Source organism: Triturus cristatus, chromosome 4_2, assembly GCF_964204655.1.
Source record: "Triturus cristatus chromosome 4_2, aTriCri1.1, whole genome shotgun sequence".
NCBI classification, from domain to species: domain Eukaryota; kingdom Metazoa; phylum Chordata; class Amphibia; order Caudata; family Salamandridae; genus Triturus; species Triturus cristatus.
Genome location: NC_140586.1, coordinates 117,062,814 through 117,206,992, shown reverse-complemented (window position 1 = coordinate 117,206,992; position 144,179 = coordinate 117,062,814). Strand labels below are relative to the sequence as shown.

The 144,179-nt window shown below is 45.9% G+C and overlaps 1 protein-coding gene and 1 long non-coding RNA gene across 2 annotated transcripts; one reads left to right on the top strand and one right to left on the bottom strand.

Annotated features, from left to right (window-relative positions):
* Window positions 1-31,582: 31,582 nt before the first annotated feature.
* On the top strand, window positions 31,583-83,600 carry MRPL4 (mitochondrial ribosomal protein L4). Its single transcript, XM_085600747.1, has 9 exons — window positions 31,583-31,709; window positions 37,398-37,479; window positions 39,309-39,477; window positions 40,243-40,294; window positions 41,557-41,674; window positions 62,683-62,789; window positions 63,281-63,390; window positions 64,733-64,806; window positions 83,373-83,600. Exons 1-9 carry the CDS (start codon window positions 31,662-31,664, stop codon window positions 83,516-83,518), a joined length of 906 nt encoding a protein of 301 aa, XP_085456873.1. The 5' UTR covers window positions 31,583-31,661; the 3' UTR covers window positions 83,519-83,600.
* Window positions 45,743-120,647, bottom strand: LOC146833123 (uncharacterized). The gene is made up of 5 exons (XR_014960524.1): window positions 120,314-120,647; window positions 119,939-120,022; window positions 46,715-46,788; window positions 46,506-46,582; window positions 45,743-45,850 (listed from the first exon to the last, which is right to left on the bottom strand). It is a non-coding gene; the product is annotated as an uncharacterized LOC146833123 (long non-coding RNA).
* Window positions 120,648-144,179: the final 23,532 nt, after the last annotated feature.

The window sequence follows — 144,179 nt, the reverse complement described above, 5'->3', positions numbered from 1 at the left end:
AATGGGAAAGCCAGCTCGATGCTCCTATGTTTATTGTCCAAGCTGCAAGAGTATCACTTCATCATCAGACACATCAAGGGTGGCCTCAATTGCAGGGCGGATTGCTTATCGCGCATGCCGGTCACTGGTGAGGAGGATGGTTCCCTGGACGACACGGAGTGCGTGGTGGCAATGGTAGACGCAACGGCCATATGCGAGGGATCCATATCTGAGGAAGAATGGCTGACGGCCCAGGAGAAGGACATGACTATTCGTAGGGTGATGGACCACATGACGGCCCGCTGGCCCCCGGTCCGGAATTTGCACGGAGCACTCAGGAATTTCCAACAGGTTAGCGCTGAACTTACCATCGAGGGCGGCTTTGTGAAGAGACACGAGCTGTTTGTGCCTCCGGAAGGTCTGAGGGACAAGCTAATCAGGATAGCTCACAGGGGCCACCCGGGCGGTACTGCCACCAAAAATCTTCTCAAGCAATACTACTGGTGGCCAGGGATGTGCAGCGACGTCTGCAGCTTCATAGATCGGTGCGGACCATGTTTGAGGGCCGACAAGCACTGGAAGACTGCGAAAGGGGAGCTGCAGCTGGTGGACATTCCTGCCGGTCCATGGACCAAGGTTGCCATTGATTTCGCGGGCCTATTTACCCTGCTGCCAGACGACTGCAGACACCACATTGTTCTCACGGATTACTTCTCCAAGTGGATCCACTACAAGTTCGTCAGGGAGGTTACCACTGAACGAGTGATCAAGGCGCTGAAGAAAATTTTCGCGATTGAGGGGCAGCCGAAGATTATGGTATCCGACAATGGCACCCAGCTGGTGTCCAGGCAGATGACGGACTTCCTCGCCAGGTTGGGAATCAAGCAAGAAAAGACCCCTCTGTACAGCCCGAAGAGCAAAGGGCAGGTCGAACGGATTAATAGATTCCTCAAAGAAGGTGTACAACAGGCAATCGCCTCCAACATGGATGTGAAAGCGTTTCTGGCGGACAAGGTGCACACTTTTCATAACACGCCTAATGAAGTTACGAGGCACATCCCGTTCTACCTGATGAGAGGGAGAAGGTGTATGAGTGAGCGTACCCCCAAATTTAATAAATGGTATGACGTGAGGGAGGAAACTGAGTTGGTACCTGATGAGAGGTTGAGAGTCAAAGAAAGAATTGTGGCTAAACAGGAAAACAACAAACGATATGCTGATATGGTAAACAGAGCCAAAGCTAAAGATATAGTGCAGGGGGATTGGGTACTGGTGAAGAAACCGCACAAGGTGATGAAAGGAGAATCGGTATTTCAAACCCCTGTACGCGTGCAAGGTGTGACAGGAGGAGCAGTCTGTTTGGAAGGAGGGGGATGGCGTAGCAAGGACGACATTGTCAGGGTCAAGGCTGGCCAAGAGGAAATCATCATGAGAGGCAGCCATGTGCGTGAGGCCGAGAGCAGTGACAGTGTGTGTGAGTGGCAGGACCATGAGGCCAATGATGGACTCACTGGTGATGATGAGAGTGGGGGTACGCCCCCTATACGAGGGAGGACCGGACATGGCAGTGCAGACCGGTGTGAAAATACATGGCGCGGCATCGGGGGTGCTGAGGGCCGGAGCGGTGGCAGCCCCAAAACGGTGAAGGGTGACAATCACAGCGTAATGAGTTCAGGCCAAGATGGTACGGGCGCTGGCGGGGTGGGATCACCCCAGTATGTTACTCCGAGCAGGCCAACTAGGCATATCAGATCTCCAAAGTGGTTCGAAGATTTTGTTATGAGATTAAGTTCTGTATGTCTCTTATTTTGTTAAAGAAGGGAGATGTCGTACGTGAGTTTACGTACGTGGAGTGGGTGGTAGAACGCAGTCCTCTTTCTTTGTTGTGTCGCCTCCTGACGTCGTGGCCAATCCGATGTCGAGGATGGCTGTGACGTCGGGGGGGCGGCGAGAGGACGGGAGAAAGAGCGCGAGGACGCTGGCCAGCGGTTGTGTTCTCCGCTTGCTCCTCGTGGGCCTTATTATGTATGACTCCAAATAAAGAGTAAGAAGTCTTGCCAGCTACCACGTCTCGCCTCCCTCATTTCCCTGTCACTACAGTTATTTAAAGTTCTATTGAAGTATCTTGTTCAGAAACTAGGCAGAAATGTAAAACGTGAACAAATGTCTGGTATTGTTCTCTGGGACAGTTGTTTACCCTAGTCGAGCATGATTATGGTGGTGCTAGAACACAGTTTTTAGTTCTCTCATTTTATTTGATGTTTAAAGCAGGGGTCTCCTTTTCTTTGCTGGGAGTTATTTCTGATCAATGAATCGCAACCTCAGCTACTATATTTTACAATATTATGTCAATTTCGCACACCCCTAAAGATGACCACGTCCAATAAGATTCCAGTTATGACCACCCCATCTAAGATTACAGATAGTGACTGTGAGAAGTTGGCCTGATATGTAGTGCTCACTATTCTAGTGATCACTGTGTATCATTCCAAACGACCCTTATTGATGATTGGTTGTAAGTCAACCTTATAGACCAGCTATCCTAGTAGCGTGGATACGAGCAGTCTTAGGCTAAACTCTAGAGGGCGTGTTAAGCCAGCTGTTTACCATCACATATACCCCTTGAACACCAAGTGAAAGGACACCACACAAGTTGTTATGAAAATAAAAGGATATTTATTTCTAACAAGACTACCCGGGCTCTTTATGAGTCAGGGAGCTAAGCACACTACAAAACTCTTAGGAAAATACTTCAGTTGCACAATTTACACAAATGCCCGAGGGGCACGAGAAACCATCTACACTAACAGTGAAATGCGAATGGTTAGAGTCTGGAGATACTGATTCCGGAGTGATCCGATCAGTGGGACTAAACGAAAAAGGAGCTGGACACTTGTAGAGCGAACCTGCGATGGAGCACCGAGATGCTCGAGTTACCTAGCCCGGAGGCTGCGGCTGCGTGAAGTTCGTCAAGATGTCGGGAGTCCTCGTGTAGTCTCAGGAGCCTGAAAGAAGAAGTTGCTGGCAGGCGACCAGTGACGATGTTCAGAGCGATCCAAGCCTGGATCGGTGGTGAAGGAAAACCTGAAAGCAGAGGGGACTCAGTTCTCAACCGCTAGCCAGCGATCGTGTGGGTACCTGGAGGGTACCGGCTGAAGTCACCTCGACCAGGTGAGTGGGTGACGTCGGACTCGGCTGTTCCTCGGACCAGGAGGCGCGGCGGCGACCAGGATGGAGGGCGAGCTGTCCCACGAAGGTGTCTGCTGTCGATGATGCTGGGCCCAGGAAGGGGCAGCGGATCTTGGCAGTGGCCACCCAAGCGGGGGAGTCAAGATGGCGTCGGGAGTGGACCAGGAGGGTCCGTGGTACTCCTCCGTTGAAGGGGAGCAAGAGCCAGTCTGGAGCAACCAGACTAGTGATGAAACAATCGTGGTGCGTCGTGAAGAGGGCCACAAGCCGGTCGGCGAGTGGTCGAACAACGCGGTGAACAACAAGGAGCGGAAGGGCCCCCACGCAGATCTCGGGGAGGCTGGGGAGGCAGACTTCGATGCTGGAGCTGCTCAGGGTTAGGGCTTCTCAAACCCTAGGTGCACTCACTCGAGGGTCCCTCGGTGGGCGTGCTAGATAAGCGTCGTGCAGGTTCTGAAGATAGCCGGTCCCGCAGGTCTCGTCACACCTACGACTCTCAGCTGAGCTGATGAGGGAGGTAAAAGGTCAGAGATGGCAGGGACTCGGGTCTCGTCGAGCTGGGCAGTCTTGATCTGTAGGAGAGACTTACAACAAACCGCAAGCGCTTAGATGGTGCCTGCTGGTGCAGGGTGGCTACTCCTTAGCCACAAGGGAGAGTCTTCAGAAATAGTCAAGAGTTCCTTTCGTGGAAAGTGGTTCGTGATTCGGAGTTATCCGATTATCTGATTATCCAATTTGGGAAGGGGACTCGCTCCTACCTTTATTCTAAGAGAAAGGGGCTGGCCCGTGACTAGGTTCTACCTATGGGTGGAGCCAGGAGGGGGGTGGTTACACCCCTGTCCTTTGTCCGGCTTCGCGCCAGCTCAGGGGCTGGTGTGCCCCCGAAACTGGTTTGAGCCGGGCTATGCACAGTGAGCACCGGGGTGCCTCTGGCAATCACCTTCCTTTCAGCCCTGCCTACCTGGGATACACAAACCCTGTCTGGGATGGTGCTAACACCGCCCTCGACAGGAAACCCTTTGTCCAAGCTCCCTTTGCTGGAAGGTCCCCCAGCAGCAGGAGGTCAGACTTGTGTCTGGTGGCAGCATCCATTTTGTGATGCTGAGGCTTGAGTCAACTTTAACCGGGGTTCAAGGTTACTTCCATGTCGTGTCCCTCTAAAAGGGGGGAATGCTAACCCCGTCGCCGGGGCTGGCGAGGGGTTCGTATTCCCATTCGTATGACACCTTACTCGACATGTATAGGTGAGGTGAGGCCAAAGTTAGCAATTGCATTAAAAGTAGTTGGCCCGCGTCACCATGGAACGGCTATTAGGACTTGGTTCCGCAAGCCGTCGACGGGCTCAGCTCGCGCCAGAGCACCGTGCCACATGATTCCCTGCACTCTGCCTTCAGGATTGATAAGGCCTGCTATAGGAGTGACTGATAGGAATCCATGTGTCCATTTTTAGGGTTTAGGTGTAGGAATACTACACCTACAGCAACGGGTGATTACACCACGTGGCCCCAGCTGTCGTGCAGCCAGTTGTGTCAGATTTGGGCGGCCATTCCAGGGGTGGCATAATACATGCTTCAGCCCCTGGTAGGCCCTGGGTACACCGATGCCCTGGATACCTGTGGTATGCTGAGACAGGGACTGACAAGGCGGCCCAGTTCCAATTAGTGGATGCACCTAATGTACATGTGATAATTTCGAGAGAGAACAGCTAGGCTGTGGGTCTGATTGGCAGGCCCACAGCCGGGGAAAGTCGTAAACCAATGAAGCAAAAAGCAAAAAATCTGGGTGATCATAGGATTGCAGACCCTACTCTCCTACATGACCCCCCCCCCAAACTTTGGGACAATAAGCTAACCTTGACCAGGTGAGTCTTCTTGCTCTAAGTGGAAATACCTGGAGAGCCCATCTGCATTGCCATGATCAGTGCCAGGTCTATGCTCCACTGTGAAGTCCATCCCCTGTAGGGAAATGGACCACCTAAGTAGTTTGGGGTTTTCACCCTTCATTTGATTTAGCCACAAGAGGGGCTTATGGTCGGTCTGAATCTTGAAGTGAGTGCCAAACAAGTATGGCCTCAACTTCTTCAGGGCCCAAACCACAGCAAAGGCCTCCCTCTCAATAGCTGACCAATTCTTCTCTCTGGGGGTCAGCCTCCTGCTAATAAAAGCTATGGGCTGGTCATGACCATCAAAATTCAGTTGCGATAGAACAGCTCCCACACCCAGCTCCGAAGCGTCTGTTTGGACAATGAATGGTTTGGAGTAGTCTGGACTCTTTAGGATAGGTGCTGTGCACATGGCCTGCTTTAGGTCATCGAATGCCTTCTGACAGCTTGCTGTCCACTGAACTTTTTTTGGCATCTTTTTACTTGTCAGGTCGTTTAGCGGGGTCACAATGGATCCATAATTTCTGACAAATTTCCGGTAATAACCAGTCAGGCCCAAGAAAGCTCGAACCTGAGTCTGGGTGGTTGGAGGAGCCCAGTCCTGGATGGCCTGTATTTTGCTCTCCAACGGTTGAACCTGGCCTCCACCTACAAGGTGGCCCAGGTATACAACCTGTGTCTGCCCTATCTGGCACTTGGTGGCCTTGATAGTGAGGCCTGCCTTCTGCAGGGCCTCTAACACTTTCCTCAGGTGGACCAGGTGATCCTCCCAGGTGGATCTAAAGACAGCGATATCGTCCAGATACGCCGCACAGAAGTCGTCCAACCCAGTGAGAACTCGATTCACCAGCCTTTGGAAGGTGGCAGGTGCATTTTTCAAACCAAAGGGCATTACCACGAACTGATAATGCCCACCCGGGGTAGAAAATGCTGTTTTGGGCTTGGCCTCCTCAGCTAACCTGATTTGCCAATACCCAGCTGTCAGGTCAAACGTACTTAAGTAGTTGGCCGAGGCCAACCGGTCGATAAGTTCGTCTGCTCTTGGTATCGGGTGGGCGTCGGTCTTAGTGACCGCATTGAGACCTCTGTAGTCCACGCAAAACCTCATCTCTTTCTTACCGCCCTGGGTGTGAGGTTTCGGCACGAGCACTACGGGACTAGCCCAGGGGCTGTCCGAGGGTTCAATGACTCCCAGCTCCAACATTTTCTGCACCTCTGTCTTGATGCAGTCTCTGACATGATCAGGTTGCCGATAGATTTTACTCTTTACGGGCAGACTGTCCCCAGTGTCGACCTCGTGGGTACACCACTTGGTCTGACTGGGTGTCAGAGAGAACATATGTCGAAAGGATTGAAGAACCTGTTTACAATCCTCTTGTTGATGTCCAGAGAGGCTGCCACAAAAGACAACACCATCTACTGATCCATCGTCAGGGTTCTGAGAGAGCAGGTCCGGGAGAGGGTCACTCTCCTCCTCCTGTCCCTCATCTGTGGCCATGAGCAAGCCCATGCCCTCCCTGTCGACATATGCCTTGAGCCTGTTTACGTGGAGCACCCTGTGGGGGCTCCGGGGAGTTCCCAGGTCTACCAAGTAGGTGACCTCTCCCTTTTGCTCAATGATCGTGTGGGGCCCAGACCATTTGTCTTTGAGTGCTGCTGGGGCCACTGGCTCCAGCACCCACACCTTCTGTCCAGGCTGGTACACAGTCAGGACAGCCTTTTGGTCGTGCCAAGCTTTCTGTAATTCTTGGCTCGCCTCAAGGTTTTTAGACGCCTTTTCCATGTACTCCGCCATCCGCGAGCGGAGACCGAGCACATAGTCCACAATGTTTGATGCCGGCTTTCTGAGAGGTCTCTCCCATCCTTCCTTTACCAAACAAAGGGGTCCCCTTACAGGATGTCCGAACAGAAGCTCAAAAGGGCTGTAGCCAACCCCCTTCTGCGGGACCTCTCTGTAGGCGAACAAGAGGCAGGGTATCAGGACATCCCATCTCCGCCGAAGCTTTTCAGGTAGTCCGTGAATCATCCCTTTTAGGGTCCGGTTGAATCTCTCAACCAGCCCATTGCATTGTGGGTGATAGGGTGTGGTGAACTTGTAGTTGACACCACATTCCTTCCACATAGCAGTCAGATATCCCGACATGAAGTTTGCACCTCTGTCTGAGACGACCTCCTTAGGGAAGCCCACTCTGGAGAACACTCCAAGTAGGGCCCGTGCCACCACAGGTGCCGTAGTGGTCCTAAGGGGAATAGCTTCAGGATACCTGGTGGCGTGGTCCACCACCACCAGTATAAACTTGTGCCCTGATGCTGTCTGGGGTTCCATTGGTCCGACAATGTCGATCCCCACTCGTTCAAAGGGTACCCCCACCACTGGTAGTGGTATGAGGGGGGCCTTTGTCGTGCCACCTGACTTACCACTGGCTTGGCACGTGACACAGGAGCGGCAAAACTCCTTCGTATCTTCGGACATGTGGGGCCAGTGAAAGTGTGGAACAATTCTGTCCCAAGTCTTATTCTGGCCTAAGTGACCTGCAAGGGGAATCTCGTGGGCCAAGGTGAGAAGGAAACCTCTCAGAGACAAGGGGATGACCAGCCTCCTGGTCGCACCAGGTTTGGGGTCTCTTGCCTCAGAGTACAGGAGTCCATCGTCCCAGTACACTTTGTGGGTACCCGTGGCGTTCCCTGCAGCCTCAGCAGCGGCCTGCTGTCTGAGGGGTTCAAGTGAGGGGCAGTCTAACTGTGCCTTCCCCAGGTCTTCCCTGGAGGGTCCCCCTGAGCCCAGAAACTCAACCTGACCAGGTTCGAGCTCTTGCGGCTCAGTTTCCCTCAGTTCTTTAAGGTCAGCCTCCTCGGAGACTTGATCCACGACCTGGGGCAAGGGGGAAGGCGAAGCCTTACCCTTACTGCTCCTTTTCTTGGAAGGTGTCTGGTCCGTTCTTCCAGGATCCAGCACCTGTTCAGTGGGGCATCTTTTGGCCTGTGACCTGGTCACAGCAAGGACATGTGCTGGCAAGCCTAACATCTCCATGTGAGTCCTCTGCTCCACTTCTGACCATTGTGACGTTTCCAAATCATTGCCCAACAGACATTCTACGGGGAGGTCTGAACTAACCACAACCTTTTTCGGGCCGCTTACCCCTCCCCAGGAGAAATCAACAACTGCCATACTGTGATTGGTAGTGACGTTGCTGGCATTGGTCACTAGGTAACTGGTACCTAGCATGATCTGTCCAGGGTCCACGAAGTTAGGCGTCACCATGGTGACACTGGCACACGTGTCCCTGTAGGCCTGAGCCACTTTTCCATTTATCAAAGGTGTCTGTCTGTATTTGCCCAAAGTATTGGGACTGGCATCAGGGGACATATCCATATCCCCTGTACAGACAAGGACGGCCTGAGTGAGCGTGCCGACTAAGTCGTCACTCCCCTCGGTTCCCAAGGTTAACCCAACTAATGCCTTGGGAGGCGCACTACCACTGCTGACTGTACTAGGGGGCGCAGGTGCCTTAGGGGCTGCAGTGGCAGGAGTTTGCCCTCCTTTCTTGGTGCACTCACTAAACCAGTGAGTCTTACTTTTACAGTATTGGCACCACCTTTTTGACTGGCCTTCTTGAGTCTTCTTCTTCTGTGAAGCCTGACCCCCACCCTCTTTGGTTTGTTGGGGACCTGTCGAAGACTTCTGGTCATTTTGTTCGTTCTTGTTACCCTTTTGGTCTGCTTTCTTCTGACCACCCTGGTTCTGATTCTGGTTCTGCTTGACCCTTGTTCTGACCCATCTGTCTGCCTTCTTTCCCAATTCTTGGGGAGAGGTCAGATCCGAGTCGACAAGGTGCTGATGCAACAATTGGTTCTGACAGTTGTTTAAAATCTGTTCTCGCATGATAAGATTGTACAATCCTGTGTAATCAGTAACCTTGCTACCCAGCAACCAGCCTTCCAAAGCCTTAGTGGCACAATCGACAAAGTCAGCCCAATCCTGAGACTGAATTTTCTGGGTGTCCCGGAACAGCACCCGGTACTGTTCCGTGGTTAAGCCGAACCCATCAATCAGGGTGTTCTTCAGGACTTGGTAGTTGTTAGCATCCTCAGCTCTTGTAGTGAGGAGCTTGTCCCTTCCTTTACCTTCAAAGGAAAGCCACAGTATAGCTGCCCACTGACTTGGGGGGACGCACTGGACAGTGCAGGCCCTCTCCAAGGCAGTTATCCACTTGTGGATGTCGTCCCCTTGTTTAAAGGGGGGCACTATTTTACTCAGGTGTCTAGTGTCTATACCCCTGTCTTTCTCTCTATTGAGAATGCTGCCACCAGTGGGATCTAACCCACTTAATTTCTGCTCTCGGGCCAAGGCAAGTCTTTCTTTGGCGAGGGCAAGTTCTTCCCGCTCGATCCTCAGATTGACCTCCCGCATCTTCGCTTCATGCTCCCTCCTCTGAGGGGAAGTCATTCCTCTCTGAGAAGGTACCTGAGAGACATGTGTATGAACCGATCTGCCAGAGCCTCTGGAGAGAGACCTAGCTCGTCCGTTCCCAAGGTTAAGCCTGCTTGAGCGTGGGCCCGGGGCTCCCCCAGTTCCATTCTCATGCCTGCTTAAGTTGGTCCTTGTAAGCCTGCCGACTACCACTGGACCTTTGTCTGCCTCGTCTCCCGATAACTCGTCCTCGTCCTCCTCCTCTGTGTGGAGGTCGAGGTCTGGGTCACCGAGGGTTCCCTCTAAGGGAGGCATGTTCCCATCTGCACTGGGGGGACCTGGGTTAGAGGACCTCCTAGCATCGTACGCCTCTAAGAGACCTATCAGTATTGCGATGGTAGGGTTAGAACCCTGGTTTAGCTTCCTGGAGGCACACAGTTGTCTCATCTCCTTGAAGCTAAGAGTTGCATATCGTGACACGACCTGTGGAGGGTCACTGACCACTAAGGGAGTCCCTGCAGACTCTCCGTGGACCGACATGCTTTTCTAGTGAGGTGTAAGTGTTGCACCTACCTACACTATGGGTTTACCTACTGATCCCTTGCTAAGAGTCGTAGTCAGGGTGTGCTAAGCCCTGTTACACTACAACAGCCGGTTCAGTAGAACTCGGAGTATTCTAAGTTAAGTTATATGTACCTGGGTACTTATGTGATCTTTCACTGCGATATTCTTAGGATACGTGTGTGGTAAAACAACAGCAAGCTCAAATCCCAACCGCTGCTCACCAATGTGAGAAGTTGGCCTGATATGTAGTGCTCACTATTCTAGTGATCACTGTGTATCATTCCAAACGACCCTTATTGATGATTGGTTGTAAGTCAACCTTATAGACCAGCTATCCTAGTAGCGTGGATACGAGCAGTCTTAGGCTAAACTCTAGAGGGCGTGTTAAGCCAGCTGTTTACCATCACATATACCCCTTGAACACCAAGTGAAAGGACACCACACAAGTTGTTATGAAAATAAAAGGATATTTATTTCTAACAAGACTACCCGGGCTCTTTATGAGTCAGGGAGCTAAGCACACTACAAAACTCTTAGGAAAATACTTCAGTTGCACAATTTACACAAATGCCCGAGGGGCACGAGAAACCATCTACACTAACAGTGAAATGCGAATGGTTAGAGTCTGGAGATACTGATTCCGGAGTGATCCGATCAGTGGGACTAAATGAAAAAGGAGCTGGACACTTGTAGAGCGAACCTGCGATGGAGCACCGAGATGCTCGAGTTACCTAGCCCGGAGGCTGCGGCTGCGTGAAGTTCGTCAAGATGTCGGGAGTCCTCGTGTAGTCTCAGGAGCCTGAAAGAAGAAGTTGCTGGCAGGCGACCAGTGACGATGTTCAGAGCGATCCAAGCCTGGATCGGTGGTGAAGGAAAACCTGAAAGCAGAGGGGACTCAGTTCTCAACCGCTAGCCAGCGATCGTGTGGGTACCTGGAGGGTACCGGCTGAAGTCACCTCGACCAGGTGAGTGGGTGACGTCGGACTCGGCTGTTCCTCGGACCAGGAGGCGCGGCGGCGACCAGGATGGAGGGCGAGCTGTCCCACGAAGGTGTCTGCTGTCGATGATGCTGGGCCCAGGAAGGGGCAGCGGATCTTGGCAGTGGCCACCCAAGCGGGGGAGTCAAGATGGCGTCGGGAGTGGACCAGGAGGGTCCGTGGTACTCCTCCGTTGAAGGGGAGCAAGAGCCAGTCTGGAGCAACCAGACTAGTGATGAAACAATCGTGGTGCGTCGTGAAGAGGGCCACAAGCCGGTCGGCGAGTGGTCGAACAACGCGGTGAACAACAAGGAGCGGAAGGGCCCCCACGCAGATCTCGGGGAGGCTGGGGAGGCAGACTTCGATGCTGGAGCTGCTCAGGGTTAGGGCTTCTCAAACCCTAGGTGCACTCACTCGAGGGTCCCTCGGTGGGCGTGCTAGATAAGCGTCGTGCAGGTTCTGAAGATAGCCGGTCTCGCAGGTCTCGTCACACCTACGACTCTCAGCTGAGCTGATGAGGGAGGTAAAAGGTCAGAGATGGCAGGGACTCGGGTCTCGTCGAGCTGGGCAGTCTTGATCCGTAGGAGAGACTTACAACAAACCGCAAGCGCTTAGATGGTGCCTGCTGGTGCAGGGTGGCTACTCCTTAGCCACAAGGGAGAGTCTTCAGAAATAGTCAAGAGTTCCTTTCGTGGAAAGTGGTTCGTGATTCGGAGTTATCCGATTATCTGATTATCCAATTTGGGAAGGGGACTCGCTCCTACCTTTATTCTAAGAGAAAGGGGCTGGCCCGTGACTAGGTTCTACCTATGGGTGGAGCCAGGAGGGGGGTGGTTACACCCCTGTCCTTTGTCCGGCTTCGCGCCAGCTCAGGGGCTGGTGTGCCCCCGAAACTGGTTTGAGCCGGGCTATGCACAGTGAGCACCGGGGTGCCTCTGGCAATCACCTTCCTTTCAGCCCTGCCTACCTGGGATACACAAACCCTGTCTGGGATGGTGCTAACACCGCCCTCGACAGGAAACCCTTTGTCCAAGCTCCCTTTGCTGGAAGGTCCCCCAGCAGCAGGAGGTCAGACTTGTGTCTGGTGGCAGCATCCATTTTGTGATGCTGAGGCTTGAGTCAACTTTAACCGGGGTTCAAGGTTACTTCCATGTCGTGTCCCTCTAAAAGGGGGGAATGCTAACCCCGTCGCCGGGGCTGGCGAGGGGTTCGTATTCCCATTCGTATGACACCTTACTCGACATGTATAGGTGAGGTGAGGCCAAAGTTAGCAATTGCATTAAAAGTAGTTGGCCCGCGTCACCATGGAACGGCTATTAGGACTTGGTTCCGCAAGCCGTCGACGGGCTCAGCTCGCGCCAGAGCACCGTGCCACATGATTCCCTGCACTCTGCCTTCAGGATTGATAAGGCCTGCTATAGGAGTGACTGATAGGAATCCATGTGTCCATTTTTAGGGTTTAGGTGTAGGAATACTACACCTACAGCAACGGGTGATTACACCACGTGGCCCCAGCTGTCGTGCAGCCAGTTGTGTCAGATTTGGGCGGCCATTCCAGGGGTGGCATAATACATGCTTCAGCCCCTGGTAGGCCCTGGGTACACCGATGCCCTGGATACCTGTGGTATGCTGAGACAGGGACTGACAAGGCGGCCCAGTTCCAATTAGTGGATGCACCTAATGTACATGTGATAATTTCGAGAGAGAACAGCTAGGCTGTGGGTCTGATTGGCAGGCCCACAGCCGGGGAAAGTCGTAAACCAATGAAGCAAAAAGCAAAAAATCTGGGTGATCATAGGATTGCAGACCCTACTCTCCTACAGTGACCACTACTTGCAGCCAGAAGTAAAGCAACTCTACTCTTGCCCCTTCTGTCATTCTTTCAAGGCCGAGTGTTGATTCATGCAGTGTGGTTGATAGAGCAAGGCTTGCTGCAAGACCAATCTCTGTTCAACTTTAATAGCCTGTGAGGAAAGACATGAAGTCATGTGGCAGGACGTTACACTGCCTCAAGCGGTCACAGTGTGAGTTTATGTGTTAGTGTGGAGACCTGCGACTAGTTCAGCTGGTTGCAACTCCAAAGGTCTGGTGGCAGGTCTGGTGGCTCAGTTGACTAACGTGTCTACTGCAGGAGCCTGTGTTCAACTTCATGGTCACAGGTTCAAACCCTGGTGGGTCCACTCAGCCTTTCATCTATCTGAGGTCGATAAAATGAGTACCATTGAGTTGGGTAACAACAAACATCTGTTATTCAGCACCAAGATACCTGTAGTGGTGAACGTATGCTTTACAAATACACATGTTATGTCTGAAAATGAGCATCAGTAACATCTTCAATTTGCCTAGGCCCACTCCCTCACCTACTGGGGTTCCACTAGCTACTTCTTAGCTCCCAAGCTACTGTTTAGAGACATCTGGTTTAAAGTATGTGTTTTTAAGGGAAGAAATATGGCCTTTACGTGATTTTTTACCGGTCGAGATATTAACATACATAACATGCCAGCAAAAAAAACAACCTTATCCCAAAACAGGTTTGCAGAAGGTATGGAAATATAAAAGATAAGCACTATGTTTAGGGTGACCAGGTAGCACCAAGCTTTTACATATCCATGCATGCCTATAGACACGATTCATGTGGGTGGCTCGAGATTTTTGAAGCCAAAGATGGCTTTATTTAAGGTGTCTCCCGTTTACAATTGTCTCTGCTTCATTATAAGCCAATAGGGAAAAAACATCTCTGATTTTTTTTTTCAAAATCTCCCACTTTGCAGTTTGAAAATGTTGGCATGTATGCATATCAAAGTTATCAAATGTATTATTCTGACTAGCTCAAGTGTAGCCCTGCCAAGGGATTCATTTCACTAACTTCTCCGCATCCCAGCACTACCGGAAATTGAGCTAAGCTCAACCTATAGTATGGTTGAAACTGACTGTTCATTTTAAGATTTACTTATTTCCCCTTTCTTTGATTTACATTTGTCCAAACATGAAAATGAGTTTTTGAATTCATGAGTGTAGCTTCTCGATTTAAGAGAACAAAACATTAAAAAACAAATATTGCATTCATGGCACCGACGTCCTTGAAGAAATGTTGCGCTTTTCCTGGTTTCGCTTTGCCCGCAGCTTGTGTCCTCTGGAGAGAAATGCATGCTCCAATCATTTTATGAAGTTCGTATAATTTCATGCTTGTTAAGAAGAGATTATGAGCAAATTATAACGTCCTTTACTTTTTAGATCTCACTGAGCCAGCGCATGTGCTCCTCTGCGAGACATTTAGTATCGGGGTTTTCAAAGTGCTGCCACAGGCTTTTGGTGGCCTAGCGCTTGCGTTCACGCGAGCGTGCACGGGCGCAGCCGCCATCTGCCTCCCTTCCAGCGTGATCACTTTCACTTTTTTGTGCTGCTGCGCGCACACGCGCGCATCACTAGCGTGGTTTTTTTTCCACATTACTATAAGCTTCCCGCATCGCGCGGCCAATGCTTGTTTCCTTAGTCTTTCCTCTATCTCACCGCAGCCATCCATTCCACCCTTTCCTCCCTCTCCTCCACCCTGTCCCTGTGGAGTTGTCTTTCTTCAGTGAGGGTTGATGCTCTGTGCAGGTTAGAAGCGACCGCTCTCACTCCCGCCCTCCCTTGTGTTTAGTCTATCCTGGAAAACCTGGCATCCTCTCCCAGAGCATCCCCCTGAGGTGACAACAGGAGCTGTGCTTCTGAGTAGCTGTCGCGCCTCTTCTCGGCCCAGAGGGCAGTCTGTTGTCACTGAATGCACTGATGTAATGCTGTCCTGCGGGGTTGTTGCTGCTCCCTCCCCTTGCTCTATCTAGGTGCCACGGGGCGTGGCTCGGGAGGCAGCCACCCTTTTACCTGTCTTGTTTTCTAATCTCTTCCCAGCTTGACGTCGGAGAGGGGTGCGTGTGGAGGTCCAGGTTTGACGGCTGCAGGTCCACTCCACCCAGAAACATGAAAGACCATCGAGGGGGTCCCATGGTGCAGCAGCTCATGGCGAGAACGCTTCAAGTGTCCGGTGTCCTATAATGCCTATTTATCAAAGAGCCGCAGCAGAATCAATCATCGCCACTTGTGACGCTGAGGGGCAATAAATCCTCCAATTCATTACACTACAGAGTTTATATTTGTTGACAGTGAGGTGCATCAGAGGGCACCCCGGAGCGCAACCTGATACATCTTTTCACACTGAAACTTCATAAGTTGGTGTGTGTCGGTGTTTAAGCGATCAAACTTTTAGAATAAATAGACACATATTGACACTTTAAAATAGACGCAGCTGACGGGCTGTGCACTACTGAGTGTGACATTTCTATTTTTTTGATTTCAAAGTATTTTATTAATTTAAGAGAAAAGGCATAAAATCAGACGATACTGTGATACAATCAAAGATTACACATGAAAGTCCATTGGTTTACATACAGTATTTGTTACAAAGAGAATGACCATTGAATATATGAGAACCATCCAGGTCCAGAACTAAACAGTGCCTGCAGTATATCTAGAAGGGAATGCGAGCTATAGGCACAAAGGTATTGTAACCTTTCTGAACAGGATTTAATAGGTAAATTCTGTTCCAAAGAATATGACATCATATGTATTGCCTTTATACCAATAAACGCCAAACATGACAAGCATTGGCATAGCCAATAGGTCTCGCCTTTGGGACCTTATAAGTGTTTAGCCATGCAACAGTTGATGTTGTTGCACCAAGGATATTGCGCTGCATAACTAAATACTTATAAGGTCCCGAAAGCGAGACCTATTGGCTATGCCAATGCTTGTTATTGTATTTAATTGGTTCACAGTGTTATTTAGATGTATGGCGCCACCTAGCGGTCAACAGACTTAACTTCACTCACATTAATGTCGAGAGGGTAAACACACTAGAGTAGTGTAGTGTGTGTGTGTTCAGTTTCCAGTTCGCTGATTTCAAGACAGACTGTGGGGGTTGGCCTGTTGCAGAGCGAAGGCAGCGACACAGCGTAGGTGAGCAACAGGTGACTTTAAATGACAGATTGCCTAGTGCACTGGGGGTCGCATTGCTATCAGCGGAGGGTATCATCATCTCGCAGGCAACCCTGGGTTTGCAGTATACCCAGCCTGCCAGCCCCCCTCTGATCAGTCGTTTCACCTGTAAAAATGGTGGTTGAATTAGGAGACACAATCTTCTATGAATGAATTGAAGTGAAAGGCACAACCTTCTAGAAATAAATGCATTTCTTATAAATGTTCCTCGTTTTAAATTTGGCCAGTAACTGATGAATGCAATGCTTTTGATTGGTAATTTTAATTTACCAGGCTCATACATTTCTGCTAATGGGGCCGCTTGTCATCCACGTAGAATATAGTAAGTTGCCCATTGTTGTTGTGAGGTAATACTGCTGTCCTAGACAGCAGTGGATTACATCTATGATGGGGCAACACATCTAGCCCAGACAGCACTGTTAGAAAATGTAAATCTGTTAATAGCTTTGTATGAGCACCTTAAACATCTGCAACAGTTTCAAGGAACTTTCCAGACTATTACATAAAAAGGGGTTACATGTGACATCTGCCTGATTACGTGATTATGATGCCTTTTATTCAAAATAAAACGTCACTCGTTTTGTCACGCATGTGATCACACACCAGCACACTGAAAAGGTGGAAATGTCACACATAAGCAAACTGGGAGCTTGGCAGATATGCAGTTAAAATATACCAAGGTTACAACTCGGGTTACCACTTTTCAAGAGAAAAATACCGGCAATTTGTTGTTTTAACAATCTGCAACGGTGCAAATATGATACTAAATAGGGCTTTACACGAAATCATGCATATCCATTGTAACATGACTTTTCTGTCTTTGTTTATTAATTAGTCAGGGATCGTTAAAGCAGCTTTAGAACGAATTTAAAAGAGCTTTCTATTGATCAGCCCTGCCAAGTGGCACGCATCAGGCATTAAACGAACGCATTTTAGTGTAGTGGTACGCATCACATGCATTATCATGCATTTTTAGCGCCTTGACTGAGCCTCGGTCAAGCAGGTAGTTACCGCGGCACTGCCGCAGCGTAGTGTCTGAGACTCTCACTATGAGATTCGGTGTGGGGAAGGCAGGGCTGGGGCCTAGCCCTGGCAGTGCTTCACAGGTAGCTGGCTCTGAGTCCTACACGGCCGTGCGTGTAGCTCTGTGTGGCTCTGGCAGGACTGAGGAGCATTCCATGAGAGTGTGTCTGCACACTGCAGTGACTCGAGCAGAGCCCTGGGAGTTGGCCTCGAGAGCAACAACATTTAAATGTATTGCTGCTCCAGTCTCTCACTGGCGGCCAGTCATGATCATCTCACTGCGCAGGCGGGCACTTAAAGCTGCAGTAGTTTCACCAGCACTGCCGCTCCATCCACCCACCTAATCCCCTCCGCCGCACTGACAGGTTTGGCTGTACAGCTACCTCTAGTTTGGACAGTACTGTCACAGACGGTGTCATTGTGCTGCTCAGCTGTGCGCAGCTTGTGTGCCTGCGGTTGCGAGCATAGTCGTTGAGTGTCACTCGCAATTACACTGAAATGATGAAAATGCCACACATAAGCAATCTGAACCCTGGGCAGCTATAATTTATATTTACTTTTTGAAGTACATACAATAAGGGTTAAAATACCAGCTTTAGGCAATTTTGCCTATTTTTGTACCAGCTGGAACATTAAAATACCAGTGACTGGCAGTAGAAAACGGGTCAAGTGGCAGCCCTAGTTACAACTCTTGGGATGCACTGACATGTAAAACCAAAGGCCAGGACATGGCCAGCCATGTCCTACTGACTAGCTAAAACGAAAACAGCTGAATTTGAGTTAAAGTTTACAAAGTCCTACATAACCCCATTAAAGCGGGAGTTTTCCCGATTTTTAAAGCAAAAGATGGCTTAATTGTAGCTGCCTTCCCTCTAAGATTGTGTCTTCTTTAATAGAAATCAATGGGGAAATAAATTCTCTCTTTTTTCAAAATCTTCCTCTTTACTGTTCAAATATGTTGAAGTGTTGTTGTCATTTTTCATAATAAACAGATCTTACATATATGAGTGATAAAACTTGTCATGGTAAACTGCAGGGCCAGACTGGGAACAGAAACTGGCCCAGGCAAACCGCTCAGCCGGGCCCCCTGGGGTGAGGGGGAGTGCAGCCGAGCAGTTTGCAAGGGCCGGTTTTGGATGATTTTGTTACAGGGGGCGGATATTGCCGGCCCCGGTAAAACCAGAACCATCCCCACCCTAGCAGCCTACCGTGGAAATGCCCGGTGCCCGCTATGGCCAGTCCGGCACTGGTAAACCAATCAGGACTATAGCCTTGTAGGACTCACTTCTTAGATGGCCCTGTGACAGCGCCATGAGCCCCCCGGGGTGATATCTGCATTCTACAAATGGCAATAACATAACATAATTATAGGGTCATAACCAACTCGTGCATACTGTAAGCCTAAACTTTCTTGCAATGTAACCTTCAAATATGCAGTCATAATATTAGAAATCTATAAAAAAAATGAGAGTTGGAAAAACAATATATAAACCTCTCTGAAGTGGTCGTAACAAGGATTCTCACAATGCAAATTTCCAAGTAGGTAGGCAACACTAGACCCATTTGTCTTTCATGGTGATCTATGAAAACCATTTAGCACAATGCCTTTTTATAGGCTTTACCAAAGTACAGTAACAATTCACCCATAAAGGTCTATACATTTTAACAACTGCTTTTCACAAGAATTGAGTCAAGTATATTGCTTTTGTCATAACTGTTCGTAATCTAAGGGATAAAGTACTCCCTACCATACATTATAAGGATATTGCAAGCAATCGAGGAGTTTATAAGATTATGGAATTTTATTATAAATTTGTACAAAATTGCAGTTGGCAGAACAGACTACATCCCTTCCTAAAATGGTATCGTTTCCTGCAGGTCTCCAAATGCAGGGAAGGTTTCTTCCTGAAGTGACAGTAAGGATGTTTTCCCTGACAGACAAGTAAGGAATAAGTGGATGCTCTGTTTTTGAGCGTGTAGACATCCATCATTACACGCCCAGCTAGGGAAATTATATCCTGGCCTGTATCACAAAAGCCTTTCTTTATTAAAACTGTAATCTGCTGCTGTTATTCACATAATCCAGGTGGTCACCTAGTCCTCCTAAACATCAGCTCCCTTCTTAATCCGCATTCCATATGACGTGTACCTAAAAGTCTACAGAATATTTAATAATTCCAAACCTTAATTTTGACTTCTCTTCAGAGATGATGGAGACCTGGCGTGCACTAGAATGCTTACTTAAAATAGGTTAATTATTATCTAGCGATTATGGTCTCTGTCACAGAGTTCTGTACATAGCAATGATGAGACACGGGACCCATGCCCTCAGGGCCGGCTTTAGGGCAGTGCGAATGGTGCGGCCGCACTGGGCACTGACCTGTGGAGAGAGCGCCGACCTCAGGGGGGGTGCTACGTTTAGCAATAGCTTACGATTAGAGAGATGAGGGACACTTTTGCCCAGTGATAGTGAGAGAATCCAAGGAGGCGATCATGGGTTGTGGGGGGGCGCAAAAAACTGATTGTCGCACTGGGCGCCACCAGCCCTAAAGCCGGGCCTGCATGCCCTGATAAGGGAGTGGGTGAAGTGAAGGGGTGTGCGTTGCAAGCCACAGGGCAGAGTACAGTCTCTTTTGAACACAGGCTTTTTACTGTTAAAATCTGTCATGTTTCCATTACTAGCATCCTGAGCGCCTTTCTTGACAAACACGCATATTCAAGGTCCTGGCACTGATGTCCTTTAGCAATTTGGTAAGATCAATTCCGAGTAACAATAGTCTTTGTACTGCAGTATGCTAAGCTGTGAGCCCTGTGTGCTCATCTGTCTGTCTAACTGCACAATGGGTTGCAAGTCTGGCTGCTGCAAAGTGAGGGGCATTGCAGTTGTCTCTGCCTCTTCCCCTGGTTAACACTTTTCTGTTGGCTGCCATGATGCCACTTTTTCAGAAGCACTGGCTGGCAATTCCTCTGGCTGCCCTCCAACCGCAGGTTGTGGTTCACTGTGTAAAAGATTCCATTCCATATGTCGACCATGTCAAGCTGCACTATTTTCTAGGAGAGGCTGGGTGGTGGTGGCTGTCTTGTAAAGTGCTTTGGATGGCCACTCTCTTATCTCTTGAAGACGCAACATTTACCTAACTTTCACATAGCACCACCAGGCTTCCTACCCTAGGGAAACTTTGCTGCTCTTCGTGTTGTTGGTCTTCTTTGTGCCAGGTGCCATATTGAAGGATATAGTAACAAAAGAAATAGATGATCTTGGAGAGGGCTGTATGTCACCAGGTATACTCTGCATGGCATAAATAGAAGTTTCCCCTAAGTGGTATGAGAGGCAGGCCCTTTTCCACTGCACCACCAGCTGCCTCATGTGTAGATTACCACACTTTCTGTGGAAGGATCTTTACAGGAAGGGCTGTATGATCCAGCTTTGACCTGAAGGGCCTAGGAGCCAGCTGGGCTGGCTCTAAGAGGCTGCCAGTACTGCCATTTCACACAGAAGCCTGTTCTTGTCACCATTGTGTCCCCTTGAAAAGAGGTGATTTACCAGCTGAAATGGCTTCATGGAAGTTACTGGTATGAGAGAGATCTGAAGGTGGGCCAGAATCCTCTGGGCGAAGCTCTGGCAGTCATGTAAAACGAAAACGGAATGCCATTAGCAGGACCGTCTATGACACAGCGACATTTGCATCTCTTCCCTCTGACTCATCCCCTCCCCCTCTACTCATCCCAAAACTGCTCCTACTGCTATGATCCAAATAACACTTTCAATCAATCAATCAACCAGGGGGTTTATAGAGCGTGCGACTCTCCCGTGAGGGTCTCAAGGCGTTGGGGGGGAGGGGAGGGGAGGGGAGGGGGGTCAGCTCTAACTCAGTCAAAGAGCAAGATCTTGAGGTCCTTCCTGAAGGAGTGCAGGTTCAGGGAGCGTCTGATGATGATTGGGAGCTTGTTCTAGGTCTTGGCTGTGATGTAGGAGAACACCCTTCCTCCTACTCTGCTTCTGCGGATGCAGGGGATCTCTGCTAGGGCAAGGTCGGCGGATCGGAGATTCCTTTTGGGTGCGTGGAAGCAGACTCTTTCGTTGAGGCATTTGGGACTGATGTTGTGGAGGGATTTGTAGGTGTGGGTGAGAAGTTTGAAGGTTATTCTCTTCTTGACGGGGAGCCAGTGTAGGTCGTCGAGGTGTTGCATCATGTGTTCGTGCCGAGGAGTCCCGAGCAAGAGTCTGGCCACTACGTTCTGGATGGCTTGAAGCTTGTGTAGGAGGGTCTTGTTGATGCCGGCGTAGAGGGCGTTTCCGTAGTCCAGTCTGCTGGTTATGAGTGGGTGGGTGACTTTTTATTGTGCTCGGGGGAGCCATTTGAAGGTCTTTCAGAGGATGCGGAGGCAGTTGTAGCTGGTGGAGGGGACGGCGTTGATCTGGCGGGCCATGGTGAGGGAGGAGTTAAGGATGATGCCGAGGTTCCGCGCGTGGTCTGTTGGGTTGGAGGGCTCCCGAGGGCGGAGGGCCACCATGTGTCATCTCAGGTGGCGGTTGAGGGTCCCAGGATGAGGACATCTGTTTTCTCTGTGTTGAGCTTCAGGCAGCTGTCCTTCATCCAGGCCGCGACATCCTTCATTCCTTCCTAGAAGCTGATCCTTGTGTCCTCGGGGTCCTTCGTGAGGGAGAGGATGAGCTGGGTGTCGTCAGTGTAAGATACTATGTTGAGTCCGTGCTGTGTGACGATGGCGGCGAGGGGGGCCATGTAGATGTTGAACAACATGGGGCTGAGCAATGATCCCTGTGGTAGTCCGCAGCTGATCTCTGTGGGTTCGGAGGTGAAGGGGGGAGCATGATCCTCTGGGTTCTGCCGGAGAGAAAGGAACGGATCAAGTTTAGGGTGATTCCTTGTATCCCGGTGTTGTGTAGTCTGGCTGCGAGGGTGTGGTGTGAGATGGTGTCGAACACAGCAGAAAGGTCCAGTAGGATGAGGGTTGTGGTGTGTCCCTGGTCGAGTAGCATGCGGATGTCGTCGGTGGCGGCAAGGAGGGCGGTCTCGGTGCTGTGGTTGCTGCGGAATCCAGAGTGGAAGGCATCTAGGATGGAGTTTTCTTCGATGAACGCGGTTAGCTGGGCATTCATGAGTCTTTCGATGACTTTGGCGGTGAAGGGGAGCAGGGAGATGGGACTGTAGTTCTTCAGGTCCGTAGGGTCGGCTGTGGGATTCTTGAGGAGGGGTTGACTACCGCCCGCTTCCAGATGTCGGGGAAGATGCTGGATTGGAGGGGGGCATTGATGGTCCGTCTTAGTCCAGAGGCGATGGCGGCTCTCTGGTAGATGTGCGGTGGGCAGGGGTCCATGGGGGCTCCAGACCGGGTTTTCATGATGGGCGTGGTGATGAGTTCCACCATTGCGGGAGTCCAGGTGGTGATGGTCAGCTGGTGGTCAGTGGAGGGGGTAGGGGGGGTGAACGGCATCTGGTCGTTGAAGTGGTTGTGGATGGCCTTGATCTTCTGATGGAAGTAGGAGCTGAGCTTGTTGCGGAGTTCCTGGGAAGGTGTGACGTCTGTGGCCTCGCTGGGGGGTTTAATGAATTGCTGTATGACTTTGAAGAGTTCCTTGACGTTAGTTGCATTGGTGTCGATTTTGCTCATGATGAAGATCTGTTTGGTGTCCCTAATAAGCTGGTGGTACTTCTTCAGGGTGCTCCTGTGGTTGTTAAGGTCTTCTATGGTTTTCTGGCTTCGCCAGTTCTTCTTGTGGCATCTGCAGGTGCCCCTGGCCACTTGGAGTTTGGTGGTGAACCAGGCAACCTTCAGGGGAGTTGTTTGGCCGCGTGGCGGAGGGGGGCGATCTTGTCTGCGCATCTGGAGATTCATCTGTGGAATTCTGTGGCTGCGGAGTTGGCATCGGTCGCGGTGATGGGGGGGTCTAGGAGCAGGGTGGAGTTGAGGAGTTATTCTGTGATTTTGCTCCAGTTCCTTCGTGCCAGGCGCTGGGCCGGTATGGGTGCGGTGGTGGTGTTGAAGGTGAAATGCACACAGTGGTGGTCGGTCCAGGGAGGCTGCGTGGTGTGGCTGAAGTGTATGTTCGATCCTCCTGCGAAGATGGGGTTGAGGGTGTGTCCTGCTCTGTGTGTGATGGTGTTGACGAGCTGCATCAGTCCGAGGTTGGAGAGTTTGTCGAGGAGGGCGGTGGAATCAGGGTCGCTGAGGTTGTCGAGGTGGAAATTCAGGTCTCCGAGTAGGATGTAGTCCACGGAGATGATGGCCTGGGGTTCGATAACGTCAGTGATAGCTGCTGTGGCCAGGGAGCGGGGTCCCGTGGGTCTGTAGGCGAGGGTGCCGCGTAGCATGGGCCTGGGGGAGGTCTGGATCTGGAAGTGGAGGTTTTCTGTGTTGGAGTGGGGGGTCACTCGTGCTGGAGGTGGAGAGTCGGAGGGAGGTTTTGTGTGCGATGGCGAGTCCTCCTCCTGGGCGGTCTGGGCAGTCCTTCCTCTGGATCTTGAAACCTTTGGGGATTGCGGTGGCGATGTCGGGCCGGAGGAGGCCTTGGTCCAGGTCTCCGTGAAGAAGGTGACATCAGGCGCGAGGTTTTCGATCAGGTCCCAGATCTCTACGGCGTGTCTGTGGAGAGAACGCACGTTGAGGAGGATGCACGTCAGGGCTTCCGTGGCACGGGATACTGTGAGCCTGCGGCGGACGTGGGGGCACTGTGGGCAGTGCAGGAGCGTTGGCAGTGTCTGCAGGTGAAAGGTCCGTGGGTGGTGTTCGGTGAGGAGCTCTGGCAGCCTGGATGTCTTCCAGGGTTGAGAGCGATGAGAGTGGCAGCGTCATATCCGCGGGGCCCTGGGGAGTCAGGGTTCCTGGTGCTGGCCGTGGTCGGGTCGTGGATGGGCACGGACGGGTTTGCCTTTGGCACGCAAGCGGTGAACACGCTGCACGCGTCTGCTGCGCGACCGTGCAGCGGTCGTCATTATGTAGGGGAGGGGAGGTACACTCAGCTGGGAGGCGGGAAACGGGTGAGGGCAGGGGGAGGGGCCGCAGGTCAGCAGCGGCGGGCACAGGGAGGAGAGAACGGCGAGGGAACGCGATAGGGGCAGTGAGACACAGCACAACCAGGGCAGAAAAACAAATACAGGTACAAGCACAATAATGGGGAATTAAATGAAATACAAAATGAGGAGGGCAAATGAGAACAGAGGCACAATACTAATACACAGCACAACCAGGGCAGGAAAACTAATACAGGTGCAAGCACAACAATGGGGAATGAAATGAAAATGCAAAATGAGGAGGGCAAAAGAGAACAAGAGGCACAGTACTAATAACGATTTACCCCGAAGCGGCAGGCGGGCAGCAGCAGCCTTGAACACCCAGGCTGGGGGTTCAGCGGCAGAGACGGAGCGCTGGAGCTGCCGGGGAGAGTGTAGGCCTGTGTCCGAAGTCCAGGACACCCTTCCCTTTTCCATCCCTTCACTATCCTTTTCAATCCAACTAACAGACTCACATATCAACCACTCAAATTAATTTCATATTTCCCCAATACTAACTCATCACTAATCCTTTTTGGGTTCTGGAGAAAAGCGCTTTTATGCCTCTCAGGGATCTTCTGCACACGATATCTCAATCCTCAACTCTATTCAAAACTGGATGTTAGCTCATCAACTCATTCTGAATCCTTCCAAAACCGAATTCCTCCTCCTCTCTACCTCACTCTCTCCTCCTCCTGTTCAATCTTGGATTTATCAGCTGAATTTACTCAACAATAAACCTATCATTGTCGACAGCGCAAAATCCCTTGGTGTCATACTTGACAAAAGGCTCAGTCTACTCTCCCACATCAATTCCATAGCAAATAATGCACAATACCAACTGCGCCTTCTCTGGGGGATTCGACGTTTCTTTCCGGAGCAAGACCTAAAAACCTTGGTCCAATATCTGGTTCTCTCTAGATTGGACTATTACAATTCTCTTCTTGCTGGCCTCCCCAAATCCCACCTTTCCCCTCTTAAATCCGTTCTCCATTCAGCGGCTTGTTTTGTTTTTGGGGCCAAAAGAAGTGACCACATCACACCCATACTGTTTTCTCTTAGATGGCTTCCAATTGAAGCAAGGTCAATCTACAAGCCTGCCTGTATCACCCACAAAGCCCTGCAAACTTTCCCCCCACGATACCTGGCGAATAAACTTAAAATCTCTGGAGGCTCTAGACCTTCACGTAATGTGGAAAAATTACTGCTTGAGCCCCCCACCTTCAAAAGGGAAAGATCAATGGCTCAATCCTTCTCAGGCAATGCGGTGAGAATCTGGAACTCGCTTCCTCCACTACTCTGTACCACCACCTCTACCCGGACCTTCGAAACCGACCTCAAATCTCTTCTCTTCCAAAGACACTTCCAGAACTAATACACCCCTTTTCATGTCCCGCAGGGAAGTTCTTTGATTATTGTAAATTTTTAATCTATGCCTGTACAATCTTCATCCTATTGTGTTTTTTGTGTGACTGCCATTTATTGTTTTATTTTACCTTTTCTTGTTTCTTGTTTTTTTCTATAACGTGTAAATATGTAATATTCTCCTCATGTAACATACTTGGTTCTATTGTGAAGCTCTCTGACACCTTTGGGTAGTCAGCGCTATATAAAAATGCATTAAATAAAATAAATATAATAAAATAAGCGTTAAATAAATGCAATTGGGGAGAGGATGTGGCCTAAAGGCTTTGGCAGTCGACCTCAAATCTGGGGAACGGGGTTCGAGAGTCGCAGTGATGCTCAACATCCTGTGATTCTGGCATATCACTTAATTTCTCTGTGCCTAACAAAAATGAATGTGTCCTTGTGTAACACAACTGGTGCTCATGTAAAGCGCTCAGATAACATACATGCCAATAGACCCGATTCAAGCGGAAGACTCCAGATTTTTAAAGCCCAAAATGGCTTTATTTTAGCTGTCTCCTGCCTGAAATTAAATTTTCTTCAATAGAAGTCAATGGGGATATTACATTCTCCCTATTTCCAGACATGCCAACTGTTGTAATCGGATATTGATCTCAATACAAGATTGATGTTTCACAAAGTAGATGCTTTATTCAGAGCGCAGAAATAACGTTGGTATCCCCATAACAGCCAGCATACAACTGAGAGTCTAGGAACACAGCTCTGATGCGTCCCATAGCAATGCTAGAACACAAAGTAGAATCCTGCATTTAAAGCACCATAACATAAATAACATATTGTAGCAAGTACCAAACATAACACCAACCCTCCTGATTCAGGCGGGAGACTACCGATTTCAAGGCTAGTCTCCCGCCTCCCGATTCCTGCAAGCAAAAACCCGATTCCTCGGGGATTCAGCAGAAAGGGGGGCTTGGTATTGTGTAATGTGCTAATTCTTCCAGTAATAGTCAGAGTGTGAATGCAGGGGCTCTAGAAGGGGTGAAAACCCAACAAAGCACCATTAGCAAGCGATTGGTCTTTTAAAGACCTGTGAAGTACTCGGGGGCGGCTGTGTGTGTGCCTGGTCTGCCACACAGGTGGGGGGTGGGGGTGGGGAGGGGGGTTGGTATATGCACTGCCAGCAACCTGCCAGGCCAGTGAGTACAGAACACTTGAAACACCCTCTCTCTGCCTGCCATTGCGCTCCATGCTTCTGAAAGGTAAGAAAAAAACATCCATTTGCGTTTCAAATGTCCGATCCTGCTGCAGCACATGACAGTAACCTGATTCAAGGCCCCATTCTCACGATTTTTTTTAAAGAATCTCCCACTTTGCTCTTCTGAAATGTTGGCATGTATGTATTTCTGTTTCAAAATGTCCCACTTCTCTGTCATGTATGAGATATAAAAAATCTGAAAAAAGTTATAATGTACAGATTGAGGTTTCTAAAACGTCATGCCTAACCCTAACATGGCGATCCGGTGCCTTTTCAGGTCTCGCCTGAGCCAGCGCTTTAGCGCTGCTCTCGCAAGAGCTTTTGTAAAAGGGGGATCTGTAAGTGCAAACTAGTGCTTTTCAGGCCTCCAAATACAGTGCATGTGCGCCCGGCGCGCGCACCATTTGGCAGCCTGAAAAGCACTGCCTGATCACTTTCGCGGCCGCTTTGATGTCCTCAGTGAGCCGCGCGGCCACTGAGGACATCAAAGCGAAAGTGATCACCATTTGCCACCCCCTCCCTTATCCCACTTCCTGCTAGTTCCCCATGTTCCCTAATCTTTTTCACTGGGCGTGAATGATTTACCTCCCTGCACCATGCCTCGCTGCCTCTTCCTGCAGACACATAGGTTGTGTAAACAACCAATTCCAATTGCGTTGGCACCTGGGACAAGCTGAGCGGTATTTGCCCCTGCACTTACTACAAACGAACTATTTGTCCATGTGTTTACAAACGAACTATTTGTCCATGTGTAAATTACATGTGAAGCAATATTTGTTCACAAATTTTCAGTACCCGAAAATGTTCACCCAAAGTACTCCGTTACTCTCGAACTAGGTTTGCGCTCTACAAGCGCTCTACATACATACATAATGGAACTAATTGCCCAGAAGTTGTACACAAGGCCATAGAAGGTCAAACTGCAGCATCCGAGTCCATCGGATCAGTGTTTTGTTTGCAATGATGCATGCCAGTCTCCCCCCTGTGCCCTTCAATCACATGTGAGAACTGTCGCACGAACAGCAGAAAAACACAAAAGACATCACCCGACGACTGCTCGGCAAAGGCCTGCCAATTGTGCCTACCACTGCAGTCAGATATCCATCGCCACGCTGCAGCTGCGTTCAGTGTGACAGGAGCACCGCCACAGTCTGTGAACGTCTTCCGCACTCTTGACCCTCCCCCCACCCAGCTATGGTGAAACAGTCAATAAAAACGCACAAAGGCTTATTTTCATTGGCAATCTCTGCTTCGGCTGATCAGATCACTGCAGTCACCTAGCTGCAGTCACCTAGCTAAAGGCCCATTGCCTAGCTGACCCCCCCCCCTAAACAACGGGGAGGGTGCGGGGGTTAGCATCTGTTGGTGACTGATAACAGAGCTATTCTTAGCTAGGAACCCCCCCCCCTGCAATCACTGAGCAGCTACCTACGTCATCGGCTCATCCTCAGTGGCAAATCCCCGAAATGTCACATTCACGCGCCTCTTCTTCCTGGCTGCTCCTTTCTGACATTCCCATGGCTGCTGGCGCAGGAAAGCATGAAGGAAGAAAGCAAGCAAGGTTGGTATATTGGAGGGAGGAGAGCCAGCCCGCCGCACACGGGAGCTTCACGGTGAATCTGGAGATGTTCGGAAGATGCTCTTTTCGTTATTTTGTTATGTTTGTATTCAGAAATCGCACAATTTTGTCATGTTAGCTGATTGTTCTGCTGTTTCTGTGTTATGTGCACACTTTGAAAGCGCCTCTTATGAAGGCGGTGCAACAGGAGGTGTGGGTGGAGGTTGTGGGCACTGGCACTCCTTATAGGGACCAGAACAGTGGTTTTCATCAGCAGCTTTTCACCCAGAGCAAGAGAAGGTGGAAGAGAAAGGAAAACTGTGGCAAAGGGGGAAGGCTGGGACCACCAAAGCCAATAGGCATGGCAAAAACATGTAAACACACATACTCACAAATGCAACCTATTCACAAAAATGACATTTACAAACCCCTCAGCCTTTGGCCTGTACCTGAGATGCCATGTGCGCCTCAGTGGAAACAATGCACCGCAAGGACAGCTAGTTGGAAAAGAGAACTAGTTTCAGATCCAAACATAGATGGGCCGTAAGCACTTCAGGCTAGCCTTTGCTGCAACCTCAGGTCACTGACCTGTTACTTTACGTCATGACCGGGCGCCTCACGGAAAGGCATAGGTGTCTTTAATTTTTATTGTTTTTTGTTCATCTTGTTTTCAGAGTAGAGTAATCTTAACGAGCATCAAACTGCCTGTAGCAAGAAGAAATTTAGGCGGACTTAAGACCTCACCAAGAGGCCTAGCTTTTTGTTTCAAAATGCCTATCTGCCAGAGTTTGTGACCGGAACACAGGGCGCCATTCATCGCCTGCCCTCCCGGACACGTGCTTGTGCTCTGAAATTCACGCCAGACTCACTCTTCTTTTTACGAAAAAAATGTACAATTGGAATTAGCGTGTGCAGGAAAGGCAATGTGCTGGCTATTGAGCACGTTGCTTATAGAAAGCACTACCTAGCAAGCGGCGGGTGGGTTGATTCCAGTCCCCAGCACTGGTAACAAGAGCCCCATTTTCTGTTTGCAGGCGTACCAGACCCTCCTTCTCCATTGGCCGGCTGTGTGCCTGCATGTTTGCAGCAGCGTTTTCACTGTCTTTGTCTGTCTTGCCAAGGGGGCAGCAGAGAGCGAATCCGAAAGGCACCTCCATGGCGCCGTAAAGCTGCCCCCCTCCCCCAGTGGCATATTACATTGCAGTCCCATGGCCAATCCAACAAGCATTGGCATACCCAATAGGTCTCGCCTTTGGGACCTTAGAAGTGTTTAGCTATGCAACAGTTGATTTTGTTGCAACAAGGATATTGTGCTGCATACTTATAAGGTCCCAAAAGCGAGACCTATTGGCTATACCTGCACGCCGCACACTGCTGCACGCCACACACTGCTGCAACTGCTGCACGCCGCACACTGCTGCACGCCACACACTGCTGCACGCCACACACTGCTGCACGCCGCACACTGCTGCACGCCACACACTGCTGCACGCCTCACACTGCTGCACGCCGCACACTGCTGCACGCCGCACACTGCTGCATGCTGCACACTGCTACACGCCACACACTGCTGCACGCCTCACACTGCGGCACGCCACACACTGCTGCATGCCGCTGCACGCCACACACTGCTGCACGCCACACACTGCTGCACGCCGCACACTGCTGCACGCCGCACACTGCTGCACGCCGCACACTGCTACATGAAACACTGCTGCACGCCACACACTGCTGCATGCCACACAGTGCTGCACGCCACACACTGCTGCACGCCACACACTGCTGCACGCCTCACAATGCTACACGAAACACTGCTGCACGCCACACACTGCTGCACGCCGCATACTGCTGCACGCCGCACACTGCTGCACGCCACACACTGCTGCATTACTCACTGCTGCATGCTGCACGACACTGCTGCATGCCGCACACTGCTGCACGCCACACACTGGTGCACGCCGCACACTGCTGCACGCCGCTGCACGCCACACAGTGCTGCATGCCTCACACTGCTACACGAAACACTGCTGCACGCCACACACTGCTGCACGCCACACAGTGCTGCACGCCGCACACTGCTGCACGCCGCACACTGCTGCACGCCACACACTGCTGCACGCCTCACACTGCTGCACGCAGCACAATGCTGCACGCCGCACACTGCTGCTCGCCACACACTGCTGCACGCCTCACACTGCTGCACGCCGCACACTGCTGCACGCCGCACACTGCTACACGCCACACTGCTGCACGCCACACACTGCTGCATGCCACTGCATGCCACACACTGCTGCACGCCACACACTGCTGCACGCCGCACACTGCTCCACGCCGCACACCGCTGCACGCCGCACACTGCTGCACGCCGCACACTGCTGCACGCCGCACACTTCTACACGAAACACTGCTGCACGCCACACACTGCTGCATGCCACACACTGCTGCACGCCACACACTGCTGCACTCCGCACAATGCTACACGAAACACACTGGTGCACGGCACACACTGCTGCACGCCGCACACTGCTGCACGCCGCACACTGCTGCACGCCACACAGTGCTGCAACCGCTGCATGCCACACACTGCTGCACGCCGCACACTGCTGCACGCCGCACACTGCTGCACGCCACACAGTGCTGCAACCGCTGCATGCCACACACTGCTGCACGCCACACACTGCTGCACGCCGCACACTGCTGCACGCCGCACACTGCTGCACTCCACACACTGCTTTTATGCGAGTTTATGCTACTGACATTGTAAATGACAATGTCTTTTGTTTTAAATACAAAACATAAATAAAAGGCATTGTAATTTTACAATGCCAATAGCTCAAACTCTTATAAATGCGAGACCTATTGCATTGCAAATGCTTGTATTACTCCCGACCATGCACTGAAGCTATGTTCATCCTGATATTAACAGGGTGCTGTACATTGTCCGGAGCATACACGCGATTTACGTTCAAAAAGCCAGGCTACCACCAGTTTCGCTTTGACTCGGCAGCCAACAAGCATACTATTAAAGTATTGGTCTGGGTTACCATAATTTTTATTAGAAAACAAAATTATAAAAGCAGCGGTAGACTTTTTTAACAATACTATTTTTCTCTTTGAACATATCAAATAAAAGTATAAATATCACTTGTAAGAAACTGTAATCAGTGCGATGTATTTTATTTGGATAAAAGAATCCGGTATCAGTTTTGTGGCGTGGTTGTTCGGTGAACATATGCTTGATTTGAAAGGATACGAACTATTCCAATATGGCCGCTCGAATTATCATCCTTTTCCTGGTTTTTGTGATCCACCTTTGACTTCACTGATGTCGTCATATCAACGCGCCTGAGTGCTGCACGAAACATGGCAGAGGAAATCGCAAGCTGACCTTCTCCATCCTAAGGGAGGATGATTGGGCTGAGGAGTCTAGTCCGGGTCTGCAGACAGGGATGTCGGGTAAGAGACAAGTAGTGCATGGAAGAGGGAGGAGGAAAGACGATAGGATTGGTCGAACAAGGGATTTAATATGCATCTTACAACATCGCCATTAGTTGTAATGCTCGAGACTTATCTGAGTTATTTTCATGGGCGTCTGTTAACAGTAGTCAGTTGTGACAGCCGGTACCCTTCCTTGCGTGTTGGTTTAACAGAGCCCCAGTGAACATTAAGGCATGCGTGTAAAGTAATAGTTTTAATAGTTTCATCGTTACTCGTTACCTCCGAAGGAAACAGGTGACTGCTGATTCTCCAAGGATGAGAGAAGAGTTCACCTTCTTGTCTTCAGTGGTCCAAGCGTGCATGATGTTACTTCCGCATCCTCTTTGGTGAAATTACGTCCTTGCTTATTTTGCCTGTGTTCCATATATTTTATTGGGTTAATTACCAAGAATCAAACTTCAGGAGAATAAAATATGCACACTTTTTAATAAAACGTCATTTAAAATCATTGAAGCGAACAACGCAAGGTTAGATCAAAATAAACGCTGAAAACCTTTCATAGCTTGTAGAGATATTTATTGTGTCACATTTGAAGACTTACACAAGTGTGTGTAAATTGAATGAATAACAAGTACAATTGCTTACTGTAACTTGTGTTTGATACGTGCTTTTATTTCCCCTCTCCCAAATGTTTACATTTCACGACTTTGAAATTAATTTAATAGCAATCTGTAATATCTTTCTGATCTGTGGGTTGCAGTCACATCTACATTCATTTTCTCTGCTTTACTAGGTTTTTATTCAGAGTTGTAGTGATGTTTCCACAACCCGTTTTGTTAATGAGACCTAGATTTTATACAATTTTATTGGATGTTTTAATAATTCTCAAAATATACAGCTGTTTTTACGACTGTATGTATCTTATTTTGAAATCTGTGCTATTTTGTAAATTTTTAAACATTACTCTATAATCATGATAAGAGCCTTTCCGATTTCTAGGCCTCATGCACTCTTTTGGCAGCATTTAGCTGTAATTTTTGTTGTTGATGAATCTTCCGCTCTAATAATCGTTATTGATTCTGGGCAAGGGATAAAAGTTGGTTTCATCGTAATTTCTAACATGCAGTAAACCATTGCGGAGGCTCGCAAAAGGGATCGCCAAAATGTCCTACGTATTTAAGGTCGAAACCTACCAGACAGTGTAGCTGTCTAGTTACAAAAATACTTCTTGGGGTCTTCTGAAATCTTCCCTGGGAATGTATTCCATCCAGTGCTTACCATTAGCGTTATGGAATGTAATTAACATTTGCTTGCTTTCTGTTAGCTGACTTTATGTGTTTTAGGCTGTCCAGCATTTCTTGTCCCTCCCTTGGACTATAGCCTATTTACCATTCCTCCCTGTGTTTTTCCACAGTGCTAGCTTTCTATAAACGGGCCTTTAAATTATGTTCTTATCTTGCCACGTTTGCTTGGGCATTCAAAGACAGAGGTCAAATATATGTCTTCTGAGAGAGCTTGGTTTTTACTTTTCTTTCACTAACTTCAAAGTGAAGGGATTTATTTGACAATCTTGCTTGGATACTGGGGATTGAAAAGGAAATGGGTTTTTTTTCCACACAGCAAAATGTAAATGTCTGTAAATGGACTGTAAATATTTTGGAGTATCTGAATTAGGAAATCAATGCTTATCAGTGTTTGTTTAGGTGCCAAACCCCTAAAATAGACAACTAAGATTTCCCCCAAAAGTGCTCTTTTTGCACTGATTGTTATAAAGCTCGTATTTATTAAAAAGAAGAAGTAATGCGGGGTATGTAGAGCCAAGACTGTTTTATGGCAGACGGTGGCTTCTTAAATTTTTCGGTAATAATGTTGTTACTCTTTTCCAAATGCAAGGAGGAGAGAGTGATGGTAGTTAAAGGGAGGGGGCAGCATTTTTCAATTCTCGCCTAGGGCGGCAAAACACCTAGAAACGGCCCTGCAAACAGTGTGACATTTACAGTGGGCCCGGCAATGATCATATGCATCTTACCGTAACAGTCCTTATCTTAATCAGCTTCACTGCTTGCGATTTTATCTTTTTTCCTAGCACACTTTGTTTAAATAATTTTAAGGAGCTTCATATGTAGCTTATTTTATATTTGTCTGCACTTAAATGCATTAACCAGAAAATGAAAGCCGCTTCGGTGAGAGGGGGCCCGCACCTCGTGTCTGGAAACACTTGTGCCTATTGTCAGCTGTGCAGATTCCGCAACTTGTGTCGCAACCTGTGAAAGCATATGCAGGGCGTCGACACATCTCTATCTCAAGGAGGCTCACTGTTTTACGAGCTGGCTTACGAAACCCATCCCTTACCTCCTGGAACATAACAGAACATTTCCAGCCCCCTTCCAACAGCCTAGCTGGCACCAGAAAGAATCGAGACGAGACCTGAAGATCATAAACCAGCTGTAAATACAGACAAGCATGGCGTGCTAAAAATTAAAACGAAGCATCCGCCATTATTCCTCTAGAGCAGCCTCCTGCAAATGGTGTGTGTGACCTTCATTGTAAAACGGAAAGGCCATTGCGCTCTGAAAACCAAAAGAGGGGTGGTGGTCGCCATGCTAAAGTCTGCGTTAAAGAGGCAGTGTTGTGTCGTTAAAGAAAATAGTGCTCAAAGAGAAGATAAAGCAGACCGTGTAACAACACAAGTAAAAAGTCCAGTCCTCATGGGAGGTTAAAAATGCAGACAAGGTGGTACCTAGAAGGGACTACTCAGCCTAATTCTGAATCAAAAGTAAGGATTTAGAAAGGACAGTAACGGGAGCCAATTGAAAAATGGGCGGAGCTTCAACTCCATACCTGAATGCTGCATGCTTCGCAGAGCAGCGCATGCGCTGCCCAGGCTCAACCTAAAAAACAAGCATTTGCAATGCAATAGGTCTCGCATTTATGCGAGTTTAAGCTGTTGGTATTGTTATTTGCAATGTCAACAGCTCAAACTCGCGTAAATGCGAGACCTATTGCATTGCAAATGCTTGTTTTGTTTAGGAAGCATCGCGACTCTTCCCTGCGGCACTGTATTTAACAAGTTGGTGTGCAGCTTTGCTAATAAGCAATTAAACTGCACTTTAAAATGCACAACATTATCGACAACATGACTTAATCCATTCTCCGGCGAATCCTCAACACACATCAGCTGCAGGGCTGGTCGACACCCCTCTGCAGTGCAGTAGCGACCCTGGCATCCGTTACTGCAGAACCGACGCGCCGTTCACTACTCGAATAAAGGCCCCGCAGCCCTTCGAGGATAAACCCGGTAGACCTAACAATATGACCAATTTATCTACAGAGGTTATGAATGCAGCAGGTGAACGAGTGCAAGTAAATGACATTTAAGTGAAAACGTCTCTTGTGACGAAAATATAGACTGATAAAAGGGTGCACGGCATTCAAAACACCCCTTTCAGGACTTAAGGTGGTGGCTCAGTCCGACACAATGCCTGTGACGCCGGACGCGCGCGCATACTGCGATGTGTATTCCCTCCGTAACCATCTTTGACGAACTCGGTCATTGACTGGGTGTGGCTGCGCCTTTGGGAATGTTGCACTCGCGACACTATTGCTAGAATGTCTAACACTTAACCAGAGAATTCAAAAAAGAAAAAAAAACACGACGTGCGCTTCAGTCAAGCCACCATCAAATGGCAGCTCGCGCCAGGTGTATGCGAGGAGGGGGCGGAGCTACGCTAGTCGGACCGTTAGGATAACGGTACTTTACCTCCCAACAATAATTATATGTTAAAAGCCACTATTTCCGAAGTGCCAAAAAGGTTAGATAGAGCGAATCCGTCTTTTCGACCAGCAGGGGTTTAACCCGGCAACACAAATCCTCATGCGGGGTCTTCACGCGCTGGTTTGTGGAGGGTGGGCGGCTTCTTATTCAACTGTCGCGGGTGGAATATGCACGAGCCGCTGCAGTGTCCACTTACCATGGCTGGATAAGGAGGTAAAACCGACGTTCCCCGCTTCACTCCGACGGCGAATAAAGACAGTAATAGTGAGACCCCCTTCAGCTTTCTCAGAATGTGAGGAGGGGCTGGCGCGAAGCACGCTGGGAGGTGCTTCACCAATCCCGGCAGAGAGGAGGGTGACTAGCATCCAGAGATCCGCGGCATCATTCCAGGGAAGGCTGGCCTTTGTGGAAAAGCGGCGGAACGTAACCACGGAGGGCATCGCCAGTTCTCAGGATTCAACCATATAGGGAGCGTGCTATTTCTGCTGAAATGCTGGATACTTTTGAGTTTTAATTAGATTTTGGAGCAATTGTTTGCCCATGTTTAACTAAAATTTAATTAATAGTTAATTTCAACAAGATTTTATTCCTTCATATACATTTCATGTTACTGTATTTACAAAACTCTACTACGAGAACAATGACAAGTATGCAAGTGGTTCATATAAATGTATGTGCATGAAGGTAAACAAGCCCGGCGGAGCGTGGCGCGCGCGCGCTTGGGGGCGGGGGAGCGGTCCCTTTGAAGTGCTCTTAAAAGGCAGATTGCATGGCGGCACGATGCGCGTGATTGTGCGCGTGCTAGCAAGGCAATCCGCTTTTTGGGAGCACTTTTCAAACCCGCTCTCTATAGTCTCGCTTTGCGATCGCTTACGCGATAGCAAGGCGAGACCTAATAAGGGAACAGAAGAAATCTTCTTCACAGATTTCCTTGTTCAGATGAATGTTCCTGTCCTGTGGAATTTACATTCTTTGTACCTAACCAACAAGTCTTCCGTGTTTATCATGACCCGTTGATGGCAGCTGCTTGGTACTATTTCACAATGTTTTGTCTCTGGCTAATCTCATGCTCCTTGATTATCTGGGGACTGTATCTTACTTCCAGACCCCCCCTCGCCTCCAAAAGTGTGATGCTTTGTCTTGTCTCTTGACTGATTCTAGCTTACTTATTTTTTTTAATGGTTGATATCCACAACATGCATACGTGATTAAAGTTGTTTTTGGTAGAGAGAGACTATTATAAAATGTTACTTCCTCCTTTGGTGAACTTCCACTTTAGTTTTCCTTCTCAAACCTTTCTTCCCTTAGTGGCACTGATACTTGTCCCTATCTCTCTGGAACTCCTTGGTGTAGCCTTTTTCTGTTATTTTTCTCCCTGTTGGGGTCCTTGCGCTTTCCGCTGCTGTGTAGAGGCAGGCAGTGGTCCCAGATCAGAGGGTATGGGGGCTTATTTTTGTTTCACATCTCACAGTGCATGGTTTTCGCTCTGCCTGACCAGGGCAGTAGCATCTAAATTGGTTTACCTGCTTGTTCTTTCTTTCTGTGTTTTATTTGGATCTATTAACTATCCAGGGTGGTGCTCTATCTGCTGCAGAGACTCTAGCTTCTTGTTGTTGACGGACTTAAATAAGATCTAGAAGCTTGACTCGAATGTGGTGTGGAAGGAGTAATCGTGGAAGTTCTAGTAGGGTCATATTGATCTAATTATATTTTCTCTGCATGGTGGCAAGGAAGGCTTCGGCAAACTAGACTGCCTCTAGTGCAGTAGCAGTCGTTTTCTGTATTTCCTACCCTTAAAATGTCCGTACAGTATGCTGCGAAAGTGCTGAAACACAATCCTCATAAAAAGTGAGCCGATGAATGGAAAACAATTTTGAATACTTGGGTGTGTTTAAAACGCTAATTTCTTAATATTTATATTTCGTAAACAGCTGCTGTCGACCCTGTCCTCCGAAACAGCACTGCCACCCAACCTCAGTATACCTCCTGATACTGTAGACCCATCTTCCATTGGTAAGTGTTTGAATCAGTTAGGTAGTCCCAGGCGCATTTATGTTTTGTTGTTTATGATGATTGCTGGTCCTTTATTCTTTGTGCTTCAAAACTTCATGCATTTTAGAGTGTTGCAGTACGTGCCCTGGTACAACTTGTCATTATTTAACACAAGTGTACCTTCAATAAGGACATTAACTCGTATACTCTGATTTAGTGTGGCAGGCGGAGTCGTACCATCGTTTTCCACAATTTAGCCTTCCCTTTTTAGGTCTCGCCTGACCCAGCGCATGCGCTGGTCTGGCGAGACTTATTGAGAGGGCTCCAAAAAGTGCTACCAGGCCAGCCTAGAGCTACAGTGCATGTGCGCGGGCGTGCGCGCCGCTTTTACCGCGATTACTTTCACGGCCGCACAGCCGCTTTGATGTTTGATCGTGATCGCGATCACTTTAACTTTCGGGGCCGCTTTGCATAGCCAATAGGTCTCGCTTTTGGGAGCTTATAAGTATTTAGTTATGCAACTGTTGAATAGCTAAACACTTATAAGGTCCCAAAGGCGAGACCTTTTGGTTATGCCAATGCTTGTTAAATTGAGCCTTTAGTGCTTGCACAAACAAGCATTGGCATAGCCAATAGGTCTCGCCTTTGGGACCTTATAAGTGTTTAGCCATGCAGCACTTGACGTTGTTGCACCAAGAATATTGTGCTGGATAACTAAACACTTATAAGGTCCCAAAGGAGCGACCTATTGGCTATGCCAATGATTGGTTTTTTTAATGGTCGTGACATACAAACACCAGCCGTGTAGATACAATACTGGCCAGGAAGCAACACTATGCCGTATTAACTTCTATGTTGTCTATATTAAGTAGCTTCCATATACAATGTGGGAACACCACCACCTTGTGGACAGTTGTAGTGACAAAGAGCAACAAGGAAGCTATCGACTTCAGGAATGTGAAAGAAAGCTCTCGTGTCTTGAAAGCTGATGACCCATGACGAGAGAGGAAAGCCATCTGCTCGTAAGCGCGTGCCTGCGCACATGCACACAAGCTCTAGGCCACAGTGTAGCACTTTGAAAATCCCCTTACTAAAAGTCGAGCAGCCGCGCATGCGCTGCTCTAGGCTCGACTGAAAAAGGAGATTGCTGTGGATGACGCTGGTATGCATCTGACTACTTCACTGAATCAGGGTATACTAGTTAATGTCCTTCCCGACATACCTGTGTGAGATAACGACTAGTCTCGGAATATTAATAGCAATCTGTTCCGTATTACATCCATACAGCATTCTTTTTTAGATGTATGGGATAAAAACTTCTGTTGGATGTGTGATTCCTTGTGCATCAGGCCATCAAGAGGCAACCTTCCTGGTATAGGAATTTATGCTTATCGGATCTCTTGTACAAGGCCAGGCTTCGTGGTACTATTTTTCTAATTACGTTTTGTCCCTGCTCTCCATTTATTAGTGAACAAGCCTTGTGAATGGCTCCCTCTTGTATATTCATTCTTACAGCCTTCCTTTCTGCTTAATATTTCTGTATTTATTCCACCTTTTTGTTAAAGCTCATATTCCACCACCATGTTTTTCTGCACGCTTTACATATGAACAACTATAATAGGGCCTACCGGTTGAAGACACTCCTTCACACAATATTGCTTGAGATCCTGAGAAAGCAACTTTTATCACCCAATCATTGCCTGATCTTTAGAACTTTTAGCGTTTGTCATTAAGCTACAGTAGAGTTAGTGATTCAAGACAAGGTGTGAATAGCAGTAGTGCTTAAAAGTTGTGAAGGAAGCCAGAGATTTATGTTGTGTTTACAATTAATGTACTTTTTGCTTCATTAGTGAACCCATCTCCAGCTGGCTCAAGCCTACCAGTCATCAGAAAATGCAGCATAAATGTTCCTTCTCACCTAAAGCCAGGGCAGGCCTGGTTGGAGTCCCTGAGGAACTATGAGGATGAACGTTTAGGCCTGGTCGACCTCCACCCAGATGTCTTCACTGTCATGCCCAGGTTAGTCTGTAGGGTTGCAGAGAGGACTGAAGATACCATAAAGGCTTAAATGGGACACAGCACACCTTTCACTTGACAGATTAAACTCTGATCATTTTTCCGATATGCAGCCCAAAGCAGCTGCAGAGGGCCGAGGAAGTTCAAACGGAACATTCACTCATAAATATTCAACAAGACTTGGTACTAATGTTATCCGGGACAGGGCAAGATAATTTGGACACTGGCTACGGGCCGAGCTGTCATGGAATATGAGCAGGTGGGCACTGAAAGCCACACCAGCTTAAAAATTAGAGACGCTAATTAACTATCTGGTTTCAGATGCTTCAAGACAGCAGAATACAAGTGCAGCATCTATTCGACAAAAACCAAATAATAAAAATTGCCACTATAATACAAATCCCAAAAAATTGCCTATATAACCCAGGTGAATGAAGAAAGTCCTTCTGCATTCAACGTAAACATTTTTCAAAGAGCATTCTCCTGCGCTGACCACTTAGGCACCTCTTCTGGAGTTGGCGTACAAGTGAAGCTCTTTACTTTTCTCTAGTAGGTTTCTGTGAGCACCCTACATTTGGCTTCCGTTGATTCTTCGTGGCCAAGATTCATGATTAGTATAAACAATAAATCCCTATGACTCTAGGCTTTTTCTGCACAGGCTATGGCTCTAAATATTGTTATTAGCATAGAAATAAGATTAAAGGGAAAATAGATGTTAATTTGTAACCTTTTGTCTGATGTTTAATCCCATGTTTTGCCCTTTTTCAGGATTGATGTTCTTCATCAAGTGGCAATCTGGCAGAAAAACTTTAAGCGCATAGTAAGTTGTGTTGGTTCGAAAGAATTGAGGTAGCAGGATGGTGATTATTTCTCTGGTTCCTTCATGCAGTGTTCATCATAAAGAGGCACAATCTATGCCGGCAGCAGATTACTTCAAGTTATTTAGAATACCCGCAGACTAGAAGCATTGATCCTTCCAATTCTAGAGTTCACCTTTGTTTATCATTCACGATAGGGCTTGTGAGCATTCTAAAGCTGTGACAGGAGAAATCAGTGTATGGGACTTTTGAGCTGCATACACTGTCTATCCTGGTAATATTAGAACGGTCTCTCACCCAGCTGTTGGATGACCTGCACCTCAACCTCCTGAAGATAGAACAGCCCTCACCCTGTAAGAGGAAGTATAATCCCCACCTGTCCAATGTAATAGCTGTGCTATTCCCTGTCTGTATAAACCTGCTCCCCTGCTGATGGAAGAACTGTGCCACATGCTTTTAAATCTCAAGAAATCTATGGAGGTGTTAGTCCGACTCATAGTTTCCTACCCTATTCCCCAAGAAGAGGTCCTCCTAGGAGCAGGGCTGCTAACCCTTCTCCTGAGGATATTTCTTCCATTCCTTGCCTTGAACCCATTTCTTAGTCCCTACTCTGTGCTGGAGTTTGTGTTCCTCCCCAGAGCAAAGGGCTCTTAGCCCCTCTCCTGAGCTGGGTTCTTAGTCTCTCCTTTTTGTTAGCTTATGTTAGCCCTCTTCTGTGTCATGTTCTCCTAAGCACTCCACCAAGTTTGTAAACCCTTCTGTTGATTCTGATCAACCAAGATCCCTTTAGCGTCTTTGCAAACAAAGTGTTCTTGTACAGGGTTACTCCGCTGAGTCCCCTCCAGCCATGAAAGAGAACCTTTTGGCCACCCCTACATCTGAATTGTCTTAGCGTTTCTGAGGTCATAGCCAAACTCAGAGGTTTGAGAGTTACAGGAGTGAAGCAATGTACAGAAGTCTATCTGCAATTGTCGAACATTTTTTGAAATGGAAATTAAGGCTGTTTTAACTGATCGAAAAAAATTGATTTCATAGACATATGTACAACAAACTTGCAGCCATTAACCAAAATAATTCATATACTTCTGCAAGCATTCTCACTTCTTCCTCCTGGTGATAATGAGCATTGCTGTATGATTTGATATCACAGGGTGACAGCAGGTATTTCCACCATCTACAATGGCACGTATTCAATTTAGGTGCTATATGACACTTTTTCACGATTTCTGTAGCAGTTAACCGGACATATCTTTTTGTTTTCTAGAGCCATGCGAAAACAAAGTCAAGAGCTGAGGTGCGAGGTGGGGGAAGGAAACCTTGGCAACAAAAGGGCAGTGGTCGTGCTCGTCAAGGAAGCATCCGTTCCCCGCTTTGGAGAGGCGGTAAGGAGGCTTGATCTCTGTGAATGAGTTAGTGTTATTGCACAGCGCACCTCTGGGTGTTTATGAGAATGTAGGCATTGGATCTTATGCACCGGATACTGAAGCCATATTGGGAATTCCAAACACTGACCATCATTTTGTATCACTCGGTTCATGAGGCTAAACAGGTAGTTTGAAAACAATGTTTGTTCTGTCCTTTGCCTCGTTGAGCAAATTACCAGCAGAAAACTACAAAGGAGAACAGTCATAAACATCAGTCTTTTAAGGGTTCCTTTTCGAGCAAACATACCGTTAGAACTACTTAAATGTTGTGTAGGTTGTATTTCATTAATTGTACAATTGGGAGCGCATTAAAGAAATATAAAATATCTAAAGAGGGTAAGAGTGAATTCCATCTATGGGGCCTCACAGCTTCCATGGGCATTGACCCAGAATGTGTCCATTTCTGTTCTTCTCCATTGCCCTTGTTAGATGGACAGAACGATGGAATACTTTTTCCACAGACCATCGGTGACTCCTGGTTTGCATGCGTAGGGTGGCTTGGTCATTCTTTGTCATTGTATCTCAGCTATCATAGTTGTGTAATCACTAAATAAACCATGAACAAGAAATGTATAGTTACATTGCCTTTCACTGTTGACCCCTGGTTCACGTTTTCAAAACATTTTGCTGAATTTACTTAACTATATTGCTATCTCCCAATTGGCGACACATATTTATCGGAATTCTGTCTTTGTGACAAATTCCCAAAATGAAGAATGTAAGCCTGAAAAAACTTAGTTTTGGAGAAATGTCTTCTTGTTTTTAATATTGTCTCAATTTTATTTTAAATTTAAATTGTCTTTTAATTTCATTCTATTTTCAGTCATGTTGCCACTCGAATTGCTGTTTCTTTTATTTTCGAACTTGACGGTTGATTCATTTATTTTCTAAGATTCCAACTCGTGGAGTCCAGCACTTTACCACGCTAGAACAGATTAGACATAAATGTGTTGTACCCCCTCTTGACAATATATGTGATCTGCCATTAATGTATACTTGAATGTATGCTTGTCCTGTGTGGATCTACTGTACATAATCTGGCATGGCCCATCCTGTAACTACGTCCACTCATCAAGTTATGCTCTATCATTTGTAGAGCACACAACCATGACTAGTGTGTCATCATAGCTCTCAAGCTGTCTAGAGAGAATACAGCCAGACTAGTATGTTTGATGTGGTTGTATGTCATACTAAGGAAGGGCTGTTACATTATATAATAATAATTGTATTAATTTACTTTGGATTTAATGTATTAATGTTATAATTATTATTGCATAATCTTATCTTAATTATCTTCTCTTCTCTGACATGTCACTGCCAATATGAGTGCCCACCTTATATATGATTGCGAGTAGGACTAGAGCGCATTTCATGTGGCATTTGGACTACATAACTGACTGATGAATGTTCTGAGTGGTGAGGCAAGCCAGTTGCTTCTGTCTGAGGTCTTGAGCTAGATTGTCAATATAGCTTGGTATTTGTTAAGGGAAATGGACTGATTATTACCTAATATCATTTAATGTGCAGTTGCTAGTTCATTATTTGGGAACATTTGTACATAACTTAACCACAGTCCTTTTATAAAAGTTTGAAAGCGACAGTTTTATTGTTTAACTACTTTATGAGAGGACATTGTAACTTACTACAAAGACAACTAGAAAACTGTACAATCCAGCGATGCCTCAGTCTTAAGGAAGACTTCAATGGGGACCAAATAGGGAGTATTCTGGAGGGCATAGATCATCCTCGGTACTGTCATCATTTTGACTATTGCTGCTCTGCCTAACCGGGAGGGCAGCAAGGATTGCTAATGCTTAACATCAACTGCAAAACGGTCTAGGATAGAGGTTAGGTTTTTCTAGTAAAAAGCTGGGGTTTTGTTTGTGCGTATATTCCCAAATATTTATACCCCTATTCGACCATCGACATGGATACGCCCCCCTGCAGGCACAGTCTGGGACTCATAATTAAGTGCACAAGAGACTTATTCCATTTATTTGTGTATCCTGAGTATTTCCATAAAATTTGGAGGCTCTGCATCTGTCTGAATATAGTTGTGGGGTGCGGTGTCTGTGATGTAGAACAGAATATCATTGCATATAAAGACATGCGCTCAAACCAGGACTCAACCCCCCGCCCCCGCTAATACCATGCACCACTAACCCATATACCAAGTGGCTCGAGGGGCAGGGCAAAAATCAGTGGGGAGATTGGGCAGCCTTGTCTAGTCCCTCCATGCAGGGCAAATGCATGCAACGGCACTCCTTTCACGCTGACCCGGGCCTTTGGGTCCTGGTAGAGAAGACGGATCCACCCCATGAAGATGGGGCCAAATCAATATAGTTGTGGGGTGCGGTGTCTGTGATGTAGAACAGAATATCATTGCATATAAAGACATGCGCTCAAACCAGGACTCAACCCCCCGCCCCCGCTAATACCATGCACCACTAACCCATATACCAAGTGGCTCGAGGGGCAGGGCAAAAATCAGTGGGGAGATTGGGCAGCCTTGTCTAGTCCCTCCATGCAGGGCAAATGCATGCAACGGCACTCCTTTCACGCTGACCCGGGCCTTTGGGTCCTGGTAGAGAAGACGGATCCACCCCATGAAGATGGGGCCAAATCAAATCCCAACCTCCCGAACACAGCAAACATGTAATCCAATTCAAGCGTATCAAATGCCATGGAGGCATCCATGGCCAAGACCATCACAGATTCACTGTCGTCTGTAGCTCCCACAATCACAGTAAAAAGCTTTCAGAGGTTGAGCCTTGTCCCCCTATTGGGCATAAAGCCAGACTGATCTAGATGGATCAGGGATGTAATCACCTGTCTGAGTCTGTTTGCTAGTAACTTGGCAGTGATTTTGATCTCTGCATTCAGCAGTGATATCGGTCAGTTAGAGCTACAACTGTGAGGGGGCTCACCTTCATTGTAGATTTCCACTATCCTGCCTTGTTTTTGGTCACACTGAAGTTGACCCGAGGACTTGGCCTCTTGCCACATATTTAGTAGTCGGGCTCCAATCTGGTCGCCAGTCCTTTGTAAAGCTCAATGCGGAGCCTGTTCGGTCCCATTGTCTTTCCATAGCTGAGTGATCGAAGGGCCTGATCAAGCTCACTGGGCTGGAAGTCCTAATGCAGCATTTGTCTGTGTTCTCCAGAAAGCTTAGGAGTCTTAATATCGTGGAGGAAAGCTTGACTGCCTGGTAGCTCATATCGCCCCCTCACTGAATATAGATTCATATAGCTATTGCCTCAGGTTAGTTTTTGCACCCCATCATTTGTTCTTTGGAGCGCTCAGTTCTGGGCTTGGTCAGGCATGTGAATAATTTCCCAGCCTTATTCGCTATGTCATATAGTTGCCTCTGGGACATCATGTAGGATGTCCTTGCGCTCTGGCTAGGTCTCTCTATGGGCCTACAGTAGGCCATGACGCTTTTTCATTGAATTTCCCTGCATTTTGCTACTTGACCTCCAATGTGATACGGCCATTATTTATTTATCCATAGTGTGTGACTATAATGCCTCCCTCCTGTGCCCCCTCGGGAATTGAAGCCTTTATTATGTGGGGTGAGTGCCATAGAGATATTTTATAACTTGTATGTATGATGTGGTGAAATGTTACGAAGTACGTATTTGTTTTGTGAAATAAGTAATAAATGTATGCACTACCCATAGCACTTGTGAAAGACACAGAAGTGCGTATGATGTTGACATGAAAAGCATGACCCACGTGTGACCACACAGGTAAAGCATGCTCTAAAGTTTGGGGAAATCATACACAACCCCAGACATTGTCGCGGCAATGGCTCCAGTGAGGACTACGTGCTGATGGTCTACAGGCGATATCGGCTCCTTTCGAATTACACATAACGACAATGTTGTAACAAAATGGCTCAGCACCCAACTATAATTAAATACAGTGTAGAAATATGCAATAGTGTATAACAATAGTATGTAGTAGTCAATATATGGAAAATGACACAATGTCTCCCAAATGAATTAAATAAGACTTCGGTTTCTTAGCAATGTATCCTTCCTTTATTCTTTTTCCAAATTTCTTTTGTTAAAAGCACAACACAGAATTCATAGCCTACGCAGCGAGTTTCGTCCCAACAGGACAACTTCAAGGCTATAAAAACACATACAGGACAAACATTATTATTTACAATTAAAATATGTGCAACATGTGATTTAGACTAAACTATCAATCTAATCATCACAAAATTCTTTACATAACAATTACAAAGAGTATATACAATTTTTTCATGGGGAGACATATCTTAAATTAATTTAACACATGGAGAATATTGCAGCAAAAGGAGAGAATACACAGCAATTGTTGCAAATTATACAAATCATAGTTTTATCGTATTATGGACAATGTCATGAATCAATACAAACGAGAGGCAAAAAAAACACCATGATTAAGGTCTAAGAACAAGTGCGACTTTTGCAGCATCCTAATCTTATCTCAATTGTCATCTACTCCAATGCATATCATTCCATGGACAGTGTTGTAATATCACTGATTGTTATATATAATGAAATGGAACAATGCAAAGAAGAAGCAAGCCTATACCATCAATACAGTAGCCATCATTATAGTCCATAATTAAGTAAATCACTGGTATGTTTCTTATCTTATTGCAAAAACGATCGACTTGAATGCATGTCATGCCAAGTATGGCTATGTAATGTCCCTGAAAACTCTAATCTTTGGAATGGACAGAGGTTAAAAAAAAAAAAAACTTGTTAATAAAAATATATATTCAACTCCGGCATACCTGTTTCGTTTGTAAGTAGTCTAGATGAGAAATACACAACACTTCATGTCGAAAAGAAGTACCTTAACAAAAGATTTCTGGGGGAAAGAAATCGAATTTTTATTTCTTATTTATTTATTGTAATGAGTTATTATTTTAATATTTCAAAGCATGGTCAAGACATGGTCATCATATTATCCTAAGAGTATACCAAGAAATATCTAACGTACCTCAATGAAGAAGAAACACACGACTACTGTGTGTGGTAGAAATCGGTGTAGAAGGGTATTCAGTAACCCAAAATCTATGACAAAAATGAAATTCATTTAAACTTATGATCTTTTCTATGTGTTTATACATATTGAATATTTGCTCTAATACCAACTTCTATCGTCAAAGAAGAAGATATTTTATGATGCTGTACATTGAACCAACTTTTTTCTGGTTCCGCATTTAATGCTCAGAAGTTAGCACAGCCTCACAGAAGAGGTAGGTCCTGACCACGTGCAATTTCAAAGAGCAATATGGTTTAAGCAGAGTAAAGGAGAGAAGGAAGCGAATAGCATAGTAGACAGAACAATATGTACAATCTATATTCATTTGTAGTCCATTAAAACCACATTGTGATGCAAAAATATGCGAAGGACATTTCTCCAAAGAAGTTTAGTCAAACGTGCTCATGAATTAAGTTTAAGAATCATTCGCGTAGCAATGTGTACAATCTATATTAATTTGTAGTCCATTAAAACCACACGTTTGACTAAAATTACTATTGAAAACTAGACTGACTGGTGCAGGCCTTTAGTGCCCTGACCTTCTGCTTCTTGCCCTCCATAACGACAATGTTGGATTATGATTTTTTTGTTTCTGTTTATATATAGGTAATTCTCAATTGAAACTAGTGGCAAGTATTAGACTTTTTCCTACTTATCACCTAGATGTGCCCTATGCAAATTGCGTAACATTAATGCACTCACGTCTTTGGGGCAAGTAACCTCCTTACATCCCATCCTGACGAAAGCCCAGGATTTATTTAGGCCATTAGGGAGGGATGAAACATGGTGGTGCCTATTCTAGAGTCATAGGACCATTACATCCTGATACCCAATTATAGTGTTTTTAATCTTCCCTCCCACTCCATCAATAAAGGATACTTTAGGAGTCGGTGAGGAGTTTGATCTTTAAAGTTACACCCCCATACACCTTTTCATAAGTGCTTCCTGTAAGATGGTTGAGAGCCCAACCCGACCTCTAGGATTTGGGGTGAGCCCGTTGATGAAGCATGTCACTATTAGAGTGAGTGAGTGAGTAAAGAAAAGGGTATTCCTCCCTTCCCACTTGTAGCAACGGGTCGGTTACATATTGGACTCAGATTCTCTTCGTATATCCCACTTCAGAGATTAATCATCAAACACTTAGGAACCCCCAACCATAACCAATAAAAAAAAACACCCCCTACCTCTTCTAATGCTGGAGGTACGACCAGCTTTTTTCCAAAGGGACACCCATTAGGTTCAGTGTAGGTCTCTCAGTTCCCTTTGCTTCTATCTGAGTGTTCGTGTTTGCCTCAGTTTTGCTACTAGGGGCTATCTTGTCCAGGTCCACAATTTCACTCTCTAACTGTTCTAGTTTTGCCCTTGCCTTCTTTTGCTTCCATGCGATGAGGGAGTATGCATGGCCCTTAATTACTGTTTTGTAGGCTTCCCAAAGCGTCATATCCAAACAGACAGACACAACATCTGTGTTAAAATATACATCAGTCGCTTGTTCCAGTGCTACCATCACAGTACGATCTTTCAGGTGCCATGCGTTAATGGGTCGGGTCCTGTGTGCTCCCCCGAGTCACCCTGAAGCTTTAGCCGCACCAGCGAATTCTCAGATATGCCCCAGCCAAGTGTTGGATTGCAACTACTCGGGTCAGACGAGAGATTTGTGTGAATATATGGTCAAGTCAAAAAAGCTATTCTGTGCCCCGGACAGCAAAGTATACTGACTTTCCTTTGGATGACGGAGCCACCATCCGTCGGTGAGGCCAAGAGCCATTGCAAAAGTTGCAAGAGTGCTCTCAGCCTCAGACCACTGTACGGTCGAGTGTCTGTCCATGTCTTCCTACATTACCGCGTTACAGTCACCCCCCCATAATCAAGATGCCCACTGGCAATTGCAGTATCCAAGCACTCAGTACCAGGAAAGTCATCCACTGGTGTCTCGGAGTGTATGCAGAGCAGATTATAATAGCAATGCCACCCCAGAAACCAGATTGGGCCACGTGCTTTCCCTGAGGGTCCACCCGGGTCTTATGGGGTATGAATGGGACATTGTTTTTTAGTAGTATACCTACCCCCAGGAATGGGAAGGTAAGCCCATATGGGTGGACATCTTGTAGCAACCTCAAGCCAGGGCTTTACATGAGTTACCCAGAGGATGGGTTTCCTGGAGTAGTACAATGTTGGGGTTTTGTTGCTTGATATATTGCATATTTATCCCTCTCTTCAGTCTATCCCCCAACCCATTCACGTTCCAGTACATTATTTTAAGGTGACAATTGGAGTCTATGGGCACCTGAGTCTCTTGCATTGTGTAACCCCTTGAACTCGGTTTGTGCGCAAACCCGTGCTCACTGAATGAAACTCATGTAATGCGACACAAGCCTACCTGTAGACATAAACATCGGTTATACCCTAAGAACAAAGTCCCCTCAACCCTGCATTGTGAGCTTAGAACTGCCCACCACCCCCCAACTTGCAGAGCACCTGTCACCCTTGACATGTTGTGTAACTCTTTACGAAAGGAAAGCCCATCCAATAATGTGCATTTGAGTACCTTACAGCGCTCGAGACAAACCGTACAGTCATCAGTACAGTTCGAAGAGGCCAGCCGCCCCCGATAGAGACACAACAGACACAGATCAATGTGCAGCTGCCTACAGGCCTCCTAATTGCCACTGTCCCCAGAGTCATGCCTCAGTCGTCCTCAGTGCAGCCCCATTCCATTTTCACAAGGAAGGCTGCATCTTTGGCGCATAACATCTTGGTTGTTGCTCTCCTAGGCCCCCATAGTATCCGTACGTTTCTGTTTGTGGGATGCTGGGTGCCAGCCCTCCAACCACTCCCAAGCCTCTTGAGGGCCAGTGAGGTGTCAGGTTTTACCTCCTGCAACAACACACAACAGAAAGAGCATCATGCATTTCAATTCACTGGCGCCTAGAGCCTTCTTCCCCTCTGTGAAGCTCCCTCTTTGTTGCTGGACTTGGTGTGTGAAGTCTGGATAGAGACTGACTGTAGTGTTCTAGAATTTCAACGCTGGTTTCTGACGGGCCGCCTGGAGGATAACATCACAGTCCCTATAGTTGAAAATAAGTGTGATTATTGTTCTCAGGGGTACACTTGGTCTGGGCGAAGGCACCCACTCTCTATGGGCTCTCTCCATGGCAAAGACTTTTGAGAGGCGCTGAGGCTGGAAGGTGTTAAGGATGAAATGGTCAACAAAAAGGTCTACACTGAGGCCCTTTGCCTTCTCCGGCACTCCCACCAAGTGCAGGTTGTTTCACCTCGACCTCCCCTCCATGTCTTCCAGTTTGGCTTGTATTGGGGCATTGTCTTTTTGCAGGCGATCTACCAGTTTCCGGAGATTAATAGTAGAGTCCTCGATCTCTGTCACTTGGGTTTTGGGGTTAGTGAACCCTGAGGTGTTAACCTTAGTCTGCAATAGGGACATTTCCACCACAAAGGAGTCTGTTTTAGGATCCAGGGTTCCTTTTAGCTCCTAGATGTCATTGTTTGAGTGTGGGCTCCGGTACAGCAGTGAATCAGGGCCCAGGGAGGGTCTCTCTGGTTCATGCTAGTAAGCAACAGAGATGGCATACCTGTCCATTTTATTCTGTAGGGTCAGTCTGCCCTCTCCCTCACCCCCCCATCACCACCCGCTGTCCACCATGCTAAAGCCAAAAACAGGCCAAATCCCACCACAACAGGGCAGGGTCTGAAGGTCGCTGGCGAAGCAACGCTAGTCACTGCTGCCTGGTGTGGGTGAGGAGGGGGGTGTTCTGCAGCCTTATGGTGTTCATCAGGTTCACTGGCACCCCGGCACAGGCTCACATCCCAGTCAATCCTGTGGCCCCGCTGGCTCCAAGGGCAGGCTTTGCAGTCCAGCATGCAATCGTTTTGGGGGCCCACTGTTTCTCTTCCAAATCGATGGGGGTCATATCCTACGGCGTGGCACATCCCCTGTTTGTTACAGCGGGATTGCCGTGTCAGCCAGCTCCCCCGGGGACGATGCTGGCACCGGAGCTGGCTCTCCACCACGATGCCAAAGCTAGTCGGATCGTTACGCCTGGTCAACCTCTTCATGCCGACTGTTAGGCAACACTCAAATGCTTATGGGGGCCCCCTTGGGGAGAAATACAGTCTAGGTGCATACCACTGGTCCTGCGGGCCGCCTATCTGCCCCCGCCTTCCTTCACATTAGGTCTAATTTTTCAGAGCCTTTCGTCCCTTGGACCACAGTATGTCCCCGTGGCCAGTGCCGCACTCGCCACCCCGCTGACAAAGCACTGTGGTCCACTCTTGCTCAGCAGTCTTGAGTCATCCATTCCTCCTCACACCCAATGAGTCTGATTCCACCGACTGCTGGCACCCCTCTCTGGCACCAAGCTCCCTGCCAGTTCGGGCGCGTCCGTCAACCAGGCTGCCCCGAAGTCTCTCCCGGCTATTGCGGCATGGATTCACGTCAGTGAATCTTCAGAAGGGAGTCTTTGTGTAACCAGGTACTGCTGCAGCGGTACCCGGTGTTGATGAGTGGTAGCAACGCTGGATGTCAGTCAGATTGTTGGGCAATTACACTGCGGGTCGGTGCTCCTTTAGAGAGTAGCCACCATGCTTGGGTGCAAGCCACGCCGCCTCTAAAGTTATACTTGTACCATTAAAATATAATATACGCTTCACCTTCAAATTATTATCACTCCTGCACCTCCATGCACAGTGTATTGAATTCGGTAGCTACACAATATTAACTGTAACTCCCCACTCCACTATGCATTCTGGTCTCACAATTGATGTGATTTGTGATGTCATAAGTGTTGTAAGTACTATTATTTTAGATGCTATGTTATACAAGTATAAAAGGGTATAAGCATTGCACAGAGATGGCACTGAGTTCACAGGCCTCAATAATAACCCGCACGTCTAGTGACTTGAATAATGAACTCAACCTAACTGTACTGTACTTGACCCGTACTTTGGTCTCAAATTGTGTGATCGTAGCAAATATTTTCTTTTACAGAGCCGCTTTTTTCTTCATTATTACATATGCAAGTTCATATGCTGAAAAAAAACTATTTTGTTTGATTTAATAGACTAATCTTTTTCTCCATGTTTAATAGTAATTTATCCCATATATAGGGTACAAATAACCCCGGACGTGCCTCTTAGTTCACTAATAGCATTGTCATCGTGCCAAGGTCAGGAATGTTTCTCATTTCATGTTTTAAAAACTCACATTTAAGGAATGTATTACTAAAGCACAATTTGGTAGCGCACTGTCATTTACAAACAGCATATTTTCCATTCAAACGGGCGCAAGCGTTCCCACTAACAAGCAGTTTTACTGATAAAACTATATAGCATATAAAATAATTCTGTGGAAATTAGGTTTCAGCAAAAATGTTTATAATTTGCATGTTTCATTCAATTAAAACTTTTGTCTTTACACATAATTACAAAAAAGTGCTTTCATAACTACTAAAATATATTCTGAAGTGTTTGAATGGTTCATTTACAAGCTATTTAAATGTGCATAAGACATAAACCTGGCATCCTACATCCTTTCATTTCACACCCTTTGTACAGAACAGTTGTCAAACAGTTCACTTTACAAAATCCTCTTATTCTTATTTCATCCTGGAGATTGTTTACTTTTTTTCTCTGACTGCAAATTGTAAGACAGGTTGACATTTGACCTCAATTTCTGAATACAGAGCAAATGTGACAAGATAAAAGCAAATTTTAAAGGCATCTTGATTGCTCGTTCACTTTTTGAGAAAACAGAACATTTGTTCTTTATCAGCTAGCAATAAAGGGCAGGTAGGTTGTAAAAATAGCTCGCCATGATAAAATCTGACTCGCCATAGCGAGTGTGCGGGTAGATTTCTCAAGGCATGGTTCAATACACTGTTCATGGAGGTGTGCAAGTTATAATAACTTGAAGGTGTTGCACAAATTGTAATTTAAACGTATAAGTATACCTTTAGAATTTATCATTTTCGTGTAGCTTAAGTTTGGTTTGTATTTAAAGATTACATAAAGTTTGCGTAATTTAAAGGTGGTGTGTAATTGTATATGTGAGGTATGACTAACTTTAGAATTTGTAATGATTTTATAGTTTGTTTGGTTTGTATAGAAAGAATAACGTTTTGCTAACTATAACAACTGTTTAACCTTGTTTTTTTTCATTCAAATGTAATCCGGTCTTATTTCTCAAGTAAAAATATATTTCAAATCATGAGTTTAGTGTCATCAAGTGGAGTGTTGTACCGTAGAGTGGAGGAGTGTGTCACACAGTGTTGTGTCGTAGAGTGTTGGTTTGTAGAGTGGAATAGTGAAGTGTGGTACAGTGGAATAGCATACAGTGGAGTGAGGTACAATATAGTGGAAAACATGGAGTGGAGTATAGTGGAATAGCTTAGACTTAGGTGATGTGGAGTAGAGTAGCATGGAGTGGAGTAGCGTGTAGTAGCTTGGAGTATAGTGGTGTGGAGTTGCGTAAAGTGAAGTTCTGTACAGTGGAATTGTCTGGAGTGGTGTAGACCGGAGTGACGAACACTGACGTGAGTAGAGTGCAGTGGCTAAGAGTGGAGTGGTGTGGAGTGTTGTGGAGTAGCACAGTGTGGATTGGTGTTGAGTGGAATAGCTTAGAGTTTAGTGGCGTAAAGTGGAGAAGAGTAGAGTGGAGTAGCATTGAGTGTGGTGGCATACAGTTGAATGGGTAGGGTGAAGTGGCATACAGTGAAATAGCAGGGAGTGGAGTACAATGGAATAGCGCACACTGGAGTGTTCAGTTGTGTACAGTGGAATGGCGTACAGTGGAATAGTGTGGAGTGTAGTTGCATACAGTGGAATAGCATAATGTAGTGTACATTGGAGTGGAATAGTATAGAGTTATGTTGCGTTCAGGTAAATAGCATAGAGAATGGAGGTGTAAAGTGGCATAGCGTAGAGTGGATAGTTGTGGAGTGGGATAAACTGTAGTGGCGTACAGTATTATAGTGTGGAGTGGCGTTGAGGGGAATACCATAGAGTTTAGTGGCATAGAGTGGAGTGGCATGTAGTGGAGTAGAGTGTAGTGGTGTAGAGTGGAATAGCATTAAGTGTGGTGATGTACAGTGGAGTGGATAGAGAGGAGTGGTATACCAGTGGAATAGCGTGGAGTGTGGTACAGTGGAATAGCGCACAGGTGGTGCAAACTGGAGTATTGTCGAGTGGAAAAGCCTACAGTGGAGTAGCATACAGTGGAACAGCATAGAGTAGTGTACATTGAGGTGGCATAGACTGGAGTGTCATACAGTGGAGTGGTGTGGCATAGAGTTGAATACTATAGAGTGGGGTTGCGTACTGTCGAATAGCAAAGAAGGTAGTGGCTTGGAGTGGCATATGATGAAGTGCTGTACAGTGAAAGAGGGTATAGTGGAGTAGCGTAGACTGGAGTTGCTTACAGTGGAGTGGCGTAGAGTGTAGTGGCATACAATGTAATAGTGTAGAGTGGTGTGGTTTAGAGTGGAATAATATAGAGTGGAGGGGTGTATTTTGGAATGGTTTGAACAGGAGTGTTTTACTGTGGAGAGCCACAGAGTGGAATAGCCTACAGTGTAGTGGAATATACTGGAGCGGCAGAGAGTGGATTAGCTCAGAGTTTAGTGGTGTACAGTGCAGTTGCATACATTTGAATAACACAGAGAGGAGTGGTGTAGAGTGAAGTGACATACTGTGGAGTAACGTAGATTGGAGGGGCGTAGACTGGAGTGGTTTACAGAGGAGTGTTGTAGGGTGGAATAGCCTACAGTGTCGTGGCGTAAAGTGTAGTGGAATACCTTTGAGTTTAGTGCTGTAGAGTGCAGTTGCTTACAGTGGCGTGGACTGCAGTAGTTTAAATACATAGAGTGAAAGCAGTTGAACGGATATAAATGTAATGTGGCATAAATATAGATTGTGGGTTGTAAATGGACATTTTTGGTAGTCGATGTAAATAGTTTAAGTAGTGGTAAACCTATAAGTGTGAAAATACTTAGTGTGCCGTAGTAACTTTGCGGTAGAAGCCGATGACAAGGCAGTATAACAAAGGCTGTGTTTACAAAACGTAAAAGGCAGCCATGAAGTTTTTAGCACACTTTGGCTGTGTTCTGGGTTAGAGCCTTAGATATAGGTAATTAGTAGGTTTTGTTGTTGTTCCCTACCTATTACTTCTTTATTAAAGTGATAATATATAGGGAAATGTATTTATATTTTCAAATATATTTTTTAAAACATTTACGTCTTTCTCCCATATTAGTTGTGCGTGGCAGACACATTGACTAAACTGCGACACAAAACAGCGGACTGTCACTAGATATATGTCTACTGGGACTTGTGCCCAGACTCAAAGCACTATAGTAGGAATGCAGGTTTGCCGACTTAGCTCTGCTTGTAGCAAAGTGCATGTAGCCATGTCCTAGAAATCGACTAATGCCACTGACAGAAACATTTGGCTGAAGTATAGTATAGATGTGCAGCCGTGGAATGGAAGCCTAATGACAACTCAAGAATGGAGGCATGGAATGATGACTGTATGAGACCATTTAGTACTGGAGCTACACAGACTTGTAGAATATAGACTACCTTAGACGACTTACCTAAAGGGAACAAGATGGAACTTCATTAACTAACATTCCTCCACCAGTGAAGTACCCGAACAATATTTATCTTCAACAGTTTTAACCTTCTTGTTCTAAGATCTATCTCAAAACCTGTCAAAACATAAGATGATCACAACAGACCAGAATTCAAAAACTTAAATTGCTTGCCTTGTAATGTTCTAAGATTCTTTTGTTCCACTATCCCTTGTCTCTCAGGGAAACAGAATCGCTTGTCACGATATTGGCTGGTCCTTTAAATTTAGATTCTCTTTTATTAACCCTTCACAGTTTCCCAAGAATCACGCAATCACATATCCCCCAATAGATGAACTTTAGTGTTCTCCTGCTGATCACACTATTGCTTTAATATGCTGCAATATTATTCTTCATAATTAACAACTTTGACGTTTAACCTGCCCCAACACCCTGCTTGTTATTTATGCACCCAGTAACCAACCTGGTTCTAGCTTCAGAACCTCTCACAAAATAAAAAGAGCTACCCCCAATGGTGGAATGTGGTGTGTTTAAATAAGACCATTCAGTATCTTTTCAGTATGACCTAAGATTTAAAGCGGAACTCATGGCAGTTTGAATGCCTTCCTTTCAAAAACGGTTAGTCCTTTGGACTAGGTCATTGGAAGCAATGTTTAAATCATAATACTTAAAACGGAATTTCCTGACTCAAAATGTGTTCCATTGATCGATGCTCTTACCCCTCACCTATATTATTTCTCGCTGTCACATATTTGATGTGCAACTCTGAAATACACTGTACCAATCTAGCTGAGACTTTACTTATTTCTCTACCATTCATCATGTGAATCAGTGACTTGTGATCAGTATAAAGATCAAATTGTGAATCCCACAGTTTTCAGTCAGTGCACTGCCCAAGCACATGCTAGTGCTTCCCCAGATAAACAAACCTCTCGTACCCAACACATCTCTCAATGACTGCACTATAGAGGCATATCCTAAAACAAACTTAGCAAAGTATTTACTCAGTCCTAAAAAAGGACTTTAAGTGTTTCTTTAGCCATTGGTAGGAGAGTATTTTTGATAGCTTCTAGAAAATGTATTTTAGGACCAATACGTTCCATTACTGTAAATAATCTACAGTTTCTGCTATGATCTTGAATTTTTCCCTTATCATTAAGCTATTTTCTTTTAGTATTGTTACTATTCATGACAGCCTCACGTTGAGTTTGAAACTCATGTCAGTGCAGACAAGCATGTAATCCCCTTTTTAACACGTCCATGAACTTTTGGAACACCCTGGAAGCTGAGGCTAACCGCAGAGGTAATCACAAGAACTTGAATGCATCAAATGTTGGGGCAAAAGTGGTTAGAGCTTGAGATTCAGAAGACAATTTTGCTCAATGGTATGCAGATTTCCAATCTATAAATGAAAAACACTTGCCATTGCCTAACGCTGCTAACATCTCATATATTCTAAGTAGCTAATCACAATCCTCTTGCCTAAAGATACAAATCAACTCAGCCTGATCTTCTCCAACTTTTTGCGTGCAATGACTACGGAAGAAACCAATTCTGATAAATTTGTAGGAACAATGATGTCTTTGGTGCAGAGTGGACCAAGTAGGTTTTTTTAAGATTGTGATGCACACTACAGAGTGCTGGTCTCAATTTGGGGACTACTCTGGTAGCAGTGTTTTTCAATATAATGTGATCTTCAAATCATCATCCACATTTAAACACTTTCAAGCCCAACTGGAGATTTAGTAAATTCACACAAACTTACTGGACAAGAACTACCCAGTTTCAAAATTATGAATAAATCTACTTGATCCTGCCACCCAGTGATATATCTGCTGTTAACTGGTATGTTAACATTTTTCTCCCACTCATCCAGCCTAAACCTCCAGTGCAGCATTGAGATAACCGGTATTCCTAAGTCACCAAAAGCCTTATAGCCGACATTAGATTTAATTAAAACTTGCCTTTTCAGAACCTGGTGAATATGACATTAAGAGAGTACATTATGTGTGATCCAGAATCATCAATGACGTTAAATTCCACTTGGCCAGTACGCACCCAACATCATAGTCATTTGATCTTTGTTTTTATTACCTTATTTTCCACAGTTAAAATGTAATTACTAATCCATCTTCCTTTGTGCTTAACATTCAGAACTGTATCAGTGTTATGGTTTAAAATACTCTTACGCGTACTATAGTGATGTCCAATTTTCTTTCACTTTGTTTAGCTTTAGGCATTTGCTGGACAATTGCCGCTGCTTTTTTGAGCAACATAATGGAACACACATTGGTCCCTTTTTTTGCTAAACTGTTTATATCCCCCTGTCTTTACTTTCTTCTGCGCACACTGATCCGCTCTCCTCATTTATTGTGAGTCTTTTCTTTTCGAAGCACGTATCGATGGCCATCGCTTTTTACTAATGTTGGGTCAGGGTAACTTAACAAAATTTCTTGTATTTGAGCAATAGCTAAACTCATTTCAGTCTCTCCAGTATAAATATTTATCTTTTTCATATTTGCACATTGATGCTAATGTGCAAACTTCACTATCATCACTTACTTGTTTCGTTTTAAAGAAATGGTTCTTTCTGAAATGTTACTTGGTTCCTCAGTAGGATGTTTCCAACCTTGCCACTAATGCTTGATACACATCCTACACTGCTAATCCACTACTCAGTGCATCCATCTCTGGTAAGTTATCATAATCAAAATGCCCAAAGTGGTTGAACAGCGCTGTTTTATGTTTTTTAGTTTTAGGTCTCGCCTACGCAGCTCAGCCCGCATGTAGGAGGACTTTTAGCTGTCGTTCTGCTCTTTTTGGAAGCACACACTCGTGCTTGTGGCGGCATCCAGTTTGCGGGAGCGCGCAGCGATGCGCCACAAGCACAAGTGCAGTGCTTGAAAATGAGCAACAATTAACTTTCGCGGCCGCGGGTCCGCGCTTATGGTTTAGCGCTTGTTTTTATTTCCTTGCCAAGGCAATAGGCATACCTAGAATTGTTACTAGTATGACATTCCTTTAAAATGAGTTTGCCCATTTGCTTCCTTTTTAGAAACCATCAAACTCCTGCTAGTTAACATTGTACTGTGATATACATTGGCTATTCCTTTTTAAGTAGCATGGCCCAGTTTGTTTAATTTTCTACTTTGGGTTCTTCACCGTGTGTTTTGGAGGTTGCAGGAGAGATTTACAAGCTGTTTCCTTGTGGGCATATAAGGTAAAGAAAACTGTAGCGCTACTGACCCCCAGTGGCTCAGTGATATAGTTACAAAGACGGCCTGGCCGAAATGCGCACACATTCGGGTTGATGAAATAAGGGTTTCTTATAGACTCGCTGAAACTCAGCAAGCGAAATTGCAGTTGTCTTTAGCGAATGGCGTCAGTTGGTATTTTTAATTATCTGGCAGTGCATTGGTTTTTTTTCTGCTGGTCCTACATTGTGTCCATAACTCCACATGCCTGTATAGCAACAGTAGAAATTATTTGTAAGTAGCCAGTTGTAATTTAACAGAGACTGCAATTGGACAGAGTTATGCTTCTGACGTGTCGCGCAGGGAAGGGAGTTGCACGCTGTTAATATATTTTGTGGAGGGATGTTCTCGGATCTCCTCGTGCATGAAGAGTGCTGCAAACGTTCTTCCGATATGTCGAAAATTATCCAAATTGTGTGCTTTGCATCCTCATTTTGCCAATGATTTTCATGTATAAATAATGGGAAATAGTAACTTAGCGCATAGCTCAAACCGAATGGTCGCATGCAAATTGTGCCAGTCAGATCAAAACTTTATTCGGCAAGTTAAAAACAGCCATAAGATTTCATAAAACATTGATAATAAAGAGAAAAGGATAAAAAGCATTTCCATAGGGTGGAGTAAAGCTAAAGTGCATAATTCTTGATAACGCATACAATTAATAGTCCAGTATTGACACATAATTTATTAATTTCCAAAGCTAATTGAATCTAAAACATGATACTTTTCCTCAAAATGATTGCCTTCAAGATAGAAAGAGCAACATTAAAACACACTAGATCAGTTAAAAATAACAAAATATGCAAAGCAACTTTGTAGTTCCTAATATCCTGTGCAACAAAAATAAGTTTAAGATGATAATCTTTATAACCTGAATAGAAACTATAGCACAACATAAAGTGCATTGTGCTCTGCTTACTCACACCATCACATGGGCAACGGATTGATTCAGTCGGACACAGTTTCGTTGTAGGGAAGGCTACCATGTGGTGCACAATACCAAGCCTAAACCTTGTCCGCACATATCTGTGTTGATTATTAGTAACTCAAGACAAATAGTATTGGTAACCCTCATCCAAGGAAATGGACTTATGCACGCCAACTGTCGATCTCATCATCTCAGAGCATGTTTGATGTTCCGCCCTGTGCCTAAGAAAAGTAACTTTAATCAGTTTCTTGGTGAGTGACATGACCTTAAAAGGCTCATCTCGCATTGAAAAGTTAAATAAGGTGCTGAAGAAAGAATTTCTGTCCACTAACCACGGAATATGAGAAACATTATCCAAGGTAAGGCAGTCCGAAATAATTAATTTAGTAAAACTGGTCTCCTCTGTTGACCAGATAGAAAACCAAAGGAGCAGAGGTCTAACTAAAAGCAGATCCTAAAAATATTGTAATCCAAGTTCTTGATGGGCAATAAAATCAGAAGCCGGGGCGTGTGAGCAGAGTAAGCTTTTTATAAAACTGTTTTCCTCAAGTTGCAATTGCTTAACTGGGGTATAACTCCATAACCCGGCCGCAGAGGCAGCAGTAGCCACCCCTCTAGCCTTATAAATCTTTACCATTTATTTGATTGTCCGACTACCCAGTTTTGATGAAAACCTAAAAACTCCATTGGTATTTCTGGCCAGTTTGAATTTGGCTGTAAGTACTGTTACTTGTGAATTAAATTCCCAAATAACAAAAAGAGTTTACACTGTCAATAAGCGTATTGTCAATAATAAAAAAAGGCCTACATTTTTTAGGTTTGCACCCACAGATTAGTGTAAAAGTTTTCGATTTTTTTTTTTTTTTAATCACCATATTCGTTAAGACCATAAACTCCCCAAAGGCACTCCTCAATTTCTGTAGTTCAACCGGTGTCCTGGATAACAAAATAGCGCCAACAGCATATAATAACACTAGTCTAGGATGCCCAGCAACACAAGGAGCATCAGCTTCTATGGCCTGCAGAAAATGATGTACCTCATTTATAAAAAGAGAAAATAATAATGGGACCAAAACACATCCCGGTCCAATGCCTCTCTCCGCTTTAAAAGTGAGCGAGCATTCTCTCTGGGGTCCACAACGGACTTTACTAGATATATCCGTTAACAGGCATGCAAGAAAGCTAATAGTTGCTCTTGAAGCACAAAATTGTGTCATCGCTTTCCATTTTAAAGACATTTGTTTTTATTAAGACGAGCTTGGCCTGCCTTTGATTTCAATCTTTAATCTGCACACCTCTCGGTTGGTGCTGGGCACACTAGTCATACTTGCTAGGTTACTGCCTAATGTAAGAGACAAGAGTAAATGAGATTAGGGTTTCACCAGTCCCAGATTTAAACAAATACAAAATGCAGACAGAATGAGTTTACTCGGTGTGGTTTTAAGCAGAAGGAAAGTTTTAATAGCTTCTTCTCACATATAAATGTTAAAAACAATCTGTAAATGAGTCACTATCTGCTTTCCTTGGCCTCCATTTTCCCACTGTAGATACTTTTATGGGAAGGCAGGCGTCCATGAAGCAAATGGAAATAATACACTTCATAACAGTAACTACATAAACAAGCATTGGCATAGCCAATAGGTCTCGCCTTTGGGACCTTATAAGTGTTTAGCCACGCAACACTTGATGTTGTTGCACCAAGGATATTGTGCTGGATAACTAAACACTTATAAGGTCCCAAAGGCGACACCTATTGACTATGCCAATGCTTGTTAAGAATTTTTCTACATCCGTTTTTTTATTTTCTTTTGTGACAAAATAATTTGCAACGGATCTAGCCCAGTGTATCAATTTCAATATTATTTCCCCTGGTTCTGACAAACAGAGTAAGTTGGTTAATACCTTGTGATGAAGCCTTATTGTATCCCCGTAAGACGAAAGTGCCATGTGGCAGCTGTGATAGGATCTTTGTATAGGTTAATAGTGCTAAATCAAGTATCCTGGGATTCTGAGATGATGGGTTGAAATGATTGGCTCTGTGTAGCTATGCAAAGGACACAGGAGACTCCAGAATGCTGTGTAAGTTTGGATAAAGCTGAAAGTGCATCTCACAAACACAAATTTTAAAAGTATGTGATGGCAACCATCCACACGCCAACGTTTCTCCCACCTTCGTAGGCTTTGTCAAGTTGACAGTACACACACTCATTGGTTCATATTTAACCTGTACCGATTAAATCGGAGGTTAATAGCTGAGGTAGTGAAATAGAAACCTACTGTCTGAAAGAGAAAAAAGATAATCTCCTGAGGCTGGCCTGCAGCGGACTGCTCGGATCACAGCAACAGTTTGGAAGATGTTGGAAACCATGGTGATACTCGTGTCTAGGTATTCAAGTGATGAGGACTTTGCATTGTACTATAGATAAGATTTACAGTGGGAGAAATCTACTTCCCTGCCTTTATTGAAGCAACAATTAAGTATTTGCTCTTTTTGCAGCTTTACATTTTTTTGTATATTTTTGCATATAAATGAAACTTATAAAACTTAAAACAAAACATTGTGAGTTGCATGTGATTAGTAAACCGCATTTAGCACAACACGATAGTTATAAAAAAAGCAAGTATATATAAAAACTGTATTTTAAACTGTATCTTTCTTTACGTTTTAACTTGAAGTGTACAGCTAGTACTCAGTATTTACAGAATTTAAGATACATTGTCTGCAGGTTCATTTTGAACCTAATAAATGCACTGGCAGCTAACAGTGTTAAAGAAGCTGACTAAACAGGGCAGTGAGGATTCAGGTGTGACATTTTAGTCTGAGCTAGTTTGTTTCCGCTTCAAACTGTGGAACCGTGGCTGACATCTTAGTATTGGCTGGGAGCTCACATTGGGTCTGTGGCTATAATTATAGCTTAACAAAATAGAAAATACACCCCAGGTGCGGATCATTGATTGTGCACACAGGATCATTCTGTAATTCAGTGTCCTTATACACAAGGTGCGCTATCGTTGCCTCCGTCCTTTGCCGCCGCGTCTGAGGTTTGCAATTACACAGATTTCTGTTTTGCCAGAATGAGAAGGTTTCACAGTATTGAGAACCCCCCCTCACGTTTGCTTGGTTGTTCTCTCTTTCAGGTGGTCTGGCCCACGGGCCACGGGGCCCCAGCAGTTACTTCTACATGCTTCCGATGAAAGTGCGCGTGCTGGGTTTGAAGGTGGCGTTGACTACTAAACTGACACAGGTGGGTATTGTGTTTGTTGCTGGGTCGGGCTGCCCAAGCTTTCAATGCACAAGCAACATGTCCCTATCCAGCTACTTGCCATAATGGATGTGTTGTAAGAGACGCAGGGAGGACGAAGCACTTTCTACAGCAAGCTGAATGTTTCCCCTGAAGATGCTGCCATGACATTGTATAAACGGCAGTACTATGGATTCATTTAATGTGTTGATGCTAAAGGGGTGACTGTCTTTGGCGGAATTCAACGCTGAGTTAAGGGTGAAGTTTACTTTTAGATTGTTTAGAAACTTGGTAAGCTCCCGACATATGTTCCTGCTCCTGTTAACCTAATATTTAGGTTGCCAGAGCTGTGAAACTCCTCATCGAGCAAGAAGGTGCAGTAAGCTTGAAGTGCCACTGAAGCATGCTGGACGCCAACCCCAGCAGAAGAAGACTGTGAAAAGGCCCTTGTAGACCTCAACGGTCATGACCTCGTGTTCTCTTTCCACATTTAGGGCGATCTCCATGTCATCGACTCTCTGGACATTCCCACTGATGACCCCCAGTACCTCGTGGAGCTGGCCAGATACCGGCACTGGGGAAACTCTGTGCTGATTGCTGATGTGTGAGTATGCAGAACATCCCAGAACATCCCAGAATGAGTTAACGATTGCAGTATAGCCGCCCTCTCACTGTTGCATCTCAGTGCGTACCATTGCCACTCATACTCATTCTTCATTAAACTTTGATTGTTTTAAAATCCCTCATGCTTTGGGTATTTGGAATCCCAGTGGTTTTAAAATAGATGGGAGTCAGTATCCTAAATACATACTTGTCATCTCTTTAAACCATTATTTTTATTCTGTATATTTGTTAATAATTATTTGACTAATCTCCAAATTCCTGCAAAATGTGCGCATCTGGATACCTTACTGAACTCATTGATTTCTATTAAATATATCCAACTAGCAGCTTTTATTTTTCCATTACATATTTATTTCTGTTTCTTTCTGGCAGAAGCGTGCATTTTTAGTATGCGTGTTTAGTGGAAAGGAAAGTTGCGGCCCGTTAAGGTTATTCATCAAAGTAAAAATTCAAACTACTGTTCTATCTAAGTCCACAAGGTGGCAGTGACTTGCAGCAAATATATTTTACTGTAACAAATTCCTATATAACCAGGGTCGTGGATTCCAGCATTCATTTTTGAGGATCAGGAGTTATTTTTCAGTATCAAACTTGAATCGAGAGCAATCGAGAGGCCTTAAATAAAGGTGGAGTGAAGAAAGCAAAGATGGAAAAACAGCAGTAGTAAAAAAAAGAAGCAAGAAGTGTAGGGTGGTGAAGAAAGAGGCATGAGGTGGACCCAAGAGAAGACACCCTTTGAATTAGAGAGCCTTGGTGCTTGGCAGTGCTGCCTGTAGTCTGTAAGAACAAGTTTGGGCCCCTGCACTTGTCATTATTTTTTAACAAATTAAGCACTAGCTCCCTGCCTGCCGACCAGATGCCTATGGGTATCTACTCACAGCATATCATCAGCGCTTCGTATGAGATACTAGCTTATAAGCCTCCTTTCCTAATTTCCACTTTTTCACCTCTCCTGACCCTCCTACAGTGCTTTAAGGCAAACTGTAGAGGACTACACACAGGATTACCATCCTAAGCCAACAGGTTAATTACCAGCTCCTTCAGAAATGTAATCCTTACATCCCAATTGTTTTACACATCTAGTGTTAATCAGGTGTGTGCAATGCGTATCTTTTGTGTGTCACAAATGTTTCTCTTAAGGTGTAAAAGGTAACTGCAGTGTATTACTGTTATAACTGTCCAAATACCTAACGATTAAGGAAGTTTGAGATTGTCATAAAGAAAGATACGCCTAACATTTAAACTCTTGGTTCTGCTTTTGCGTGTTTCTGAATAGTCTGTTATGTATTGCTAATCTTCTGCCGCCTGTGCTTTTCTTGCAGCGATGAACAAATGCCTGAAAATATTCTCCAAGCGACAGCCACATTGAAAACCATCAACCTGGTGCCCGCTATAGGTAACCAAAAACTGCTTTGCTGGCAGCAGCAGCTACCAATATGCTTTGAGGTCTCCAAATCTTCAGCAGGTTATATGGGACACTGACAGTGCACCCTTCACTGGCAGTTTGTTTCAGGATATTAATCCAAATATACATGTATTGTTGGAAATTCGGCTAAAAACAAAATCATCTAAAACGTTTGTGTAATACAAAAAACTGTCTGAATAATCTCTGCAGCGTAAGACATAATTAGATTGAATATTGCAAGTTCTGTAACTCCAGCATCATCAGTTCTTTTGTCACGCAGACTTGAAAAAGCAGGAGCCAGTTGAAGAAAATTCAGAATTTCGTACTTTTCATTCTTTAATGTGAAAAATGTATATGGGCTAGATATCTTACCCTTCTGGCTGATATGAGGACACACAAATGGAGTTTGGCATGCTTTAAGAGCCTTTTTGGAATTTGATGGAGCTCTTGGGAGATTTTTATTCAGTACCTCAGCGTTAATCCCTTGAGCGGTCAGTCTGTCATTTCATTTCATTCATTTCATAAGGCTTTATTCGAACGTAAAATAAGTTCATAAAAGCACAATTAAATAGACAACATGATAAAAACAACAGAGGTAGAAAAATCAACAACATAAAATTATTAAAAATTGTTAAAAGAGCATACTTTTCCTGACATTAATGGATTTGAGAAGAAAAGTAGCCGTGTAAAAACACACGTCTGGATGATACAAATTAAAAAGTAAACACATACAGTCGCGTATTGATTTGACCCCGAATTTAACAAACAAGGGTTTTAAATAAGCTATCCGATGATATTTATACAACTGACAAAGCAGAAGAAAGTGCACAGTGCTTTGGGGGGGGTAGAGTTGTCACATGGACATGGACCAGCTGGGGGTAGGTTCAAAGAAGGGAAGGCAACAAGGTTGTGGGCTACTCCCATTCTAAGCCTGGTCAATACATACCGATGTGCCTTCCAGGTAACTTGAGATAAATAAGGTTGATAACCCGCAACTTCATTCATTTCATGGTAATAGGCATAAGATGAATGCTTAAGGCTAATATGGTGTCGTTTGGTAGAAGCCTGGTGTAAAAAACACCGCTTAAGATCAAATTTGGACAACATATCTGCCCCATGGTGATCCATGGTAATATTGATGTTATAGATCTCCCCAAATTTATCGATTACATACTTTAACCATGGGATTTTAGTGTAGTGGTCCAAAGTAAGACAATCAGAAATAATAGCTCTACACAGAGAGGTCTCTTCTTTGGTCCATATGGAGCGCCATAGGATCAATGGTCTAAGTAAAATCAAATCGGAAAGGTAGTCAATGCCTAATTCATTATGCACTAAGGCGTTAGAGACAGAGGTTGGTAGGCACAAAAGTTTCTTCAAAAAATCATTTTCCTCAACCTGGAGGGATCCTACCGGGGCATAGCCCCATATACCAGCTCCGTATAAGGCAATTGAAACACACCGTGATTGGAATATTTTCAGCATGTCATTTACCCGCCTATCTCCCAATTTGGTTGCCATGGTAAAGATTCCATACGCGCTCCTGGCCATTTTAGACCGTACATTCTTATGCTCATTTACCCAGGAATTTTTGTTTGAGAAAGTAACCCCCAAATACGAAAAGTTATCCACAGCCTGGACCTTTTGGTCCTCTATAAAAAAAGAGGGCTGTTTCTTTCCGAGCCTGCGACCATATTCCATTACATAAGTTTTAGATTTATTTAAAACTAACTTTCTGCTTTTGATAAATTGCATAAAACCATCCAGCAGCTGTTGGAGGCCGTATGGTGTACGTGAGATTAAAACCGCGTCGTCCGCGTAAAGTAGCACAGGGACATATTCATTATTAATTTTGGGAGCATCCACTGATAAAGATTTAAGAAAGGAATCTATCTCATTAATAAAAAGTATAAAAAGCAGTGGGGCTAGCACACATCCCTGGCGTATTCCACGCCCGATCTTAAACATGGGAGTGCATTCGCCTTGTGATCCATAACGGACACATGCCCTCAGTTTGGTATATAGGCGTGCTAAAAAGAAGACAATACCATCCGGGGCCCCCATTTCTAACAACTTTGCCCAAAGAATGCCGTGATCCACCATATCAAAGGCACTACTTAGATCTGCGAAGCAGAGGTAAATCGTGCCAGTCTTGGCCAAAGTATATTTGCTAATGAGCAGCTCTAAATTTAAGCATTGCTTAATCGTGCCACGACCTTTCCTAAAACCAAACTGACTCTCAGCTAAAATACCATTTTCCTCCACCCATTCCTCCAATCTCACTAAGAGCACTCGGCTCATAACTTTTACAGAGGAATCCAGCAAGGAAATTGGTCGATAATTCTTGGCTTCCCCACGATTACCTTTCTTAAAAATTGGAACTAAAATAGATTCTTCCCAGGTCGGGGGCATTTCATTACTAACAGCTGAATTAAAAATATTGGTAAGCAAAGGCCCCCATATTTCTGGGACCAACTTGTATACATCAATTGGTACCCCATCTGGGCCTTGAGCTTTTCCCCCTTTGCTGTCCCGTATGTTGTCTAAAACTTCTTGTACCGTAAAATTTAATAAAAGATGCGGCCATCTATTCTCTAAAACATGAGATGCACCATCTGACTGGAAAATTTTTGAGAAATGCGAGACCCACTCTGCCTGCATAACGTTCGAAGTTAGTTCCGGAATTTTGGCATCTTTAAGGAATGGAGAATTGACAGTTTTCCAGAACAGGGAACAATTATTCATTTCAGCTGCCTTAGTCAGATTGTCCCATGCCTCCTGCTGGGGTTCTAATTTCCTGCGTTTGAGGGTTTCTTTATATCTGGCTCTTAAATCTAGGACCAGACCCCTATCTCTAGGTTTGATTGATAGGGCAGATTTCAACTCCCTCAGAGCCAGGGTGCAAGTTGAGTTGAACCAGCCCCGCGGTCGATCCTCCTTGTGCTTACATGTACTTGTAAGTTTGGAGTTGATGGCCGCGTTAATATTAATAAAATGCTCTATAGAGCCAAGGGAACCTAAGTTATCTTCTAGGATCGCGATAATATCTGCTAGGCAACTGTGGATGATAAAATCAGACGTAATGTCGGCCTTGTCCCCCTTCCATCTAAGTCTTGTGCCATTGGGGCGTTCGGCCTCAATACTAGTGATAGTACGGCCCGGAGTACTGGCATCATCCTTATCCCATAACATAACCTTTACTACCAGGCAGTTACGGTCACTAAGTTGGATGTCTATTACTTTAGGGGCCGTAATCCAAGCCTCGAGACCTGGGGAAATACAGATAAAATCTATTATTGAATTCGTTCCCCGACCTGTAAAGGTAGGACAAATCTCCCCCTTTGAATTTTTCTCATTGGCCATAATACACATATTGTATGTAGCAAGAAGGTTATTTAGGGCGTCTCCATAATGATTATGTTGAAAATGAAGAATCCCATCCTCATGATCGTCCACCAACCCGCAGACATTAACCTCTGAGAAAGGACAGGTAGTAATGTTAAAATCCCCTGCCAAAAACAAATCATATGCTTCATTAGATTCCTTGAAGAAATCTACCATTGCCCTTAAAAGATCTTTAACCGGCTGATCCCTAGAATCATTAAAAATATTATTGTAAAAATTGATTAGAAGAATGTTCCTACCTCGACTTGTGTGCAGCCATAAAAGCTGGGAGTGAGCCCCAACCTGAACATATTTAATAACCGACAAAGGGGCTTTAACTGAGATCAAAACAAGTAGACCCCCCTTGGCTCTTCCGGATACTGAAGCGGTAGCGGGTAACTGATATGAATTGAAACCACAATAGCCTTTAAAGTCGGTGCACCAAGTTTCCTGTAGACAGATAACATCAAAAAGATCTAAAAAAGTCCGTCCACCCCAGACTATCTGATTTTGATCTAATTCCCGCGATATTCCAACTTACAATATAACATCCGGAGGAACCATGGATACCTGATCCCAAATGAATACAATTACTGCCCTGTTGGGGGGCAACAATGATAGGGGTCTCCTTGTATAACTCAGGGTGACCTACTAGATCTCCCTCCTTACCCTTAGTCATACAAACTATAGTTGACCCAGGAATTACCTCCTCCACCCCAGGCAAACATACAGTTGAGCCTGTATCCAATAGGACATGATTCCCCTGGGTTTCCGGTGGTACCAGACCCGCCTCTATTTCGGAATCCAAACAGACTTCAGTGACGTCCATCTTATCCATTAATATGGGCTCTTCTATTAATCCTAAAGCAACACTGTCCTCCTGTCAATCATTTTGGTCCAACCCACTCAAGCATTGAAAACGGTTAGCAGTATCTATCTGGAAACTGTTTACCAAGCTAAACACCCCTTCCCTCCTTGTTTTCCCTCCCCCGCGGTGCGTTGAAAAGTGCTCTATATGCTGACTGTAGAAAAAACCAAGAGGGCGGAGTGTAATCCCCTGGTCAATACTAGGGCGGGACGTGGCTCTAATCAAAGCTGTCGTGGCAAGGTGGGGAGTACTAAAATTTATGATAACACAATCCCCAGGAATGTTTTTAGGGGACATTCCAATCCAATTAGTTCTAGTAGTAGCCAAAATCTCATCCGCCATAGCCACTGGAAAACCACATTCGCGGTTAAGCCATGCCACAGTTTTGTTTTTAAGGGAATCATATGATTCCACAGAGTGGTAGGGCCTGTCCTCTCTAATGGGTGGTACATTTGTCAGGACTGCCACATATGGTGCGCAATCAGGAGGCAGATTTGGTTGCGAAAGGCTACGATTATTGAGATTCCCCCTTCCAGATGTCCTTGTCATAATTCCCGGGGCATGTGTAACTAAGTTTGGGGTGATACCAATAGAACATGCAGGTATAACTGGGATAACACTAAGTTCACTCCCAGAAACAGATCGTGTTACATTACCGACAGAACCTTGTCGTTTAATAGCAGGAATGGTCCTACTCTTTGACTGTGTGGGAGTATTGATGCCCGTGCATAGCTGGCCACTACTAGATTGATTATTAGGGGGTTGCATGCTTTTACCAGTCAAGCCTACAGTCCCACTTGCCACAACGGGCAGTTGAGGGCTATTGTTAGAATTTAAACCGGATTGCACCATTTCGCCTAATCTGCTCACTTCCCTAGATATAGCCTTGAGTTTATCTAAAAGAGGTATGATAATATTATTTAACTTACTGTCAGTCATACCAATTAGCAACTCGAGCTGGTCAGGAGCTAATGTCATATGGGTGGAATGAACCTCATTATTAGAACAGATATGCTCAGAAGGGCCTGTGTTAGAAACAGAAACAATGTTCTTTTTTCTTTTGCGGTCCCCTTTTTTAGAGAAAACCGGTCTGTTAAGATGTGACCCTGATCTTAACACCCTATGTATATTAGGAACCACGGGGGTCACGACAACAATAACGTTGGAAGACCTAAGAGAATCAGATACCCCAGCGACATCAGTTTCTAGCGGAGAAACCTAAATTGACTCAATAACACATGTACCCTCCCTCACTGGAGAGACTATAGGGGCCAATACTTGGATATCATCAAAAGGGTGGATCTCAGCAGGAACTGGTTGGCTTGTTATCGCCGGTCTATCGTTGCTGGCTAGACCCAGAGATAATCTACGTTCCTTGTTAATCTTGTCTACAACTTTGACCAAATAATTGTCAAGTGTAGATACAGTAGGGCGAGGGGTCCCAGTTGACTTGGACATGTTGCCTGAGAATACAATAGATAAAATATATGGCAAACAAAAACAACCAATTAAAATTAAAATAGCACTTACTATGAAATGATTTCGACTATTTAAACATTACACATGACACATAAGATAAAAACAAAAGTAGACCACAGCACAACCCTTGTTGAAAACACAAATTAATAAGGATTGTATATCGAAACAAGTCTGTGATTAACCAGTATTCCTGGGACCATAGGGTACGAAGTGCACAACGTTGTGCAACGAACTTAAATTCACAACTTGCAACAGCAGCACTAATAGTCCCGACAAATGTAAATGTCACAGTACCTTGCGATAGTGGTCTTATCGAAAAATATTAAGGGGGTGGCCCAGCCCGGCCTCTTCCGGCCCCTGACGGCCACAGACGGCCCGCCCTCTGCCCGCCCTCTGCCCGGGCTCAGCCCGCGCGCGTCCCGCGACGCGGAGGGAGCCTCCGATGATGTAGCGCCTCCGGGCGCGCTTTCCGCCGAAAGTGGGCGTGCCAAAGCGGAATGCTGGGGGCTGTAGTCTCCCCCTACAGCGGCCTCTGGAAACGGAAGGCGACGGGGGAGACAAACGGCGACGGAGCAATAGGGCCAACAAACTCTGCTCACGAGTCCAGGAGCCCAGGTAGGTGCTACGTGATGCTTGCCAGGCTCTAGTTATGAAGGAGGACCCCCCGCTCCACCGAGGGAGCCTCCGATGATGTAGCGCCTCCGGGCGCGCTTGCCGCCAAAAGTGGGCGTGCCAAAGCGGAATGCTGGGGGCTGTAATCTCCCCCTACAGCGGCCTCTGGAAACGGAAGGCGGCGGGGGAGACAAACTGCGACGGAGCAATAGGGCCAACAAACTCTGCTCACGAGTCCAGGAGCCCAGGTAGGTGCTACGTGATGCTTGCCAGGCTCTAGTTATGAAGGAGGACCTGTCATTGATGCTGCAGCCCTTAGTGACATTATTATTATCATTAATGTTGTTATTGAAATAAGACTGTGGCCAGGGGTCCCAGCAGGCAGGTATTGGCAGCTCTAATTGCTTCATCGCCATTGTTACGAGCTCACGGCTAACTGGTGCTTTACATTGAGAACTTTAAGAGTGCCTGTGTAATATTTTGTAACTGGATGAAACTAATAGTGTGTGACGTTTCACAACGTATTCTTCTTCTTCAAGAAGCTGGTAGTGGATGTAGCATGTGTGTGAGCGTCACAAATAAACATTCTCTAGTCGTTTAGACTGGGTGTGCTGGAAATTTCAAATAATGAAGTAGGTAAATCCTTCCCCCCCTTAGCAGAGCATTCTGGGCTTATTGGGAGCTTATTGGGAGCTCTTTGTCATTCAGATCTCGTAGTAACACTTTTACAGGCAAAAGTTACTGTAACTCCAGTCTTCTAGGCAGAGAAGGCAAGGATGAGTTCCTGGGTTTACAGTAACTCTGTAGGTGTGGGCATGCTGGGGCAGAGGGAGCTCCGAGCAGACGTAAGAGTAACACCATTCTTAAGGCACACGAGCTAAGGGGATGCACCCTGCAGAGATTTCAGTAAAACAAGTTGTACTGGGTAGAGAGTCCCCTCTACAGGGTTCACAGTGACATCAGGCACACTGGGGAGAGTGGGCGCACAGTAGAGCTAAGAGTAGCACAACTCATGCAGGTAAGTCTAGAGCTTCCAGTAACACAGGCCATACAGGCACAGGGTGAGAGAGCTTTTCACAGGGCTCACAGTGACATCAGTCGTACAAGCACCTAGGGTAGGGAGCTGACTGCAGGGCTTGTACTAATACAGTTCTTAGAAGCACACAAGCTGATAGGTAGCACCCTGCAGACATTAAGTAACACAGGCCATACAGGAACAGGGTGAGAGAGCTTTTCACTGGGCTCACAGTGACATCAGTCGCACAAGCACACTTGGGGTAGGGAGCTGACTGCAGGGCTTGTACTAATACAGTTCTTACAAGCACACAAGCTGATAGGGAGCACCCCGCAGACATTAAGTAACACAGGCCATACAGGCACAGGGTGAGGGAGCCTTTCACAGGACTCACAGTGACATCAGTCGCACAAGCACACTTGGGGTAGGGAGCTGACTGCAGGGCTTGTACTAATACAGTTCTTACAAGCACACAAGCTGATAGGGAGCACCCCGCAGACATTAAGTAACACAGGCCATACAGGCACAGGGTGAGGGAGCCTTTCACAGGGCTCACAGTGACATCAGTCGCACAAGCACACTTAGGGTAGGGAGCTGACTGCAGGGCTTGTACTAATACAGTTCTTACAAGCACACAAGCTGATAGGGAGCACCCCGCAGACATTAAGTAACACAGGCCATACAGGAACAGGGTGAGAGAGCTTTTCACAGGGCTCACAGTGACATCAGTCGCACAAGCACCTAGGGTAGGGAGCTGACTGCAGGGCTTGTACTAATACAGTTCTTACAAGCAAACAAGCTGATAGGGAGCACCCCACAGACATTAAGTAACACAGGCACAGGGTGAGAGAGCTTTTCACAGGGCTCACAGTGACATCAGTCGCACAAGCACCTAGGGTAGGGAGCTGACTCCAGGGCTTGTACTAATACAGTTCTAAGAAGCACACAAGCTGATAAGGAGCACCCCGCAGACATTAAGTAACACAGGCCATACAGGCACAGGGTGAGAGAGCTTTTCACAGGGCTCATAGTGACATCAGTCGCACAAGCACCTAGGGTAGGGAGCTGACTGCAGGGCTTGTACTAATACAGTTCTTACAAGCACACAAGCTGATAGGGAGCACCCCGCAGACATTAAGTAACACAGGCCATACAGGCACAGGGTGAGAGAGCTTTTCACAGGGCTCACAGTGACATCCGTCGCACAAGCACACTTAGGGTAGGGAGCTGACTGCAGGGCTTGTACTAATACAGTTCTTAGAAGCACACAAGCTGATAGGGAGCACCCCGCAGACATTAAGTAACACAGGCCATACAGGCACAGGGTGAGGGAGCCTTTCACAGGGCTCACAGTGACATCAGTCGCACAAGCACACTTAGGGTAGGGAGATGACTGCAGGGCTTGTACTAATACAGTTCTTACAAGCACACAAGCTGATAGGGAGCACCCCGCAGACATTAAGTAACACAGGCCATACAGGCACAGGGTGAGAGAGCTTTTCACAGGGCTCACAGTGACATCAGTCGCACAAGCACCTAGGGTAGGGAGCTTACTCCAGGGCTTGTACTAATACAGTTCTTACAAGCACACAAGCTGATAGGGAGCACCGCGCAGACATTAAGTAACACAGGCCATACAGGCACAGGGTGAGGGAGCCTTTCACAGGGCTCACAGTGACATCAGTCGCACAAGCACACTTGGGGTAGGGAGCTGACTGCAGGGCTTGTACTAATACAGTTCTTACAAGCACACAAGCTGATAGGGAGCACCCCGCAGACATTAAGTAACACAGGCCATACAGGCACAGGGTGAGCGAGCTTTTCACAGGGCTCACAGTGACATCAGTCGCACAAGCACCTAGGGTAGGGAGCTGACTGCAGAGCTTGTACTAATACAGTTCTTAGAAGCACACAAGCTGATAGGGAGCACCCCGCAGACATTAAGTAACACAGGCCATACAGGAACAGGGTGAGAGAGCTTTTCACAGGGCTCACAGTGACATCAGTCGCACAAGCACCTAGGGTAGGGAGCTGACTGCAGAGCTTGTACTAATACAGTTCTTACAAGCACACAAGCTGATAAGGAGCACCCCGCAGACATTAAGTAACACAGGCCATACAGGAACAGGGTGAGAGAGCTTTTCACAGGGCTCACAGTGACATCAGTCGCACAAGCACCTAGGGTAGGGAGCTGACGGCATGGCTTGTACTAATACAGTTCTTACAAGCAAACAAGCTGATAGGGAGCACCCCGCAGACATTAAGTAACACAGGCAGAGAGAGCTTTTCACAGGGCTCACAGTGACATCAGTCGCACAAGCACCTAGGGTAGGGAGCTGACTCCAGGGCTTGTACTAATACAGTTCTTACAAGCACACAAGCTGATAAGGAGCAAGCACCCTGCAGACATTAAGTAACACAGGCCATACAGGCACAGGGTGAGAGAGCTTTTCACAGAGCTCACAGTGACATCAGTCGCACAAGCACACTTGGGGTAGGGAGCTGACTGCAGGGCTTTTACTAATACAGTTCTAAGAAGCACACAAGCTGATAAGGAGCACCCAGCAGACATTAAGTAACACAGGCCATACAGGCACAGGGTGAGAGAGCTTTTCACAGGGCTCACAGTGACATCAGTCGCACAAGCACCTAGGGTAGGGAGCTGACTCCAGGGCTTGTACTATACAGTTCTTACAAGCACACAAGCTGATAGGGAGCACCCCACAGACATTAAGTAACACAGGCCATACAGGCACAGGGTGAGAGAGCTTTTCACAGGGCTCACAGTGACATCAGTCGCACAAGCACACTTAGGGTAGGGAGCTGACTGCAGGGCTTGTACTAATACAGTTCTTAGAAGCACACAAGCTGATAGGGAGCACCCCGCAGACATTAAGTAACACAGGCCATACAGGCACAGGGTGAGGGAGCCTTTCACAGGGCTCACAGTGACATCAGTCGCACAAGCACACTTAGGGTAGGGAGCTGACTGCAGGGCTTGTACTAATACAGTTCTTACAAGCACACAAGCTGATAGGGAGCACCCCGCAGACATTAAGTAACACAGGCCATACAGGCACAGGGTGAGAGAGCTTTTCACAGGGCTCACAGTGACATCAGTCGCACAAGCACACTTAGGGTAGGGAGCTGACTCCAGGGCTTGTACTAATAGAGTTCTTACAAGCACACAAGCTGATAGGGAGCAAGCACCCTGCAGACATTAAGTAACACGGGCCATACAGGCACATGGTGAGAGAGCTTTTCACAGGGCTCACAGTGACATCAGTCGCACAAGCACCTAGGGTAGGGAGCTGACTGCAGGGCTTGTACTAATACAGTTCTTACAAGCACACAAGCTGATAAGGAGCACCCGCAGACATTAAGTAACACAGTCCATACAGGCACAGGGTGAGGGAGCCTTTCACAGGGCTCACAGTGACATCAGTCGCACAAGCACCTAGGGTAGGGAGCTTACTCCAGGGCTTGTACTAATACAGTTCTTACAAGCACACAAGCTGATAGGGAGCACCGCGCAGACATTAAGTAACACAGGCCATACAGGCACAGGGTGAGAGAGCTTTTCACAGGGCTCACAGTGACATCAGTCGCACAAGCACCTAGGGTAGGGAGCTGACTGCAGGGCTTGTACTAATACAGTTCTTACAAGCACACAAGCTGATAGGGAGCACCCCGCAGACATTAAGTAACACAGGCCATACAGGCACAGGGTGAGAGAGCTTTTCACAGCGCTCACAGTGACATCAGTCGCACAAGCACACTTGGGGTAGGGAGCTGACTGCAGGGCTTGTACTAATACAGTTCTTAGAAGCACACAAGCTGATAAGGAGCACCCCGCAGACATTAAGTAACACAGGCCATACAGGCACAGGGTGAGAGAGCTTTTCACAGGGCTCACAGTGACATCAGTCGCACAAGCACCTAGGGTAGGGAGCTGACTCCAGGGCTTGTACTATACAGTTCTTACAAGCACACAAGCTGATAGGGAGCACCCCACAGACATTAAGTAACACAGGCCATACAGGCACAGGGTGAGAGAGCTTTTCACAGGGCTCACAGTGACATCAGTCGCACAAGCACACTTAGGGTAGGGAGCTGACTGCAGGGCTTGTACTAATACAGTTCTTAGAAGCACACAAGCTGATAGGGAGCACCCCGCAGACATTAAGTAACACAGGCCATACAGGCACAGGGTGAGGGAGCCTTTCACAGGGCTCACAGTGACATCAGTCGCACAAGCACACTTAGGGTAGGGAGCTGACTGCAGGGCTTGTACTAATACAGTTCTTACAAGCACACAAGCTGATAGGGAGCACCCCGCAGACATTAAGTAACACAGGCCATACAGGCACAGGGTGAGAGAGCTTTTCACAGGGCTCACAGTGACATCAGTCGCACAAGCACACTTAGGGTAGGGAGCTGACTCCAGGGCTTGTACTAATAGAGTTCTTACAAGCACACAAGCTGATAGGGAGCAAGCACCCTGCAGACATTAAGTAACACGGGCCATACAGGCACATGGTGAGAGAGCTTTTCACAGGGCTCACAGTGACATCAGTCGCACAAGCACCTAGGGTAGGGAGCTGACTGCAGGGCTTGTACTAATACAGTTCTTACAAGCACACAAGCTGATAAGGAGCACCCGCAGACATTAAGTAACACAGGCCATACAGGCACAGGGTGAGGGAGCCTTTCACAGGGCTCACAGTGACATCAGTCGCACAAGCACCTAGGGTAGGGAGCTTACTCCAGGGCTTGTACTAATACAGTTCTTACAAGCACACAAGCTGATAGGGAGCACCCCGCAGACATTAAGTAACACAGGCCATACAGGCACAGGGTGAGAGAGCTTTTCACAGGGCTCACAGTGACATCAGTCGCACAAGCACCTAGGGTAGGGAGCTGACTGCAGGGCTTGTACTAATACAGTTCTTACAAGCACACAAGCTGATAGGGAGCAAGCACCCTGCAGACATTAAGTAACACAGGCCATACAGGCACATGGTGAGAGAGCTTTTCACAGGGCTCACAGTGACATCAGTCGCACAAGCACCTAGGGTAGGGAGCTGACTGCAGGGCTTGTACTAATACAGTTCTTACAAGCACACAAGCTGATAAGGAGCACCCGCAGACATTAAGTAACACAGTCCATACAGGCACAGGGTGAGGGAGCCTTTCACAGGGCTCACAGTGACATCAGTCGCACAAGCACCTAGGGTAGGGAGCTTACTCCAGGGCTTGTACTAATACAGTTCTTACAAGCACACAAGCTGATAGGGAGCACCGCGCAGACATTAAGTAACACAGGCCATACTGGCACAGGGTGAGAGAGCTTTTCACAGTGCTCACAGGGACATCAGTCGCACAAGCACCTAGGGTAGGGAGCTGACTCCAGGGCTTGTACTAATACAGTTCTTACAAGCACACAAGCTGATAGGGATCACCCCGCAGACATTAAGTAACACAAGTCATACAGGCGGAGGGTGAGTGAAAGCACCCTGCACACCTTATCCTTGCTCATGGGGCGGTAGGGGGTCTCTACCAAGCTATCAGTAATATGAGTGGTGCAGACTCTTGGGCTGAAAGTGTTTCCTGCAAAGACAAGTGTTTACTGTGCGACAAGTTTCACACAGCGAGAAAAGCAAGTTGCACAGAGAATCGGAGCCTACATTTACACTAGTGGTGCAGCACACGCAGTGAGAGGAGGTTTCCTGAAGATCTTAGTGACAACTAAAAGCAGCACTGGGGCAGAAGACAAGGCAGAGGGCACCTACCGACTGCTGCATCACCCATAATAACAAGCTATTCTGGCCCATTGTAGGACTGAGCGCTTCCTGCAGGCTTCACGGTGACACAGGTCAGGCAGGCACCGACGGAGAGGGAGCTCTGCAGAACCTGGCCGGCGAGAGAGTGCGCTCTGATCCCCAGGTCTTGTACTATACAGTTCTTACAAGCACACAAGCTGATAGGGAGCAAGCACCCTGCAGACATTAAGTAACACAGGCCATACAGGCACATGGTGAGAGAGCTTTTCACAGGGCTCACAGTGACATCAGTCGCACAAGCACCTAGGGTAGGGAGCTGACTGCAGGGCTTGTACTAATACAGTTCTTACAAGCACACAAGCTGATAGGGAGCACCGCGCAGACATTAAGTAACACAGGCCATACAGGCACAGGGTGAGGGAGCCTTTCACAGGGCTCACAGTGACATCAGTCGCACAAGCACACTTGGGGTAGGGAGCTGACTGCAGGGCTTGTACTAATACAGTTCTTACAAGCACACAAGCTGATAGGGAGCACCCCGCAGACATTAAGTAACACAGGCCATACAGGCACAGGGTGAGAGAGCTTTTCACAGGGCTCACAGTGACATCAGTCGCACAAGCACCTAGGGTAGGGAGCTTACTCCAGGGCTTGTACTAATACAGTTCTTACAAGCACACAAGCTGATAGGGAGCACCGCGCAGACATTAAGTAACACAGGCCATACAGGCACAGGGTGAGGGAGCCTTTCACAGGGCTCTCAGTGACATCAGTCGCACAAGCACACTTGGGGTAGGGAGCTGACTGCAGGGCTTGTACTAATACAGTTCTTACAAGCACACAAGCTGATAGGGAGCACCCCGCAGACATTAAGTAACACAGGCCATACAGGCACAGGGTGAGCGAGCTTTTCACAGGGCTCACAGTGACATCAGTCGCACAAGCACCTAGGGTAGGGAGCTTGACTGCAGGGCTTGTACTAATACAGTTCTTAGAAGCACACAAGCTGATAGGGAGCACCCCGCAGACATTAAGTAACACAGGCCATACAGGAACAGGGTGAGAGAGCTTTTCACAGGGCTCACAGTGACATCAGTCGCACAAGCACCTAGGGTAGGGAGCTGACTGCAGAGCTTGTACTAATACAGTTCTTACAAGCACACAAGCTGATAAGGAGCACCCCGCAGACATTAAGTAACACAGGCCATACAGGAACAGGGTGAGAGAGCTTTTCACAGGGCTCACAGTGACATCAGTCGCACAAGCACCTAGGGTAGGGAGCTGACGGCATGGCTTGTACTAATACAGTTCTTACAAGCAAACAAGCTGATAGGGAGCACCCCGCAGACATTAAGTAACACAGGCAGAGAGAGCTTTTCACAGGGCTCACAGTGACATCAGTCGCACAAGCACCTAGGGTAGGGAGCTGACTCCAGGGCTTGTACTAATACAGTTCTTACAAGCACACAAGCTGATAAGGAGCAAGCACCCTGCAGACATTAAGTAACACAGGCCATACAGGCACAGGGTGAGAGAGCTTTTCACAGAGCTCACAGTGACATCAGTCGCACAAGCACACTTGGGGTAGGGAGCTGACTGCAGGGCTTGTACTAATACAGTTCTAAGAAGCACACAAGCTGATAAGGAGCACCCAGCAGACATTAAGTAACACAGGCCATACAGGCACAGGGTGAGAGAGCTTTTCACAGGGCTCACAGTGACATCAGTCGCACAAGCACCTAGGGTAGGGAGCTGACTGCAGGGCTTGTACTAATACAGTTCTTACAAGCACACAAGCTGATAGGGAGCACCCCGCAGACATTAAGTAACACAGGCCATACAGGCACAGGGTGAGAGAGCTTTTCACAGGGCTCACAGTGACATCAGTCGCACAAGCACACTTGGGGTAGGGAGCTGACTGCAGGGCTTGTACTAATACAGTTCTTAGAAGCACACAAGCTGATAAGGAGCACCCCGCAGACATTAAGTAACACAGGCCATACAGGCACAGGGTGAGAGAGCTTTTCACAGGGCTCACAGTGACATCAGTCGCACAAGCACCTAGGGTAGGGAGCTGACTCCAGGGCTTGTACTATACAGTTCTTACAAGCACACAAGCTGATAGGGAGCACCCCACAGACATTAAGTAACACAGGCCATACAGGCACAGGGTGAGAGAGCTTTTCACAGGGCTCACAGTGACATCAGTCGCACAAGCACACTTAGGGTAGGGAGCTGACTGCAGGGCTTGTACTAATACAGTTCTTAGAAGCACACAAGCTGATAGGGAGCACCCCGCAGACATTAAGTAACACAGGCCATACAGGCACAGGGTGAGGGAGCCTTTCACAGGGCTCACAGTGACATCAGTCGCACAAGCACACTTAGGGTAGGGAGCTGACTGCAGGGCTTGTACTAATACAGTTCTTACAAGCACACAAGCTGATAGGGAGCACCCCGCAGACATTAAGTAACACAGGCCATACAGGCACAGGGTGAGAGAGCTTTTCACAGGGCTCACAGTGACATCAGTCGCACAAGCACCTAGGGTAGGGAGCTGACTCCAGGGCTTGTACTAATACAGTTCTTACAAGCACACAAGCTGATAGGGAGCAAGCACCCTGCAGACATTAAGTAACACGGGCCATACAGGCACATGGTGAGAGAGCTTTTCACAGGGCTCACAGTGACATCAGTCGCACAAGCACCTAGGGTAGGGAGCTGACTGCAGGGCTTGTACTAATACAGTTCTTACAAGCACACAAGCTGATAAGGAGCACCCGCAGACATTAAGTAACACAGGCCATACAGGCACAGGGTGAGGGAGCCTTTCACAGGGCTCACAGTGACATCAGTCGCACAAGCACCTAGGGTAGGGAGCTTACTCCAGGGCTTGTACTAATACAGTTCTTACAAGCACACAAGCTGATAGGGAGCACCCCGCAGACATTAAGTAACACAGGCCATACAGGCACAGGGTGAGAGAGCTTTTCACAGGGCTCACAGTGACATCAGTCGCACAAGCACCTAGGGTAGGGAGCTGACTGCAGGGCTTGTACTAATACAGTTCTTACAAGCACACAAGCTGATAGGGAGCAAGCACCCTGCAGACATTAAGTAACACAGGCCATACAGGCACATGGTGAGAGAGCTTTTCACAGGGCTCACAGTGACATCAGTCGCACAAGCACCTAGGGTAGGGAGCTGACTGCAGGGCTTGTACTAATACAGTTCTTACAAGCACACAAGCTGATAAGGAGCACCCGCAGACATTAAGTAACACAGTCCATACAGGCACAGGGTGAGGGAGCCTTTCACAGGGCTCACAGTGACATCAGTCGCACAAGCACCTAGGGTAGGGAGCTTACTCCAGGGCTTGTACTAATACAGTTCTTACAAGCACACAAGCTGATAGGGAGCACCGCGCAGACATTAAGTAACACAGGCCATACAGGCACAGGGTGAGAGAGCTTTTCACAGGGCTCACAGTGACCTCAGTCGCACAAGCACCTAGGGTAGGGAGCTGACTGCAGGGCTTGTACTAATACAGTTCTTACAAGCACACAAGCTGATAGGGAGCACCCCGCAGACATTAAGTAACACAGGCCATACAGGCACAGGGTGAGAGAGCTTTTCACAGCGCTCACAGTGACATCAGTCGCACAAGCACACTTGGGGTAGGGAGCTGACTGCAGGGCTTGTACTAATACAGTTCTTAGAAGCACACAAGCTGATAAGGAGCACCCCGCAGACATTAAGTAACACAGGCCATACAGGCACAGGGTGAGAGAGCTTTTCACAGGGCTCACAGTGACATCAGTCGCACAAGCACCTAGGGTAGGGAGCTGACTCCAGGGCTTGTACTATACAGTTCTTACAAGCACACAAGCTGATAGGGAGCACCCCACAGACATTAAGTAACACAGGCCATACAGGCACAGGGTGAGAGAGCTTTTCACAGGGCTCACAGTGACATCAGTCGCACAAGCACACTTAGGGTAGGGAGCTGACTGCAGGGCTTGTACTAATACAGTTCTTAGAAGCACACAAGCTGATAGGGAGCACCCCACAGACATTAAGTAACACAGGCCATACAGGCACAGGGTGAGAGAGCTTTTCACAGGGCTCACAGTGACATCAGTCGCACAAGCACCTAGGGTAGGGAGCTGACTGCAGGGCTTGTACTAATACAGTTCTTACAAGCACACAAGCTGATAGGGAGCAAGCACCCTGCAGACATTAAGTAACACAGGCCATACAGGCACATGGTGAGAGAGCTTTTCACAGGGCTCACAGTGACATCAGTCGCACAAGCACCTAGGGTAGGGAGCTGACTGCAGGGCTTGTACTAATACAGTTCTTACAAGCACACAAGCTGATAAGGAGCACCCGCAGACATTAAGTAACACAGTCCATACAGGCACAGGGTGAGGGAGCCTTTCACAGGGCTCACAGTGACATCAGTCGCACAAGCACCTAGGGTAGGGAGCTGACTGCAGGGCTTGTACTAATACAGTTCTTACAAGCACACAAGCTGATAAGGAGCACCCCGCAGACATTAAGTAACACAGGCCATACTGGCACAGGGTGAGAGAGCTTTTCACAGTGCTCACAGGGACATCAGTCGCACAAGCACCTAGGGTAGGGAGCTGACTCCAGGGCTTGTACTAATACAGTTCTTACAAGCACACAAGCTGATAGGGATCACCCCGCAGACATTAAGTAACACAAGTCATACAGGCGGAGGGTGAGTGAAAGCACCCTGCACACCTTATCCTTGCTCATGGGGCGGTAGGGGGTCTCTACCAAGCTATCAGTAATATGAGTGGTGCAGACTCTTGGGCTGAAAGTGTTTCCTGCAAAGACAAGTGTTTACTGTGCGACAAGTTTCACACAGCGAGAAAAGCAAGTTGCACAGAGAATCGGAGCCTACATTTACACTAGTGGTGCAGCACACGCAGTGAGAGGAGGTTTCCTGAAGATCTTAGTGACAACTAAAAGCAGCACTGGGGCAGAAGACAAGGCAGAGGGCACCTACCGACTGCTGCATCACCCATAATAACAAGCTATTCTGGCCCATTGTAGGACTGAGCGCTTCCTGCAGGCTTCACGGTGACACAGGTCAGGCAGGCACCGACGGAGAGGGAGCTCTGCAGAACCTGGCCGGCGAGAGAGTGCGCTCTGATCCCCAGGTTTTGTATTTGTTTCGTAACCATCTCTTTTCAAGCTCTCCGGTTGGTTCTTCGAGAATAGACTCATGGGCTTCACTGCTTAAATCGAAAAATCCATGCAGGGCAATGGGTGCGATGCAGTTTCGGTCTGTAAACAGTCAGTGCGGCGCAGAACAAATGCCATATGGTTAAGTGTACAATGTGGTTCTGCATCCTCACCATGATCTTCTGTGTCTCCTCCCTAGGCCTGAACGTCCACAGTATTCTCAAGCATGAAACCTTAGTGCTGACTCTGCAGACAGTGGAGTTTCTGGAGCAGAAGCTGCTTTGGCATGACGTCCGGTACACCTCGCTCTATCCCTTCAAACTCCCCTACAGTGACTTTCCATAAGAGCATCTCGCGCTTCAAGGGGGGCTCTCCAGCATCACGTTTTGTAAATAAATAAAAAGGAACAAGGTTTGAATAAAGATAATAGTCTCTAAAGCAGATTTTTGGTGGAAAATTGGGGCAAAGAAATCGGAATGTCGAGCTTTTAGGAAGGGGGGCAGTAGCCGGAATCTGCTGACCAGTAGGGACCACTCTGCATAGGGCAAGGGGGCAAGAAACTGGATATGGCAACAGATAATTGAAATCACTTACTTCTATTGCTGAGAACATTGCTTTTAATGCTCATATCTTTTTACTCTTATCATTGAATACGTCTTTTACCATCTCATAAGAGAATCAAAAGCAGTTGTTATTTCGCTATGTGTTTGTAGTATGCACTGTTGTAGATCACATGTTCTGCCTACTCCTGCCATCTAGTGTTGTGTGCTGATGTTTGCAAGTTGCTTTTGTTCAAAGAAGGCTTCAGTCTCTAGTTATCTCATGACTCCTTCCTAAGTCCGCAATGCACCAGGACAAAGACTTCACTGTAGATTGCCCTTTGGTGTGGAGTTTTCAGTTTGTGCTCAGCACCATCTACAACTCTTCAGTTCCTTTCAGTATCCGGATACATTGTCTGAAGACTGGTGAGTGCTCCTGCTCCTTTGGATTGTAGCTGCAATGGCACAGTGAGCTCTCAAACTTGCAAAACAAATGTGGGGGAATAAGGGAAGTAGGGCGCACAGGAAACACAATGTTCGAGGCATATGAGCTGCAGATCACACACTTAGGATAAGATCGCCATCTGGTGTTGGACTCGGATGATTGCAGGTTGTTGTTGTCTTCGGAAGAAGCCTTTTGGTCACAAGATAGGTGACTCCTCCTCTGGACAACAGTGCGCATGTGCATCCACTCCATCCTCAGATTGTTTTTTTCCGCCATTGGGTTCGGATGAACTTTTCCACTCCGGCTGAAAACTTCTGAGAATCCAGCTTTCGAAACCAACAACCTTTACAACTCGACGTCGAAATCCAATCGGACCGGTTCTGGATACGGCTCATGGAAAGGACACCTTTTAAAAAATGCCCCCAATGTGGAGCAAAGTTCCCCCACAGTGACCACCACGAGGTCTGCAACCTGTGCCTCTCGCCGGAACATAACGAATCTAACTGTCCAGCCTGCGCCGCATTCCGTTCCAAGAAAACCATCCGGGACCAAAGAGCTGGATGCCATATCATGGCCAGACCAGCTCCAGAACCAGAGGACATCTTTGCCCAGGATGTCCCGGAAGACGATTCCGAAGACCTCCAAATCGTATCCGAGGCGGACGATTCTGATGACCTCATCACTCCGGGGCAACGAATGAGTACCAGTGCCCCTACCCCAACCCCCCCCAAAAAAGACATTGGTCAAGACTCCGCCAGCTGGCCCCAGTCGCGACCGAAAACCGTCTTCAGAAGCCCCGCCCTCGGGCCCGGCTCCGAAGAAATATAAGCCTGCAGGCGGCTCGAGCAAACCACTTGTTATTGTGCCCACAATACCTTTGTTACCGAAGACTCAACACCTCTCGGCACCGAAGCAGGTTCCGAAACCATTGAGGCCGAAATCTCCACCGGCACCAAAATGTTCTTCGGCACCAAAATGTTCTTCGGCACCGAAGTCTCCACCGGCACCGAAAAGTTCTTCGGCACCGAAACCATCGTCGGTACCGAAAAAAGTCCACAAAGACTCTACCGATCACCCAAAACATAGATCGGAACAGAAAAAGTGGGCAACAAAGCCACTTTCGGACAATGAAGAACTTTTTCGCCCGGATCCCACGCAAAAAAGGATTTATATCAATCCAAAAACCGGACATGTCACCGCTGTGCCATACAAGAAAAGGAAGCTGGACACAACACCTCCTCCAGCTCCCATAAGAAGAAGGACTTCGCCACCTCACCCATTCGTCCTTCCTCTCCTATATCACCTCTCATCCCACCCCCTCTGCCCCATCTCCTTCTCCTCTACCATCTCCTTCACATACACCACCTCCACAGGATGATGATGATGACTTAGGAGGAGGGGGGGATCCGGATGACCTTAATGATCCTAATGATCCTTTCACACTCCCGGATACGGCACCCTTAGATGACTGGGCTTACCCTTTACCTGATATTCCTGATCCCACTACATACCCCTCCAAACCCTCCCCTCCTGATGACCACCTAGGGTTTGGACCGCTGATAAACAGGGCGGCGCTTTTCCATGGCGTCACCATGCACTCAGATACACCTGAAGAGGACTTTCTTCTAGACACATTTGAGCAGTCGCAAAAATCAGTTCAGATCTTGCCCATGATTAAGGGAGTCATAAAACACGCCACAGTGGTTTTTATAGACCCTGTTAGAGCTAGGGTTCCTAACCCCCGATTTGAAAAAAAACATAGACCGGCCCCACAGGATCCCGCGTACATTAAAGCACACCTCCCTCTAGACTCTTTAGTCGTTTCAAACGCAAGAAAGCGGGCTAACTCCCAAACAGGAGACACACCGCCCCCAGACAAAGAGTCCAAGCTATTAGAGGCCTCGGGCAAAAGAGTTGCAGCACAAGCTGCTAACCATTGTCGTATTGCCAACACACAAGCCCTATTAGCCCGATATGATAGGGTTCATTATGATCAGTTAGAAGATCTTTTACAACTCCTGACAGATCAGTACAAATCCCAGGCCAATGACCTCATCCAAGAGGGAAAACTGATATCTAATGCATCAATCAAATGTGCACTAGACGCAGCGGACACTGCCTCTAGGGAGGTCAACACAAGCATACTACTTAGACGCCACGCATGGCTCTGTATTTCAGGCTTTAAGCCGGAAGTACAAACAACAATTCTTGCTCAACCATTCAACCAAGAGCAGCTATTTGGACCCGCAGTAGATACTGCACTAGAGAAGATGAAGAAAGATAACGAGACTGCTAAATCAATGGGAGCATTACAGTCTCCACAACCACGAGGCTCCTTTCGACGCTCCTTTTATAGGGGAGCCTCCAAAAATGTGGGAACAGACACCTCTTCCACTTTCAAAACCTCCGCACAAACATCCCCTAACAGAGGATATTTTAGAGGAGGATATAGGGGAAACAACACCAAGGGCTGATGTCGGGGCAATACCAACACCCGCACCTCTCCAGCCACTAAACAGTGACTTGCCCCCACTCCCCCCAGACCATTCCACTCCAGTCGGGGGAAGACTCCAACAGTTCCTACCTGTCTGGAATTCCATCACAACAGACTAGTGAGTAAGACAAATTATCCAGTTTGGTTACTACCTCGAACTCACAAACACCCCCCCCCCCACACATACCACCCAAACACCGTTCAATGTCACCACACCATCTTACACTCCTCAAACAGGAAATTCGGTCCTTGCTTCAAATACACGCAATAGAACCAGTTCCACTCCAGCATCAGGGTACAGGAGTATATTCTCTATACTTCCTAATTCCCAAAAAGGACGAGACTTTAAGACCCATACTCGACCTCAGACTACTAAACCAGTACATAACTCAGATCACTTCCATATGATCACTCTCCAACAAGTCCTCCCACTACTTCAACAAGGCGACTTCCTTGCCACATTAGACCTCAAGGACGCATACTTTCACATCCCCATGCATCCTGCTCACAGGAAGTATCTAAGATTTGTGGTAGATGGACAGCACTATCAGTTTACAGTCCTCCCATTCGGAGTAACAACTGCACCCAGGGTATTCACCAAATGCTTAGCAGTAGTGGCAGCGCACCTCAGGAGACAACAAATGCATGTCTTTCCGTATCTCGACGATTGGCTCATAAAAGCCAATACTCTCGACAAATGCGTTCTCCACACTCGCCGCACTATTCAAACCCTACACGACTTGGGATTTACCATCAACTATCCCAAATCTCAACAGCAACCCTCCCACATACATCAATATCTGGGAGCCACCATAAATACGTCCAAGGCCATAGCTTATCTCAGCACAGCCAGGATAGCCAACATACAAAACCTCATCTTAAAATTTCAAACTCAACACTCTCTTCCAGCAAGAGTGTTTATGCAACTGTTAGGCATGATGGCGTCATGCATCTCCATTGTGCCCCACGCACGACTTCAAATGTGTCCCTTGCAAGAATGTCTAGCACAACAGTGGAACCAGGCTCACGGACAACTTACCGATCTGGTGTTGGTGGACAGTCGCTCACTTCGTTCACTGAAATGGTGGAACACCATCAACCTGTCCAAAGGGCGACCGTTCTTAGAGCCTCTTCCACAAGTAGTGCTGACGACCGACGCATCTCTCACAGGGTGGGGAGCCCACCTCCTTCAACACACCACTCAGGGCAGATGGACCACTCAACAAAAGCTGCTCCATATCAATCACCTAGAACTTCTAGCGGTGTTCCTAGCACTGAAATCCTTTCAAGTACATCTAAGGAACAAAACTGTCCTCATCCGCACAGACAACATGACGACAATATATTACATACAAAAACAGGGGGGGACACATTCTCTCCCAACTGTCCCAACTCGCACAGAACATCTGGAGATGGGCAATTCTCCAAAACATCTACCTGCTAGCGGAACACCTTCCAGGGGTTCACAACCAGGTTGCCGATCTCCTAAGTCGTCAGACACAACAAATCCACGAATGGGAATTACACCCCAAAGTCCTATTCCCATTCTTCCAAAAATGGGGCCAACCAGACATAGACCTGGTCGCCACACACGAAAACGCGAAATGCCCAATCTTCGCCGCCAGGTTTCCACACCCACAGTCGAAGGGCAATGCAATATGGATGAACTGGTCAGGCAGATTTGCGTACGCTTTTCCGCCTCTCCCACTCATTCCATTTGTGGTAAGCAAGCTCAAACAACAGTCTCTAAAACTGATCCTAGTAGCTCCCACTTGGGTACGTCAACCCTGGTTCACGACACTTCTGGAACTATTGCTAGTTCCACATCAAAAACTGAGCCTTTTCCCGGCCCTTTTAACCCAGAGCCATGGAGAAATCAGACACTCAGATCCACAGCAACTGAACTTGGCAATCTGGCTCCTGAAGTCTTAGAGTTCGGTTACCTCAACCTCCCACCAGACTGTATGAATATCATAAAAGAAGCTAGAAGACCTACTACTAGGGCATGTTATGCTGCAAAATGGAAAAGATTTGCCATTTACTGCATTAACAATAATATACGTCCACTGGATGCTTCCATCCAAAACATTATTTGCTATTTACTACACTTGCAAAGATGCAATTTAGCGTATTCCTCCATAAGTCCACACCTAGCAGTTTTAGCAGCATACATACAAAATAGACAACACCTGTCACTATTTAAGGTACCAGCCATCAAAGCCTTTATGGAAGGTCTCAAAATAATTATTCCTCCAAGATTACCACCTTCCCCACTGTGGAATCTAAATATTGTTCTAACAAGGCTCATGGGCCCTCCATTTGAACCTATGCATAAATGCGAACTGCAGTTCCTAACATGGAAAGTGGCTTTCCTTATCGCAATCACATCCCTGCGAAGGGTAAGTGAGATACAAGCCTTAACTCTTGAAGAACCATTCCTACAACTACATCGTAACAAAGTGGTTCTTAGGACAAACCCAAAATTCCTACCTAAAGTCATTTCCCCTTTCCATCTTAACCAATCAGTCGAGCTACCAGTCTTCTTCCCTAATCCAGACTCAGTAGCTGAGAGAGCCCTTCATACCTTAGATGTTAAAAGAGCCTTGCTTTATTACATCGACAGAACCAAACCTTTTCGCAAAACCAAACAACTGTTTGTTGCTTTCTCTCCACCACATAAAGGCAACCCCATTTCAAAATCAGGTATAGCCAGGTGGATAGTTAAATGTATCCGAATATGTTACCAAAAAGCTAAACACACTCTTACAGTTCCCCCCAGGGCGCACTCCACGCATAAAATAGGGGCTTCCATGGCATTCTTAGGGAACATTCCCTTAGAAGATATTTGCAAAGCAGCCACATGGTCTACCACACACACCTTAACTAATAATTACTGTGTTGATGTGCAATCCAAACAACAAGCTTCCGTAGGCCAAGCTGTCCTAAAAACTCTATTCCAAACTGCTGCAACGGATACAGGTGACCACCGCTAGGGGAGACACTGCTATATAGTCTATCCTAAGTGTGTGATCTGCAGCTCATATGCCTCGAACGGAATATGCTACTTACCAGTATGCATCTGTTCTTGGCATGTAGAGCTGCAGAGCCACACACGCCCACCCGCCTCCCTGGGACCTGTATCTGTTCCAGCTTTGTCTTAATTAGACACTACACATGGACATCCTTTCTCTTTTTTCTTATACACTCCATCATTTCCCATCATGGCGAAAAACAATCTGAGGATGGAGTGGATGCCCATGCGCACTGTTGTCCAGAGGAGGAGTCACCTATCTCGTGACCAAAAGACTTCTTCCGAAGACAACAACAACCTGCAATCATCCAAGCCCAACACCAGATGGCGATCTTATCCTAAGTGTGTGGCTCTGCAGCTCTACATGCCAAGAACAGATGCATACTGGTAAGTAGCATATTCCATATAGTTTAGTTCAATATTCAAAGGAGTGCTCCAAGAGTAAGGATGTCAGCCCTCATCCCTAATTTAGACCATGTGAAACAGTACATCCGAGCACACGCATACTTGTACCAAAGAAAATTCATCCAAAAGTCATCGAAACATCTGTCTTTTCTTTGATCGTTCAACACTTCTTACACCAGTCAACACGTTCTTCAATCTTAGTGCATTGCATGTCACTGCGTATGTGCCATTATAAGACCGGTGGCTTCATGTATTCCATCCAGACGCTTTACTTCACGTCTGGACGGAATACATGAAGCCACCGGTCTCCAACTCGAGAGGCACTACATTGACCTGACTGTACACATCAGCACTTATAATGGCACATACGCAGTGACATGCAATGCAGTAAGATTGAAGAATTTTTTGTATATGAAGCCCTGAGGAAGTTGTGGGTGATTGTACCGAAAGACGAAATACGTGTTGGCTGGTGTAAGAAATGTTGAACGATTAAAGAAAATAAATTTTCTTTAATACAAGTCTGCATGTGCTCAGATTTATTGTTTTCATTACTCAAACTTGGTTTGTATGAGAATGACTGTTGATTTGGGGGGGGGGGGGGGGGGAATACACCTTTCCAATTCTGCCTGAAATGGAAATTCATGGTCAGATTAACATCAGATCTACAACCAGTGCCTCCCTCGAGACCAAGAGGAGAACAACTGCTCGGCTTGCATTCAAAATCACAAATGCTCTTTGAAGGAGCGTCGCTGGCAAAAATGTAGGATCCCGTGCCAAAACACCACCGACATGCCAACTGCTCTTGACTCCAAGAAGCCCATTATAAAGGTAAGGACCTATCCTGCATACCAGGAACCCAAGAAGAGCAGAGCCCTGAGATCCTCTCCTCCAAGGGCTCCAAAACTGACCCTGTTGATCTTTGAAAACACCTGGGCCCATGATAAAGACTACATGCAGATCCACCATTCCGCAACCCACACACACAAGGATCGACCTCTAAGATTGTCTCGGCTAGAGGCCAAGCACAGCTCCAGAGAAAGTCTGGCTTTGTGCACCAAGACTGGACCCAAGAGGCATTCGACATTAGGGCTCAACCTCCTGCATGGAGTCCACTCTGCTCCCGTAGGGCTCAAAACCTCAGCATCAGCCAACACCAACTGGACCCTGAGTCTGAAACAGCCAACCTCTGAAATCAACATCTGCTTCCCGACTCTGAGGAAGAATTTGACACCGGGTTTGGCGCTGCATGAACCCTTACCTGTGATCGTGCTCCCTGAAGTGCCCAATATCAGACAAAGCCAAATCTAGATGCACGTCTCTTCAAGGAAGATTCCTCATTGCCCTCCTCAGCAGGCGGCACAGACGGTATTCTACCTTTACTACGCGGTCATTACTTCGTATTACCATTACTACGCATATTTTAGTTCGCAGATGCCATTACTTAGCATGCATTTACTACGCATGTTCCCTTACTTAACATGCACTTACTACAAATAATGGAGTTACTGTGCAAATTAAAGTTTTGGGGTACAGGGGTATTTTTAGGGGTCAGGGTGGGTTAGGGTTTTTGGGGTGTAGGGGGCATTTTTAGGGTTCGGGGTGCTTTTAAGGTTTTGGGGTGCTGGGGTATTTTTGGGGTTCAGGGTGCGTTTAGGTTTTGGTGTGCTGTAGTAATTTAAGGGGTCGGGTTGGTTAGGGTTTTGATGTGTGGGGGTAATTTTAGGGTTCAGGGTGTGTTTAGGTTTTGGGGCACAGGGGTATTTTTAGGGGTCAGGGTGGGTTAGGGTTTTGGGGTGTAGGGGGTATTTTTAGGGTTCAGGTTGCATTTAAGGTTTTGGGGTGCTGGGGTATTTTTGGGGTTCAGGGTGAGTTTAGGATTTGGGGTGCTGGGGTAATTTTAGGTGTCAGGGTGGGTTAGGGTTTTAGGGTGCTGGGGTATTTTTGGGGTTCAGGGTGCATTTAGGTGTCAGGGTGGGTTAGGGTTTTGGGGTGTAGGGGGTAATTTTAGGGTTCAGGGTGCGTTCAGGTTTTGGGGTACTGGGATATTTTTAGGGGTCAGGGTGAGATAGGGTTTTGGAGTGTAGGGGGTATTTTTAGGGTTCAGGGTGCGTGCCAGGGGATAGGTTACTATTATGATTCTTTTTTTGTTTTAATGTACCAATAACGCGTATGAACGGTATGCGTAATAATTAACTGCAAAGTAAAAGCATTTTTAATGTATTTGTATATATTAGCGAAGTAAAAGCATGCACACTAAAATCATGCGTAGCAAAGGTATTAGCGGAGTAAAAACTTCAAAGTAAATACCTGCGGAGTAACGGTATGCTAAGTAACATCATATATTCGGCACAGACACCACATCCAGCAGCCTGGAAAAAGAGGAAGATTACTTTTGAAGAGGGAACCTCTGAGGAGTTTGAGTTCTGTCCCATACACAAGAAGAGTTGGGATCGGGCCACTATCACCTTGCCACAACCCCTCTGCACACTCCCCAACCTCCACCAAAATACTGTACATCACTGCCACCTTAGGCACCACATAGGCCACTGTCACCACTGGAGTCTGTTTACTCATTCAACTCATACTCTAACAATGCGCGCTCCTAAATGACCCTCAGAATCCTTATTTTGAACCTGCACCTCCTATGGATGGGTATGGCCTGTGGGGCTGACTACTATGTAGACCCACTGACAGTACCCTGGAGTCATAGTCAGTTAAGGCCTCACCTCCTGACGATGCCACTGCATTTCATGCCATAAGGGAATGGACCATCACAAGGTCAAACTAAGTGCAGTGGATAAGGAGGATGACTTCCTTGTAGAAACACTCTCAAAGACCGAGAAACTGTGCAGTTTCTTTTAGTGCTGAAAATCTTGACAAAATGCATCAAAGATAAAAGCATGCTAAAGTCTGTGTTGTGACACCAAGAGTTGAAAAGGAATACAAACAAGCAGCATACAATCCTTTATACCTTAAAGATCATATCCCACCCTACTTCCTGGTAGTCCACATGGCCTAAAAACCAACATGCTTACAAGCTACTAGAGATGCTCCGCTTCCTAATCAGGAGAGCAAGAAAGTAGAGGCTGCATGGAAGTGTGTCGCAGTAGGGGGGGCGCAAGGCAGTAGCTTATTGCCAATTCTGTAGGTCTCTTCTCCAGGTACTAGAGATATTGGTAGGAGATGGAGCAGCTGAACAAACACTTGCCCGAGGCATAGCCTAAGATGGTTGTGGTAGTACATCTGCACTGCGGTACCACTCATGTCTCCATTTGTGGGCGATTGGCTGATAAAGAGCAGCAGCCAACAGCAATGTTCAGCAGCAGTGCCACTCCTACACATGTTAGGGTTCTCGGCACATGCGAAAACATCTCATCTCAATGCGTAGCAAATCCATCCTTTTCTGGGAGTTAAATTAAACTCCATCGCAGGAGATGATTTGACAATTCAGGAGAAGGTGATGACATTCCAAAGACTGCCACCTCTTTTTCAGACATCGCATCCCTAACTGTGAGGTCAGTAATGAAACTATTGAGAGGTGAACAATTACTTTGTTGACCTCCTAAGCTGGATATACCAACAAGTACCTCAGTTATACTTCCAAGAATGGGCAACACCCAAAGTCAATCTGTTGGCCATTGCTGAAATTCAAAATGCCCCAACTTCGTCTCCATGTACACAATCCCACAGTCCATGGGTAATGCACTATGGATGAACTGCTAAAGGATATTTGCTTACACTTTTCCTCCACTGCCTCTAATCCCATATGCAGTGAGGAAATTTAGGTAAACCTCCATGGCTCTGATCCTTGTCCCAACTTGGTTGAGACAACCATGGTATTTGATGTTTCCTGAAATAGCTGTCCATTCACACGAAAAACTATCCATTGGACCAGACCTCCTGACTCCGCATCAGTGTCAGCTCAGACATCCCAAACTCGGAGAAATTAACCTAGCGATTGAGAATCTGAGGTGTTACAGTTAACTCGAGAGTGTATGCAAATCCGGCAAGAAGCATGCAATCTGACCGTGTGTGTGTGGAGAGAAATTTAAGACTTGTCCTTTATTGTATTAGAAAGTAGATGGAACCTCTTAATGCTTCAGTGCAGTATATTTGTTGCTTACTGCACCTTAAAAAAGTGATTTTCATACATTTCCAATCTAGATGCTATAGCAGTCTACGTGCAAGTCAGAGAACACACATCTTCATTCATAAACCTTTTATGGAGAAGCTTATACCACCTAGAACCCCACCTGGTACCTACATGGGACTTAAATGTCACGCTTGCAAGGCTAATGACTTGTAACACTCCTGTGCAATGCAATTCCTATACTGTAAAGTAGCCTTTCTGGTTGCAGCCCCCTCACAGAGGAGATTTAGTTACCAAGTATTAACAGTGGAGGAACGTTTCATTCAGGTTTACAAGGATAGATTTGTTCTGAGAATATTTCTTCTAAACTAAAGCTGGGTCCCCTTTTCAAGCCAATTAGACTATTGTGTTGCCTATTTAATGTCCACACCCTGAAACAGTGGCACAACAATCTGCATATATACACAAAAGCAAATTACACGAATTTCAAACACCTCTTCATTTTCTCTGTCATGGTTGGTGACTAGTATGTGCTAAACAACGAGACCAAAATACTACCGGGAAACAGATGTGTTTTCAACCAAGATCAAACGTGTGTGCAGCTTGAAGACGAACCTGTGACCTAAGGCACAATAGGGCAATAGATGGTCATCCAGCTTGTGTGAAGACGGTGTCCGAGTGTCAGGTGAAGAACTCTGGTATAGTGAGCACTCTGGATCTTCTGTCACAAACACTTGGGCATTTATTATAGACATTTTTGCTGATGCTTAAATGGGTAATTGTGTCTGCATCCTTAAGCCAAATGTAGCGATGGTCTCTCTTGAGTTATGCAGTGTTTTTGACGTTTCTTGCAGAAGTGTGCACCCGACAATGATATCCCCTCTGGTATAGCTGGAAAATTATCTTCCACTGTTGCAAGATCAGAGCGCACACTGACATAGTAAGAAAATGATTTAAAACCGACTTGGGAGGTAATTCACACATTAAGAGCTAAGTAAATATCAGAAAAGCAGGATTACCAATATGCCAGACAGACTCTAGGATAAATGACTTGTGAGGAAAAGACAACTGACATAGTGAGAGAGTGTTGTAAAATGACAATCACAAAGAAAGCTGCCGTCCCCAAAATGCTGAGCAACCGATGTATACAGGTGAAGAAATACCAGTAGAAAATGTTAAAAAGCGTTTTGAGGCTACACTTGCGCTGGAACAAATATGGAAAACCTAGTTTTAATGCCCACTCACTTTGTCGTAGACCTTTTCAAACACAGTAAAAGGGCAGCCACTAACAGAGCACATGGATGAAAACAGATAGCAGTGAAGCACAATAACAGTTTCATAGAGGGTGAGGAATGCAGAAGGCACTGCACTACTTGTGAGGGGAAGTCAATTGATAAAAGAATACAGCACAAACAGGTGGGATTGTAGAATCCGAATCAATATTAAAGCTGGATCTCCAAAAATACTGAGGAAAAGACAGTTGCAGCAGTTTTCATTCCAGTAAAGATGTTATTAAAGCGTTTTGAGGCTCTAGTTTCCCTGTTTTAATTAGTAAAGACATTATTTTGAAGCCTTGTTTCTTCAGTGTTCTCTTAAAAAAAAGCGGTAAAATTGCGGTCACTGAAGGAAATCACAGGGATGAGAACAGATGACAGCACAGCATAAGGATCCCACTGAGGCGGCAATGAGCTATGAAGGCATGAAGAGTTTCTCCTGCTGAGGCCTACTTATACGGGCTGTTCCAGATGAAATGGCCACGCGGCTAAAGAAATGCTTCCGAAACTGGCAGAGCTCTAAGGCAGTGGTCTTCAAACTTTGTGATGCCGAAACCCCCTGTCAAAAACTTTTAGGAGTAAGGACCCCCTCCTGACAAAAATTTCTAATGCAGCACACAGGGAAAGTGGAAAAAACGAGGAGAAATTCAAACATTTCTCCTCGTTACACCTGCTGTGGGGAGGCATAAGGTTTTTGCACTGCCCCAGGTTTACATGGTTTTGTAAATCTGGGGCAGCGTCAAAATCCATGGGCGTTGTGTGGGAACACCCACCGCAACACCTATGGAACGCCATCTTGACATAGAGTAAGGCAACGCAGCGACTTGCACTGTTTTGTCTTACTCCATATCTATAAGGCCATGCAAGGTTACGTAGGGTGACTTAGTCTCGCCTCATAGATATGTTTCTGATGCTTGTGCTGCCGAAGCTTCAAAAAAACTAACACTCCAGAGGCGCAGGCCTCTCATAAATCAGCCCCAATATATTTTGTTCGTTTTTTAGGTCTTTCACCATCAGGTAGCTTCATATAAAACAATGGGTAGCTTAAATGAAAACTACATTTTAAAAGTTGTAACTCATTGGGAAATGAACTATATAGTTCATAATAAAACCTCCTATTATTTAATGCTCTGCGTAGGTCTGTCTGTAACCAAAGAGCCACAGAGTTACATTTGGCTGATGCAGTAGAAAATAGTCACTTGTGTATTTTTAGTGCTATGAGGTCACAGCCTGTGACAGAAAGCACTGTGAATGTGTAAGTCATTATTTTATACTTGCATTACACACTTTACAAGATGGATTGCTACAAAATGTGCAAATTGTTTTAGGATAAAATGGAGCTTCCAAAATGTAGATTTGTGCAATATCAGACCACAATTAATGCATTTTTGTTTTTTTGCATCCCTTCAACACCTCCTCAGCGGTTCTAAGCACTGTGTAAATTAGTTATCATTAAAAGTACACACTTAAGAGCCCAGTTGCTAACCACCACACACACAAAAATACATCTTTGCCATCACAATGCTTGAAGTGATTCGAGCAATTAAAGCCAGAACCAATCCCAAGCATCCTTTACATTTGCAGATTAACTCCTAATGTACATTTGCATTTCATTCAGGCAAGAAAGGCACACTGGCATGAAGGCTTAATTGAAGGATTTTTTTACCTGTCTGCCGGGCCTCTTCGTTTTACAGCACATGACACTCATTTGACTTCAGCTGAAGCGTTTTAATGAATGCAGTTGACTTTGTCCAAAATGAAGAGCATGTTTTGTATTCCAGGCAGAAGTTAGGCCTGGAAGTGCGCAACCCCCTTCCCAGGACTCCGGGGCCCCCCTGGGGGTCGCGCCCCACAGATTGAAGACATTTGCTCTAAGTAAAGCAGCCATCCTCGAACGGGGCTAAGCTCCGCCCCCAAGGCTGGTACTCTTAAACCACGTCATGCCTCTTTAATCCACTAGCAGACACTCCCTGTCCCTTTATCTCACTCTTGCAGGTTCCTGCTTTCTCAACATTTGACTGTTTTTCTGTCTCCTTTCTGATTTGTGCCTTGTTCCCTCTCATGCTCCCAGTAATAATCTAATAAGGAAAATAAGTGCCGGTTCTCAAACAGTGAGTACCAGTGGTTCAAATAAAGCACTGCTCTTGTGATGCATTGAGCAGGAAAAGATATGGGGACTCCTTATACAGTCTGCCTCACCTTCCACCTCACTTGGAGAAAGGCAGTAATGTTGGTTGGTCTGCCACATCTGTGGCGACCAACAGTTCCGCTAAGACCAGCATAGCTGAGGTGCCATTTGAATGGTCTTCCAGGAGCGCTGCATTTGTCTCCAGACTGGATATTAACTCAAACCTGCATTTGTCTAAAAGAGTGCCCAGTATTGCTCCACGAGGGCTGCCTCCATGCTTGGTTTTAGGCTAACCATTGGCTCTAAATCACTTCATTGGGTGTCCATTTATTTTGTGGCTATCCTGCATATCTGGGGCCGTGTTGAGCAACTCTTGTGTAGAATTTTGTATGAGTCCAATCATGGTGGGGCTGCCAATAATTTCCATAACCTTCCTAGGTCCTGCCAGACCTGTGATTGGGCAAGAGTTGCTTCGGTCTTCAGGGCTAACATTATGCCTCTTTCATCTTGGCACCATAATTGCTTTTCTCACTTGGCCTCTAATCATACTTTTTATTTGCTTTGTGTACAGACCACTGTTGAGATGCGACTATGAACCTCCAGTAAGTAGAAGCGAGCTCTCATTTTCAAATTAGCATCTCTACAATACTGCTGTATTTCTGAATCCAATTGGAAAAAAACATGATTTAATTTATATTAATTGAATAAGGAATTGGGGTTCTATGGGCAAAATAACGACCATGCTCAAATATCCCCCTAGAGACCATGTGGCCTCTTTTAAATACGAATTCCAGGCAAATTCACTTCCTACTTGTAAGAATGTGCTGATTTTAGTCTTTTAACTCCAGGGCTAGCACAGTTGGTGGCATGTGGACCTTTCAACATTTCACAGAGAGATGTTTATGTGTCATAGATATTTTGGCAGTCGCTGCCTCTGCAGTCGGTTTTTGCGGTCTTTGGTTTTGTGTGCTACTGAAAGGTACTAAGATAGCTTAATCAAGTTTATGACGGGTTGAAACATGTTGCACATCCGGCATGTACAGGAGTGAAATTGGCACACCACCCATAATCCTCAAGACTTTTACGTAACAATTAAGTTTTATCTAAAACTGTGCGCCAGTTAAAGGAAGTGAAAGGTTATAGGCAGTGGCGGCTGGTGGCATTTAAAAGTGGTGAGGCGTAAAATTATTGTCATACTGCACTTTGACGAGCGAGCGTAGCGAGCGAGCCCAAACAACCTACGGGGTGAAATTTTTTTGAAAAAAGAGTGGACAAATGGTGCATTTTCCAGCAATTATTTCTATGACACAACAGCGGTGCAAAGGGAAAAGTAAAGAACAGTGCTTACAACAAAAGTCAACCCGAAATCCACTCGGCCCCTTCCCCACTCAAGGAGATTACAAGATTACAACCCATAAACGGATGGATATATACCCCCACCCCTCCTATCACGTCCACCTCCCTAGTCCAAGCTGCATCAATTTTATTTGTAGTCTTGGGTGGCAAACTGAGTCAAAACAATTTGTCGAGTCTGGAAACAAATATTTCTATGCGTTGAAGCTGTGGTCTGTGTATGTTAAATAGACTTATTTGATTTGTGTTGTTAATTAGAATATTTAGCGTTCTTTGAATTATAAGACAGTAGAAACCAGCTCCGATGACGTTATTGGCACAGCCCCCCCCTGTAAATATTGGGGTCTCGGCTGTCCCCTCGTTCATGTAGTGACTGCTTAGCACCCCTGTGCTCTTGCTGTGTGTTCGTGAAGCTTCGCTGACCCGACCTCAGGATCCCGGGGTTTCGGAGACCGTTCTGTTGTAGTGTTAGCCACGCCACTCGCCGCGACAGCTTGCAGCCGCCTGTATTTGGCCTTCCATATTATAACCACGGTGTCCTTGTCAGTAGGACCTTGGGCGCGTTCAGGCTCGTGCGCAAAACGGGGCGTTCAATGGGAAGGTCCTCTAAAGCACCTCTGATTTTTGTGCGCCGAGTCCAAGTCAACACACAGAGCATGCTGCGTTGAAGGCAGGCATATAATTACACGATAGCGCTCACACACACGGAGGTGATATCGAAAGCAGCAGATGTGTAAATTAATTAAATGTTTTCAATAATGAGCCGCGAAGAGGGTGGTGTTTGCCCTAGAAGGATACATATTGTGCCACAAAATGGGTGCAAAAAGTTAACAAAATCTCCAGAAGCATAACAGGAGAGCATGGTCTAGCTTGTGTGTGTGTCTTTTCGTGTTGCTCCTGCTGAGAACTGCTCTCTTTTAACCCACAGATACATCCATTCCAAGGAGAAGCCGTTCAAATGCCAGGAGTGCGGGAAGGGCTTCTGCCAGTCAAGGACCCTAGCGGTGCACAAAACTCTGCACATGTCGTCACGTGTGCGCCTTAGAAAGGCATGTATACCCCATGAAACTTTCAAAAACGTATCACACATGCCCACTTTTGGAAAAAGCTAAGAAGGAGATTCAAAAAAAGAAAATTCAGTTTATTTATTACCTCATATTGACGTGGTGGCAGTTTTAATTAAGAACAAGCTAACATAACACCATGTTTTGCTTTAGAAATGTATAATCTCTCTCCTAAACCAGGTGTTGGCCAGTCGCGGCTCGTATCGTGTGTGGGGGGGTCGCGCGGGGAAGGGGTTTAAATAAAATCCTACCTGTCCTGAGCAGGTCCGGGTCCGCGCCGCCTCGGGTCCGTTACTTCTGGCGCCTACACACTCACTCACTGGAACACAGCCCACCAGTGCTGGCATTGCAAGACCCCTCTCAGCCAATCCTGGTGCTGGAGCAGCACCAGGATTGGCTTAGAGTAGGCTTACGCTCCGCCGCCTACCCATTAGGAGACCGAGGTTTGAGCCTTGGCTCAACCCTCGCTCTCCTAATGGGCATGCGCCAGCCTTTGGAAACACTAGTGCGCATGACTGGGCACGGTGCAAAAATCACCCTCCGTCCCCACTCATGCGCACTTGTGTGCTGCTGGCTGCCTGTCAGCCAACGTGACGCCAGACCGCCCACCCCCTTCAGACTCTGAAGGGGGTGGGCAGTCCAACGTCATACTGACTGACAGTTCTCCCTCAGCGTCAGTTCAGAGACGCCGAGGAAGCTGCGGGCACGGGCGGGGGGGGCAACGCCCCCAATGGAGGGACCGCCACTCTCAGGAAACTTGCAGCCCCCAAGTTATAGGGAAGTATATCAGGGAACCTCTCTTTAAGTCTTCAATTTAACTATGCTGTATCAATAATCTGCAGTAAAACGATCCCAGATATTCGTGGTTTAGAGAAACGTAGGTTTCCATTATGTATGCCGATGTAATCACGAGTTATTATAAAGGAACAGTGGTCCCATTCAATTCGAGTAAATTAAAGTGCCACAATTAGTTCAATGAAAAATTGGGTTTTATGTTTGAAGACAATGCAAAAAATAACTAAAGGATTACAGTAAATAGTGAGAAAAGTAAACCAGTGAGTGAGTTGGTGGCAGGGTAATAGGAAATCAGCCGATTTCCGGTACCCAGGCAAGTGATTTAAAAGGTGACTTTTTGGTGCTCAAAGGTAATTGTTATCAAAAAGTCAGTAAAACATTTCATACTCCGACATTTCAATTTTGTGATACACTGGAGTTTAGAAATGATTGTCGACGACGTTTCGATCCCTTAACGAGTAGTGGGATCTCTTCAGGACAAGAGAATGATAATTAATTGCCTGGGAGGAAGCAGTGCCCGGAACGGGAAGAGGATGACCCAATCAAGTAGTATCTGATGCGCAGCCGCGCCAAAATCAACACTAGGCTGTCTTAGTGTTGTAGTCCGGAATGAGGTATAGGCGGGAGTTAGAGCCAGAGATATGGCAAGAAACTAATTCGATGAAGCGCCCCGTCAGAGAACGTCTCAGACCTGGGCTCGACGGATGTCGCAATTCCGTGTGGGCGGAAAAGTGAGCCAGGGGAACGGTGAAGAATAGGGAGAGGTAGTTGGTCCGATAGTGGCGAGTCAGGTCTGTGTTGCAAACCGATGGGAATTCCGAGGCTCCATTCACACAGCCCGCACCCTGACGCTTAGCCGGATCCTCGCAAGCTTCTCAGGTCGTCGTGGTACATGCGGCTTGCATCGTAACTATCAACATTCTCCTACGCTTTAAATTCCCGGACTACCGCCCCACGTATGTAGGTTTCCGAACCCATCGACAAGCCCGGTCGGGCTGCCTCGGAATTCCCATCGGTTTGCAACACAGACCTGACTCGCCACTATCGGACCAACTACCTCTCCCTATTCTTCACCGTTCCCCTGTCCTGAAGAGATCCCACTACTCGTTAAGGGATCGAAACGTCGTCGACAATCATTTCTAAACTCCAGTGTATCACAAAATTGAAATGTCGGAGTATGAAATGTTTTACTGACTTTTTGATAACAATTACCTTTGAGCACCAAAAAGTCACCTTTTAAATCACTTGCCTGGGTACCGGAAATCGGCTGATTTCCTATTACCCTGCCACCAACTCACTCACTGGTTTACTTTTCTCACTATTTACTGTAATCCTTTAGTTATTTTTTGCATTGTCTTCAAACATAAAACCCAATTTTTCATTGAACTAATTGTGGCACTTTAATTTACTCGAATTGAATGGGACCACTGTTCCTTTATAATAATGTTTACACCCTTGGTCCCTTCTGACTCCTAGGGTCTCCTTGTTCCTTATAAACGATGTAATCACGAGTGTAATAAAGTCCAATCTGACAACACTTCTTTCCATATATTAATACTGTGTGTTAGATTTTTGCGCACAGTGGTCGGTCGGTTAAGACAGATGTTGCACACATGGGAGGAGGAATTGATTTACTAGGGACACACCTACGGAATTTGCTAGATGTGGAATGAATGTATAAAAGTGATACAAAAATGGGAGATTCCAGCATCTGTTCGTTTTATGTAGTTTTATGTCCCGAAATAAACACTGTCTGACAGGTGAAATTTGCATCTCTTTATCTGAAATCAATTAGTTTGGAACCTTGGCGTGATGCAATAAATTATGCAGAACAGCATGAGCCTGTATTTTAGACAAAGAACATCCCTGGTTGAGCAGACCAATCCAGATCAGAGAGTGTACCGCTAGATGGCACGTTTCTTTGAGTTTACTGGCCCAGGCCCGATATAAACTAAAGGTGGGCGGAACTCTTAGAGTTTCACTCTCATTCTGTGGAGTTACATGAAAACTCACCGAGATTCTGTGGATATCTTCAAACAGGTGGAAATTGGGCACGTTGAGCTGCTCACAATGATTTTGAGCACTGGGAGTTTGTTCCGTGCTGAAAAATCAGTGCAAATGGCACCAGGTGGCGCACCCAGAGGGTGCCGCTTCTCAAGTTGATTTTGGTGCAGCTCAAGTAGATTTTCTATTCGAGCGGCAGCTTTGTGACCGCGAACAGTTGCGACCGCCAGCTTTGGGAAAATCTCGCTAGCTGCCCTCCTAGCAACCGAAAATCACGCTATGGGGTCCTAAATCTCGCTCGCCAACTTAACGTGCGAGAATTAACACCACCACGTGGCAGCTGGAGGAATTTGGTCAGAACTCCGCTTTACATGTGTAAGGCAGAGTGGCCGACACTCTGCCAACTCCACCTTCAGAGCCAAATTTATCGCCCACCCCTAACCAAAACGTCAGACATGCCTGGAAGTATTTTTACATTTGAATTGGGGGAAAAAGCAATCTAAGCCCATAGAACAAGTGGCCATCAGGGAAGCTTAGTCTGGAGAGAGTTTCTTCTGTTTTTTGAGTATTATGTCAAAACCGAATAATGAGACTAGTAGTGCACTCTGGAAGGGCTCATCTTAGTTGGATTTGGACCATAGGACTTTCGAGATGCCACACAGAAATCACAATTCACTGGGGTCTTAATTTTTCAGCATATTTGTAAGAAGATGAATGCTGCCTTGAACTTCAGAGAATGTGTGTGTAGACAAGCCGAGATGGCACTCGTCAGACAACACAACATAACGGACAATATTGGAATACTAGCTTAAAATGTGAAGGAAGTGAAATAAATCACGTTTTTCGTTTTTTCTGAAAAAGGATTGGAATTGGGTTAACCTTTATATGTTTGCAGGAACTCATGTTTTCACTCTGCAGTTTATAGTTTTTATATAAAGAAAGACAGATTTTTCTTTTAATTTTTCATCCTTATTACAAGTAAATGAAATAGGCAATTGGTTGTAAGCCAATCTTACCTTGATTTAAGATGAGAGCACAAGCATTTTAACACTGGATTAGCAGTGGTAAAGTGTGCAGAGTCTTAAAGCCAGCAAAAACGGAGTCAGCAAAACATGAGGGTTAAAAAGCAAAAAGGTAGGGGGAAAATGAGGCCACGGATGCCAGCTCAAACAAGGCTTGATTGTTGGTTGCCGTGAAGCAAAACAGAAAAAAACAGTAGAGCCATACCCGGGGAAATTCAGGGCAGGGGTGCATGTGAGAAACTGTTCTTGTTGCAGTACCCCTCCACTTTTTGCCTGTTTTTTTATGCAATATTTACTGAGGTATACTGGGTACCTGCTAACCAGATTCCCAGTACCAGAGTTCTTTCCCTAAAATGGTACCACAATTGGCACAACTTCAGCAACCCCAATAAGCCTCATGTAAATGGTAGCCCTGGTACCTAAGGCATTGGGACTAAAAAGTGTCCACTAGGGATGCAGCACAAACTGTGCCACCCTAGGGACCACTCACTGAGCCTATGCAAACTGCCATTGTCGGCTGTGTGTCTTGGTGCAAAGAAAACCGAAGAGTCTACATGGCACACATCCCCATGTGCCATGCCTCCATACACAAAAGAAACAATTGATGGACGGAATGCTGGACAATGCAAACATTAGCCCCCAGTCACAAGTATCTGGGTTAAATCCATCATTCTTTTGCTCACCACTCCACCCCACCCCAGTTTGGACCCAGTCATTTGCGAATCAGTCTTGACCCTGTTCCTTGTAGGAACAGTCCAGCCCGAACTGCCAAGTCAGGTCCTCCCTTGACCGGACACTAGCATCCTGGCACCAGTTTCAGGACATCACACTTCAACAGCCAGGCTAGCTTGAATCCAATGGTGTAGTGAGCACAGTACCCACATCTGGGACCTGGCCTGGCAGTTCGTGCTGGCCTGTTCCCATTGGGCGCAGGGTCAAGACTGGTTTGCATATGGCTGGTGCCAAACTGGTGTGGCATAGTGAGCAAAAAAACGATGGGTTTAGCCCAGATCTCTGTACTGGGGTGAATGTATGACATTGTTCTGCATTCTGTCCATCAATTTTTCTTTTTGCATTTGTCACCCCGAGGGGAACGGGTATGCCCAGACGTGGGTCCTGTGCTCTCCATGCCACTGGAGTCAACCTATCCTGGCTGATGAGGGGCGAAACCCCGTAACCGGTCCTAGGATGCTTGTTTCCAGTCCAGGAAGGACCTTGCCTGGCAGTTCGGGCTGGACTGTTCCCATTGAGCGCAGGGTCAAGACTGATTTGCATATGGCTGGGTCCAAGCTGGAATGGCATGGTGAGCAAAAAAACTATGGATTTAGGCCCAGATTTCTGTACTGGGGTGAATGTATGGCATAGTTCTGCATCCTGTCCATCAATTGTTCTTTTTGCATATGCCTCCTTAAACTGCATGAAGTATAGGTAAGTCACCACTACTGCAGGCCTTGCAGCTTTAAGGTAGGGTGCACTATATACCATTTGTAGGCATATCTGCAGGAGCAGATATGACGCTACAATATCAAGTTAATTCCTGGATATTGTAAGTGCACAGGGAAGCCATAGAGAGCACATGGGCTGGATACTTGTCATTACAAGTTTCCTAGCTCCATGGTACCAAACATCTTTTTTTAATAAATCCTCCCTGAAGCCAGTGTTAGATTTATTAATAAATGCACACACAGACCCCTTAGAGGTTCCCCTGAAAATCTTCCAAGCACTGGTGGTTTTCTGGCTAGTCTTAGCTAGACTCCCACCACCAGACATGCTTCTGACTGTATGGGGTGAGGGTCAGTGCTCTCAGAGGCCATGAACCAGGCCTGCTCTGGGACGGAGGTGCTTCACAGCTCCCCCAGGACAGGATGACCTTCCAAGGCCGGAAGCTTCAAAGGTGATGCCTCTTTTGAAATGCAACCCAGGAAGCTCCAGATAGTAGAGGGTGCCAACCCCCCTTTCCTTCTCCACGTTTGTTGGGAGAAAAGGTGGAAAAATTAGTTAGATGAGGAGGTGTGCCCACATTCAGCCAGCACCACCTCTAAGGTGTGGAAGGCGATCTGGACCCCACTTTTGCAAATCCTCCACCTTGAGATGGTAGGAAAACAACCTATCAGGGCTAGAGTAGTTCCCATTCCCACACTAAGTGGTTGCTTAGGCACCCTAAAGGTAGCTAGTCAATTGGCATCTACATGCCTCATCCTTTACCTCCCCTAAATTTTGTATTTAGGTGGCATCCCCTGACCCTAAACTCTGATTCGACCGGCACAGAGAAGAAGAGCTGCTGTCTTGAGGGCAGAAGCCGTTCTGCAGAAAATTGGCATAAAAACCCGCCTACTGCCTTAAGGACTCATCAGTAAAGAAGTGCTGTCCAGTCCTGCAACTGTGAGGCCTCCAAGAACCTCAGAGCTCTTCCAGCCTTCTGAAAACTGCCAAAGAACTTGTTTGAAGTAGAGGTACTACTCCCCTGCAGTCCGCAGGCACCAAACCAGCATAGTCCAGTCTGTCGAATTTCTGCTCTCCGGCATCAGCTCTGGTGAATATGATCTGTCTCCCCACCAAGTTTGGATACACCAGGATCTACTGGAGCTGTGCTGCACCAATACTTGTGGTACCGGACCCCCTACAACATACCGCGAGACGAAGAGTCCATTCCGGATCCAACTGCCCAGAAAGCAAGCACCCATCAAGGGACGTCGAGACCCCTGAGACCCACTTCGTGAGTGGTCCCAGCTGTCCCAAAATTGTCTCTCCAAGCTGCATGCTCCTGAACTTGAGGACATCTTGATGCGTGCCCGGCTGCACTATGTTCTCTGCACCCAGCCCGACCGGCCTTGGTAACAACGATCCAGCTGTGCTCCTGAGGCACTTGCAACCTGAGTTCCTTGAGTGGGACCCTCGGACTTACCTTTAAATCCCTTTTTGCAGTGTGTGTTCAGGTGGCCCCCTTCTTCGTAACGCACCAGCAATCAACGACCTCAACACCCTGCTCCCGGCCAAATCCGGAACGCTCCCGTGAACCCTCTGGTGGAACATTGGTCCTGGCCTTGCTACCTACTTAAATTCTGAAAGTGAACCTTGAAATTCAACTGTGTGATTTTATATGCATTTTTCTCTTTTCTCCTATTGACTTCAATGGTGTTCAATTGCGCACAAAAGTAATTCATTTTGCAATGTTCTTGGTCTGAAAATTTACAATTTACTTTATTTTAGTGCATAATATAGAGAGCACATGTCCTGCAGTGCAATCTTGAAAAAATATAGGTGGGACTTTTCCCGTTCCAGCAACTCCTCAACAAAGTTAATAGTAACATCACACAGACACTGAAGCTTTACTTGATTTGACATCCAGCTCTGGTCTTACCCAGGCAGCTGTAGGTTCAAACCATTCCGCAGGCCATTGTCTAGTGTGATTTATGAATAATCCCTGGCTAAAGAACATTGGCATCCTGCAGATAACATGGGCTGACCACCAGACAGTAACGTTTGACTTATATCTGCAGGCACAATCTCAAACAGAGAAAATCTCTATTAATGCACAAACTACTCACCTCTGGCACAAGATACTAACAGACCAATTTAATCTTGTCTTAATGCAGTCTCAGCCCATGATGACAGAACATAGATACCTTGGTCGCTAATTAGTCAGCATGGATTTGTGCTGTGGTGAACACATCGAGCCCTGCCAAGATACCCTGTTCTACGAGACAAAAAACATCCCCACCATGGTTTAATGGAAATATTAGAACTCAAAAACAATGCAGAAGGCAGGAACGTAAGTAAAGAAAAAGTTACTTCTATTCTGAGAAAGACATTTACAAGCAGTATGTGGCATAGTTTAAATCTTCCTGCTTGCCTCAAAAACAGTTCTGATGCTCCGTCCTTCACCACCCCCATTTGTACCTCTTTGTTCGCCATAAGTTGGCAGGGTATGCTCAGACATGAGTCCCTTGCTCACTTTGCCACTGGATTCAAGCAAGCCTGGCTGAAGACGGCTGAATTGCCAGAAACCGGTCCTAGGAAGCTTGTTTCCGGTCCGGGGAAGGCATGGCTTGGCAATTCGGGCTGGACTGTTCCCATGAGGCACAGGGTCAGACTGATTTGCATATGGCCATGTCTGAACTGGGGTGGCAGAGTGGGCTAAAGAACGGTGATGGATCAAACCCAGATCTGTTGACTGGGTGTGAGTGTTTGATTGGTTCTGATACTTCGTCCATCACCACCCCCCTTTTGTACCGCTTTGTTCGCCATAAGTTGGCAGGGTATGCTCAGACGTGAGTCCCTTGCTCACTTTGCCACTGGATTCAAGCAACCCTGGCTGAAGACGGCTGAAATGCCAGAAACCGGTCCTAGGAAGCTTGTTTCCGGTCCGGGGAAGGCATGGCTTGGCAGTTCGGGCTGGACGGTTCCCATAAGGCACAGGGTCAGACTGATTTGCATATGGCCATGTCTGAACTGGGGTGGTAGAGTGGGCTAAAGAACGGTGATGGATCAAACCCAGATCTGTTGACTGGGTGTGAGTGTTTGATTGGTTCTGATGCTCCGTCCATCACCACCCCCCTTTTGTACCGCTTTGTTCACCATAAGTTGGCAGGGTATGCTCAGACGTGAGTCTCTTGCTCACTTTGCCACTGGATTCAAGCAAGCCTGGCTGAAGACGGCTGAAATGCCAGAAACCGGTCCTAGGAAGCTTGTTTCCGGTCCGGGGAAGGCATGGCTTGGCAATTCGGGCTGGACTGTTCCCATGAGGCACAGGGTCAGACTGATTTGCATATGGCCATGTCTGAACTGGGGTGGCAGAGTGGGCTACAGAACGGTGATGGATCAAACCCAGATCTGTTGACTGGGTGTGAGTGTTTGATTGGTTCTGATACTCCGTCCATCACCACCCCCCTTTTGTACCGCTTTGTTCGCCATAAGTTGGCAGGGTATGCTCAGATGTGAGTCCCTTGCTCACTTTGCCACTGGATTCAACCAAGCCTGGCTGAAGATGGCTGAAATGCCAGAAACCGGTCCTAGGAAGCTTGTTTCCGGTCCGGGGAAGGCATGGATTGGCAGTTCGGGCTGGACTGTTCCCATGAGGCACAGGGTCAGACTGATTTGCATATGGCCATGTCTGAACTGGGGTGGCAGAGTGGGCTAAAGAACGGTGATGGATCAAACCCAGATCTGTTGACTGGGTGTGAGTGTTTGATTGGTTCTGATGCTCCGTCCATCACCACCCCCCTTTTGTACCGCTTTGTTCGCCATAAGTTGGCAGGGTATGCTCAGACGTGAGTCCCTTGCTCACTTTGCCACTGAATTCAAGCAAGCCTGGCTGAAGACGGCTGAAATGCCAGAAACCGGTCCTAGGCAGCTTGTTTCCGGTCCGGGGAAGGCATGGCTTGGCAGTTCGGGCTGGACTGTTCCCATGAGGCACAGGGTCAGACTGATTTGCATATGGCCATGTCTGAACTGGGGTGGCAGAGTGGGCTAAAGAACGGTGATGGATCACACCCAGATCTGTTGACTGGGTGTGAGTGTTTGATTGGTTCTGATGCTCCATCCATCACCACCCCCTTTTGTACCGCTTCCTCAAAAACAGAGGCTGCAAAAGCTAGGTGAAAGAACTTTATTTAACTGTTCACAAGTTAACCTCCACCCCCAGCAACAGTCCAGCAGCCAGCAGCCAAACATTTTGTTACCCTTTAGCCAGTTTCTGTCGAAACAAAGTGGAAGAGGTATACAACTGGTTCTCTTCCACTAAGACCTCTCCTTTAGAGAAAACAGCCTCTCTATTCATCCCGAGTCTGATTCCTTCGTGAAATTAAAGAACCCCACAATCGAGCAGGTCACACTGCTCATTAAAACGATAAAGTCGGGGTCCCCATTTGATCCGTGTCCACCATTGGTGGACAAATTAGCACCTGACACCATTGCCGCCAACTTAACAGGCATCTTCAGCCATATGTTTGAAACTGGTTACTTTACGATGCAATGAAAGATAGTGTCTATACTCCCACTGAAAAAGAAGGCTACTCTCAATCCAACCAATCCAAATATATACCGTCCTTTATCTCATCTGCCACTATTGACAAAGATTGTAGAAAAGGTCATGAATCTGCAGTTGGCAGCCTTCATACATGATAACGATCTTTTGGACCAGACTCAGTATGAATTCAGAAGTGGCCACAGCACAGAGACCGCCTTGATCATGGCTGCTGAAGACTTCAGAGAAGCCCTTGATCAAGGGGGAGTGTGGTCCTTATACTACGATTTCTATCAGCAGCTTTTGATACTGTCAACCATGAGCTGCTGATTGGCCACCTTCAAAGCATCGGGATAGGAGGACCCGCTCTTGCCCGCCTGAGACTGCATAGTTGCCCCCAACTTTTTGCTGATGTTTTGACTGTTTTTTTACTCTAGCCAGGCTGTGGCCCTGCTATCCAGGACCCCAGCCTATCTGCTTCCTCTCTAAACTGATGTGAGTACCCTAGGTACATACCAATTGGATACTGAGGACACCCTATGAGCCCCTTGTAAATGATACTCAGGGCATGGGTCCCTCAGAGGCCTACCAGGGGCTGAAGCACTCATTGTACCCCCCCCCCTGGGACAGCCATACAAACTGACACCACCAGACCACTACTGTAGTCTGGGTAAGGTGGTGATTGCACCCCTTACAGGGATATAGATATCCTGTATCCCACTTAAATACAACACATGTATCCTCAGAAATCACCCCTAAGGCAGGCCTTGCTAATCCTACAAGGCAAGGTGCTGAGATATGTGTGAGGGGGAGCCCCTACCTGAGTAGGGCCCCTCTGCAACTTTTGTAAAAACTAATGCGAGGTTGTTTGTAGTGCAGCCATACCATATACTCTTAAGCGCATTATAATCAATCGCGATAGCATGCTAACTTGAGAATGGCTGCACAGAACCATGTCGTGTTTGGTGTCAAACATCTTGTAATCATATCCCAAATCCAGTCATTGGAGAGAGGGCATGATTCCACCCTGCTAGTAGGGTGATATGGTAAAAGCGGTTGAACTCCCATTGGTGGGCTCTGACTTAGACACTCCCCTAATCCCTGGATAAAGGTGGGTGCAGGGTCCCCAGAGCCTCAGATTAATCTTGGACGAGAACTCTGCTTCAAAGACTTGAAACTTCGACGAGCTGCCGCTCAGCTGATGGAAGAAATCTCCCTTGGGGTAAAGGAGTTACCACCCTGCTTGGCAGGCACCTGAAACACTGCAAGTGACCCAGTTGCAACTCCGCTGCTCCTATGGACATCAAAGACTCCTGCCTACCCTGAGGTGGGTTCCCAAGCATCCCAGAGGCCAGTGAGTGTGCACAGCAAAGCTTAGCACCGTGGACCCCGTGGGTGCCGAGATACCCAATACCCACGGACACTGGCCACCTCTTGCCCAGCACACAAACCCAACAAGTGGGGAAGTTGTGCTTTGGCCCATCATTGAGCCAACCTCTCAGCATCACCTGTGCCAAAGGACGACGCTCCAGCCTGCTCCGTCGACCTGTGGGCACATCTTTACGCACTCCAAATTGCTGCCTCCCGCGATCCCTTGTCTCTCAACTGGTGGGCCCTAGTGGAGGTCATACTTTACTTTCAAGGGCTCCCCTGATTGCTCCATGCCTGCTCTACAGTCTCCTCACTGGAGACCTCGCTCAGACCTCGTGGGTCTGCACCGTAGCTTTTTCTTGATTCTTGCGTGGGTTGCGGTTGCTAAGGCTTAGTGGATCCAATCCGGACACTAACACCGCAGCGGCCTTCATCCTTTGTGGGGCAGTCGACCTCCAGCAGCTGGCCTTCCTTGAAGCCTCCTGGACCCCGTGGCTGCTGATCCAAGCTACACATCTTCAACCTGGAAGCACCCGACATTGAATAGCCCTTTCTCCTCAGGCCCCTGGTCACTGGCTAGTGACCCAGACTCTGTCCCCTTGGCTTTCAGGTCCTTTCCTTCAAGATCTACTTCTTCAATCTGCACGGCATCGACAACGCTTCTCGCCAGCAGCAGTTCTTCACGTTTTTCCATAGAAAACGAGACATCGACCCGACACTGAAAACGACCTATGCACCCGGCTTCCCTGGGGCCGGTAACAGTGGTACCTCGGTACTATTGTGGGTGTGGGCCCTCCAAGAGCTTAACTTCAAACTCCTGAACTTGAACTCCTGCTAGAAGTGTCTAGATTCTTGCATTTTCCAACCGCAACATTTCCCATAGGGTTTAACAGGGATCCCAACTGTAGTTTGAACACTGCACATGCTCCCCGTGGGTCCCCTTCCTCACTACCTTGGGTGGTTTCGTAAGGGGCCAGTGATCCTAAGTGCCCTAGGCACTGTCTGCAGAACTGTTGTGGTTCTTATACCACTTTTTTAATATATGGTTTGGTCCCCCCCTGGGGCCCTGTGATTCCAGCGCTATTTATTGTTATTATAAATGCTTTATTGAATTGTATCTTTACCTCCAGCCTCACAAGAGACTAGTGGGATTTGTTCTTAGAATAAATACATATATTTTGAATATATACCTGTGTGGACTACTCTTTCATTTGGTCATTCAAGAGGTTATCCATTGTAAAACAATAAGCTTAACACTCCTTCAAGACTTAGCCTGAAGGCTAATCTCCACAGCTACCACTAGGATAGCTTTCTTTAAAGGTTGTCTTTTAACCTATCACCTTAAGAGTCGAATTGGACTGGTGCAAGGTGGCCACTATAATTAGTGGACAGCATATGCCAGGCCAACTTCTCACAGTCGCGAACAATCGGAAGCACTTACTGAATTCTCTATCTCACAACCTTCGCCGATCTCATCAGATTATTTGGTTTCTTGTGCACTATTTATTTATTTCTTTGAGTTTTAAATAGCACAAACCATACCCATGACATTGGGTGTCAGAGCGCTTTACATGAGCACCAGTTTTGTTACAGATGGACACATTCAGTTTTGTTAGGCGCGGGGAGATTACGTGATTTGCCCAGAATCACAGGATGTTGAGCGTCGTTGCCGAGGCTTGAACCCAGTTCCCCAGCTTCGAGGTCGACTGGTCTAGCCATAAGGCTACATCCTCTCCCCGACAATACTCAGATCTTCTATTCCCTAACCAAGAATGAGCAGAACATTGTCACCAGATTCCATGACTGTATGCAGGCAGTCAGTGGCTGGATGGCCAAGAATTGCCTGAAGCTTAACTCTGGGAAAACAGAGGTTAACCTGTTTGGTAAACAATCTTCCTTCTGGTCCCCTCTGTGGTGGCCTGAGGAACTAGGCACCCTTCCGACCCCGGTAGGGAAAGTCCGCAACCTGAGTACTAGTTGATAACAAACTTACTTTAAGTGCTCAGGTAAATTCGGTTACATCTGCTTCTTTTTATACCCTTAGTATCTAAAGAAGATTCTTCCCTACAGCCCTTCAGATCTAAAGAAAACAGTAGTTAACTACTTTAATGGCCTCTACACAAACCTGCAACAGCTACATATGAATAAATTGCAAGCCCTGCAAAACGCAGAGGCACAACTGTTGCTAGGTATCCTAAGTTTAAATCTGCTTTCATGGCAATTAAACAGTAGGATTGGCCACCAGTTAGAGAATTATTTTTAAGGCCCTCTGTATTATTTTAAAGGCCCTACACAGAATAGGGCTGGACTATTTGAAAAGAAATGCATATAGTATTTGCCACGTAGAATGTTACGTTCCTCCCTTGCCAAAAACGCTATTGTCTCAAAATTCAGACTCGCCTCTTAGGGTGGAAGACGTTTTGTGATTTGTGCATCCAAAACCTGGAATTCCTTACCCCTTCACATCAAAGCCATTAATAATTTGCTCCATTTTAGGAAAGCTCTGAAAACATTGCTTTTTATGTCTCCTTGAGCATCACATATTAGGATTCAGTTCAGCTAGTGCCAAGAAACCTCTGGCTATACGTCCGCTCTAGAAATAAATATAGCATAACTATCAGTGTCACATTAACTGTAGAAAACTTCAAGCAAAGGAGACCATAGTCGGGTGTGGAATAGTCTTTAACGAATAAGAAAAATAAATACACTGGATCCATTTATTTTGGGGAATGAGTATTTGCCAGAGTTTTACAGCCAAAAAGATGTATACTTGTTCACAGTAAAGAATTCAATGGAAATGACACAATGATAACATCACAGAATACAAGGGACCCGGATCAGAGGAACTGTCTCCGTGGTTGTCACCCAGACAATGCCATTCCTGACATATGAGTGACACAGAGCTCCGTGCCCACCCTTATCCTTACCAGTATATTGTTTCAATGTAGTCAGTAACTCCAGACAAGTGATGGGTGAAATGTGTGTGTTAATCTCCGGCACTGGGAATTGCAGTAAAACACATTCCATTCCATTATTTTTTGGCTCACTTCAGCACAGACAGGGACCAACCATATGACTGTCTGTCTTTGCCCTGCTCCAGTAAGGACCGCCCCTGTAAGGTTCCACAAGCCTTGGCCTTGCTGGTCCGTTAGGTACAGCTTCAGTCCTGTGACACAGGATCACAGTAAGCATGAGACCCATGTCTAGGCATTAATGCTTTTCACAATGCCATGAGCTTTTCAAAGAGTTGTGTTGATTGCCTTCCCGCCCAGGAAGCTGGTGTTGACTTTTTAGCAGGCTTGATTACAGGGGTGGCCACTCCTAAGTAGCAGAGGAGCTTCGCCTCGCTTGCTGCGAGTGCAGCAGGCAAACACAAATAAATAAAACTGCATTTATAATGCAATTTTATTTGTTTGCCACCACACCAGCTCGAGCTGTGTACAGCGCAAGGGTGGAGGCGGGGCTGAATCCTGCACATGCAGGATGACAGCATTAGTCTACAGTGAGCATGTCAGATTGGCTGGCCGTCTTGCGATAGCCAGCCCAACATGTGCTCTGTAGACCCAGCAATCCAAAGGCTGTGAAACCAGCTGGGGAGTGCTGGCACAGGCCCTAAGCCTCAAAACGAGTACTGGGTGAGGCTGTTTCCACCAACAGTGGAGCTGCATTCATGCTGAGAAAAGCTAAAGGATTAGCTGGAGTTGCGTTCCATGAGAAGGAGGGACGTCTTTTTCTGCTTGTGGACAGCAAAGAGAAGTCCTGCTTCCAAATTTATGGCGAGTCATGCGTCTTCGCGCCCCACCATTTTTAGGTTGAGCCTAGTGGCAGCGCGCATGCACTGCTGCTCTGCGAGGTATGCTGTAATAGAGTATGCAGGGAAAGCCACGCCCACTCTCCGCCCATATTTGTAATTGGCTTGTGTCATTGTCCTTCATAAAGGCTGGCTTCCGATTCATTATGAGGCTTGTAAGCCCCTCCTTGGTACCACCTTGTCTCTTTTTGTAATCCTCCATCAGGGCTGGACCGTTTACGTGTGACCTTTCGATACTGTCTGCATTAGCCCTTCATGAGAACTCTTTCAGTAATTGCATTTAAAGAGCACTGGTGGGACGCAAGCTTTAGCAATGGTGGGTGTTTAAAAAAGATTTTATTGGTATTTGCAGCATGTGTTTTTTCCAATTTTATTTTCTATACATACACGCTGTCCACTTCATGGTGTTTGTATTGGTTTTTTAACGATATTGGTGGCAGCCCTCACACTCCGTAGCTCACACATACAGCGCTGCCTCTCCTCTGGTTTCAGCCAGTGCTCCTGCATCTGCCCAACATCCACCTTCACCTCTTTCATACTGAGGGCCTGGAGGAAGAGGAAGGATCGGTGAACCTCCCAGGGGGCGGTCACAACGTGATTAAACTAGAAAGTACACACATAAAACTTTTGCTTGTGATGGAGCAGGTAGTGCAAAATGTTGTATACCGCCTCTATTTTTGCATGAAAATACTAATTATATAATCTATTAATTATAATATTATTAAACGAATGTTGCATGTATACTAATCAACATTATTAATACTAAAATACACATGGGATTTGCTAATTGCATGGCTAAATAACTCTTATAACTAAAATCTGTACGCATATTAACAATAATATATGTGGTAATAGAATACTGCATGATATATGTTGCTTTGTGATGTTGCACCCTCAAGGAGGATCGAAAAAGGTGAATATAATTGCTTTAAATGTCGCTATATGCTAGATAAATACAAGCACATAGAGCGATTAGCAAGGGGTTAACATTAGGATCACCATTTCTATGAATTAATTATTCTTTTGTGTTTGTTTCGCTTAAGTTGTCATTCGGGCCTAAATCCAATATGGACGCTGTCACCACACGCAGAAGTGGCCACTGTCTCATGAGGCGCGGAGTGAGCTGCGCATGTGCAAGAAATCTCCTAAACCTCGTCACGACCTTTGCACAAAGTGTCCCCGGTCAAGGAGACGAAACGGGACACTCGCCAAGACACGGGAACTATCAATCTTACAGTAAACCAGAACAAGCCGATACTTTGCTAACCAATGACCTCACCCCTCGAACTGTACTGAAAATCTTGGAATATTAGTCGTATGATCTCAACCAGCCAATCACGACTGTTCTAAAGTTTAAAATTGTATCTTCTATGACTGTAGTAGAATAGGGAGGGCGAAGATGATGATCTCTCTTTCTTTCCATTTATCATTTTCCACGTTCATTGTGATGCCTTTTCCAAAGATCCAGATGCTGCCCGACCGCTTGATGACTGCAAACTTTTTCTAAAAATCCACGGGCTATGATATATGCTTGCATGATTTCTGGTCCTTTGATAAATTGGGACTGTAGCATGCTGAGCAGAGGACTTTGAGCTTTGGCCTGCTTTTCGGACAATTTACAACAAATTTTGGTTATGCAGAGCCAATGAATTAGAGGACTTCAAATAGCCAGATTAGGTAAATATGATGTTCTGCGACTTACTTGAATTGATCTAAAAATTCTAAACTTTGACGAGACAAATGCAAATAACAATCAATATGAAAATTTAGATAAACAAATATTGATTAGCAAGAAATATGAGTTGTGGTTTCAATGAGGGAAATAAGGATTCTGAGTCTTAAATGTGTTTTAGCTGGTTCTAAATCACCATCAACCAATCCAACTAAATTGGTCTGTTGACCAAGTGGGTGGAGTGCCTTGATGTTTGGGACTAGGGATCCACAGGCGAAAAATGTTAATGTATATTTTGTAAAATAACTTTTCTCTCCCTATAGGTTATAAGGTATTTCCCCCCACATGCCCAGCGCTTGAATTACTCATCCCTCCTGTGTTTGCAGACTCGTGAGAGAGACATATGAGTGTTGGTGTTATGGGCCCCACCAATGACTGCGTGTATGAATGAGCTAGTGTGACGTCGGGTCTGTGACGCAGGGAGGATATCAGTAAATGTTATTCCCCATTTTCCAGTTTTGCGCTGGATCACTTGCATAGCAGGTATTTTTTTTATTTATATTGAGTTCATTTACTTTGTTAAAAAATATTTGGTTACTTTGAGCCTGTTTCACATGGTAAATATGTCCCCCTCCCCCCTTGCAAGGATGCAGCGGGAAGCGGGTGCTGTGGTAATCACGGAAATCTCCTTGGATGCTTCCTGCATTGTCGTCACCCACCTCCATGCCCTTTGTGTGGCTTGCGTTTTTTAACAGACACGGTGTCAGCTTCATGGTTCCTTAACATATCGGAGTTGGAAGTTACACTATTCACTTCCGAATGTTAGTCACAACTAAAACACTAAAAGCGTGTATGTTGTACACACTTAGGAGCTTGCTGGTTGCGCCGGCTTCCACCCAGCATCCCGCAGTCTCAATATTTTGGCAAAGCGACCCCCTCTCAGGGCTGTGGTTTATAACTGCGTTTCACTTAATGGTTTTCTTCTTGTTAAAGCATTGGAAGTTGCGCTTGTAAAGATAGCCTGAGCCCTCCATACGGCGTGTGGATTTTCCATTCTCTGATGTAGCTGCCCACCAAATACAAGCATTTTCAATGCAGTAGGTCTAGCATTTGCGAGAGTTTAAGCTATTGGCATTGTAAATGACAATGCCTTTTTTTAACCGATAAATAAAAGGAATTGTCATTTACAATGCCAGTAACTTAAACTCTTGCAAATGCGAGACCTATTGCATTGCAAATGCTCGTTTATTTAAGCTGCCTGCCACTGCTCAATTTCCTGATTACTTAGTATCAATCAGTAGTGCAACTAATATGAATCAGTAGGCTATAGTGATGTCACAAAAGCCGTAACTACCGATTGGTGAAGGGGGCACATGTGTGGGTGCCATTTGGCATGACATCAGGTGCTGCCGACCCCTAGAACTCTAGTTGAGCTCAATTTGGGCCAAAAAAAGATTGTTTTGATTATGACACGTAACTTTGCACTTACTGCTGCAGGTGGAGGAGGGCTAGCCTAGAGGTGCATATCATTTTCTATTGCAAAATTCAGAGAAGCAGAAGGAAGGGACTGGCCGGCAAGGCCAACAAATGTCAATGGAAGAGCTGAAAAATATATTCAAAAACACGTTGTAATGTACAAAGGAAAGTAAACAAATTTCCTAGGAACATGTGCATACTTGTAGATTGGTTTGATTTGAGGGTTTTCAAGTCAGGATATAGGCAGGAATAGGAACAGCCAACTTTTGGCTTCAGTAAGCTATACCAACTTTTCAGGATAGAGTCTTAATCTGAAGAGAGTAATACTGGAAACCGGACTTGGTCAGCCAAAGACAAATATTTCTTATAGGTTCCTGGGGTTCAGCAAACTCGTGCGATTTTAAATATTGACATAGATGTATTCAGTGGAAAAACAAGTGTGCAATTTGGGGGGATAGATCTGTGGTAAGGGTGAGAGGGCAGAATTTTCAGTAAAAAGAGGTTAATGACTTTTCACGGTTTGTTCTAACGAGAAAAAATACATAATGTAAACAAGACTTAGAAACCATGCTGACATGAGAAAAAGGTTGACAGAGGTGTGATTCAGTACAAATTTAAATTAAACATCATACAATACCTTAACACATTATTTAGGTGGTTAACAAAAATCAAGAAGTTCATGTAAAGTCAAAAGTAGGTTGTAGTAGTCTTTCTTCTATTTCTAATAATATGGAGCAGCACACAGGAGCACAGAAAGGATATACGGGAGCAAGTGTAACCAGTCAAAGGAAACATGGAATGGAACAATTAAGGGGTGGGGGGTAACACACAGGGGCTTAACACATGCCCCTGCATCCCCGCAGTGCGGGGGTGCCCCCAAGCTCCTGGGGGCCCCGTCAGCACTGCACTTCGGCCAGAGAGCTCCTGATAGAGTCTGGAGGGGGCCCCTCCACGTACGTTGCAGGGGGGGCCCCTTAATTATCGTTACGCCACTGGTAATACATATGAAATATGTTTTTCATTTTTTTTAAATGCTGCTCTGTGGGCCTGCACAAAAGGATGAGGAAAAAAATGAGTGAGAGGGGCTTGTGTGGTAGTTTGGAAAATTTAGTGAAGTATCACACTGCTTAAAGAGGAAGGGCATGAGTATGATACCCTCAATTTAGAAACAGAAAAAAAGGTAAAAATCATCAGGATTGGAATGGGAACGGATAACTTTCATGCGCTTTTTTGATAAAAAAGGATTCATTGTTTCAATTTTGTTGAAAATTAAGGGCCCGATTTAGAGTGTAGCAGATACTCGCAACACAACCGAGTACCCTGTCCGCCAAATCCTCAGTCTGCCCACCTCTATTAGAGATTGGCAGGTCTTAAATGTTTGGTCGATGGATCCCCGTTGGCTCAGTTGACAGAAAACATCCTCTGTAGACCCTGCTCACCCTATTCAGAGTGGATGGTGCTATGTTTTTTTTTCCCTGTCCATCACTACCAGGCGGTGAGGTACAGATAAAAGCCTCAGGTCCTGGGAGTAAAATTCCCAGGATGTGTGGGTCATTGTTTTTTGTTTTTCTGAAATAGACTCTCAATTTGGGGGTTTGTTTCAGAAAATCAACAACTTTTGAAAAATGTGGCAAACGGCCATCAAAGCTGATGATGGTATTCCACCAAACTTTTTGTTCATTGATAGCCTTTCAGTCTACAGAGATGACCGCTGCACCCATGGTCATCTCAAAATTTCATGGACAGGGCACTGGCCAGCCATCAAATGCTACACCATGCCCTAAAATCTTAAGGGAGAAATTGATAACAAATAGATGCAATCTTACCTGCTTATTATAGTCATCTTCAGGAAAAAATCCACATTTGATGGTGTATGTGCCGGACACAAAACCACCGGCAGAAATCTCAAACTGCGAAGTAGAAATAGAGCACAGATTTTTCCTTCTGTATTCTGGGACATGTGACCCTGAATTTAGAATAGCAAAGGTAAACTACGAGTTCAAGAGTGTAAACAAAACACAAATCTGGATCCCCTAACCATATGTTAGTCAACTGGTCATTATTTGGCAGATGCCACCCTCTTTTTACAATTGTCACCCATCTGACAATCAAAATGTCTTCATAGACTTCAAGTCAATCACCTCCTTTTCAAACCTATTTCACCCTCCCAAAAATGTTTATTCTGCACATTCTTCACTCACCTTAATTGGATCCCCCTTGAAACGCCTGACTTCACCCGCATAATTACAAAGAGGCCAGGGAAAGAACAGATTTGCTTTGCTCTGGCAGGTACTTCAGCTTCACGTCACTCAAAAAAGTTTTTGTGGGGTTTCTGACCAATGCGTGGGGTGCTATGAAAGTGAGGCTACAGGGGTTCCTGTTCTGTACCTTCGGTTCCCTTTGGCCAGCATGATTGAGTCATCAACTTCCTGATTCTCTGTTGTTTTTGAAACGTTAGGAAGTGTGACTATGTATGTGACAGGAGCCAGATTCCATGCCACTGAGTCTGTGGGGCAGCACCGTCCTGCTCTCACTGGCAGCATCATTGGCAGGATGCTGGTCATGTGATGTCTGACGCAATGCACCAACCTTGCACCCAAAGCATCACCAAGTGCCTGCTTAGTGAATTTGACTACTTTGGGGAAGTGACATTGTTCTTTCTGCCTTCCCTCCCCTTCTCCTCCGCATGCTGTGGTGGCACATCCTCTTAGCCAATATCCTGCATTGTCATATAAAGTGTCTCACAGTTATGTGACCGCGAGGATCTGGTCAGGCCATATATAAGCCTAGGAGGTGTAGAACTGTGACTGCTGGAGAAGTTACTTTTCTTGGCCTGGTAGACTGTGAATGTAAAAGAAAAAACACAGATTTGAGCCAAGGTGAATTAGCATGGGTCTGGAAACCGAGCTACAGTAAACTCCAGAGTCGCCAATCCATAACATAAACGAAATAAAAGGGTATTCCCATTTTCATGGTGTGACTTCCAGGGCTTGAAAACAAACAATTTTGTGCCATCAGTGGAAAACCTGGAATTAAGGTTGGTCATACCTGGTCTCGAGTAAATGAAGTCCTTTTACCATACTCCCGCCAAAAGGGCAGATACATTTTGACATGTGATGGCTGGTTTGGTAAACCAGTTAAACAATGTGGCATCTAGAGGGGAAATCAAAACACCCTTGGAAGAAGCTAGATACAAATTCTGCTTCAGACAATCTACTGCTCAACAGCAGTTTGCAAAAATCCAGGATATTTCAAATCTACAAAACATTCATGTGCCAGATTATCAGAGAAGAACATATTATTTACCTTTTGTAACAATATTTCTTGGGCTGCTATACTTCCTCCAGAAACCTCCCTTATAAATATCCCCAGGCACCAATAATTCTCCAGCACTGCCAAGTCATGCCAAGTGACTGCAGTTGCAGCTCCGCCCACCCCTAAAGCGATGACCCCACCTACATACAGCACTACCTAGCGCACTGGCATCAGGTTCTTTCTTTCCATGCCCAACTGATGCACGTGGAGAGTAATTGAAAAGGCTTTATGAAAATAGACTGTACAGCAGCACAAGTAACACATTGGGGTCAGTGGAACCTTCTTATGGATGGAACTGTTGCTAAAGGCAGGTGGAAAGTGGTAGGAAATCTGTGAAAACATATGGTATCCATCAGAATGATCATTACTGAAAGTAAGTGACGTTTAGGTCTGATGGGCGATTCTTCCCGTATATTCCTTACTTGAAGTCGATTTGCAGGAGGCTTACAATCTTTTCTTGGAACATGCTTTCTTGCATAACCAACTGACCATTTCTAGTGTTATAGGCACTTACTGTACTGTGTGTACTGTAAGTGAGGTATTTTGAGTATCTTAAAGGGTGCACTCTGGACAGACGTTGCCCTGGGATGACTGACAGTCGCAGCTAGAAAGTTTTTTCTTCCTGGGCCACCTTGTTCTCCTTCACCTGTGTTTCCAAAACTGCACTTTCCAATGGAGAGCACATTATACACCTGGAATGGAATATACTAGTCAATTTAGACCAGCTGAGTGATACTAAATCGCTGATTAGTCAGGCGATTTATTTTATTTTATACTTTCACATAGTCACCTTTCTCTGAATGTCCCCTAGTCTTTGAGACCTCTCTCCTCCTGGACAATCTCTCTTCTTGTAGGACCAGGCAGACTCCTTCACCCTCTTAGCAGGCAGGAAGACATCTAGGCACTTTACCAGATCCTCAGCTCCTCTAGCAGAAAGTGTGGACTTAAGGGGATGCCCCCTCACCTCTGGAAGACTGGCTGACAGGTAGAGACCACCCCCTATTTGCATAGAAAACCTTCAAGTACTCTATGGAGCTATTCATTGTAGCCTGCTGCGCAAAAGGAGCTAACATTTCTAGTATCCCTACCCCAAACTCTGGCACACCAGGGCACCTCCATACCATGTGGATAAATCCTGCCTGGGATTCCATACACGTAGGGCACTTGGATGTCACTCCAGGATATATTTTTTAGATTCTACTCGTGGTCAGGTATACTTTTTGTAAGAACTAAAACTGTATAAGTTTAAAGCAGGAATTGGGACATGCCCTTTGTGGATTGGTCAACACCTGTCTCCATTCAATTCCCAAGTTCTCAGACCATTCCTCCTTGAGTGGATCCAGATGTATGCGTATATGTTCAATCAATCTCCTGCCACTGCCCATGGTGTGAATGGATTGAGTTAGTTTGTGAGTTTGAGGTGCTGCATCCTTAATATTCCGTGCTCTGTTAATGGAGTTAAGTAGTCCTCAATATGTCAGAAACTGTCCCCTAGGCTACTCTCCTCCACTAATTTGTTAAATGTGACTACAGTACCTCCTTGATAAAGGTCCCCCAGTGTTATAATTTCAGCTGCCTCCCAGAGTAGCAGTTCCTCATTGGTATAATAGCCTCTGTGTTTGAGAATACCCAAAGGTGGAATTGCTGGCGCAAACGATGCAGCAGTGTGGCTCAGCCTCAGGGCCCTCCTAAAACAGCTACAAGTAACTCGCAATAAGCGTGGACAGCCCTTATCAATCTGGGAATGGGGAAGGAAATAACAGTATTCTCTGCAATCCCATTTTCACCTCATTCATATGCTTATTTGCCATCCCACTTGTCTGCCACTGAAGCTGTGCAACCAGATAATGAAGTTCACAGTGGGGAACTCCTAGACACCATTTGTCCACTGGTAGTTTGAGCTTCAACATCGCTACTGTATGTTTATTCGTGCCACAGATTACATTCCACACTAACTTGTCCAGCATTGTAAAGAACATTTTCGGCAACAATAGAGGAAGTTTTTTTTAAACAATATAGAAAGAAGCCTCATTATCATTACCATTTTGATCAGTGCCACTATGCCGATCACCAAAAATGGCAGCGTTTTCTTACAGGCATTTCAAGGTCTTAAGGAACACAGGGGCCTATGTACAATTCACTTGCCCTGCCAGTATGTCACTTTCTCCCGTATTAAAAGTGATGCACCAGCAGCGCATGGGGCTTGTAAATAAGCCTCACATTGTGGCTCCTAGGTCGCCTTACTCTAAGTCTACATTTGTGTGGTAAATTCTTAAACCCAGATAGTGAAAGATTGTGCAATCAAGGCTAAAAAGTCTTCCTCTTAGATCTACTCAACTAGGTTTGGTTACCGGGTTACTGGGAAACAAACAGGATTTTTCCCAGCTAACCCTTGGAACCAATGTAGATAGAGATCACTCAAAGATGGGCCTCTCTGGGCCAGTTCTGTAGTACAATCCCGTATGTACAACAACATATAATCTGTGTACAGTGATGGTGAGTGTATTTTATCATTCAGCTGGATCCCCATGCTTGTCCCTCACTGTGTAGTTTAATTGCAAAAGGTTCAACAGCCAAGACAAATAGGAGGGGGGAGAGGGGACAGCCATGTCTGGTGGCTCTCCCCACTTTACAGAAGCCTGATATTAGTGTGCCAGTTCTAACACTTCCTGTTGGTCTGTCGTAACGGAGTAAAGCCTAACTCCTCATATTTCTTTCAATCCTAAACCTTTCTAGGACCGGATTCATATTCTTCTTGCTGGGCATCTCAAACTCTTTTTCCAAATCTAAAGCCAAAAGGGCAGAGTTTGACCAGCCGACGGGGGCCTCCTCATGGATGTGTAACAGCTCCCTTAAAGTTGAGAGGTACTATGGTTGTGGAGAAGAACGTTTTGGTCCACATGGACTACATCCAGCAGATCAAATAGCAATCGCATGGCTCAGATTTTGCCCAGCCTATCAAGTGGACTTCACTAGGAATTTAGTCATTAAACCTTTTCTCATAATGGGTGAAAGGTAGCAGTTCTCAGAGGCAGATGTGCATAATGCTAATAATTTAAATGTTAGCTGAGCTTCAAACATCTCATAGAATTAAATTGGGCGGCCATCCAAGTCCAGGGTATCACCTTTAGCCAACACCCCCATAGCTCCCCTAATTTCTTGTTTGATGATAGGAGCTTCCAGCTCCTCTACCCTGTCAAAAGGAAGTTTGGAAATGTCAAATGTGTCTAAGAATGCCACTAGTTCTTCTTTAGGTGGGTTAGTTGCATTTTGGTGTATCCTACAGTAATAATTGAATCCAGGCACACCTCTGGGTCCCACATTTTATAAACATTTTCTGGACAAAGAATGTGGGTCACTGTCTCAAACTGTAGAACTGGTTTGTAGTGATTTGTTGTTCAAGTATCCTCCACAGGCTGTTCTCCTGACACATTCTGTGTGTAGAGTGATCCTTTTCTCAGCATTAGCTCTGGTGCTGGCTTCAGGCTGGAGCATCCACAGCATAGGCACAGTGAGGTGTGAAGGTTCTGCATCTGGCTGTTATCTGCCTAACTGAAGCAGTAATCTGGGGTGGACACAGGGGCAGGTCTGAACTAGAACCTTTCTCATTTCGAATAAGTGAAACTTCAGTTTTACCCCGACCATCAACCAAATGGCAGTGCTCATAAGGACGGAAGCAGCCCCTTAGTAACAAACGGCCTCATTGAATTTCTAATGGTAAGCTAGTCTCCATCCTCCTTACTTTAGTGGCAGGATCCCATTCCCTCAGATACAGGAATGCTGGCCATATACTTCCTATGCTCACCCGCCTATGTGTGCAATGTGAAGCCAAGGTTATACAAAATGGATAACACCCAGTTCTTAAGCTCATTCACACACTTAGCTACAGCACTGTATGTGTACTGCATGTGCTTGAGACACAAACTAGATGTCAGTGCAAGGTTCTGGGTTTACACATAACAGCAGAACATTAAACAAGTAGGGCAGGTAAGCCTCACTCCGTATGACACAGATAATAAAAGTCTTGTTACATTAGCAACGTCCAAAGTATGCTGACACAACTGCATTATGTGCTGTACACAGGAGAAGAACAATAGTCCCCAGCCCGCAGTGAGGGCATGCTTGGTGCATCCCTCCAAGTTGATGGACATCAGACAGCCAGAGACAGGCCTAGGCCTCTCTTCACGTGTTGAATTTGCTTGACATTATGGCCAAAATAAAACTCCAGATGACAGATCTACACACATTTAAACACTCAGGGTAGGGGAACACGCCCATATCTCATACAGTGGACATTCCCTTCCCAACACTCATAGTGCATCTTTAGGGTAGCATTAGTCACATCTTGACTCATCTTGCTGAACTGGCTTCCAGTCACAGTGAGTAAAGGATAGCCATATCACTTTTCCTGAGTGTGGTTGACATTTTGCTGACATAGGAAAGCACAAATACCATAGCATCTGGAAAATGTCCTGGAAAGCACAATGACCATAACATCTGCGGATTTTCCCAGAAGGCCCCAAAAGAGCTTCAACAATCCATTTATTCAATACGTCAACATCACATGATATTTGCGCCTCCTCGCATCACAGTCCAGGGTGAAGAAAAGGCTGTGGCATCGGGACCTAGGAGTGTGAGGGCCCTCTGCTCTCCAATTATGGCTGTTTTTGCAACCCACCAGAGAGCATTGGCTCCTTCAAACTCCTTTAGCTGTATCCAAACCAGAGCACTTCAACTCAGGATTTTACAATGTAAGCTTCTGAGGGAAAATATTTTTGCCTATAACCTCTATATTAGAGCAATATCTAGTGGAGCAAACCTGTCATGCCTTTTAACCAATGCTGTAGAGGATTTCATGTGGCTTTCTGTCATTTTTACTGTCAGGTTCCCGACTCTTAAATACCCTCCTCTAGGGTTGTGATTACCATTTCTAAGAGGAAACATGATCCCTAATATCTCACCCCTTCATGTAGCCATCTACACTGTCCACCTGGCTCTGTCTTCTCTCTAGAAGGTTGCCAATGTCACCTCCATCACTTTGGTTCCCAACTGAGATCCGGGAAGTGATACCAGAATATCTTTGACATAAACACTGTGTCCTAAAGATCAACTACAAAAATATTGTCCAATTCGAATTACTAATAGAAAATCGACACTCAGTGCGACGATATTTTCGTAAACGATATTTTGCACAAATTATTTCTGGAAGACGATATTTCTGCATATGATATTCTGACATAAAGCCATCTTCGAGCTCACATACACTCAATAGATTTAAGTATCTGTCTCTCATCCTCCTACAGTGTTATAAGTAAAGGGTTTCTTTATACGAGGGCCTTTGAACAAACTCTGTTCAGAGTACTGATGTAGTTTTTACTTGGAAATAATAATTTTCCTGTTCTTTCTAAATTATAGGTCTGTGTTAGTCTATTATTCAGCACTGACATTAGAGATAAAATGCAGGTATATACACTGCCAGCCTTGGCATATAATCAGTTGCTCCTGTGTCCATCACTGATATACACAGGCAGGATGTGCAGAATGAACAGAATTCAATGAGGTATGGGGTAGATGGTGTGAGAGAGTGACACTCGGAAGACCTAGGACTGTTATCTCCCATGGGACTTCATGGATGTCAACCTTTAGAGTGACATTTCTGCTGGATACTTTTTCACACGGATTCTTCACTTTACAACTACCCACAGGCAACAGACTAGATCCAGAAACTTTTCTCTCCAGTCGTGGCTCTGTCTGCACAGGCAGTGTTGACCTGTGACTATGCGCAGAGCTGTCTGCCACACTGGTGTCCGTTTTTGTTTTTCTATGCCTCACCAATGCAGGCATTTATTCTTCAGTTTTCACTGAATTTCTTGAACCTCTAGCACTTAATAAGCAGATTAGATCAAATGTCACCTTTTAAGGTTTCGGGATTTAACCCCTTCGCTGTTAGGCCTTCCCCCCCCCCCCCCCCCTGCCACCTTCCCCCCCCCCCCCCCCCCCGTGCTAAGCCTTTTTTGGGCTATTTGGGGTAGTGCGCGCTTAGGCCCCCGTAACTTTTTGACCACATAAGGTATCCACGCCAAATTTGCGTCCTTTTCTTCCAACATCATGGGGATTCACGTTTGTGGATTCCCCTGGAGGGGGCCCAGAAATTAGTCAAAATACAGCAAAATTTTGTTTTTTTTGTGAAAAATGGGAAAAACGGGCTGCAAATGAAAGCGTCTGGGTTTTTCTCTGCAAATGGTATCAAAAAAGGGTTTGTGGGGCTGAAATCACCATTTTCCCAGCTTTTAGGGAATTACAGACTTTTGTCAGAAAACCAACATTTTTTACACAGTTTGGGCATTTTTCTGGGACATAGCCTATTTTTTCTATTTTTGGTGCTTTCAACCTCCTTCCAGTTAATGGTAGAAATGGGTGTGAAAGCAATAATGGATCCTGGAAAGCTATACAGTTTAGAAAAGTAGACAAAATTCTGAATTCAGCAAGGGGTCATTTGTGTAGATCCATCAAGGTTTCTTTATAGGAACTAACAGTTAAATAAAGGACAAATTGAAAATTAGTTGAAAAAAACAGCCTTTTGTGTCAACGTTTTCACCTGTAACTTCTAATTATGACAGCTCTTTGAAAGCAATATACCGTTACATCCGCTGGACCTTCCTGGTTGTGGGGATATATAGGACTTGTAGGTTCGCCAAGAACCCGACGAACCCAGAGTCAAAAACTGAGCAGCAATTTGCAATGATTTTTTATTATGTTCCGGGTAAATAGCAATTATTGTGGGAAAATGTATACATGGAAAATCGGTATGAAAGACACCTATGTATTTCTGAATTGGGAACAAATTATAGAGTTTAGAAGCAGTACATATTTGCACATTTTCGAAATTGGGAATACTCATACTGGCATGAGAATTATCGGTCATTTTTCAAAATCTCTTTTTTTTTTACACAATGTCTTTCATTTGGAAGGCAGAAATGCATAAAAAATCAATAGGTACTAATGCTGCTTTACAAATCTGAATTACCCTAAGTCTCCCGATAAAAATGGTACCTCACTTGTGTGGGTAGGCATAATGCCCATGACAGGAAATGGCTCAAAACCCAACGTGAACACACCACATTTTCACAATGAAAATGTACCCTCTTTCTGCATAGTGTCTAGCTGTAATTTTTTAACACTAGCTCTGCCGGCAACTAGGGAAACCTAGCAAACCTATACATTTTTAAAACTAGACACCCAGGGGAATCCAGGATGGGGTGACTTGACTGCCTCCCACCAGGTTCTGTTACCCAGAATACCTTGCAAACCCAAAAAATTGTCAAAAAAAAGACATTTCCCCCACATTTCTGTGGTGGAAAGTTCGGGAAACTGCGTGGATCCACAAATTTCCACCCACCCCACGTTCCCCAAAGTCTTACGAGAAAATGGTACCTCACTTGTGCGGGTCGGCCTAGTGCCCGCTACAGGAAATGGTGCAAAACGCAACGTGGTCACACCTCAATTTCGCAGTGAAAAATGACCCTTTTTTTGCAAAGTTCCTAGCTGTAGTTTTTTAACCCTAGCTCTGCCGGCACCTTCGGAAACCTAGCAAACCTATACATTTTTGAAAACTAGACACCCAGGGGAATACAGGATGGGGTGACTTGACTGCCTCCCACCAGGTTCTGTTACCCAGAATCCCTTGCAAACCTAAACAATTTTTAAAAAAAAACAGATTTTCCCCACATTTCTGTGGTGGAAAGTTCTGGAATCTGCGTGGATCCACAAATTTCCACCCACCCCGCGTTCCCCAAAGTCTTACGAGAAAAATGGTACCGCACTTGTGCGGGTCAGCCTAGTGTCCGCGATAGGAATTGGCGCAAAGCGCAACGTGGTCACACCTCAATTTCGCAATGAAAAATGACACTTTTTTGGCAAAGTGCCTAGCTGTTGTTTTTTAACCATAGGTCTGCCGGGATCTAGGGAAACCTAGCAAACCTATACATTTTTGAAAACTAGACACCAGGGGAATCCAGGATGGGGTGACTTGACTGCCTCCCACTAGGGTCTGTTACCTAGAATGCCTTGCAAACCTAAATAATTGTGACAAAAATCACATTTTCCCCACATTTCTGTGGTGGAAAGTTCTGGAATCTGCGTGGATCCACAAATTTCCACCCACCCCGCGTTCCCCAAAGTCTTACGAGAAAAATGGTTCCGCACTTGTGTGGGTTGGTCTAGTGCCCGCGACAGGAAACGGTGCAAAACGCAGTGAAAAATGACCCTTTTTTGGCAAAGTGCCTAGCTGTCGTTTTTGAACCCTAGCTCTGCCGGCACCTAGGGAAACCTAGCAAACCCACACATTTCTGAAAACTAGACACCCGGGGCCTTCCAGGGAGGTATGGCTTGCGTGGATTCCCCAACGTTTCCTTACCCAGAATCCCCTGCAAACCTCAATTTTAGCTGACAAAAATCACTTTTTTCAAACTTTTTTGTGTGGGAAAGTTGTGGCATCACCAGGCTCACACAAATTTCCCACCACCCAGCGTTCCCCCATGTCTCCCGATAAAAATGGTGCCTCACTTGTGTGGGAGGCCCAAGTACCCGCGACAGGTAAGGGCCCAAAACGTAGTGAGGCGACATCAACATTGCCTATCTCAAAACCACCTGGTTTTGCAAGGGGGGTCACCTGGGTTTTTGGCCCCATGCTCGGCGGCCATCTAGGGAAATCTACCAAACCCACACATTTCTGAAAACTAGACACCCGGGGGCTTCCAGGGAGGTATGGCATGCGTGGATCCCCCAACATTTCCTTACCCAGTATCCCCTGCAAACCTCAATTTTAGCTGGAAATATCACTTTTTTCACAACTTTTTGTGTGGGAAAGTTGTGGCATCACCGGGCTCACACAACTTTCCCACCACCAACATTGGGGGATCCACGCAAGACATACCTCCCTGGAAGCCCCCGGGTGTCTACTTTTCAGAAAGGTGTGGGTTTGGTAGGTTTCCCTAGATGGCCGCCGAGTCCCTGACCAAAAACTCATGGGACCCCCCTTGCAAAACCAGGTTGGTTTGTGATAGGTAATTTTGATGTCACATCAGTAGGTTTTTGGCCCTTTCCTGCTGCGGGTACTTGGCCCACCCATACAAGTGAGGTACCATTTCTATTGGGATACTTGGAGAAATGCAGGGGGGTTAGAAATTTGTTGTTACTTTCCGCCATGTGAAAATTTGGGCACAAACATGCAAGGAAAATATCACAGTCACATTTCGAGGTTTGCAGGACATTGTGGGTAAGATAACTTGTTGGGATCCACAAGAGAAACATCACCATGCACTCCCATGGGTGTTTAGTTTACGACAAAAACTACAAGTGTTAGGTTATTCTTAAATGAAATGTACAGCTTGGCAGAGAGACAAAACAGACAAAGATTACTGCACAGCCATCTATTCCGCAAGCACACACACATACTGGTTGGATTTGGCACGAGGACGAGTGATGGTTCAGTATATAAAATTGTATTAACAAGAGATTTCACAAAAATGAAATGCACTGTCAATAATTGAATGGTGAAAAAACAGAACCAGTGACTCGCAGCTCGTGAGCTGTAAAGCCATTTCAAGGCACCAACCGCTTTACAGGCCATTCACACACCTTTCATACATGATACACACAAGACCATTTACACCACCAGGCGCAAAACCAACACATTACAACATTCACAAAAAAGGACAAGGTACACGCTGCTTGACAAAAACAGAAAAGACACATTTTTATGCACAACCACCAATTCATCAAGCACACATACATACCGGTTGGATTTGGCACGAGTATATACAGTTGTATTAACCAGAGATTTCACCAAAATGAAATGCACTGTTAATTGAAAGGACGAGAAACTGAACCATTGACTCACAGCTTGTGAGCTGTAAAGCCACAACAAGGCACCAACCTCTTTACAGGCCATTCATACACCTTTCATACGTGAGACACATACAAACCCATTCACAACGCCAGCCGCGGGCCCAGCACATTACAACACTCACACCAGCAGACAGCGCCATTCAAGGGCCCGTCACTTTCATAAGCCCACATTCCTGACACAGCAACCACACCAGCTCACGGATTGCGTTGAGTGGCGTTTGGCTAGCAGTGTTGGTAGTGACCAGCAGCTAGTCACTACTCACACACCGCCAGCCAAGCGGCAGTCCACGCACATCGCCAGCCAAGCACCAGTCCAAACACACCGCCAGCCAAGTGCCAGTACAAAAACACACCGCCAGCCAAGCGCTAGTCCACGCACACCGCCAGCCAAGCACCAGTCCACGCATGCCACTAGCCAAGCGCCAGTCCATGCACACCACACTGTCAGCCATGCGCCAGTCCACGCACACCGCCAGCCAAGCGCCAGGCCATGCACACCACACCGCCAGCCAAGTGCCAGGCCACGCATACCGCCAGCCAAGCGCCAGTCCACTCACACCACACTGTCAGCCATGCACCAGTCCACGCACACCACCAGCCAGCGCCATGCCATGCACACCACACCGCCAGCCAAACTTCAGTCCACGCACATCGCCAGCCAAGCGCCAGTCCACGCACACCGCCAGCCAAGCGCCAGTACAAACACACCGCCAGCCAAGCGCCAGTACAAACACACCGCCAGCCAAGCGCCAGTCCACGCACACCACACCGTCAGCCTTGCGCCAGTCCACGCACACCACATCGCCAGCCAAGCGCCAGTCCACGCACACCGCCATCACATGTAGGATTTTTTTTTATATGAATAAGAAAACACAAACAAATTGCAAATAGATACAAATCTACTAACACAAAAACTGAAACTAAATACACTACACAAATGCCAACCGTGAAACTGAACAAAAAATATTAAACAATAGAGGCCAGGCAGGTCACTTTACCAATTATGGATGCTCCCAAAAATTATTTTGCGTGTGGTACATTCTAAAACAAGCAGGCACACACAGCCCAGGGTTAGAAGGACACTCGGGCAGTACATACGAGTCTCCTTCCGCGTACCTCTTCGCCAACAGACTCTACATCTCCTACTGGGAAAGTCTTTTGAGGGTGTGGGAGGAATGTGATCAGGAAAGTGGCGATCTTTCAATCTAGCAACATCCTCCACCACTCCAACTCTAGGAACACTTGCCTGTTCCACTAAAACAAGGCTGCCTATTACAGACTCTTGAAACTTAGCAAAAGTCATCTTTGACTCAGGACAAGAATCCTGGAACACAACAAAATCATCAAAGGTTGCCAAGTGGAAAAGATGGATAGCCAATTTCTTGTACCAAATGTAAGCCTTACGAAGAGCAGCGTAAGGTTCCAACCTCTGATCTACTCTGTCAACACCACCCATGTGCCTATTATAGTCTAAATTGCACACAGGTTTGCGCACTTCAGCAACCTGACCCCAAACAGTCACAGGTGAAGTGCTTTCATCATGGATGGTAGTCAGCATGTAAACATCTCTCCTGTCTGAAAACTTCACAGCTAGAAGCTCCTCGCAACGCAACGCACTGCACTGTCACCGCACAAGCTTTTGACAAACAAGTTCTTTTGGGAAACCTTTACGGTTAGAGCGTATTGTGCCACAAGCAACAGTGTCCACTTTGGCCAATTCCCTGAACAACCGCACACCAGTGTAGAAGTTATCTACATATAAATGGTGCCCTTTGTTAAAAAATCCTCTACCAAGTTCCCACACAATTTTCTCAGTCACTTCAAAAGTGGACGGACAACCAGGGTGGTTAATCCTGGATTCCTTACCGGTGTACACCCTGAAATTAGAGACTTATCCAGTCCTACTGTCACACAGCATATACAGCTTAATTCCATAGCGTGCCCTCTTATTAGGAATGTATTGCCTAAAAACCAAGCGGCCCTTGAACAACACCAAAGACTCATCCACTGCTATTTCTTTCCCTGGAGCATAGATCTCAGAAAATCGATCAACAAAGTAATCAAGGACAGGCCGAATCTTAAAAAGACGATCACAATCAGGGTGATCTTGTGGCAACGCTAAACCATTATCGACAAAATGCATCATCCGAAGCAGAAGCAAATACCGATCACGACTCATGACTGCCGCAAATATAGCAGCTGCCATCAAGGGACTAGTAGACCATTATGAAGACATTGATGGCTTCCTTAGCAAGCCCATCAAAAAAGTTAAACCCAAGAACTTCTTCATCTCATCCAGATTTGTGGGAGTCCACCGGGTAGCTCTAGAGTGGGGCTGAAGGCTGGCACTGTTGTCCCTCAAAAACTGTTTGGCATACAAATTAGTCTGCTCAACAATCTCTGCCAAACACCATCCATAAACAACTCAAAAACATTTATCGGCAGAAAGTTTTCAGTATTCATTCTTCACCCTGGAACACCAGTAAAGTCTGGCAATGCTGGCTGCACCCTCCCTGGGGCAACCCAGACGTCAGCACTTTCAACGGGAAGCCTTGCAGCCCCAGGCTGCAGTCCAGATGCCTCTTGCCGCACTATACCAACGGGAAGCCTTGCAGCCCCAGATCCCTCTTGCCGCACCACACCAACGGGAAGCCTTGCAGCCCCAGGCTGCAGCCCAGATGCCTCTTGCCGCACTACACCAACGGGAAGCCTTGCAGCCCCAGGCTGTAGCCCAGATGCCTCTTGCTGCACTATCGGCACATCAATATCCTCCTCTAACACTGGCACTTCAGCCGCACTAAGAGTAGCTTCATCCGCACTGAGAGTAGCATCATCATCCGATGATGCCATGTGGAGAGAAAACTCACTGCCTGAATCTTCCCCTCCCACCTCTGCCTCAGAATCAAAGTCAGTCTCTGGACCATGGTCAGAGGAAGACTCAAAAAGCATACCAACAACCTGCTGAGCAGTAATCCTGCAGCTAGCCATTATCCTTACTAAGAAAGGTAACTGCACAAACAAGTCAACAACAACCAACACTATGCAAAATAAGTAAGTAAAAAAATGCGTGCCTTTATCACAAAGATCAATATACTCAAAAACTATACGATTCACTTGCAAGAGACCGCTACACTCACCAGCACCTACTCTGCAGAGAGATAGCAAAAACGATATCCCACTAGAAAGAAAAAAAAAAAAAACAATTACTCACAAAAGAACAACATACACATCGAGCACAAATGCAAAATGTTTTTGATACTCAAAAAACAGAAGCCAAACATACTGCAATTCTTACATCATTTGCAAAAAACACATTCATGCAGAGAAATGAAAAAGATTTACATTGTACAAAAAAAAGTCTCTTACCAAACACAAGCAACTACACAAGCAGCAGAACCAAAAGTAACGAAACCGCAACCTGGAACAGTCTAAAGAGCAAAAGCTTTCAACTAGAACAAAAAGGGAGAAAACAAGCATTACAATTGAAATTCACAAAAACATAAAAGAATTAACATTATAACACACTGTCACTACCCAATTGGTACCCAATTGATCAATCTGCCAGCACTATTAGAAGAATAGTGCTGTGCAAAAATGGGAGTGAACTTGCCCAACGGATCGGGTGAGCTTGTCTGAGGGCGGGGCAGAAAACAGCAGACAGAAATATGCCCCCCTTGCAAAAGAAATAAATCCCTGGTGCCTAGTAGGGTTTTCTGCCCCCCTCCTGCCTAGGGCAAAAAGGCCACACAAAAAAGGGGCAGATCTGTCCAAAGGAGGGGCAGAAATAACAATAAGCAAATTTATAAAACAAATCTGCCCCCTGGGAGTGACCCTTGCCCAAGGGGTCGCTTCCATTTTAATTTCAAATACGTCCCTGGTGTCTAGTGGGGTATTCTGCCCCCCCCCGGGGGCAGATGCCAAATACACGGGCCGATCTGCTTCCAGAGGGGGCAGAATACACATTAAAAAAAATCTAGACCCCTCAAAAGCTACTCTTCCGCAAGGGGTAGCTTCCATTTTTTTTTAAAAAAAGATCCCTGGCTCTAGTGGGCTTTTCTGCCCCCCCCCCCCCCGGGCCAGAAACGCCAAAAAACCAAGGCAAACAGTCCCCAGGGGGGGGCAGAAAAGGCTTTTTAAAAATGTGCCCCCTAAGGAAGCGACCCTTGCCCAAGGGGTCGCTTCCTTTAGATAATAAAAGGACTCCCTGGTGTCTAGTGGGTATTCTGCCCCCCCCCCCGGGGGCAGAAAAGCCAAATACACGGGCTGATCTGCCCCCAGGGGGGGCAGAGTACACATTTTAAAAAAATTAGGGGCCTGGAAGCGACCCTTCCCCAAGGGGTCACTTTTATGTTTATAAATAAAAAATCCCTGGTTCTAGTGGGCTTTTCTGCCCCCCTGGGGCCAGAAACGCCCAAAAAACGAGGCGATCTGGCCCCAGGGGCGGCAGAAAAGTCTTTAAAATATTTGCCCCCTTAAGGAAGTGACCCTTGCCCAAGGGGTCGCTTCCTTTTAATAACAAAATCATCCCTGGTGCCTAGTGGGGAGCATTCCTGCAGCACGATCGCGACGATGTGCGCGATCGTGCGGCAGGAATGCCCTGTATTGAGACATCAGGGGAGAGGAAATACTCTTTCCTCTCCCCCGATGCCTCAATACTTGCAAAAATCCCCCCCCCCCCGATGCCCCACCGGAGAACAAAACTTACCTCCTCCTGCTGGGACGCCTGGAAGCAAATGGCTTCCAGGCGTCCCAGCGCTTCCTGACAACGTTGGCGCGCGCTGTGCGCGCTGACGTCATGGGGAAGCATGGGGGGGTCAGGGTGGCAGCAGAAACTCTTCCGCTGCCATCCCCCTCTGAAGGGGCAAGATCGATGCCTCAGGGGGGAAGCGCCAGCGCTTCCCCCAGGGGTTGTCCTCATGACGGAGCGGTTCCGTCCTGAGCACAGCCCAACCGATGCTCATGACGGAACTGCTCCGTCATGAGCATCGAAGGGGTTAAATCTTGTCAGCCACAATAGTTGCTGGTGGTACCTGGGGTTTAATCATGATACATTGATGTTCGACTCCTGTGTCTTCATGCACAGAAGGCTTTCAAGGAGGCTGAGTTGTTAGCAGCTTTGACTCTTGAAGAGAATCTATTGGAACTCAGTGGTTGACCTCCTCTTCTGGACAAATTAGATATGCTTTCACAGCAGGATCGTTTGGACTCTTCATCTGCAGGTGTGGAGATTGGGTGATCCTGTAAGAGATTTTCAGCCTCCCACCAGAAGTAGTGGATATTATTTTGGCCTCCAAATCTGTTTACGCTGGGCTCTGGAACAAGTTTGTCTAGTGGTGTCAAATAGCTGGTTCAAACCGTTTCAAAGTCCATCCATCACATGTTCTTCACTTTGCATTTTCCCTCACTCAACAGGGTTGGACTATTTTTACAGTGAAAGAGCACCTGGTTAAGCTGTCCACCTTCTTGTGTCACCCTAATAAGTCACCCTTGTTCTAATTACCCCTTGTGGCTAGTTTTTGAAAGGTTTGCTGTATATGTTTCCTCTTATGCCATTTGTTGCTCCACAGGGGATCTTATATTTTGTTCTGATTTTTCTCATGGAATCCCTGCTCGAGTCTATGCACTGTCCTTCTGTTCACCCTCTAACTTTAATTTACACTTCTTATACTTCTAACGAGAAGCAGCAGTTGTACAGGCTGAATCCTCACCAAGGTCTCTCCTATCGCCTTGTTCGGACTAGATCTGGCCAGATGGATGACCAGCAGTTTTCTTTGGTTTTGCTGAGGCAGGAAAAGTTAAACAATAGCCAAACATATTCTTTCACATTGAGTCACTCTTTGCATTAAGATCTGTTATGCCTTGGTCTAGTAGGACCCTCTGGTTGGCATTTGTCCACATTCTACTAGGGTTATTGTGGCTACTATGATGGAGCAAGGTTTTGTATAAAAGAAACTTGCTCGTATGCAATCCTCTCGAATAACCTGTAACCTTATAACCAACCTGTCCGTGAATAATAATTCTGCACTTCATTATACATATTGTATCTAGGGGAAGCTTTCTTATGTGCTTTTTCCTAATGAGTAACCCGAGTGTCTTCGAATGGCCGACAAAACGCAGGAAAACTTCTGCGCATGCGTCTACCACATCACTTGGTGTGACGGTCTTCTGTCGCTTGGGGGGAAATCTTAGCAGCTGCGCATTAGCTTTTAACATGGCTGCCTGAAACCCTTCGCACTAACGCACATGCTGAGCTGAAACTAACCTATGCACGTTTTACTAAGCTATTAATGTGAAAGATTTATTAAGTAAATGGGGTTAGAGTAGAAGTAAGTGGTATACAGTGAATTCATTTTGTTTTGTATTCTAACATGTTTTTCTCTGACTTTATTAATAGTTCGTATTTGGGACTTGGAGGGTGACCAATGTCTTTATTCTTTGCGGCAACCACGCATGCGTCCTACATCTCTGCTCTGAGACCCATGAAGTCATTTGACGGGCTGCCAAACCCTAAGCCTAGCAAGGACATGGGAAAATCAACTCCTGGCCCTACGAGAGGAAGATGAGGAAACGCTGTATTACAAATTTATCGATTCACATATGAAATGCTTGTGGGAATAAAGCTTGTGGGTATTAAAATTAAGGAGCGAGGAATTAGACAATAGAAATAAAGAAAATTATTGCACTTAGTATGGTGTGATGTCCTCACTCCACTGCTTGGCCCAATCAAATTGCGGGTGAACATAGAATTGAAACATTTGGGGGTGGATCATACATTCGAATTTGGTATAACAGAGGTAAGGTATAGATAGTTAGACACACTTGCTCGATGAGATGCCGATGCTATGCTGAGATGCTGTCCGATTTTGCTGCAATCTGACTGAAGAATCCAACACTAGGGAAGAATCGTGAAAGAACCAAGGAGGCACATCTAGGAAGGGGTCCGGACGAGCCAGAGCCGGAGAGAGTAGCACCAGAGAGGGGTGTAACGCTGGCGTTACACTAGGAGAGGTCATCTTCCCATCCTGAACCTGTTCTGAATCCTTGACTTTCTGATGTCCAGGTCCTCACACCATTCTAGGTAAATATAATTGTACGGACAATTGCTCCGTATTTACTCTCTGTTTTTTCTCTCCTCAGATACTGTCATTGCAAGAATTTAAGAAATGCAAATTGATTTTAGTTAACTGTACTAAATGTCCTGATGGAGAATTTTGGTACACCTATGTGTGCTCTGATTTGACTCACAAAATTTTTAATTCAGATACACTTTTAAAACTCCTTCTGAGTCTGTGGTTCTTTGAATAAAAGATAAATGTATTTTTGTATTTCCTCCCTATTCTAATCTACTACTAGATCTTTTAAAGGTGCATTTTACTCAGGAGACTGGAATGGTAAAAATACTGGTGTCAAGGTTTCTTAGGGTAAAAATAAAATTGATGGTCATTTGATATTTGCTAGCTCATTGTGTGTATGTATGTGTATGGGCCCAAATGAGCGTTGTGTGTATGGATGTTTTGAGCTGGTAAACTCCACTGCATCAGTTTTTCTTGGTAGCAGAGGCATGGTTAGTATAGTTAGTTAGGTGAGGATTGAATTGGAAATTTAGAATTATTGATTTATATTTTAACCAAAACCCGTTATGTGCTGTTTATGTTGTCTGGAAATTCCCTGGAATATTGAATAGCGAGTGGTAAATTGAAGCCACACTGCAGTGAGGTTATTGGTCTGTATCGAGAAAGTGCTGAAAGTTATGCAGGACTAAAAGCACTACGTTAGGGAATAATTTCTTGCATGTTAATGAGGATAATTGGTAGCGAGGAGTTTGCTGGTGAAATTTTGGTATTATATCACCTAGAAAGGGTAATACTGAAGGAGTAACAGGTTCTCTGATGCTTGTGTAAAGAGTAAGCGGAAAAGGTTTACTCGTAGTGTGTGAAGAGTAAGGGAAGGGTTTTACTCGCAGTGAAAGAAATCTTACTATTCTTTGAATTAGTGGGTCAGACACAATAGTGAATGTTAATACGTTGTTTAATTAATGAAAATTGTATGACATTTTGTGAGAAAATAAGGTTTTGCATTACCTTGTAAAGGAGGGGTCAGTTGCAGGTGCTGCACTGACGTCACTCAGAGCCGTGCTGGGATTGGTTGAAGCAGCGGGCGTGTGGTTGATGAGAAATTGTAAAGGATGGGTCAGTTGTAAGGAGTGATACTGACGTCAGAAAAGCCACACAAGCATTGGCTGAGTGCGTAAGCAGAGTAGAAGCTGATTGGTCCTCAGGCTAGAAAACACACTGGCATTGGAGAATTTTAGAATTAAAAGCTAGCGTCGGATTGGATGACAAAATAGAAATTACAAGAATAATAATAGATAGCGGAACTTGCATGTACGATCCAACATTGACAGGGACTCGTCCAGATAGAAGATTTGTAGAGTTTGCTTACGAGCAGTACCTTAACTAGCACAAGCACGCAATGTTTGGAGCAAAGAGATAGATGTCCTTAATGCAAAAGGTTAAGAATTATTTTAAAAAGGACAAACCCATTAAGAGTAGCGAGGGGATTCTCATTCCTCCTCCAAATATGCCTGCATCATACATGATGGTGGAGAGAGGCTATCATACCTGTGTATGGTTAGAAAATTGGGTAGAATACACAAAAGATGATGGAATATTAGCATTTCTTGAGTATGGAAGTTTTAATGGAAGAATACTGTACAATTTAAGAACATGAATGAATGAACTAGAACCCAGACCCAGATTGACTCAGTACGAGGCTTTAGAAGAATGGGAAATGGAAGCGTTTGAACGTGATAGACCTCGAAGTAAAAGGACTTAAGCAAATATTACCCGAAATTTCCCCGAGAGACTAGAGACAGTCAAATGAAACAGTGGAGACAAGCCATGGTGGAAGAAGGATTATATCCTATGTTAACATCAGAAGAGCAGATGGGAGGTAAATGTACAGAAAAAACCAAACACTTAACCCTGATTGATAGCGGAGAAACAGAAGAAGGGTACTTAGAGGATGTATTGATGAAAAGTCCTCCGCCCTATAATGAAGGATTCAATAGAATGACCCCTAGTGCCCCAATGATAGGCACACCTTTAGTTCCACAGATAGTGCATGCTACTGCAGATAGGGTACTCCAAGAAAAAGAAAGAGAGGCGATAAATAAGAATAGAGATGAATTAATTCAGAGAATAGCTCAAATTAACGCTCATCCAGAAGCATTGACCATACCAGTGACAATAGGTCCAGTAGTCCCATTGTATGGCGAAAAGTCGAATTGTCCCAAAGTTCCTGTAATGCCCACCCCGAGTATAGAACCTAGAAGAGAAAAGGTAATAATAGATGAACAAGCAAGTGAATGTGAATCAGTAATATCATTAATGGACTTACCCATAAGAGAGCCAATGATGGAAACACCGAAGAGAAATTTGCCCAGTTAGAAGTTAGACTAGAAACATCAGCAGGAACTAGAAGTGTCACAATAGTAACCTCCGAAGATATAGAGAGATGGTCTCAAGAAATAGAGAAGCCAAAGTCACAGCCAAAAATACTAGACATTTTCAAATTGTAGAATTGGAGGAAATGGTTGCTGGAAATGTGGGTCAAGACAGGCTAAACACATACAGTGAAGAAGAATTACTGTTTATTTGTAGAAATATTACTCGAAACACAAAGGTATTCCATGAAAATGTGGCGAATTTGGCATTGGAAATGGGAATTGACATTGGGAAATCAAAGTTGTAGCAGAAACCATATAGAGCAGAATTTTCTGATAAGGATTTGGAGAACATGAATGTGTCTGGAAGAAAGTTGCAGATTAAGGAGTTGTTATTCCTGTTGCAAAAATGGGTGGATCTTGAAAGATGGAAAGTTAGATGGGCAAAGAAAAAGAAAGATGCACAGGTGAATCGAACAACATCAGAATATGCCATGAGAGAAACCGAAAAAGCATGGAAGGTTATATCCAATGAGAGAAGTAGCCGGAGGGGGGTTCGTACATGTGCCATGGAATAGACAGGATATTTTGTCATTTACAAATGATTTCCCAAAATTGAGAGAGAAACCAGTGGAGTGGTACAGACAAGTTGAGAGGTTTGTGAAAGTTTCAAAGGTTCTGTTAAAGTATCTGGATGGTCTGTTTGACATAGTAGTACCTGCAGATTTGTGGACATTACTGTAGATTGGCCTAGTGAGGAGTATTCAAGAGATTCAAAGACAGGAGGCCCGTCAGAAGATGTAATGAAAAAATATCACCAGGTGATCACTTTTCTGAAGAGTGAAATTCCCCCGAAAGAAACTGATTGGATAACCCCAGAGAAAAATGCGTCGGTGCATGCCTACTATGAACGTCTTTTACAGGTGTTCAAACAGTATAGTGGGTTTGAAAGTTTAGAAAACAAAGACATGACTAATTTTGTATATCGATTCGTGAGTGGGCTGAGATTGGATATATCTCAAATGATTAAGCAGCACATGCTGTGTAAGTGTGGGCGTCAAAACCCGTTCCGCTCGCGGAATTGCGATATTTTGACATTTTCGCGTTCCACGGAGAGCGCGAAAATGGCAAAATTTCCGCTATTTGCCGCGTTGCGAAGATTTTTTTCATGTTCACGCTTTGAAAATGCGTTCTCGTGCACGCAATCGCCTTACTGGGATCCCTGCGTTTGCCGACGAGTTTTCCAATCCGTTCTCGTGAGTCACGAGATGTTGATAGCCGGTCGCGCTATCCCGTGAGAGTTCGTGATCGCGATCACGTCATTCTTCTCGCCATCAGACACCGTGAGAGTCTGCAACAAGAAAAGAGCCCGAAAAAAGTTTTGCACCCCTGAACATTGAGAGGATGGTCCAGGCCTATCTGGACGACCCAACAGAGGTGTACATTGATCAAAACCCATTGAGGTATTGGTATGGGAAAAGGGCCCAATGGCCAGTGCTCAGCAGGCTGGTGATAAACTATCTGGCTTGCCCTGTCGCAAGTGTCTCTTCGGAACGTGTTTTCAGTGCTGCTGGTTCCGTTGTAACAGTGAGAAGGACCAGTCTCTCACCCAAAAATGTGGAGAGGTTAACAATGATCAAAATGAATCAGCACTTTATACCACCGAATTACACAATACATGAATCAAGGGAGAAAGATGAGGACAGTGGCTCAGGTGACGGAACTGGTGTGTTAGATGATGATTACCTACTTCTGGTTGAACCCCCAGAGTTTGCGGATGAGCTATACTTCCCTGACAATTAGGCTTGCACTTCCAGTTCTTACTGTCTTCCTCACTTATTTTCTTTTATTGGTGTATCTGTCTTTCTGGTTAGAAACTTTGAACCACAACAAATCCATCACCACCGTCTTCTAATTGTTTTATTGCCATATACAAGTTTCGGCTGGCTGCATATCACAGTACACTCCTCAAAATCCTGCTCCTCCATCCTCCAGAATCACCCTAAATTCATTGCCCTCAAGAAGTCAAATGATGATGGGATGATGCAAAATAGAAGAAAAAAGAAAAAATATTTCCAAGTCCCTCCAAAATAAGTGGAACATGATTGATGATGACTACTATAGCTATCCTCCTTTGTGATCCGAGAGAGACTGCCCATTAACTGAAGATGAGAAGGCACAGGTACTGAATGATGCATTGGACGCTGACTGAGGGATTTTGTTGTTGTTTGTTGCGCATGAAGTTACTTCATTGTGTACTTTATGTAATAATCTACACACTAAAAGTAACTCAAGTCCCTTTTCCCTTCTTGTATTTTTAATACCAAATTTGTACTTCTACTGCAGGCCGATACATTGCATTTTGAATATAGGAAGGGGACTCACTCTGTACACCCAGACTGAGTTGAACAACACCATCATGATGACCACAGTGACATAGTATCTTCACAGTCACTCAGTGCATGGATCGGAGATGATTGATGGAATAAGTCAGGCCATTTCATGAGTGGCATATAAGGTAAACAAGTAAACAACAGCCACAGCAGACCTAAATGTCTGTGCAGCGGTGGAGTCAAGTATGGTGGTGGTATGACTGCATTACATTGTAACATGCTATGTTGCTGGATATGTGCTTTGTCTAACTCTTTCAAGAAATGTACGCTAAATGGAGGATGTGCAAAGGGTGCCGTCACCGTGGGCCTGCTTTGTCCTGTTGGTGTTGTAAGTTAATGCTCGAAACAGACTAGAGTAGAGATGATGCATCCATGCCGCCTCGGAAAGAGTTCTTGTTGCACTACACCATTAACTTGTCCATTTTCTTCAACTTGGTTTCAATCTCAATATCCCTTTTGTTTTTGCATCTACAATTACAGGCCGGGCCTTACCCTGTGCTATACTTGGGAAAACAACAATGCACACTTACCTTACCAATGAATATACATCTGCCAGGCAGGCAGTGGCATCACCCAAGATTGATGGACGGAGCATCCATGGAAGGGAGGACCAAGAGGAATGCCGAGATTCAACTCACCATTTGACCAGGATAACACAGTAACAGTATCAACTTTCTACATCTTTTAAATAATTTGATTATTTTTTTTGTCTACAATCATTACAACAGTGTGTTCTTGTTGTTATTTCTATTATTATCATTAGGTTTGCTCTATGTCTATAGTTCATCCCTACAGATATTTTAAAATTTTCTTTGCTGTCTGTAAAAGTAAGCCCGGTAACACTGAACACAAACTGTATTTAATCCGGGTCTCTCCTTATCATCAATCATCATGCATGCATTATTTCCTTTTTCTCCCTTAACATATTGATATGGATATGGTAGTCTACAAAGATTCTGTTGTTTGATGTTTGTCCATGCATACTGTTTTTCTTTCTCAAACCTT

Bases quoted from the DNA above. Each gene is read 5' to 3' on its own strand.
- MRPL4 (XM_085600747.1), top strand. From the start codon at position 31,662: ATGATTGGGCTGAGGAGTCTAGTCCGGGTCTGCAGACAGGGATGTCGG. The intron at 31,710-37,397 runs GTAAGAGACAAG...TTTCGTAAACAG, and splicing joins TCTGCAGACAGGGATGTCGG to CTGCTGTCGACCCTGTCCTC. The intron at 62,790-63,280 runs GTGGGTATTGTG...TTCCACATTTAG, and splicing joins TGACTACTAAACTGACACAG to GGCGATCTCCATGTCATCGA.